The sequence below is a fragment of the Lemur catta genome, chromosome 5 (genome assembly GCF_020740605.2).
Source record: "Lemur catta isolate mLemCat1 chromosome 5, mLemCat1.pri, whole genome shotgun sequence".
NCBI classification, from domain to species: domain Eukaryota; kingdom Metazoa; phylum Chordata; class Mammalia; order Primates; family Lemuridae; genus Lemur; species Lemur catta.
Window position 1 is genome coordinate 40,504,516 of NC_059132.1, and position 142,742 is coordinate 40,647,257.

General features: G+C 44.7%; 4 protein-coding genes across 13 annotated transcripts; 2 read left to right on the plus strand and 2 right to left on the minus strand.

The window, feature by feature from the left end:
* The first annotated feature begins 18,021 nt into the window (after nucleotides 1-18,021).
* RIPK1 (receptor interacting serine/threonine kinase 1) lies at nucleotides 18,022-48,488 on the plus strand. Of its 8 annotated transcripts, none has more exons than XM_045551584.1 (12): nucleotides 18,022-18,183; nucleotides 19,230-20,160; nucleotides 24,982-25,193; nucleotides 26,039-26,195; nucleotides 28,450-28,587; nucleotides 30,548-30,776; nucleotides 32,669-32,815; nucleotides 34,256-34,332; nucleotides 40,109-40,199; nucleotides 41,054-41,620; nucleotides 45,640-45,792; nucleotides 47,827-48,488. In XM_045551584.1, the coding sequence occupies exons 3-12, from the start codon at nucleotides 25,042-25,044 to the stop codon at nucleotides 48,111-48,113; spliced, it is 1,998 nt and encodes a 665-aa protein (XP_045407540.1). In that variant the 5' UTR covers nucleotides 18,022-18,183; nucleotides 19,230-20,160; nucleotides 24,982-25,041; the 3' UTR covers nucleotides 48,114-48,488. The 8 variants fall into 8 exon arrangements, with proteins under 8 accessions (XP_045407540.1, XP_045407545.1, XP_045407546.1 ...); XM_045551585.1 differs by lacking the exon at nucleotides 18,022-18,183 and having other exon boundaries at nucleotides 18,532-19,309; nucleotides 19,996-20,160; XM_045551587.1 differs by lacking the exon at nucleotides 18,022-18,183 and adding an exon at nucleotides 18,532-18,685.
* Nucleotides 48,489-53,050: 4,562 nt separating this feature from the next.
* On the plus strand, nucleotides 53,051-85,880 carry BPHL (biphenyl hydrolase like). 3 transcript variants are annotated; one of them, XR_006735220.1, is made up of 7 exons: nucleotides 53,051-53,177; nucleotides 58,755-58,858; nucleotides 61,532-61,698; nucleotides 63,000-63,153; nucleotides 72,528-72,659; nucleotides 75,191-75,358; nucleotides 85,555-85,657. XR_006735220.1 is itself a non-coding variant. In XM_045551593.1 (7 exons), the coding sequence occupies exons 1-7, from the start codon at nucleotides 53,077-53,079 to the stop codon at nucleotides 85,640-85,642; spliced, it is 870 nt and encodes a 289-aa protein (XP_045407549.1). In that variant the 5' UTR covers nucleotides 53,051-53,076; the 3' UTR covers nucleotides 85,643-85,880. The 3 variants fall into 3 exon arrangements, 2 of the variants coding, with proteins under 2 accessions (XP_045407549.1, XP_045407551.1); XM_045551593.1 differs by having other exon boundaries at nucleotides 75,235-75,358; nucleotides 85,555-85,880; XM_045551595.1 differs by lacking the exon at nucleotides 58,755-58,858 and having other exon boundaries at nucleotides 61,536-61,698; nucleotides 75,235-75,358; nucleotides 85,555-85,880.
* Nucleotides 85,881-86,386: 506 nt separating this feature from the next.
* TUBB2A (tubulin beta 2A class IIa) lies at nucleotides 86,387-90,320 on the minus strand. The gene is made up of 4 exons (XM_045551591.1): nucleotides 90,154-90,320; nucleotides 88,837-88,945; nucleotides 88,378-88,488; nucleotides 86,387-87,645 (listed from the first exon to the last, which is right to left on the minus strand). The coding sequence occupies exons 1-4, from the start codon at nucleotides 90,208-90,210 to the stop codon at nucleotides 86,585-86,587; spliced, it is 1,338 nt and encodes a 445-aa protein (XP_045407547.1). The 5' UTR covers nucleotides 90,211-90,320; the 3' UTR covers nucleotides 86,387-86,584.
* A 9,866-nt stretch (nucleotides 90,321-100,186) lies between these two features.
* On the minus strand, nucleotides 100,187-102,496 carry LOC123638764 (tubulin beta-1 chain-like). The gene is made up of 3 exons (XM_045552594.1): nucleotides 102,165-102,496; nucleotides 101,706-101,816; nucleotides 100,187-100,818 (listed from the first exon to the last, which is right to left on the minus strand). The coding sequence occupies exons 1-3, from the start codon at nucleotides 102,289-102,291 to the stop codon at nucleotides 100,187-100,189; spliced, it is 870 nt and encodes a 289-aa protein (XP_045408550.1). The 5' UTR covers nucleotides 102,292-102,496.
* Between the last annotated feature and the right edge of the window lie 40,246 nt (nucleotides 102,497-142,742).

Below are 142,742 nucleotides of genomic sequence, written 5' to 3' on the forward strand. Positions count from 1 at the left end.
TCCCTCGGGGCAGATTCTGGAGTGCGTCTGTGGCTTCAGGGCAGGACTCAGGCCAGTTTGTTCAAGGGGCTCAGTGTTCCCCTCCCACTCTGGGATCAATGGGCGGAGGCTATTGTTTGCCTGCCAGACTGTCCCTAGACACCTAGCCCAGAAGGTTAGTGCATTTTTTTCTTGGAACACATAATAGCAAGGGCTAACATTTACAGAATGCTCACTCCGTGCTCTGTACTGTGCTGCACATTTTACAAGAAGTGTGTCATAGAATCCTCACAATCAGCGACGAGCTAGGTGTTAGCAGTAGCACCCCTACCAGAGGGATGAGCAAATGGAGGCATGCCGGAGGGTGAGAAAACCACCCAGTTAAAGTTATGGAGCTCGGGTTAAAGGCCGGTCTGCCTGCCTTCAGAACCCAGGCTCCTACCTCAAAGGCCGCCCTCCCTTCCCCCTGCAAACTCAGTCTGGAATCAGTTAAAATCCACACACACAGGTGCCCCCTCTGGAAACAGAACACAATGCATGGGCTGCTCCCAGTATTGAAGGCGTAGACTGGACAGTGTTCCTGCTTAGCTGGGGGCATTCACGCGAGCCCAGTACAACAACACAGCCTTGAGCATGAGCCAAATCCACAGCACTTTCCTTTTTGTGTTATTTTTTAGACAGGATCTTGCTTTGTTGCCCAGGCTGGAGTGCAGTGGCATGATTATAGCTCACTGTAGCCTTGAAACCCTGGGCTCAAGCGATCTTCCTGCCTCAGCCTCCTGAGTAGCTGAAACTACCAGTTCATGCCACCATGCCTGGCTAATTTTTTAAATTTTTTAGAGACAGAGTCTTACTAGGTTGCCCAGTCTTGTCTTGAACCCCTGGCCTCAAGCAATCCTCCACCTTGGCCTCCCAAAGTGCTGGGATTACAGGCATGAGCCACCGTGCCCAGCCCTACAACACTTTAGAACCTTACTGAGATCAAGCCCAGGATGGCCAGCAACATGTTATTCCAGGAGCAAAAATGGGAAAAGCTCTTTCACACTTTTTGTCATGAGTTCTCTCTTGCCTAGGTTCTTGACTTGGCCCATGTGTCAGGACAGAACAGCCCCACAGGACCAGTGCCCAGCACAGCTACCAACAGTGCTCCATGAGCATTGTTATAAAGAGGCTCTGACCAGGGGATCCCATAAATACAACCACATCAGGCATGGACCCCATAGGATGGGATGCAGGACCTAAGCCCCATGTATGTCACACAGTCTATCCTGCTGGGTGAAAGAGGGTGGCTGGGTGAATTCTTATTTATCATCAGTTCATCTTTGGATGGAATGAAGATGAGCTCTGTGCACAAGCTCTCCCATGCAACTGAAGCACTTGTTTCCTTTTGGCTAACTGGGCCTCCTGGTGTCGCCGCCCCAGTTTCCACTGTCCTGCTTCAGGGTGCCAGCTGTCCTGAAGGACTAGATGCACAGGTGCTGTGCCAGGGTCTGCTTTCAAGCCACCAAAATACTATGAATCTGCTGTTTTCAAAATTGTGCTCAGGAATAGACAGACTTGGGTTTATTAAGGAAGTTTCATACAACTTTAGACTTCCTAAAGACTTTTCCGTCTTATCCATTTAAACTTCTAATCTACTAGGATATGTTTAGTTATTTTTTTACTCAACAAATATTTACTAAGCAATTATGTGCAATTCTGGATACTCTGAAGGAAAAAAGATGAGGAAAACATGAACTATATTCTAAATGAATTATTACGCTAGAAGGGATGCAACCACATCCACCAGTAACCGTCGTACATGGCAGGGATGTCTGTGTATTTGCATTATGTCTGTTTTTGTCCCTGACTTGCGTTTATTGTGATAGTGTTTCCATTCACCAACTTGACTGCTCCCTCCTGGGTTACTGTAAAGTCTTCCTGTGGGAAGTCGCCTCTGCTCCTCACCCAATTGTTACAGTTCCCAGGATAAATTAGCCTTCCTTTCATCCAGTACCGGGAAGGAGGGGCGCAGGGCCTGGGGAGGCAGATACAGGGGAGATGTACACCCAAGCAGGGCCCAGTGGAGATTACTGATATTTCCTGTGGCCTCTGCACACTTTTAAGTCATGGATTTCTCTCTGACAGCTGTGTGTCCTGACATCTGACCTTCCTTCCAACCTCCTGCCCCACCTCTGAGCAAGCCAGTAGCCACCGGGGCCTTGCTGATCAATGACTAGAAATTAAGAGCTGATTCTGAACATAGAAATCCAACCAGAATTATAAAATGATAACATGCTTTGCCCTAACTGTTACTTTTGGATAGAGTGGAAGGCAAATCTCTTGCACTATGTTTTCTGCTGTATGGCAAATTATCACCTGGGTGTAGATAATAAATGCTAAGAAGAGCCTAGTATCTCAGGGTCTGAAACAGAGTGCAGCTATCCTGGAATTGCTTCGTGAAGGATGGCCTTAAAGGAACAGAAGGTGGAGGAGAGGCGTCATTTCTAGGAGGGGCCTGTGTCTACTTAGAAAGGAGATTGGCTGGCAGTTCTAAGAACTGATATCCTGAGGGAAGTGAAGAGTGAGCTTTCGGTTTCCCTCACCACGGGAAACTGCCTTCTCGCTTTACTAATCTTTTCTCCATAATGTTTCTCTGCCACTGTCAGAAATCAGAAAAGTTGTAGCTCTCTTAATTATAGGAAGAGTTTTATATTCTGCACATTTTGTCCTCACATAAGGAGGAGTTTGTTTTTAGTTAGCTGTTGTTTAATCCTCTCTTGTCCTCAGGAAATGCAAGCTGCGGTATCCAATGGTTTAGCAAATGTGTGCACATGTGTGTAGGATAAGAGAAAGATAATGCAAATGTGACAAAGTGTTCACAATCATGAGTCTAAGTGGAGGGTACTCATTGTACTATTCCTGCAAGTTTTCTTTAGGTTTGAAATTTTTCAAACCTGTAGATTCCATTGATATATATGACATGGATGAATTTCAGAAACATTATGCTAAGTCAAACACAAAGAACTACATCCTGTAAAGGATTATATTTATAGGGCATTATGGAAAAGATAAAATTATAGTGACAGAAAGCAGATCAGTGTTTGCTGGGGTTAGGGGTGAGGACAGAAAGCAGACCAGTGGTTGCCAGGGTTGGGGGTGGGGACAGAGATTCCCTGCTAAGGCGTGTGGGAACTTTTTGGGATGATGGCGGCAATCCATATCATGTTGCAGTGGTAGTTATGCTACCACATATATTTGTCAAAACTCATTGAATGAAACACAATTGTTGAATTTTATTATATATACAGTATTCCTTGTAGTGGGTTGACTTATATCCCCCACAAAAAGATATGTCCGAGTCCTAGATGTGACTGTATTTGGGAACAGGGTCTTTGCAGATATAAGTAAATTAAGGGTCTCAAAATGAGATCATCCTGGATTGAGGGTAAGTCCTAAAACAAATGACTGGTGGTGATATAAGAGAAAGTACAGAGAGATTTGAGACATATAGAAGACCTAGAGGAGAAGGCAATGTGAAGATGGAGGCAGAGATTGGAGAGATGCAGCCACAAGCCAAGGAACACCAAGGATTACCTGTAACCACCAGAAGCTATTAACAGGGGAGAGGCATGGACTAGCTTTGGCCTCAGAGCCTCCAAAAGGAACCCACCCTGCCAACAACTTGATCTCAGGCTTCTGACCAGATCTATGAGACAATAAAATTCTGTTATTTAAGCAAACAAACAGAACAAACAGAAAAATTCCAGTGATCAATTACAAATACTTTAGAAGCCAATGAAAAAGTAGAAAGTCTAAGTAAAGAAATGGAAGATATTAAAAAAAGAAACAAATTTTAGAACTGAAAAATACAATAACCAAATTGAATTTAAAATCTCAAACTCCAAACAACATAAACTGAAAGAAATATACATTTAAATATATCATAATGAAACAAACAAAAATAAGGACAAAGAAAAACTCTTGAAAGCAGTCAAAAATATATATAATGTATTACCTTTAGGGGAACAGCAAATGGCTATAGATTTCTTACCAGAAACCATTTTATTTCAGTAATAGCTAGAACTAGAGATAAAAAATCATTAAGGAGATGAAATAACTGAAAGATATCATCAACCAACTAGATCTATTAAACACCTATATAACATTCTATCCAACAATGTCAGAATACACATTCTTTTCAAGTACATGTGGAAAATTCACCAATATAGACCACATCCTTTGTCATAACAAATTTAGAAAAATTGAAATCATACAAAATATATTCTTTGACCATAAAAAATTAAACTAGAAATCAATAAAAGAAAGACAATAGAAAAATCACTACACACTTGGAAATTAAACACCCTTATAAATGATGTATGGATCAAAGAGAAATTAGAAAATATTTTTTACTGAGTGAAAATGAAAATACAACATATGAAAACATATAAGATGCAACTAAAGCAGTGCTAGAGGGAAATTTATGGCATTAACATGCTTACATTAGAAAACAAGAAAGGTCTTGAATCAATAATATGTTTCCATCTTAAGAGATAGGAAAAGAGGAGTAAAACACTCCCAACAAGAGCAGAGGGAAGGAAGTAATAGACAACAGAAATTCATGAAATTGAAAACGGAAAACAGTAGGGAAAATCAATGACATCCAAAGCTGATTTTTTGAAAAAAACCAGTGAAACTGATACGTGAAATCTCTATAAAAACTGATAAAGCAAAAAAGGCAAGGACACAAATTATCAATATTAGGAATTAAAGAAGGGATATACTTACAGACCTGGCATTCAAAAACTAATAAGCCAATAAAAGAATATCATGAATATCTTTATGCATATAAACTTTAGATGAAATAGACCAGCTCCTCAAAAATGACAAGCTACTAAAACATGCCCAAATTGAAAGAGACAATTTAAATTGCATTATAACTATTGAAGAAATTAAATGTATAGTTAAAAGGCTTCCAAAAAAGAAATCAACAGGCCCATGTGATTTTATTGGTGAGTTTTACGAACTATTTATATGAGAAAAAAAAGATTGATTCTATTCAATCTCTTCCAGAAAATAGAAAAGGAACACTTCCCAACTCATTTTATGAGGCTAGCATTACCATGATAGCAAAGACAAACATGCTACAAAAAAGAAAATTACAGACCACTATACCGCTATATGTTTTTGAACATAAATGCAGAAATCCTCAACAAAACATTTGCAAATCAGATCCAGCAATGTATGAAAAGACTAATGCAGCATGATATAAAGGAGTTTATGCCAGGACTGCAAGTATGGTTCAATATTTGAATATCAATGAATATAATCCATCATAGACTAAGGAAGAAAAACAACATGATCATTTAATTGATGCAGACAAAGCACTTGACAAAGTTTAACGTCCACTTATGGGAAAAAACAAAACCTCTCAGCAAATTTGGAATAGAAAGAAACTTCCTCAATCTGATAATGAGTACCTAAAAACAGCTAACATTATACTTTTCTCATAAAATCAGGAATAAGACAAGGATGTCCAGTCTCACTGAGTCAGGGCAATAAAAAGAAAAAGAAGTAAAAGGCAGACAGATTGGAAAGGAATAAACTGTCCCTATTTGCAGATTCTATGGCTGTCTACATAGAAAATTCCAAAAAGTATACCTAAAAAACCAGAGAACCTTCTAGAACTAATAAGAGAGTTTAGTAAGGTCACAAGATATAAAGTCAACGAGCAAAGGTAAATTGTATTTTTATATACTATCAATGTACAATTGGAAACTGAAATTAAAACAATACAATTTACAATAGATTCTCAAATGAAATAATCTCACAAAACATATACACATTTCTCCATGCTGAAAACTAGAAACAGCTGATAAAAGAAACTAAAGATTTAAATAAATGAAAAAGTAAACCATTCTCATGGATTAGAAGAATCGATATTTTAAAGATGTCAATTATTCCCAAATTTACACATACATTTAATACAATTCCAATCAAAATCCCAGAAAATTTTTGGTAGATATAGACGAGTTGATTCAAAAATTTATACAGAAAGGCAAAGAAGCTAGAATAATTACTTAAAATAATTTTGAAAAAGAAGAATAGAGTTGGAGTCACACTCAACAATTTTAAGATTTACTCTAAAGCTACAGCAAACACAGTGTGGTATTAGCAAAGGAATGGAAGAAAGATCAATGAACATCAGAGAGAGGAGAGAGTAAAAGAAATAGACCCACACAAATATGGCCAACGAACATTTTAGAGCCTTTTTAAAATTAATAGACTTTTTTTATAACAATTTAGATTTATAGAAAAATTAAGCGGGTAATATAGAGAGTTTCTATATACTGCCTGCATAGACTCTCCCCTATTATTATCTTACATTAGCATGGTATATTTCCTACAATTAATAAACTAATATTGATACATTATCATCAATTAAAGTCCATAATTTATTCAGATTACCTTGGTTTTTATCTAATGTCTTTTTTTCTGTAAAAGGATTCCATCCATGGTACCATTATTACATTTATTTGTCACATCTCCCTAAGGTTCTCTTATCTGTGACAATTTCTCAGAAATTCCTGGGTTTTGATGACTGTGTCAGTTTTGAAGAGTACTAGTCATGTACATTGTAGGTGCCTGATTGTTCTCATGATTGAGGATAAGGGTTTTGGGAGGAGGATCACAGAGGTAATTTTCAACCCATCATACCAAGGATGCATATTTTATGAATAGATGTATTACTATTGACATTGACCTTGATCAGTCAGCTGAAATTATTGTAAAGTTACTCTGTTTCCTCCCCTTTCCACACTGTATTCTTTGGAAGGAAGTCACTTTGCAGAGCCCACACTTAAAGAGTGGGAGTAATGCTCTCCCTCCTTTAGAGTAGCATGTCTACATAATTTATTTGGAAATTTTTTTTTTAGACAGGGTCTCACTCTGCTGCCTGGGCTAGAGTGCAGTGGCATCATCATAGCTCACTGCAACCTCAAACGTCTGGGCTCAAGCAATCCTCCTGCCTCAGCCTCCTAACTAGTTGTGACTACAGGCATATGCCACCACACTTGGGTAACTGTTCTATTTTTTTGCAGCTACAAGGTCTCACTATGTTGCTCAGACTGTTTTCAAACTCCTGGTCTCAAGGGATCCTCCTGCCTGGGCCTCCCAAAGTACTAGGATTACAGGCATGAGTCACCACTCCTGGCCAGAATAATTCTTCATGGGAGATTGGTCTCTTCTCTGCATTTATTTATTTATTCAATATTTATTCAGTCAGTCACTCAATCATTTATTTATATCAATTTGGACTCATTGATATTTATTTTATACTTTAGTTTACAATTCAATGCTACCTTATTCATTTTCTTGTTTAAAATGTCCTAGCTTTGGTCATTGGGAACCCTTTCAATTGGCCCATGTGTTCCTTTGACATACCACCATCAATGTGGGTTTTGTTTTGTTTTTTGAGCACTTTCTTACTTTCTGGAATTCCAAGATTCTCCAGACTTATCCTGTACTTTTGCTGCCCCAGTCCTAGAATCAACCATTTCTCTATGGAGTCCTGGTTCCTTTTATTGGAGAATGGTATTAGAAACCAAGATCTGGAGGTAGGTGTGCCTGTTGCTACTATATTGTGATTTTTTTTCAGGCTCTCTCAACTGGCAGAGCAAAGAAATATATATGTGTAAACCAACCCATGTATATGCTCTTATCTATAAATATTTCTATATGGAGTCATCTGTATCTATATTAAGTTCTTATTGATGTCTCCAACTCTAATACCTTCCACATGGATCATTCTAGCTCCCTCCCCTTGCTTATCTGTAAATTCCCACTCCAATGTTGAGAAACCTGGCTCCCACTATACACTATGACTTGTTTAATTACAGCATACATATATAGCGGTATCAGAATTGTTAACTTGTGCCCAACTTTAACAACTTGTTATCAAAGATAAAACAACTTTATCAACTAGAGTACAAGGTTTATATGCAGTTCCTTTTGCCTTTAGCCATACATCCTCCACTCATTTCTAAAATTACTTAGGTCAGTACCCTTTAACCTACCCCCTTTAGTGAGGTTGTTTCATACATTTGTGATACAGTTAGATTCTCTCGCCACAGTCTACATTTTTTTCTGGGACTTGAGATCACCTAAATCATGATTTTTAAGTTTTCCCACATTAAGGTTCATTTTGCATGTAGTAAAGTTCTCTAGGTTTTGACAAATGCATCTACCATTATGATATCATACAGAATAGTTTTCACTATACTAAAATTCCCCAGTCTTGTGCTTCCCAGTCTGTTCATCCCACCCCTTCTCAACCCAAATGCCTTAGCAACCACTGATCTTTTTACTACGTCTATAATTTTGCCTTCTCTAAAATGTCATATATTTGGAACCAAACAATATGAAGCCTTTTCAGACTGGCTTTTTTTCACTTAGCAATATGCACTTATGGCTCCTTCATGTCTTTTCGTGGCTTGATAGATCATTTCTTCTTATCACTGAATAATGTACCATTACAAGGATGTACCACAGTTTATCTGCTTACCTACTGAAGCACATCTTGGTTGCTTACAGTTTTGGGCAATTATGAATAAAGCTGCTATACTTGAGCTCAGGAGTTCGAGACCAGCCTGAGCAAGAATGAGACCCCGTCTCTACTAAAAATAGAAAGAAATTATATGGACAACTAAAATATTTATATACAAAAAACTACCTGGGCATGGCGGCATATGCCTGTAGTCCCAGCTACTCGGGAGGCTGAGGTAGGAGGATCACTTGAGCCCAGGAGTTTGAGGTTGCTGTGAGCTAGGCTGACGCCACGGCATTCACTCTAGCCTGGGCAATAGAGTGAGACTCTGTCTCAAAAAAAAAAAAAAAAGAAAGAAAGAAAAAAAAGCTGTTATAAACATTCATTTTGGGTTTTTGTGTGGACATAAGTTTTTGACTTGTTTGGGTAAATACCCAGGAATGTTATTGCTGGATCACAGGTAAGACAGTGTTTAGCTTTGTAAGAAACTGCCAAACTATTTTCCAAAGTAGCTGTATCATTTTACATTCCTACCAGTCATTAATGAGAGTCCTTTTTTCCCAAAATCATCACCAGAATTGGTATTGTCAGGGTTTTTTTTTTAACCATTCTAATGAGTGTGTAGTAATGAGTACAATGAGTAAACGATTGTTGTTTTAACTTGCAATTCACTACTGACAAGTTATGTTGAGCACCTTTTCTTATGCTTATTTGCCATCTGTATATCTTCTTTGGTGAATTATCTGTTCTGATGGCTTGTCCATTTTTTAATTGGGTCATTTGTTTACTTGTTGAGTTTCAAGAGTTTGTTTTTGTGTATTTGGAGTACAAATCCTTTATCAGATATGTACTTTGCAAATATTTTCTCACAGTCTGTGAAATATCTTTTCAATCTCCTAATAGTGTCTTTCCAGAGAAGAATTTTTTCATTTTAATAATCTAACTTATCAATTTTTTGATCAGGGATCATACTTTTGTTGTTGTATCTAAAAACTCATTGTCTCTGAGTGAAGGCTTCCCTAAATAAATAAAACAACAAAAAACTCATTGTCAAACCCAAGGCCACCTAGATTTTCTCCTATTTTTCTCTAGAAGTTTCATAGTTTCAAATTTTGAATTTAGGTCTATGATTAATTTTGAGTTAATTTTTGTGAAATATATATGGTCTGTGTCTAGATTCTTTTTTTTCTCTCCTTTTTGGCATATGGATGTCCAATTGCTCCTGTACCATTTGTTGAAGAAACCATCCTTTCTCTATTGAATTGCCTTTCCTCCTTTGTCAAAGATCAGTTCACTATATTTGTGTGGACATTTCTGGATACTCTATTCAGTTACATTTACCTACGTGTCTTTTCTTTCACCAAAACAACACTGTCTTAATATTTATAGTAAATTTTGAAGTCAGGTAATGTCAATCATTGAACTTTGTTCTCCTTTTCCAGTATTGTATTGCCTATTCTGAGTTTTTGGCCTTCCATGTAAACTTTAGAATCAGTTTGTCAACATCAACAAAATAGCTTGATGAGATTTTCATTGGAATTGCACTGAATCTATAGATGAAGTTGGGAAAAATTGATGTCTTAATAGTAGTCTTCCAATCCATGATTATAGAATCTCTCTCTATTTAGATCTACTTTAATTCGTTTCATCAGTATTTTGTAGTTTTCCACATATAGATCCTTTACATATTTTGTTAGATTTATACCTATTTTATTTTTTTGCTGTTAATGTAAATGATAATGTTATTGTGTTTTAAATTTCAAATTTCAGTTCTTCATTGCTGGTATAAAGGAACATAATTGACTTATATATATTAATTTTGTGTCCTGCAACCTTGCTGTAATCACTAATTACTTCCAGGAGTGTTTTTTTGTTTGTTTGTTTGTTTTGTTTTGTTCTTTTTAAACTAATTCTTTGGGATTTTCTACATAGTGAATCATGTCATCTGTGAACAAAGACAGTTTTATTTTACCTCTCCAATCTGTATACCTTTTATTTCCTTTTCTTGTCTTATTGCACTAGCTAGGACTTCCAGTATAGTGTTGAATAGGAGTTGTGAGAGGGGATGTGCCTTGTTCCTTCTCTTGGGGAAAAACATCTAGTTTCTCACCATTAATTATGATGTTAGCTGAAGGATTTTGTATATGTCCTTAATCAAGTTGAGGAGGTTTCCCTCTATTCCTAGTTGGCCAAGAGTTTATTATGAATGGGTGCTGGATTTTTCTCAAATATTTTTTCTGTGTCAATTGATTTGATCAAGTGATTTTTCTTCATTAGCCTATAGATATGGGACAGTACATTAGTTGATTTTCAAATGTGAACCAACCTTGTATACCTGGAATAAATTTCATTTGATCATGGTGTAATGCACACTTTCCAATTTCTCTATGTCTTCACCCACACATATTATTATTTTGTAGAAATAGGGCCTCACCATGTTGCCCAAGCTGGTCTCAAACTCCTGGTGATCCTCCCACCTCAGACTCCAAAGGTCCCGGGATTACAAGCCTGAGCCATCACACCCAGCCTGGTTTTCTTTATGTGTGTTTATGTGTGTGTGTGTGTGTGTGTGTGTTTAATGATAGTCATTTTAATGAGTGTGAAGTGGTATCACATGGTGATTTTGATTTGCATTTCCCTAATGACTAATGATGTTGATATCTTTTCATGTGCTTACTGGCCATTTCTGTTTCTTCTTTAGAGAAATGTCTATTCAAGTCCTTTGCTCATTTTAAAATTGGGTTTTTCTCTTTTTGTTGTTGAGTGGTAGGAGTGTTTTCTCTCTCTCTACATATATATATATATACACATATATATATACATATATTCTGGATATTGAACCCTTATAAGATATATAATTTGCAAATATCTTCTCCTAGTCTGTAGGTTGTTTTTACTTCTTTGATAATGTCTTTTGATGCACAAAAGTTTTTATTTTGATGAGGTCCAAATAATCTATTTTTTCTTTTGTTTCTTGTGCTTTTGGTATCATATCTAATAATCCAGTGTCAAAATCCAGGTCATGATGATTAACCCTCATATTTTCTTCTAAGAGTTTCATGATTTTAGCTCTTATATTTAGGTTGTTTATTTTTTTTTTGAGTTAATTTTTATATGGTGTGAGGTAGGTGCCCAATTTCTTTTGCATGGGAAAATCCAGTTTTCCCAGCAATATTTGTTGAAGAGACTATACTTTCCCTATTTAATAGACTTGACAACCTTGTCAAAAATCAACTGGCCATAGATATATGGATTTATATATGTCTATGGACTCTCTATTCAGTTTCATTAATCTATATGTCTATCCTTAATGGTAGTACCACACAGTTTTGATTACAGTAGCTTTGTAGCAAGTTTTTTAAATTGGAAAGTATGAGGCCTCTGTTCTTCTCTTTCAATATTGTTTTGGCTATTTGGGGATCCTTGCAATTCCATAGGAATTCAAGGACTAGATCTTCCATTTCTGCAAAGAAGTCCACTGGAATTTGGTAAGGATTGCATTGAACCTATGGATTACTTTGCGTAGTATTGACATCTTAACAATATTAAGTCTTCCTACCCATGAATATGGATGTCTTTTCATTTGTTTAGGGCTTCTTTAATTCCTTTCAGTAATGTTTTATAGTTTTAAGTGCACAAGTCTTTCACCTCCTTGGTTAAATTTAGTCTTAGGAATTTTATTCTTTTAGATGCTATTGTAAATGGAATTACTTTCATAATCTCTTTCTTAAATTGTTCATGTGTAGAAACACAGCTGATTTTTGTGCATTGATGTTGTACGCTACAATTTTGCTAAATTTATTAGCTTTAGTATCTTTCCTGTGGATTCTTCGGGATTTCCTGTATATAGGAAATCATTTCATCTGTGAATATGGATAGGTTTACTTCTTCCTTTAAAATTGGATGCTTTTTATTTCTTCTTCTTGTTTAATTGCTGTGGACAGAACTTCCAACACAATGTTGAATAGAAATGCGGAAAGTGGGAACCCTTGTCTTGTACCTAATCTTAAGGGGAAAGATTTCAGTCTTTCACCATTGATTAAAATTTTAGTGTGGGTTCTTCACAAATGCAATTTATCATGTTGAGGAAGTTCCCTTCTATTCCTAATTTTCTGGGTGTTATTATCATGAATGAGTACTAGATTCTGTCAAAATATGTATCTATTGAGATGATCATGTGTTTTTGGTTTTCCTTTGTTCTATTAATGTTGTGTCTTCCAGTGATTGATTTTCTTATATTGAACCACACTTGCATTCCTGGGCAAAATACCACTTGGTCATGGTGTATAATCCTTTTAATATACTGTTGAATTTGGTTTGATCTGTTGGAACAATAGCACTTTGTGCTCAATGCTAAATGTCCTAATGAAGATTTTACATTTTATATTTACCAGCATAAAGAGACAGAAATACAAGCTCTCCTGCGTGTACCTGACTGGTTCCTAGAGTTAGAGGTATCCTTTCTTGGTACACTGTGCTCATTTTTCAGTAATCTGGTTTTAATTTCATGGTTTCATTAGGATAAAATGGCAGTACATATTTTGTTTAAGCTGAACCCAAAACGGGGCATGTAGACAGGCGCACACCCACGTCCTGGAGCTGCCCCACGCCGGGGAGCTGAGCAGCGCCATTCTGCTCCCCGAGACAACACCCAGCTCACCGTGGCCAGCCCTGGGCCGCAAGTCCGAGTGGCTGTGGGTTCCAGCCCAAGCTCGTTTGTTGAAGTCCATCCACCAGAAAGCTTTTGAGGAGTTTCCAGTTCAGGATTATTACAAGTAGAGCTGGATGAACACCACTGCATGTCTTTGGTGGGTGTGTGTTGGCATTTCTGTTGGGTATCTGGGAGTGGACTTTGTTGGTGAGGCCACATTTTGATGAAGCTAACAAGAGAGAGCTGCAAACAAATTATTCTTTATTCTGAAGAAAAGGACTAGTTAAAAGCCCAATAATTATTGAATATGAGTCATGGAAGAGAGGGTAGGGGTTGACTGAGTCAGTGTTTCCCAAACATTAATGGGCATATGGATTGCTATGGGCTGAATTGTGTTCCCCCAAAATTCATTATGTTGAAGTTCTAACTCCTGGTACCTCAGAATGTGACTGTATTTGGAAATAGGGTCTTTATAGAGGTGCTTAAGTTAAGGTGAGGCCTTTAGGGTGGGCCCTAATCCAATCTGACAGGTGTCTTTATAAGGAGAAATTTGGACACAGAGGGAAGGCCATGTGAAGACACAGCAAGAAGGCAGCCATCTACATGCCAGAGAGGGAGGCCTGGAACAGACTCTTCTTCACAGCCTAAAGAAGGACCCAACCCTGCCCACAGCCTGAAGAAGGAGCTGGCACAATGAAGGGCTGCAGGTCATGAACGGCGGCACCAACTCCCTGCAACGGAATCTGCCTCTGAAACCCAGATAGAGGTCACCGTCTGGCTGGGTTCTGTCTCTGTCACACCAGCACCGCGGCCCGCACACCCGGGTTGCAGAAGGGCTCGGGCACTGGGACTCAGGACGCCTGGGCTCTGTATCCGGGCCAGGACTAGGACTAACTAGCCGAGCAAATACTTCGGTGCTAACGGAATCCCTGCTGGACGTAGGACAAGAGGCGTGGAACGCAGACCCCGGGACCTTCCTGCCTGTGTGTCACTCTACCTTCGCTTCCCGGGAGCGGAAAGGACCGGCGGCGCTCCAGGTTCTGTCCCCTCTGCCCCTTTCCAGGCAGCTAAGCCCTGGGGCCCGCAGGCTTCCGGCCTGCTCTCTGCGCTGTCAGAGTCGGGACGCTTTCCCTTTCAGCATTCGGTGTCAGAGTCGTCCTGGCCCGGGGGGAGCGCGCCTCTGCCGACCTCGCGTCCCGGGCGGTGGTCCCGTGTGCGCTCGTGGGTCTCAGCGGCGAGGCCGGGCGCGAGGGGACTGGGCGGCGGCGTCAGCGGGTTCGGGCCTGGCCTCGTCGCCCCGCCCCGGCGACCCCGAGCGCGCCGCGGACAGGAAGACTGAAAGTCCCGGGTTACAAAAGGCTTTAGAACCCCGCGGCGCGCAGTGAGGGGTCGGGTCCTGCGCCTCGGGGCGGCGTCCGGGCTCGGAGCGCGGCGACAGAGGCGAACGAAGGTGGCAGGTGGGGTGTCCCCGCGCAGGGCAGCGTTAGGACCCGCAGGCGGACGCTGAGGGACGGACCGAGGACGGGAGCCTTAGCTCGGCTCGGGCAGCTGTCTCGGAGCAGAAACGGCCTCTTTCCCGCGGCGGCTGGTGCCGGCGCAGCCGGGCTGTGCCTCGGGCCGGCCCCGGAGCGGTGCGGCGCGGTCCCCGCGAGCCCCGGGCGCTGTCCCTACCCGCTGCCCTCTCCCGGCCTCGGTCCTCGCCCTGCAGCCCCGTCCCCGCCTGCCGCCCCGTTTTCTCACCGCTCCTCTCTCCTCGGGGATCCGCAGAAGGACGTCCGTCCTACTTCTTCCCTGTCCTTTAAATCCCGTCTCGTGTCTCCTGTTCCAAATCCGAGCGCTCCTTACCCATCCTGTCGCTGGCTCTCAGGAGCGCGGCCAAACTGAGGGAGCCCTGCTTGTTCCCGGCCACCCTGCAAGGCCTAGAATGGACGGTGCCCCACACAGCCCTGGCTGCAGCGCCCAGTCTGGCGGGGGCCACACGCACTGGGACAACGGTCGCGCTGGGGAGGTGTCGCGTGGGAGGGGGCCGGGGCTGCGATTGCTAATGGAGCTGGGAAGGGGAGTGGGATTAACCCGGCGGCGGAGGTGGGCCTTCTAAGTGGGATACGCAGTGTTTGCAAGGGCTGCGAGAGGACTTTGACAGGGGTCAGGGTGGCCAGAGCTGGAGGCTGTGAGGGGGAGCAAGGCCTGGGCAGGGGCCGGCGCCTTGGCGAAGCTATTTCAATAAGGCGGCTTTGAGCCCATCCTTAGGGACAGGGGAGGTTCAGGGGAAGAGGTAAAAGGATCAAGACGCTGCTCTCCTCTCAGATGCCGTGTGTGTGTGTGTGTGTGTGTGTGTGTCTCACTGTCCGTGGCTGGGGTTGGGTGGGGGGAGCCGGTTCTGTTTATTGTCCCAAGGCTTCTCCAGTGGTTTGGTTTGCATTTTCGTGAGCACAGGCTGATTACAGTGGGGAGTGGCTGCAGGGAGACCAGAGGCTCTGGAGGGAGCCTGCAGGGTCCAGAGGAGGCACAGGACCGGAACTGCACAGGTTGGAGAGAGACTTGGGGGCAGGAGGCCTTGGTGATGGGTGTAGGGGGACAAGGGAGAGATGGGAAGGAGTCAGGGAGGTCTCCCAGGGTCTCAGGGGAGCAGCTGGGCGAGTGAGGGTCTCATTACCAAGGATACTGGGAACCGTGGTCTGGGGTGGCGGCAGGTGTGCACTGGGTTTCAGGTAGGTGGCCAACAGACCTGCCCAGTTGCATGCACACTTGGCCTCCACTGGCTTCACAGCTACTGCCTCCTTGTTCTTGCTGGTTTTACTGCCTCACCTTTGACTGTTCTTGCTTGCCTTTCTGTTCTGGCATCCTACAGGGATGAGTCCCTTCCCCTCATGTGCAGTCTACTCTCATGGCTTTTGGTGGGACTAATGAGTAAAGCTCTCAAACCCACGTTTCTGAGTTAGCAAAAACATTGAAGACAAAACAGAACGAGGCAAAAAAAACCCACACAGTTGTCTCAGCCCAACTTCCAATGTTTGAAGGTCACATGATATCCAGAGGATAGTGATGTGCAGGAACTCTTTCTGTCTTTCCCATTAGAATGTAAGCTCCTTGAATGCCGTGTAGAGAGTTTTGTCTTTGATTCACAACTGGGTCTTTAGTGCCTAGAACAGGCACTCAGTAAATGTTTATTGAAGGAATGAATTCCTTTTTGTATCACTTGTATCTACCACCAGATACTCTTAGCCAGTACCTGCTTGGCATACAGTAGACAGAAAGGTTTGTTGAATGAACAGGTATCCCTTTAATCTCTTTTCATATGTACCGATCTTTTCAACAATAATTAATAGACTTTATGTTTTAGCACTCTTAGTTTTACAGCAAAATTGAGGGGAAAGAACATATCCCCTCCCACACTCACTCTGTCCCCTCAAAGCCTCCCCTACCATCAACATCCTGCATCAGTGTGGTAAATTTTTTATAACTGATGAACTAGCATAGAGTTATCATTGTCAACCAAAGTCCAGAGTTTGTTAGGTTTCACTCGTTGTTATACATTCCGTATACCTTCGACAAATGTATCATGACATTTATCCACTATTGTCGTATCAGAGTATACACGCCCTTAAAGTCTCCTGTGGTCCACGTATTCATCCCTCCCTCCCTGTAACCCGATGGCAACTACTGATCTTGTTTTACTGTCTCCATAGTTTTGCCTTTGCCAGAATGTCATATAGTTGGAATCACACATTATGCCGTCTTCTCAGATTGGCTTCTTTCACTTAGAAATATACTGTTAAGAGTCCTCCATGTCTTTTTGTGGCTTGATAGCTCATTTTTTTAGTGCTGAATAAGATTCTGTTGTATGGATATACCATAGCTTTTTTTTATCTATTCACCTAGTAAAGGACATCTTGGTTACCTTCAAATTTTGGAAATTATGAATAAAGCTGCTATAAACATTTGTGTACATGTGTTTGTATGGACACAAGCTTTCAACTCATTTCAGTGTGCAATTGCTGAATCCTATGGTAAGACTATGTAGCTTTGCAAGAAACTGCCAAACTGTTTTCCAAAGTGGCTGTAACATTTAGCATTCCCACTGGGAAAGAGTGAGAGTTCCTGTTGCTCCACATCCTCATCAGCATTTGGTGTTGTTGGTGTTTTGGATTTTAGTCATTCTAGTAAGTGTGTAATACTATCTCAGTTTTTTAAATTTGCAATTTCCTAGTGACCTGTGATGTTGAGCATCTTTTCATATGCATATATGTATGGTGAGGTGTCTGTTCAGATCTTTTGCCCACTTTTAATCAGGTTGTGCATTTTCTTATTGTTACACTTTAAGATTTCTTTGCATATTTTGGGCAACAATCCGGTATCAGGTATGTCTTTTGCAAATATTTTCTCCCAGTCTGTGGCTTATGTTCTCATTCTCTTGACATATATATCTTGTTACAATTTGTGATCATGTGCACATTTTATAACTTGCTTTTTAGTATAACACAAGTATTTCCAATTTTGCTTTAAACTTCACATTTTAAAGGGCTGTGAAATAATCATCACATTTCTTCCTCTGTAACCCCACTCTACAGGTGAAGGGAGATGAATGGTAATTTGCGTATGCTAATCCGCAGAGCACCGGGACACTCCTAGGCAGTGTCCCCACTGTAACCCAACCAGTGCTTTCCGCTAGGTCAAGCCGGCAGAGGTTTCTGTTTCTTCTTTTCTTTAGGCCTACCGATTCGCTTGAAACAAAGTAAAAGCGCGCCCCGTTAGCTGGCGAGAGAGCTCGGGTATTTACGACGCGGGCACAAGGCCTGGCTGGCGGCGGGGCGGGCGCTCTGACAGTCCTCCTTCTCGGCGGGAGGAGGCAGAGCGCGCAGTCCACGCCCTCCCGCCGAACGCACTCAACGCGAACGCGCGGCCACCGACCGGCCTCCCGGAGCGCGGCTGTCCCGGCGGCCCACACGTCAGGACCCCCGAGCACCGCTGTCCGGGCGAGACCGAGCGAGCGCGGCTGGACGGCGGGGCCACGGAGCCGGGCGCGGTGAGCGGGCGGGCGCGGGGCGGCCACTCCCGAGCCCACCGAGCCCAGGCCCGGAGACCCCCTCGTCCGGGCTTGGGCACCCTGCCCCAGCCCGCCCGGCGAGACCGCCGCGGCGTCAGAGTAACCGCTAACCCTCCCAGCACCCCTGTTTCCCTCACCCGGGGCTCGGCAAATGCGCCGCAGAAACGAAAGTAACTCTCGAGCGCGTGTGCGCGGAGGCCGCGGCAGCCGCCAAGCTCGCCAGCAGCGCGTTTCCGGGTAGCAGCCCGGCTTCCCGACCCCGGGTGCGCGCGGGGCGGGGGCGGGGCCTGCGCGGGGCCGGGGCGGGGTCCCGGAAGTCCGGCGGCCCGCTGTCAGCTGTGGCGCAAGCTGCGACGCTCCTCTGTCGCCCGCGATCTGGGCGCAAGTCGGGAGGGCGAAGACCTGCCCTCGGGCCACGACTAGGGTGTGGCGGTGGCATAGTCGCTTTGGTGTGAACGGCGTTGTTGTCTTTGTAGGGACGGTGGGTTGTTATGTAGTATCATTAAGAAAAAGTAGTGCGTGCTCTTGCATAGTTCTGTCCCTGCATGGGACTTCTCATGAACCCTTGGAAAGGGCCTTTTGGTGTTGCACTTGGGACCGCAGCTGGCTGGGAAGTCCATTAAGAGCATTCCTGCGAAATCTTAGACGTCAGCTGGCAAATGGGAAAGGAGCGGCCAACAGCGGCTGAAGGGACAAATGCCATAACCCTAGGAGGCTGCTTTGGTCGTCAGTGGCTTTCATGAAGTCCTACAGACTCTCTTTTCAGAGTTCGGAAGAGGATAGGCTGCGCCGCCACAAAGCCTCGCAAGGATGGGTGGGGGGAGGAGGTCTGGGGTCATTTGGCTGTTCCGTGATCGTTTGTCTTGGGCAAAGCGTGAGGCTGTTCTAATGAAGGAATTTTGAAGTCCTCATGTCTTTAGGCCACTATTAGTTCTTCCCTTGTTTACACTTGAAGAAACCAAGGCAGGCAGTGAACTTTGACATGTACAGTGACGTAGTACTCATCCGTGTTTTGTGACTGCCAGGAAGGTGCACTGAGTAAGGAGGAAATTGTGATCAACTAGATTTGTGGAGTACTGCAGCTCTTCCATACAGCAAAGTGAAGGTGAGGCTTGTTTAAAATGAAATTTTTATTGATAAATTTTTATTTTTATTGATAAAACACCAAAAACAATTAATTTTAATTTTCATCTATGTGCATTATATTTTGCCCCAGAAATATGTTGTACTTTCAGGATTGTGAATCTGAATGAGTATTAAGAAAAATTCCTCAAATAGCAACTTCCAGACTGGGCAAGCTATTATGTAGTGGTTGTTGATCCATAACATTTTCCATAATATGATCCAAGAATTTGAAAAATGTATATAATTTCCCATGCTTTGGTTGGATATTATATTTTGGCAAAAATGGTTGACTGTATTAATCTGTACAATGTTGATTTTGAACCATATATTTCCTGTGTTTTTGAAATTCTGTACATTCCCTTGTTTCTGACTATAGTATACTTATTTAATATAGGTGAGTAAGGCTGTAAGATTGAGTCTTTGCATCTGGATTTTTCCAAAGTCAAAAATCTTTGCTATCTAGAGAAACAGTATGTGTTAATGAATTGAGAGTGAAAGTTTGAGCATCAGGACAAAGGTTTGATTCCAGAATCTACTACATTAAAGTGAATCATTTAGCTCCAAATCTTAGTTTCTTCATTTGTAAGTTGAAATCATGATAAAATTTACTTCACGGGTCATAATGTGCTCATGTAGGTGATAATACTTGTTTAAACTCTATTTCAGTCTGTCTCTTGATGATCATTAGGCCCTTCCTTGGTCAGAGCTCTTGTTTATCTGGGCAAAGCACCAGGCTGCTATAATCAAAGAACCTTGGAGAAGTCCTTTGGTCACTTGGATACCCGAGTAAAATCAGAGTTCTGTTAGCAGGGAAGAAGGGGGCAATGGCAGGTAGGCAACCAACATTTTCTATCATACTCTCGTTATGCATGGTTATCATGGAGAAATGGGGACAATTTAGTTAGAATATTGATATATAGATTGACCCTGCCTTAGAAGGTAATATGCGAAATTTCTTGGAATTTCCCATTAATTTCAATAGTAAAAGATCACTTCCCTGAGTCCCTGAATTAATATCCATTTATTCAAAAACATTAACAAATTCCATTAAAATGCACAGAATTACATTATTAGTTGAAATTAGTATGCCTTCATTAATTGCTCTGTAACGTGGCTATGTAATAACATGGCTATGTAACAACATGGCTATGTAACATGGCTATATAACCTGCCTAAATTCAGTGTTTTTGTGGCTCATGGGTATCCTTCACTAAACTGCTCACAAGGCCTTCCTGAGATACCCAATGCTTATAAGGTTGAATTGTCCATGAGGGAAAAAGGGGTTGGGGGAGGATAGTAAAAACAAAAGAAATCACTGGAAACCATGCAAATGATGTATATGATTGAGATCTGACTAAACTAGCATGGCAAGACTATAAGGAGAACTGACTTAGGTCAGTAACTGAGCTCACGAAGTCTGGCGGACCCCCCTGGAGGCCTCCTTCCCCTGAGCTCCAGCGCACATGCAGGTGGCACTGCAAGTCCTGTTTGGTCTTGACAAATTTGAGGAGACGTGGCCTGGACTGAGAGAGAGATACCAAGTAGAATTCCTCATAAAGTCCTCATGGCATTTGGGCAAAAGATTTCAGGGCATGTCGTAGTTCCTGTTTCCTTACTGTTTGTGAGCATTTTTTAATGTTATTAAGCATTCTTATACTCCTAGACATATTTCAGAGTATGGATGGGCCGTAACTTAACCTCTCCTTTGTACATGTTAATTATTTTATGTGCTTTTGCTGTTCTATTTAATGTTACCAGGAGCATCCTTGTACATAAACTTTATCAGCATCTCTGATTTCTTACATAATTTCTTAGAGTAAAGAACTACTGAGTAAAGGAATTACTCCTTTCAAAAAATAAAATTTTTATTATAGACTTAATTTGTGTTTATTGTAGAAAATTTGGAAAATGTAGTAAAAGTGTAAAAAAGAAAGTACAAATTACCATCCAGATGTAATTCTTGTTAACATTTTGGTGTCTTTCCCTATATCTTTTTTCCTGTACATTTATCTATATCTGCTTACATATATATACATACACAGAGATATATTCAAATATAAATATGTATTATTTTTACAGATTTATTCCTTGAAAACAGTTTTGAAAGGCTATATAATATTTTGTCTTATGAATATGCTATCATTCATTTAACTATATCCTTTAAAATATTTTAGATAGTTTAATTGAGTTCTTTTTAAAAAATACTTATCCATTTAATGATCAGCTGTCATGTCAGGTTCCGTGGCACTGGAGACAGTGCACAGGACAGTTTCCTGCCTTCTGTGAGCTTCATGGGAAAAAATTTTCAAATTACAGCTGTCATAACTGTTGCAGGAGAGAAGTACATGGTGCTGTATAAATGTCTAATGGGAAAACTTAGGATGGCTTCCCTCAGGAAATGCCAGTTTGCTGAGACCTGAAGAATGAGCAACATCTCGTCAGGCAAGAGGTTGGGAGAAGGTGCCCTAAAAGGGCAGCAGTGGAGGGCAGGACAAATTACCACATGTGATGGGGAGGTTGTGCCTGCTCCTGGGATCTACAGCAAACGGAAAAGGAGGCATAAAATCAATGTTCTGACTTTTATGCCCTCTGTCTGCCCCCACCCCGATCTCATCCTCACGAGGATTGGTCAGTAGAGACCTGCTGAGCAGAGTGATGCCAGCGCACGTTGGCATTCTGGAAGCCTGGGTGGGCGGCCAGGCCAGAGCCAGAGCCAGAGCCATAAAGCAGGCAACAAAGACATTTTCACATATATTCCTTTTTCTCATACAATCTTTAGCAGTTTTGTGAGGGGGTCATTATTCTTTCATTTTGCAGATGAGGAAGTTGAGGCTTAACTTCCCTGAGGTCACAGGGCTAATGAGTCACAGAGCTAGAGTTCACGTGCATGACAGGAAGGCTCATGGTGTCCTTTCCAGCTCCTGCTGCCTCACCTTCAGCCCCTACCTCACCCCGGCTCCTCAGTCTCCCGCCTTTATCCAGGCAGCCTCCCTCAGCCCAAGCCGTGCAGCCCTTTGCACTTCTTCCTCAAGGGCACTTCCTCCTGCTGGGCAATGTCTTCAGCATCGTGGGGAAGGTAGCCCGTAGAAGCTGCTGTGTGGGCCTCGTTTGCTCGGCAGGGCCAGCCCGAAGCCTTTGGACACTGTGTAGGAGGCTGGTCACCTGAGCCACCTGCAGCAGGCTACTGGACAAGACTGTTTTCAGACCCTCCCTCCTAAAGGTACTTTTTATTCTTTAACTCCCTGCCCTCCAACATTTTGTTATGACAAACATCAAAGTGCAAAGTTAAAAAGGTTATACAATGAACTCCCTGATACCCCTTATTGGTATCATCTTACGCTCTTGCTTCATCACATAGCTGCCCCTCTCCGTTTTCCCATGGCTGTCCATCAGTCTGTCTGATTTGTTGATGCATGTCCAAGTAAATTGCTGATCGCAGTACACATCTGCCTACATAATTCAGCATGCTTACCATTAACTAGGGTTCCATGTATTTACAGGTTTTCCTTTTGGTGTAAAATTTACCTGCAATTCTTAAAACTACACTTGCTGAGTATTGACAAATGCATATGGCTGTGCAACTCTAGCCCTCACTGATACTATAGAACATCACCAGCACCCCAGAAAGCTCCCTCATGCCCCATCTCGAGCCTCACCCTGCCCATGGGCAACCAGTGTTCTTTTTCCAACACAGATTAGTTTTGACTATTCTGGAACTTCATATAAATGGAATTATATAGTATATATGCTTTTGTATAAGGCTTCTTTCACTCAGTGTCATGTTATTTGCATTTCATTCATGCTGTTTTATGTATTAATAGTTCATTTTTATTGCCAGTAGTATCCTGTTGTGTTAATATACTACAGTTTTGTGGGGTTTTTTTGTTTTTTTACCCATTCTCTTATTGATGGACAACTGTTTCCAGTTTGGTACTATTATGAATAAAACTGCTATGAACATTGTACAGGTCTTTTTGGACACACAGTTTCATTTCTCTTGGCGTTGGAATTTCTGAGTCATACTTATAAAGTATGTTTAGTTTTATAAGCAAAATATATGCATTATGAAATGTGAAATATGTAGGTGCTATTTTGATGGCCTTCAAAATGTCAATGAATATTTCATGCCCTATCAAGTAGTATTTTTCACTGTCTGTATTGAGATGCAGGTATTTCTGGAATATAAAACATCCATAACCCCTCTTCTACCCCCCACTCAAAACAGAGACACGCACACACACCCTAGTGTGTATGTCCTGTTGGTATGCATGGAGTTTCTGTTTTGCCACAAAGCTCTTTGCCAGTCCTTTTTCTCAAATGGTTGTACCATTTTATACTCCTACCAATAATGTATGAGAATTCCGGTTGCTTCCCACCTTTGCCAGTATTTGGTGCTGTTAGTCTTAATTTTGGATATCCTGGCTGGTGTATGGTGGTATCTCATTGTGATTCCTCATGGATTTTTATTCTTCATTTCAGTTTGGGGAAAATGAATGAATATGAATAAATGGAAGAAAAGAAGGGAAGAAGGGTGAACCAAATAGTTCTGTTTTGAGATTTGACATCATATACTTCACAGCACTGTTGGACAAGTTCTCCAAATTTTCATCCCTTTTCACATCTTCCTATTCCTTTTCAAGAGTGCATTGTCCTTTTTATATTCCTCACATTCCTTTTATTGTTCATAATTACTTTAAAATTATTTATTTTCTAATGCTATTCAATAGTTCATTTACCTGAAGTTCTTTGGTGCCAAGTACTACTATTTGTTGCATTTTCAGGGTCTGGCTCATGGTGAATTTTTTCTTTTGTGTTTTATAATTTTGGAAAGAGGGCTCATGTTAAAGTAAGTTTTATTTGGGGGAATCCTGTCTGGCTTGGTGTTGTGTTTGCTTTAACTTTGTAACCTCAGCATGTCATCAGCCTGTGACCACTTCCTGCATAAAGTTCTTAGCTTGGGGAGTCCTTGCCTTATCTTATGAGCTTCAATTTAAAGCCCAAATCTGTTTGAAGACAGGCCCAAGGTTATGAATTCACACAGACTTGTTTAAATGCTTCATGTCCAATCCAAGACAAATACGTTCATTTGTTGATAAGCTGCTTTTTTTCTAGTTCATCTTTTCATAGAGGGGTAGCATGCTGAGCAGTGCCGTGTAAAGGGGGGAGTCTTCATTCCAACCCTCTTTTCTTGCATGCTGTGACCTCAGCTCCTGTCCCTGGCTGGGGTTTAAGCCCCGACTTCCGGATGGTGAGGTTGGTTAGTGCCCCACAGGGCTGCCATGTGGGCCACTGCTCACATCTGGTGCCCTGTTTTTTGTTTTTTTGGTTTTTTTTTTCTGTCTCTAGAGTTCTTTTCCTTTCCACTGAGCTCTGCTGTGCATTTGAATGGATGTTTGCATTATGTTATCCAACATATACAGGTCCTTTAGTGGCGGGACGGTTTTTAAGATTTTCTAGTGCTCCATATTGCCAGAAATGAAAAGTCTGAAGGAATAAAAATCAGGGTCTTCTGTGATTCTTAGAAATATGAAAAATAGCTCATTTTACAGACCATAAGTCTATTCTCAAAAAAACAAAGGGACACCAACCATGTGGTGGGACTTTATAAAAATGTATGTTTTTGCCCTGAGTTAGCCTCTATTTTCTTTACAGGCAGGTTTCTTTACAGAGGGAAAAAAAGTATAATTTTGAGCATTCAGAAAGCAACCAGACATGTCCTTGGATGACATTAAGATGAAATCCAGTGACTTCCTGGAGAGGGAAGATCTGGACAGTGGAGGCTTCGGGAAGGTGTCTTTGTGTTTCCACAGAACCCATGGACTCGTGATAATGAAAAAGGTCTACACAGGGCCCAAGCGCACTGAGTGAGTTGGGAGCAGAGGCGGGTGGGCCCAGCTCCAAGCTGGCATGGAAGGTGGCTGTTGTGGAGGTGCGGGTCCGTGTGGGGATGAGCCCGATGCTGGTGTGGTGTCAGGGGTGATGATGACACCTGTTGTTATCACCGATGGGGATTCCAAGGCTGGGTGTGGCTAGTAAATAATGGAAGAGAAATGAAGGGGAAGGAAATTGAGAAAAACAAAAAGATAAGGGTGGTGAGGGAGGCAGTGAGAAGAAAACAGGAGGTATCAGTGAAAATAGATTAATTCACTTCTCATTTTTGGTGAGGACCAGCCCTAAGTATGAAAAAAAAAGGCAGTTCATTCCTGAAAGGTTCCAAGAACCCCCTCTTTAAAGCCATCAGTGGAGTGGTGGTACCTCTCTCCTTGCCAGAGTGGTTAGGAGAGAGGCTATGTTTTTTGTTGTACTGTCCAGCACAATATTTTTTTTTCTTTTAGAGAGAGTTTCACTTTGTTGCACAGGCTGGAGTGCAGTGGTGTGATCATACCTCATTGTAACCTCCAACTCCTGCAGCACAATCTTTTTTTTAGGTTACGTAACTGCTGTTCACATCTTTTTCATTCATTCATTCATTCATTCATTCATTGGTTTTACATTTCTTGAGCATGCAATGCTAGTTATCGGGCAGGCGGGCTATAAAGATGAATGAGAAACTGCTGTGCCTTCCAAGGCTCGTGGTCAGTGCCTGGAAGAGATCAGAACATACCCAGGAGTGTGACCAACACACACGTGACGTGGTGCACAGGAGGTGTGGGCAGGGCTCTGGGGCATGGCTCTGCTCGTCTCAACGTGGCTCCTTTCCCACCCACAGGTACAACGAGTCCCTCCTTGAGGAGGGGAAGATGATGAACAGACTGAGGCACAGCCGGGTGGTGAAGCTCCTGGGCCTCATCATAGAAGAGGGGAACTACTCCCTGATCATGGAGTACATGGAGAAGGGCAACCTGATGAGTGTGCTGAAAGCCGAGGTACGGAGTCTCCACCCCACGCACACTCCTGTGCCCAGCACACCGGCCTGGCCATCTGTCAGGGCTGCCATGTGCTGTTCATTTGTGCCTCGCCGGTATAAAATAATCCCTTTGTGAATTGCTTAGTAATTTGGATTTTCTGAAGTCAGTCCTCGTTAAATTTTCTTTGCCTTTCACTGTCCTGGGGGTGGTCTCTGTCCTCTCAATCCTGCTGACAGTCCTCTGTGTCATGCACTCTGTGTCTTAGTACTGTGGTTGGCTGTCTACCATACCCGTCAGCCACTCTGCAATCCACGGTCCAGAGCTGGGCCCTGTCTTCATGAAGCACATGGTCTCATGTGGGGTATATGCACCATGGATGACAAATACGGGTTGACTGATGGAAGCATCTACACTATAAATGACTGTGACAAATATGGATTGATTGATTAAGTTGTGTACACTATACATGAATGTGAGAGAAGATAGAGTATTAGTGGTTGTAATTTGATACCATTCAAGAAATTTTTATTTTAGGTTGAATGTATAACATTAGTGGCAACAACACTGGATAAGATTTAAAACACAAAAATAAAAATTGTTTACCCAAACCAAAGAATTTTAAAACATCGTAAAAAGTTTATGAACCTAGTAAGATGAAGGCCTTGTGCCAGTTTCTCAGGAACTAGCAAGTAGCCAATAGGCTGGAGACGAGTAAAAGGCAGGTAGGTAAGTGAGCAGGATGGTGCTTTGATAGACGTACTCAGGGGCAAGGGAGCTGTGGAGTGGAGAGGAGAGGCGCCCACCCACTGGGATAGACACAGGCTTCCAGTCTGAAGGACAAGTAGGTGTTTTTGAAATAGAGAATTCCAGACAGAGAGAATGGCATGGAGAGTCTGCTAAGCTGGGGGAACCGTAAAGCACTGGATTCCACCAGAACGTAGATTGTATGTGAAGAGTGGTGGGATGTGGCTGCCTTTATGGCAGATACTACCCCTTTTCCACCTTCTCCCCACCCCATGATTGCCAAGTGAACAGACATTTGTTGAAAATACCTTTGGGAAGAATAAGATTGATTCATTGATCATAATAAACATGGATCATGGTTTGATCAGATTGCTTTCCTCCCCAAACCAGCTGAGATCAGCTGTTTGAAGCAGGCATTGTGATTGGGAGAGAAGCCACCCGGGACTGAGGCATCCTGCAGGCTCAGGCAGGAAGTCAGGAGGACCTGAAAGAAAGAAGCAGAAAGCGGGTGGGAGGGGGGCCCTTTGCTTGCTCAGAATTTTTTCCTAAGTCCAAAGCTATGCCAAGGAAGAAGGGAAAAAATATCTTTTTCTACTTTCTGTGTGATGGTGATCAAGCTATCAATACTGTAGTTCAGCTACATTATGTCCTAAATATGGTTTGAGGGGTACACTTGGGAATCTAACGTTCATCATTAAAATTATTTTCCTGTTAACCAATAACCAACATACCCATACATTTTTAGGAAACATCCTGTTAATTTAATAAGCTGGCTTTTCAGAGTTAAGCAAAACTAAAATTTAATCACTATACTAGAAACTGGAATTGTTTATATTATGTTAACATGGGTGTTCATATAACTAGAATATAATTATGAGTATGAGTAACCTAAGACTCTACAAAGACCTGAAGTATCTGACATAAGGCCACCAAATTGGTGTTAATTAACTTCAGCATGGTTTTAGCATCATGTTTATCTCATAGATTAATTTTTACATGGCTGTAATCAGTGTGAACCTATTCCTTTGTATTCTTTTTTCTCTTATTTCACATGTACATTACCATGACATTGTTCCCATATTTAAAATAAATATACTGTCACATCATATGAGTATACAATAGAAAATGTTTATTTGTATATTTATTCATCTGTTCATTCAACAAACATTCCAGGTACCACCCTAGGTACTAAGGATACAATCTTAAATAATAAAAATAATATATGTTTTTGTTCTCAAGGAGCTTAATTTTATAGCATTTTTATGTTTTACCAGATTGGCATGGAATTTTTGTTTTTACACTGACCAATACAGCATGAGTGCCCTTAGCCCTGGAATGAACTCTCTCCTGCCTCACAGTCACGGCAGTGCTGCAGAGCATCTGCTAGAAGGAAACCTGGTAACCTGTCCTCAGGTCCAGGTCCCGCCCCTCTGCCTAGTCTGGGACAGATTTTTATTCCTATGAAACAGTTGCTTTGGCTTATTTGATTACCTTTGCATTTCATAGACTTAATATCACTTATTTTTAGATCAGTATCCCACTTTCTGTAAAAGGAAGGATTATTGCGGAGACCATTGAAGGAATGTGCTACTTACATGGAGAAGGTGTGATACACAAGGACCTGAAGCCTGAAAACATCCTTGTTGATGGTGACTTCCACATTAAGGTAAACCATAATCTGTAGGCTTCTAGAAGGTTGGCTAATTTTTAGTTTTAATTTCCCACTATAAGTCCATTCTTGTAGATGGTAGATGGTAAAGGAAGACCTAGCTCAGCTTATAACTGGTGGTGGTGGTGCCAGAAGGCTCTACCAAGGCTTGAAAGGAAAGATTCAGGCTTAATGGAGTCAGGAGATAGCTGGCAGGATGTAACTCATATCTTACGAGAGGAGTGGAACTGAATGGGGTAGATGAGAAAACCTCTTTCCTGGAGTGTGTTTTCCTCCTCTGTTAGACAGACAATGGAAACATTCAAGACTTAACCTTGTTCACCTAGGAATGGGCCATTTTCCTCATCATTTTCTCCAGCAGATCTGTGTGAGCAAGACTCTCCTCCTCTGGAAATGCAGGGTAATGTGAAGGTGTGTGCAGAAAATCCTTAGATTTCAGATACGGCCTGAGAGACAGATCAGTAGTGAGTTGGCCATTTTAGCATCAAAAACCTCTGTTTTGAAATTTGGCTGATTTATAATTTTTATTTGTTTACTTCCATCTGCATTAAAAAAAATCAGTTTCTTTTTGATAACTCTTTCCATTATAGTAAAGAGAACAAGGGAAAGGGATGTGTCTTTTGTCCATGCAAGGGCAGGGTTTAACTAGGGGGGCATCTCGTCTAATTGGTTTTGGCCGCAGGAATCCAAGCACGAGAATCTGAAAGGGGAAGTGACATCACGGGGGGACCCAGGGCCTGCTGGCACAGGTGTCCTCTTCTACCAGAAGATTCTGCTTCTAGCACTTTGCCCTCAGCTGGGACAGATGTTTATTCCTATGTCTCTAAAGAAGGGTCTTTCTTTAAATCAATACCTCATCTCTTATATTCTAGGTTAGAATCTGCTAATTTTAGATAATCATGTGCCAAAATTCATCCCCAGATGCTTGCTTGGATTCCTAGAGGCAGACATGGAACTGCCAACTTTGGTTTCTTGTTCACTGTGTGGTTCTGGCGTTTTGTCCTGCCACCTCCGTCTCTGTTCTGTGTCTGACCTTGGTATTTTTCTCTCTGCTTTCTTGTCTGTTTTTTCCCTTCTTCCCATCCCATCTTCTCTTAGGTTCAGGCTACCAACTCAAAACTGGCAGCACCACAGTCCTTATCCTCTGTGTTTCTTTGGGATCCTTGGACACTCGCATCCCTGGGCCTCTGGACACCATTTGGGGAAGTAGAAAGTGTTGTACCTGGTCACTATCTGCTATGTAAATCTGCAGAGAAGAAAATATTGTTTTCCCCTCTAGTCCCAGAAATAGTTGAAAAACATGCGCAGATTTGAATAAACATGCTTTTTTTTTTTTTTTTTTTTGAGACAGAGTCTCGCTGTGTTGCCTGGGCTAGAGTGAGTGCTGTGGCGTCAGCCTAGCTCACAGCAACCTCAAACTCCTGGGCTTAAGCGATCCTCCTGCCTCAGCCTCCCCAGTAGCTGGGGCTACAGGCATGCGCCACCATACCTGGCTAATTTTTTCTATATATATATTTTAGTTGGCCAGATAATTTCTTTCTATTTTTAGTAGAGACAGGGTCTCGCTCTTGCTGAGGCTGGTCTCGAACTCCTGACCTCAAGCAATCCACCTGCCTCAGCCTCCCAGAGTGCTAGGATTACAGGCATGAGCCACCGCGCCTGGCCTGAATAAACATGCTTTATTGTTGCTCATGTCAGAAATATCTTCTGCTTTTCCCCTTCCCTTTTATTGCATAGGGATTGAGATACCAGAATTTCACGTGAATGTTTCTTGGGGGAGATTTTCCAGATGGCTATGAGCCTGTTCAGAAGTGGCTGTTATAAACCTGCCCAGTGCCACCATTTCTGGAAAATTTACTGTACCTCACATACATTGGATAAGTCCAAAAGTTAAAGCCAAATCTACTTTGCTTGTAGCCTTCACAGAACAATCCCATTGCCTTGGTCCCTTTTGCAGATAGCGGATCTTGGTGTTGCTTCCTTTAAGACGTGGAGCAAACTTACTAAAGAGGAGCACAATGAGCAGAGGAAAGTGAACAACACCTCCAAGAAAAATGGCGGCACCCTCTACTACATGGCCCCGGAGCACCTGAATGACATCAACGCAAAGCCCACGGAGAAGTCAGACGTGTACAGCTTTGCCATAGTACTTTGGGCAATATTTGCAAATAAGGAGCCATACGAAAGTAAGACATTTGTAGAGAAGTGGGATTTTAATATTAATCAACATTATTATATGAAACAGTGGGCTTCAATGAAATTAGTTAAGATTTATAATTATTTGTTCATTTAATGTCAGTCTTACCTGCTAGACTCTGAGTTCCATGAGGGCTAGGACCACATCTGAGTCATTCACTGCTGTCTCTTCAGCTCTACACACATAGTACCTAGAACATAATAGGTGCTCAGCAAATTTTTGTTGAATGAATGAGCAATTCCAGTTTAGGAATCAGAGATTACAAAATGAGTAGAAGCCTCTGTAGTGTACCTAAGCTTGGGAGATGTTGTAAAATTCCAGGATTGTTCCTGGACAGGTAGGTTTGACTGTTTCTGCTTATGAGGACTTAGCCTTTCACACTACAAGACATACACTTTATACTTTCACTCGTTCACTTTACTCCTTCATTCAAAAACTATTTTTTCTCAGTCCTGACTGTGGGCAATTTTGTCAACATTGGAGTCATAAAGATGAGTAAGTTGTGGCTCGTGCAGGAGAACAGAGACATTCTTCAGCTCGTTTAGTGCATAAGCTGATAGACATTTTCCTACACATTCTTCTTGGGTGATTCTCAACTACTGTGGCTTAATGATCATCTCTTTGCAGATGCCTCTTACATCTCTGTCTTTGGCCCTGGCCTGGATATCCACCTGCCTCATGGTCAGATCCATCCCTCGCACCAGAAGGTTCTCCAAAGCAGCATCCCCCAAACGAGTGCATGTGCTCAGCACTCCCCCTGCAGCCCGGCCCACTTTACTCCTCTTCATGTGCTCAGAAAGTTGCATCTCCATCCTGCTACTGAGTTGCCCAGCCAGAAACCTTAGCGTCTTTCCAGGTTCAACCTCGCCCTTCCTCTTCCACATTCAATCAGACTTCACAACCTATGAATTCGAGATACCTATATAACTCACGATGTGTCTTCAACCTGTCCAATCTTCTCTCTGCCCCCACCGGCCTCTGATTAGTCCAGACCCTCCTTGTTTCTGCTGTGGGCTTCTCCCGAGGTCTGCTGTCCTTGTGGCAGCCAAAGTGGTTGTCCTAAACGGCAAATGTGACCCTCTCAGTCACCTATTGAAAATCCTCCTCTGTGGCCTTCAGGATACAGTTCAGATTCCCCAGCGTGGAAGACAAGGCTCTTCAGGACCTTCCTAGCCTTAGCCCTTGCCCCTCCTCACTGGTCAGCATGCCGCTGCACTGAGTGAGTAATTTCTGGGAGGCATCATGATTTCCGTAACTGTTAGTCTAATTCACGTCTCTTGCCTGGAATCCTCCTCAAGAGTTCTCCTTCCCCATTCTGGATCTGACCATGAGGCAAGTGGATGTACAGGCCGGGGCCAGGGCAGAGATGTAAGAGCATCTGCAAAGACATGTTCTGTACCTGCTGATTTTTCTGGACTCAACAAAGCCTCCATAGACCTTCCATTCTAGTCATGGCTGTGTTACCAGAACCCCTTGTCCTTCCTTCTTGAAAGCAATTATCACTCTATATTTTAAGTCACTCTCATTAAACTGAGCTCTATAGAGGCAAGGGCTGTACTGTATTTGCCTTTGTATTAAAATCTAGGGCATGCCATTGGCTTTACCCACATAATCCGTTTGTTCTGTTTACCAGCAGGCAGCTTTGTTATGAATTTTGTCTTTCATCTGCAGACATTTAAATTCTGTTTGATCGTCTCTGTAATGGAAGATGTCAGCTCCTTGTCGCAAAGCCATTCTGTCCCAGAATGAGGCGGCTATAGCACAAGCACAGCCTAGGCAGAGATAAATCAGCAGTATCGTCCAAGTTCTGTCACCTTCCTGTCTGAGAGAGGGGCTGGACCTAAAAGAAAGTCTCAACATAGACTCTTCTTTGCTTTCTAGATGCTATCTGTGAGCAGCAGCTGATCATATGCATCAAGTCGGGGAACAGGCCCGACGAGGATGACATCAAGAACTGCCCAGAGGAGGTCATCGACCTCATGCAGCTCTGCTGGCAGGCTGACCCGGAAGCTCGGCCAACGTTTCCTGGTAAGAGCGTCTTTCGTGACTCTGTAGGATGCTTCCCGTGTGGTGATTTTCCTAGTAAGATGTCAGGAACGTGGTTTGTGCCTTCAGAAAGCTGAGTTCCACTTTACTTGTGGTTTCCAACTGATTTTCTAACTGATTTTCTAGATTTCAAACATTTTGTTCAATGAAAAGATGCCGTCTCTCTCAAAAGCATGAAGGCATATAAGGCCTCTTTTTTTTTGTAATTTACTTTTTTTTTTTCTGAGACAGAGTCTCACTTTGTTGTCCGAGCTAGAGTGCCATGGTATCAGCCTAGCTCACAGCAACCTCAGACTCCTGGGCTCAAGCAATCTTCCTGCCTCAGCCTCTCGAGTAGCTGAGACTACAGGCGTGAGCCACCATGCCCAGCTAATTTTTTCTATATATTTTTAGTTGTCCATCTAATTGCTTTCTATTTTTTTAGTAGAGACAGGGTCTCGCTCTTGCTCAGGCTGGTCTTGAACTCCTGACCTCAAACAATCCGCCTGCCTCGGCCTTCCAGAGTGCTAGGATTACAGGTGTGAGCCACCGTGCCTGGCCTGTAATTTACTTTTAAAATTGTGTCAAAATATACGTAACATTAAATCTAACATCATAACCATTTTTAAGTGTGCTGGTCAGTGGCATCGAGTCCATTCATACTGTTGTGCAGCCATCACCACCACCCGTCTCCAGGGCTTTTCCATCTGCCCAAACTGAAACTCTGTCCCATTAGCCAATAGCTCCCCATCCTCCCTCCTCCAGCCCCCAGCACCCCCTGTTCTACTCTTTCTGTCTCTATGAATTTGACTACTCTGGGTACCTCATATGAGTGGAATCACTAAGTATTCGTCCTTCGGTGTCTGGCTTGTTTCACTTAACAGAATGTCTTCACGGATCATCCATGTTGTATCATGTGTCAGAATTCTTTCCCTTTTTAAGGGTGAATAGTATTCCATTATGCGGCCGGACCACGTTCTGTTTATCTATTCATGTGTCTGAGGGCACTGGGGTTGCTTCCACTGCCTTCTCATTCCTCCACTGCTTTTCCTTCTTTCCCCTCCCCTTGTTTATTTTTTATTTTTATTTTTTTCACCCTCTCCACCCAGCTTTTCCTGACTCCGGGAAGAACCAGGCAGAGAAGTCCCCTCCCTCGTTTAGCTGGTGTCTTTAGAAGTGTGTTTACTGTTTGGTTTGGCCCAGAGAAACTGCGTGCCTTCAGGCAGGAGGCCCTGGTGTCTAGTACGATCCTATCTCTTGCTCTGTCTACCTGGGCATTAGTCTCATTAGTGTCTTTATCACAGTTGCTGATTTGGAATTTAAATTTTTATTTTACTGCTTTGCCCACAGATTGAGGTAAGTAATTCAAAGACAATAGATTGTAAATATTTTATGTTAGAAAATGCTTAAGAAATTTAAAGTACTATTTTTTTTTTCATACAGGCATTGAAAAAATATTTAGGCCTTTTTATGTAAGTCAATTAGAAGAAAATGTAGAAGAGGATGTGAAGAGTTTAAAGGTAGGCAATATAGCAGATGCTCAAAATATTAACATGTCGAAACATGTATTATCAATCAATGCATAAGAATAAGAAAAAGAAAAGAAATATAGGATTGGAAAGGAAGAAGCAAAAGTGTCATTATTCACAGAAGATAGGAAATGTACAAAGGAAACTCAAAAGAATCTTCTTGCATCAATAATAGTTTATCTAAAAACTGTAAAATAAATACTCAAAGTTATAAAATAAATACACAAGATCAATTATATCTTATTGGCCACAAATAGTTAGAAAATAAAGATTTTTTTAAAGATACCATTTATATAGCATAAAAAATTAGCAGCAATAAATTTTACAAAAGTAGTAACTCTTTTTTTTTTTTTTTTTTTTGAGACAGAGTCTCACTTTGTTACCCGGGCTAGAGTGAGTGCCGTGGCATCAGCCTAGCTCACAGCAACCTCAAACTCCTGGGCTTAAGCGATCCTACTGCCTCAGCCTCCCGAGTAGCTGGGACTACAGGCATGAGCCACCATGCCCGGCTAATTTTTTTGTATATATATTTTTAGTTGGCCAGATAATTTCTTTCTATTTTTAGTAGAGACGGGGTCTCACTCTTGCTCAGGCTGGTCTCGAACTCCTGACCTCGAGCGATCCACCCGCCTCGGCCTCCCAGAGCTAGGATTACAGGCGTGAGCCACCGGCGCCCGGCCAAAAGTAGTAACTCTTAAAGTATAAACCTTTATCAAGAGGCATAAAACAAGACTTAAGTAAATGAAATGATTTGGAAGTTGCAATATTATGAAGATATTCTTCCCAATCTGATATATAGAATCAATGCAATTCCCACAAAAATCTCAACTTTTTAGTTTTTGCATGCATGTGGCAAGTGGATGTGGGGAGTGGAACTCGGCAAACTCATTCTGAAATCCATGTGGAAAAGCAAAGAGAAAGAATAACCAAGATGCTCTTGAAGAGGAACACGACTTGTGTTGGAGAAGGGCTTGTCTTATCAGGGTCTTACCAAGAATGACTATGAAGCTATATAGTTAAGACAGAGCAGTGTTAGTGTAGCGTAGGCAGAGTCTGTTGGAATAGAGTTTGAACCCCCAAACAGATCCCCACACAGAAACTTGATTTTGACAGAGATGGCACTATAGAGCAATGAAGAAATGAGGGTCTTTTCAATAAATGATATTTAGACAATTGGGTGTCCACATGAGACAAAAATGAAATTGGACTCCAACCCTATACCATACCAAAAAAATCAATTCCAGGTTGAATACTGACAGAGATGCGAAAGACACAATTATAAAGCTATTGGAAAAATAGGAGAGTTTCTTCCTGTCCTCAGGTAGGGAATATGCCACAAGATACAGAAGTATTAACTATAATGGCAAAAATTGATAAATTTGATTTTAAAACTTGTATTCATCAAAAGAGATTAAGAGATTGGAAAGACCAGCCACAGACTGGGAGAAGCGAGCTGTAACACACATGTAACTGACAAGGCACTTGGATGCATACAATCTAGAGAAATCTCATGAATCAGAAAGAAAAAGAAGGGTAACACAATGAAAACGTGGATGAAATATTTGAATGGGTGCTTCACTAAAGAGAATATTTAAATAGCCAATAAATACACCAAAAATGTATAACCTAACTGGTAATCAGGGAAATGCAAATTAAAGCCACATGAGGTAATGTCATGTTTGTTCAGATTGGCAAACATGGCGAAACTTTTCTAAAGAACACGAAATGTGTGCATGGATGGAAAGACTTGGTATACTAAAGCTATCAGTTGTCCCCAACATCATTTATAAATAGAGTGCAGTCCTAATTAAAAGCGCAACCAAATTCTGTATGGAATTCAACAAGCTGATTCTTAAGTTTGTATGAAAGAAAAAATGTACAAAGATAGCCAAGAAAATTGTGAAGAAGGAGATTAATACAGTATGGTGTTACAGCAAGGGTGATCAAATAGGTTATAGGAATGAAGAGTCTTTCCAGGTTGGGTTCTCCAGAAGGGGTCGTTGAGTTGGAGATCCGGGTACAAGGAAGGAGTAGGAAGCAGGAATGGACAGAAGTCAAAGGGCATTGAAGCCTGTCAGAGAACTTTGGCCACCTGGCAGGCAGGAGCCCTGAGCAAGTGTTGGCTCTCAGGCTTGTCCTACAGACTGACAGGGCCAGGGCGTGTACCCTTTCCTTTTGGTAACTGGGCATGGGCTGCCCCAGGAGGGAAGTACCTTGGTTGGGCAAGGCGGCTCACAGCTGCCGTTTAGGCAGTTTTCTGACTCATCTCCTTGTAACGAGGCAGCAAGTCCTTCCTGGAAGGGGAGTCTGGGAGACGACATGCCTCTGTGTCTGCTACAAAGTCCAACATGAATTCATGTCTATTTCTTAAGCTGCACGCAAATTCACAAGATAGAAAGACAAAGATTATTGTGTTTGACCTCATGAACATGAAAAGATGGTTGAAAAGGAGGAATTGTGTTTAGCAAAGTATTACTATCTGGAATATTTGATGGGGTACCTACAAATAAAAAACAAAAATAAAGGAAAAAAATAGGCAAAGAACATAGACAATTCCAACGAGAACTATATTGACTAAGAAAATTCAAAAAAGATATTTGGTCTTGCTAACCAAAAAGCAAAATGAATCAGCTATAACTTTCATCCATTAGATTGACATTTTTAAAAGATTAGTAGTATCAAGTGTTGGTGAAAATGAAGAATAACAAGCAGTCTTGTGCAGTATTAGTGAAAGTGTAAACTGGTGAAGTTTACTACAATGAGAAGCATCTAACAAACTTTAAAAACATGTCACTTTTGCTACAGTTCTACTCTGAGTAATCTATCCTACTCGCTAGGGTGCCCAAAGATGTAGATTCAGCACCTTAGTTTGTAAGAGCAAAAAATCAGAGACAACCCAAATGTCCATAAGTAGATGCCCTAAATTATGCTTTATTTAAACCACAGAATACTATGTAGCCATTTTAAAGAAAGAGGTGGAAACTAAGATGCAAATAGAAAGATCTTCAAGACTTCTTAGTGAAAAATTAGGTCACAAAAGAGTACTTGAAGTATGATCTTTTTAATGCTAAATGTATATATGTATATATATATTTGTATATTTCTAGAATGTATATGCAAATGCCTAGAGAGAGAATAAAAAGGATGCACCTCTAGGGAATACCTCTAGGGATAAGGATTACCCGTAGGGAATGGGAAGAGCAAGGGTTGGAAGGACGTTCAGGTGTTGCTCCGTGTGATCCTGTGTTATTTGAATCTTTCAAAAAGACTTTGTACTTACGTACGTTGTGTAATAAAAAAATAACTATAAAAAGAAAACAATCACTTTTATAAAGTTAAAATAACATAAAATACTTATGTTAAGTAAAAAGCAATATATAAAATGCTACAAAGTATGAACATAATTAATATCCTCTGTCATTCTCCCCCAAATCATGCATATATTCATTCAGCTAATATTTTTTGACCACCTACCTATGTAGTGGGCACTGCGTTAAGAGTAAAATACAAATATGACTAGGAAAAAAAACTTTAAGGAAAAATATCAAAATGTAAACTTCGGGTAAATGTAAAAAGTATGGTAGGTTTTTAAAAATATATAATTTTATGCATTTTCCATATTTTCTATAATGAATATTATTACTTCAATCAGGAAAAAAATTTATTTTTTATTGTAGTAAAATACACATAACCTAAAATTTACTATTTTAACTATTTTTAAGTGCACAATTCAGTGGCATTAAGTGCGCTCACAGTGTGGGGCACACATCACCACCGTCCATCTCCGGAACTTTTTACCATCCTAAACTGAGACTTTGTACCCATTAAACACTAAGCCCCCATTCCTCCCTCCCACAGCCCCTGCTAATCTCTGTTCTATATTCTATCTCTGAATTTGCCTATTCTAGGTAGCTCATAGAAATAGGATCACCTAATATTTTTCTTTTTGAGTCTGGCATATTTCACTTAGTGTAATGTTTTCATAGTTTATTCATTTTATAGCATGGATCAGAAATTTATTTCCTTTTATGGCTCAGTAATATTCTACTGTATGGATATACAGGATGGGCATCTCTAATCTGAAAATCTGAAATTGAAATGCTACAAAATATGAAATATTTGAGAGCCAACATGACACCACAAGTGGAAAATTCCACACCTGACACATTTGCTTTCTGATAGTTCAATGTACATAAACTGTTTCATGCACAAAATTATTAAAAATATTGTATAAAATTATCTTCAGGCCACATGTATAAGGTATATGCAAAATATACATGAGGTGGGATGTGGTGGCTCACACCTGTAATCCCAGTACTTTGGGAGACCAAGGCAGGAGGATCACTTGAGGCCAGGAGTTTGAGACCATCCTGGGCAACATAGTGAGACCCCATCTCTATTTAAATTAAAAAAAAAAGAACCATAAATGGCTTTCATGTTTGGACTTGGGTCTCATCCCCAAGATATCTCATTATGTATATGCAAATATTTCGAAATCCAAAACACTTCTGGACCCAAGCATTTCAGATGAAGGATACTCAACTTGTACCACATTTTGTTTATTCATGCATCTATTGATGGATGCGTGGGCTGTTTCCTTCTTTTGGCTATTATGAATAATGCTGCTATGAACATTGGTGTAAAAGTATCATTCCCTGCTTTCACGTCTTTGATGTGTATACCTAGGAGTGGGGAAGTGCAAGATCATATGGTAATTCTATGTTTAACTTTTGAAGAACCATCAAACTGTTTTCCATAGAAGGTGCACCATTTTACATTCCCTACCATCAGTACACAAAGATTCTAATTTCTCTACATCCTCACCAACACTTGTTATTTTCTGTTTTTTTTTTAATTATAGCTATTCCAATGAGTATGCAGCAGTATTTCAAGGTGGTTTTGATTTGGATTTCCCTGATAATGATGTTGAGCCTCTTTTCATGTGGTTATTGGCTATTTGTATATCTTCTTTGGAGAAATGGGTATTCAAGTCCTTTGCCCATTTTTGAATTGGATTGTTTGTTTTTTTGTTGTTGAATTGTAGGAGTTCTTTATGTATTCTGAATATTCATCCCTCATCAGACCTATATGATTTGTGATTTTTTTTACCAGTCTATAGGTTGTCTTTTCACTCTATTGATAGTGTCCTTTGATGCACAAAAGGTTTTAATTTTGATGTAGTCCAATTTATCTATTTTTACTTTTGTTGCCTATATTTTTGGTGTCATATCCAAGAAATCATTGGCAAGACCAGTGTAATGAAGATTTTCCCCTATGTTTTCTTCTAAGAGTTTTATAGTTTTAGCTCCTAAATTAAGTCTTTGATCCATTTTGAGTTAATATTTGTATATGGTACAAGGTAAGGGTCCAACTTCATCTTTTTGTATGTGTTTGTTCAGTTTTCCTCATTGAAAGGTCTTGGCAGCCTTGTCAAAAATCTATTGACTATATATGGGAGAATTTATTCGTGGGCTTTTTATTCTGTTCCATTGACCTGTGTCTTTATGCCAGCACCACATTGTTTTGATTTCTGTAGCTTTTCAGTAAGTTTTGAAATCAGGAACTATGAGTCCTCCAACTTTGTTCTTCTTTTTTAAGATCATTTTGGCTATTTGGGAAAATTTTTTTTTTTTCAAATATTTACTACTTGTAAGAGCTGTATGGAATTTCTGCCTTCTGAAAAGAATTCATTCTTCTCATTATAATTTTCTGGAACTGAATATTTTCTGCTATATACTAAAGTGTGTATTTATGCTCCTAATTATAGAAAGAGTATCCGGACCCAAATGCAATGGTGAAGAGAATGCAATCTCTCCAACTTGATTGTGTGGCAGTACCTCCGAGCAGGTCAAATTCAGGTAACTTACAGTATCGTCAAAATCTATTTATTCATTTATATGTTTGCTCATTCACTCTGCTCTCTAAAATACTATTCGGGACCATATGGGAAACAGAAGAAACTATAAAAGCGAATACCCTCTTTAAAGGAATTTATTATAATATTCATGAGTCAAGTTACATATATTTGAACTATTAAGTAACAGTGTGCTCACCAAAATCATAGAGCATCCTAAACATAAGAGGCATAATGGATCTGATAGGGAGAAAGTGACAATTCAGGAGAAAGAAGAGGACATATGTGGAAGCAAAGTCCCTGAGGAGGTTGGGGGTGACTGGATCTGGATTCCAGCAGGGATATTTGTGTCGTTACAACAAAAGGGAAGGTGGAGTATATGCTATTGAAGCCACTTAGCAGCTGTCTGATCTGGGGCATATTACTTAACCTCTTCTAAACCTCACCCCTCAAGTCGTGATAATTGCTCCCACCCTCAGAAGGCTTTTACAGAGTGAAAGAATCCATGGAAAGTGCTTAGGACAGAGCTGCTTGATTCCTATTTTCCACCCTGAGTCACTCCAAGGAGGCAACCTCCTCCTCAACCCAAGTCCCTTTCTTCCTTGGTCATCCCTGTGACACCTGCTTTTTCTTTTTGCTTGTTATAATTTCCCTAGTGCTCTCTTGCTGCCAGCCAGGGGCTCCTACTTGTTATCTGCAGAGCTTGCAGAGGAAGACCACCTCCGAAATGCTTTCTGCTTGTCTCTTACTTGTTTTCAGTATGTTACTCTGAGGTACGGATGCATGATGGTGCTCAGGTTTTATTTTACTTTTTGCTGTTTCGTGAAACCCATTCCAGTGTCGATCATTTCTTCTCAGCCACAGAGCAACCCAGTTCGCTGCACAGTTCCCAGGGACTCGGGATGGGTCCTGTGGAAGAGTCCTGGTTTGCTCCCTCCCTGGAGCACCAGCAAGAAGAGAATATACCCAGCCTGCAGAGTAAACTCCAGGAGGAAGCCAACTACCATCTTTTTGGCAGCCGCATGGACAAGCAGATGAAACAGCAGCCCAGACAGAATGTGGCTTATAACAGAGAGGAGGAAAGGAGACGAAGGGTCTCCCATGACCCTTTTGCGCAGCAGAGACCTTATGAGAATGTCCACAATGCAGGGGCAAAGGGCTGTGCTTACCCCAGTGCACCCAGTCATGGTAATGCAGCGCACCAGCCAGCAGGGCTGACCAGCCAGCCCCAAGTGCCGTACTGGAACAATGGATTATATGGTCCACATGGTTTTGCAACAAGATCATTGGATCCAGGAACAGCAGGTCCAATTTGGTATGGGCTAAATTCAAGCCATATACCTAGTCTATATAAAACTCCAGTGCCGGAGACCACCATGCTAGGAAACACACCGACCATTCCATTCACCTCCCTGCCACCAACAGGTAAACAGATCTTTAATAGTCACAATCTTGTCCTTTTTTTATTTTTCTGAAAATAAAACATTTATCAGCTCTGTTGTAGCCTATAAGTTATGATGGGGACAAAGGACAAGTTCAGAGTCTTTAGATCCCAGATGCAACTTGCCACTGTGGAATGAGCTCTGTCAGACCCTTGGTCTGGGAGTATTGCAGTTTTGGTCTAGGATTCATGCCAGCTGCCCATAAGTGTTGGGTTATGGGTTGTTACGACTGGTGGGCGTCTTCAACAATAACCTGAATCACATAGTAGTCCTGTTGTGCCCACGCTCTGATAAATGGGAAGATATCTGGTTCTATGTTTTTATCCTGCTTGCTGATTGAAGGTAAGAAATAAGTCTTGGATATTTTTATTTCTTTTTATATAGGACAAAGACTGTCATTTGTGATGAAAATTTTTCTTTCATTTCCATATTTTGTCAGGTGAAGTAAAAGCTAGGTGATAGTCGTTACTGACATTCTAGAGTGAAAGTAATTTCATTTAATTTCTAGCAACATTATCAAATAATACTCACTAATACCACCTTAACTACCTGAATGACATCTATGAAAGATACTCACCCATGTCCTGGAAATCTTAAAATCAGCTTCGGTAGAGGAAGCTTTGAGAACCATAGAGCTTAGTCACATTTTCTTTCAAAAAGGCCAAATTCTCTAAAATCTTCCTATGGCAACACTCTGGATTTTTTCTGGTTTTTTGTTTTAGAGACAGGGTCTTACTCTACTGACTCTGTCACCCAGTCAATCTTCCTTCCTGTTTCAGCCTCCTGAGTGGCTGAGACTACAGGCATGCACCACCACACCCAGCTAATTTTTGAATTTTTTTTAGAGACAGGGTCTTGCCACATTGCGCAGGCTGGTCTCAAACTCCTGGCCTCAAGCGATCCTCTTGCCTCGGCCTCCCAAAGCACTAGGATTACAGGTGTGAGCTACCATGGCTTGCCCCATAGGTTTTATTGTAAGATCTATGGAGTACTAAATATTGGATTTAGGTATTAAGCGGAATCTAAATGAGCTATGATCATATGAGTGAAATGTCCTTTTGTTTCCTTTGTGTCTGGGAATAAAATTTTTCATTAGTGTTACTATATCATTTTATTCATTCATGAGTAATTTAATAAAAATTTCTAAAACACTTCCCACTTTGTGCCAGGCAGTTTTCTAGTCAGTGGAGATACAACAGTGAACAAACAGCCTGAATCCCTTCCCTCATGGAGCTTAAATCCTAGTGGATGGGAGGCAGACCGTAAACCAATATTTAATGTGGCATTTTTGATCCCGTGTCTGCAGAGTGACCCAAGCACACCAGTCTGATGCCAGAAATTCCCTTCTGTTCTCACTCTCCCTCTGGTACCTAGTTCTGCCAAAGTCAGATACACAGGGATCCAAGCCCTTACTAATCCTGAGATGCTGTCAGTGGGGGACAGTGGACTTAGATCCACAATAAGTAATAGAATTGTCTGTGTTTCTGACCCAAAAGATCATCCTGCTAAATACTGACTTAGCAAATGAACAAGTTGAGTTTCACATTGCAAATTTAACTGATTCTTCTGCTTGCTTTCATTCTTGTCCAGTAGTCCTAACTCTGCACCAAATGTGAGTGTTCTAATTTGTTGTGCCACATATGGAGGGTGTGTCTATCCAGTAATTACAAAAGGAAAATAAATATTTCTTCACTTCAATCAAGTAGCTCCCAGGAACATTATTTTTTATTCAGTGCGCTGCTTCAAGTGAGGTGGGAAAAGGAAAGCTCACGGGACTGAGAGTTAGGAGACCGAAGTTCTAGTCCTGTTTGTGCCTCTCACTAGCTGGGTAACTTTGTACGTATCATTTTGCCTCTCTAGGATTCATCTCCTCAGTTATAAATGAAAATGTTACAACTGAAAGTGTGTACATTACAAGCTCTTGTGTGTTTCTAATGCATTAGTTTCTCTGTTTCACAACTTTTATGGTTTTCCCAGTGGCCAGATCTGGGCAGGAAGGCAGCAGAAAGCACTGATTCAAAAACACAAGCGTCAGGGCGTAGAGGTAAGGGGTAAAATCCTGGCTGGAGTTGCGTGCTCTCTGACCTAACCTCTGTGTCAGCCTGTGGTGAACACAGATTGAGTTGATACAATCAGTGTAAGCTGGAGGTGGCGGTCTAGGAAGCGCCTGACAACACACCGAATAAGCGTGCAATGCAGGGTAGCTGCCTGTTACTGTCACTGTTAACAAAGAACACTAACAAAAGACAAATCCTCGAGAGCTGGAGTGCACGCACCAGAGAGCCTGTTGCCAGGGATTCTTCAGGAGGATTCCAAGGACCTCAGTTTCAGCAGCTTCACAAACCAGCTAGAATGACATGCAGATACTGAGCGTGTGCACTGTACATTTCTTACACCTTTCAGTGGACAGGGTCCCTAGTTTCCTTGGCTTCATCAGAGAAAATGCAACAAAGTGAGCGTGGTGTCTGGTCCCGTGGGCTGCCAAGTGTGCTGACCAAGGTACCTAGAGGTGAATTTCATTGACCTCCCTCAGAACTGTCTTATCTTCCACCTTCTCTCTGCTACAAAGACACACCGAATGTTCATTAGTGACAGTACTATTTCACAAGTTCAGCTCAGCGTGAATGTCACTGAGCATGTGCCTTATGCTAAGTCCTGAGCTGGCACGTATAAGGAATACAAGAATGAGTGAACATGGGGTTTCTGCCCAAACAGACCTAGCTCTGATACAAAGCAGCCTCGGGCTGCTAGGATTAGGGTGCAGGCTCATGGAAGGAGGTAGAATTTGTGTGGGGCTGTGTCAGAAACTCACAAGTAGGGAGAACTGGTGGAGAGGTGGCAGTGCAGGCAGAGGGAACAGCTTGAGCAAGGGCAGGGTCATCATATGAAAGGATCAGTGGGAAGCCTGGCTGGACTGGAGTCTCCAGAGTGGAGAGAGGGAGAAGAGAATGCAAGGAAGATCAGAGAGAGGTTGGGGAAAGCTGTGGCTAGCTTTGAATACTGAACTGTGAGGGGTTTGGGTGTATTGTATAAAGGAGGAGTACCTTAACAGATGTTTAGGTAGTAGGATCCTGCTTGTAAATGTGGCCGAGACATGTTGTGCTGTTCATCCACATCTATTTTCTGATTTAGTGGCAGTCACATATTTTAAAAATTGTGGTAAAATACACATAACATAAAATTTACCATTTTTAAGTACAGTTCAATGCCATTACTTACATTCACATTTTTGTACAACCATCACCACCATCCATCTCCAGGACTTGCTCTTCTTCGCACACTGAAACTCTGTCCCCATTAAATACCACCTCTCCGTTCCTCCTCCCTAGCCCCTGACAACCACCATCTTTCTTTATGGATCTGACTACTCGGGGTACCAGCTGTGAGTGGAATCATACGGTATTTGTCTTGTGACTGCCTTACTTCACTCAGCAGATGCCCTCAAGGTTCATGCATGTTGTAGCGTGTGACAGGATTACCTTCTCTGTAGGCCGGATCACATTCCACCATGTGTATGGACCACATCTTGCACGTCTCCTGATGGACACTTGGGTTGTGTCCACCCTTTGGGCTGTCGTCAATAATGCTACTATGAACATGAGTTCACAGATATTTCCTCAAGACCCTGCTTTCAATTCTTTTCGGTAAAGATGCAGAACTGGGAATGCTGGATCATATGGCAATTCTATTCTTAATTTTTTAGGAACCTCCGTACTGTTTTCTACAGCAGCGGCACCTTTTATATTCCCACCAGCAGTGCAAAGGGTTCCCTTTCCTCCACTTCCTTGCCAATACTTACTATTTTCTATTTTTTGATAGTAGCCATCCTATTATAGGTATGAGGTAGTTTAGCCACATTTTAAAGAAGAAAATTTTAAAGGGTGGCATGGGATAATTAATTTAACTTCACATTTGGGGTAAAGCCTTGCTTTTTTACCATGCTGTATTTTTCCACTTGCTTTTGATCTAGAAGTGCTTACCAGTGTGTTTCTCTCTATTCAGACGAGCCTACAAAATGCACCATATTCAATAGTAGTGGCATTCAGATTGGAGCCTACAATTACATGGAGATTGGTGGAATGGGTTCGTCACTACCAGAGAGCACAAACATGAACTTGAAAGAAGAGCCAGCTTCTAAGTACCAAGATATCTTTGGTAAGAAGCTGTTGAAGGACGCAATGTCTAGCAACCTTGAACTTTCTTACTTGTCAAGAGGGATATAATAGAATCTTAAAATTTCCCTGATGATTGTTTCTGAAAGTTTTCTCATGTTTTCTCTGTAAAATATCTTTGTGATTTCCATATAATTACATTGTAATTTACTTACTTTATAATACACGGATAATCTCAGTATCTAATTCATGGCTTTGTTGTGAAAATTAAATGAGTTGATATGTATAAAAAGGTTAAGAATGCTGCCTACATATGGTAAGGTCAATAAAAGTGTTAAGCTTTCTTTATCACCATCGTCATGGGGGAAATAGCTCCCTGAGGTCCTAATCACAGGGGACTCTATAAAAGATAGAAGGCTATGCCTTCAACAGCACTCTGTCATAAAAACAAGAGCGCTATCTCTTATAGGGTTCTACGATGCAGACCCATAACATTAATCCCAGAGTACATTCTGGGAAAAGCAGTCATGAGGCCAAAAAACAATGTGATTAAGAACCCAGATTTCTGGTTAACCCTGCGGTTGGCAATTTTTTCTCTAAAGGGCTAGCTAATAAGTATGTTAGGATTTGCTGGCTTTGAGCTCTCTCTTGGAAACTACTCAACTCTGTCATTGTAGTGCAAAAGCAACCATAGACAGCTGTACGTAAATGACTATAGCTGTGTTCCACTAAGATTTTATTTACGAAAGCAGGCAGAGGGCCAGATTTGGCCCACAGGCCATAGTTTGCCAATCCCTGATCAAACCCATTTGAAGGGTAGCCTTTAGAATACCTAGAACATCCCTTTTACCCCCAGCGATGTTAAAAGAAAAAAGAATATCTAGAACAGAGATTCTTAACTTTTGGGTAGCCACAGATACTTTTGAGAATGTGATAAAACCCAGGAACCCTCTCCTAAAGAAATATTGGCAAAATATGTCAAGTGTCTTCGGAGATTCTTGGACTGCTGACATCCAGTGGTGGCGACAGAGGTTGCATTACAGGGACTGAGGAAAGAATGGGAGTTGGGGGGAAAATGAGATTATTTTTTTCTTTTTTTTTTCTCTTGAGACAGGGTCTCACTCTGTCACCCAGGCTGGAGTGCAGTGGCACAATCATAGCTCATTGTAACTGCCAACTCCTGGGCTTAAGTGATCCTCCCACCTCAGCCTCCTGAGTAGCTGGGACTGCAGGTGCACACCACCATGCCTGGCTAATTTTTAATATTACTGTTTATTTGTAGTGGCAGGGTCTTGCTGTGTTGCCCAGGCTGGTCTCAAACTCCTGGGGTCAAGCAATCCTCCCACCTCAGCCTCCCAAAGTGCTGGGATTACAGGCATGAGACACTGCACATGACCAAGATGTCTTTTTCCTTGTATTTAGTTTACTGAGGTAGGAGGAGGATCAAGGAATATGGTTTGTTTGTTGTGGTTGTTTTATATTTGTATTTTTTTCCTTTTATTAATTATTTTTATGAAGGGCTAAGATGAAGGGATTAGTAGAAAGAGAGGTTCTGGCTATAGAAGAAGAGGGGACAGCAGCTGGGGAGAGGGGTAAGGGGAGGCATTGTAAGTGAATGAGCTCCCACTTGATGGTCTCAGTTTCCTTGATTAAGAAAGACGGACGTGAACGGGTGGGTGAGGGGAATCAGGAGCTGGGTGGCCTTGACTCTGGCCAGATGTAAGTGGAAAATGTCCAAAAGGAACAAAAATGGTGTTTTTCCCTTTATATCTGGAAAGGTCTAATATAAACAGGGCCACTGGCTAAGGCCCATCCTAGTAGCCACATAGGGGTTTTGTTCACAAAGCCAGGATTCGCTTGCCAGGGGCAAGAAGTGCCCTATTCTAATTCACACACAGACTCCATGTGGGCGAGCAGGCTTGTGAAGTGTCTTCCAGTGAGTCAGCAGCTATATAAGTAAGAAGCTATCTTTCTCACTGCCTCCTGAGACTCTTCACTTAGGGGTTTCAGCAATTCAGAAGCTAGAATGTTCAAAGGGGTCATAGCTTGATACCCTTTTCTCTTTTCCATTTGGCAGATAATACCACTAGTCTGACCGATAAACACCTGGACCCAGTCAGGGAAAATCTGGGAAAGCACTGGAAAAACTGTGCCCGTAAGCTGGGCTTCACTCAGTCTCAGATTGATGAAATTGACCATGACTACGAGCGAGATGGACTCAAAGAGAAGGTTTACCAGATGCTCCAAAAGTGGCTGATGAGGGAAGGCGGTAAGGGGGCCACGGTGGGAAAGCTGGCCCACGCACTCTACCAGTGTTCCAGACTAGACCTTCTGAACTACTTGATCTACGTCAGCCAGAACTAGCTCCGAGGGCAGCGGCCACGGAAGCAGCCTCCTCACTTGGTGAATAGCCTGCTGGAAAGTGCACTGCCTCGGCACGTTCACAATTCTGTCCTCCCAGAAATGGGTTCTGTGTGTGCATCGGTATGTCCTGCACTTCGTAGCTGCAGAAGGGAAAAGAAATCTGCAGCAAAGAACCGCTCTCAGGAAACTAAACCTTTTAATGTCCCGGCACCAATCAAAAGAGCTTAATTGGGTTTTGAAAGGGAGAGAACGAGGAAGGTCCCTTTCTTTCAGCTCATGCCATAACCCACGATTATGCTAGTCATTCAGTTTCCTGGAGTTTGAGAAAAAAAATATTCAGAGAACATAAAATAAATCAACTTATGTTGTGCTGTCTCCCACATAGACTCCTATTATAACCAAAGCACTGTAAAATTCTAAGTCCTGTGCACAGTTTTTTTGTATTATAACCACAGTTCGTCCCCAGATTATAGAGTTTGTTAATGTCAGTATCAAATGCTGTATCAAGGCCGGGCGCGGTGGCTCACACCTGTAATCCTAGCACTCTGGGAGGCCGAGGCGGGAGGATTGCTTGAGGTCAGGAGTTCGAGACCAGCCTAAGAATCAGCGAGACCCTCGTCTCTACTAAAAAAATAGAAATAAATTATCTGGCCAACTAAAAATATATATAGAAAAAATTAGCCGGGCATGGTGGTGCATGCCTGTAGTCCCAGCTACTCGGGAGGCTGAGGAAGTAGGATCGCTTAAGCCCATGAGTGAGCTAGGCTGATGCCACGGCACTCACTCTAGCCTGGGCAACAGAGTGAGACTCTGTCTCAAAAAAAAAAACAGACAAACAAAAAAACAACCAAATGCTGTATCAGTCACTACAGGCTTTAAGAATTACATGCACTCTCTATTATATTAAGTTATAAATTAATTTTTAACTGAATTTACATTTAGTTAATTTGTAAATTAACTGAAGAAATTTTAAGGGGTGGTCCTAAGGAGGGGAAAAAATAGAGGGGGGAACCATCAGAATTTCCCAGGCTGTTGTTGCAAGGAATTGCTACTAAATGTGACCACTACAAAAATTGATTAATTTTTTAAGTACTTTCCTAGCATTCTGGTACTTTCACCTCGCCTGGGTGTCCTGAAGAGGGAACAGGTATGCAGGGAATATTAATATCTTCATGTCTGGTTGTGACTTGAGGCTCAGGGCTGATCACCATTGAGCTGCTTCCTCAGTTTACCCCGGTGTACTATAGAAATGTTTTTATTTTTTTCTGTGTGCCACAAAGTAAAAAAGGACAGTTTCTGAGTCTAGCAATTGTATCTCTAGTACTTGACCTTCCAAAGCCAACTTGAAACCTGAAGGAACTATTAATAGAAGAGTAGGAGACTGAACCCCAGTGGGCCATCTGGAGTGTCCGCTGGCAGTTTGCTAAACAGAAAGGGAATGCCCTTTGCTTAGCTCTCCCAAGACGGAGAGCAACACAGTACAGTGATGGTCAGAATGGATTCTAGTGTCTTGGTATTGTTGGTTCTGATTCTGAATCCTCTCAACTCCAGCAGACACACAAGCACCCTTGAAGTGGGGCTGCAAAGGAGCGTTTCTCAACCTTGGCACCACCGGCATCTTGGGCTGGGTAGTTCTTTGGTGTAGGGGCTGTCGTGTGCCTCTTAGGATATATGGAAGCATCCCTGGCTTCTACCTCCTAGATGTCAGTAGTTCTCCTCTTCCTCCCTCTCCTAGTTGTGACAGAAACACCTCTAGACACCGCCAAATGTTCCTGGGAGAGGCAGAATTGCCCTGGTTGAGAAGACCACGACTGTACAGTAATGCACCTGCGTTCTGCCCACACATCTGGGCTCACTGCTGAGATGGCACACAGCAATTAGATCACACAGGCCGAGAGGGGGATTGGAGGTTGGACAGGGTCCAGCTTTCATCAGAGGGGCCTGGGTGATTTCTAAATGTATCCCTTGTTCCGCCATCCTAACAGTGTTCTAAAGTTTTTGAAATTGCAAAGAGATTGAATGATCAATGCTGAGACAAAAATGCAGTTTTTTAAATGAACTTTTTAAAATAAAATTTTATACCTTAACTACAGGACATTGAGGTGATGTGTGTGTTTGTATGACTGGAACAGTTTGGGCTTCTCCACTGTGCCTCTGCCACTGAGGTCGGCATCTCCCGTGTGCACTCCCCCGTCACCCTCCCGCTGCCGGCCCGAGAGAGGAAACTGAGGGTAAAAGAATAGAAGCTCCCAGATCATTTCAGCCCCCATGATGAGAGGCCTGCAGCACGCTGTCCTTCCCACATGGCTCTGAGGCCTTGCCTTCACCTCCCTGTCTCTAACCACCACGCAGGAAAGAGCCAAGTGTGCCTCTGCGGAGTTTAGGACCCTGCTATTCGTGGGCAGAAACCAAGTAAGCAGGACACCGAATAGAAAATGAGAAAGAAGACAATCCAAACTTGGTTCCAAGAAACATATTCACACCCTGGGGTTATTAGTGGTAAATAAGACCCACTTGCAGCCCCCACCGTCTTGATGGGCAGATTTGCCACTTGTCACTATAGTCATAATCTTCGCTTTGGGTTTATCATGTGAAGTTAGAGCTTCAGGAATAAGAAAAGGAGCTCTTCTTCACAAAATGTTTTAGATACTATTTTGATGTACATTTCAACGGGTGTTATAAGGAAAAGGTTTTTCTAATAATAGTGTAAATAGGAGTGTAAATATTCAAGATTTTAGAAGAAGCTGATAACAAAGAAATCATTGAAGAGCTAATGCTATTACAGTGAGTTACATAGAACATAGTAATCCAAGTGTTGCATTTTGAAATTAAACAGGTTGAAATTCTCCCTTGCCATTCTTCAGCTGTGTAATGTAGGGCCTGCTTCCTAACCTGTCTTAGCCTCAGTTTCCTCATCTGTAAATGAGGAGGCAATAGCACAAAAAGTTGATGAGAGGATTAAAATAAGATGATGCATCTTAAGGTGTCTGGCACAAAAATGGCAGTTATTTTTTAAACTGTATAATTGTGTTATGCATAAAGAACTAGTTTTCATATGTATGCTTAAACCATGACACAAATAACCTAAAAACTCGGTGCTACTATTTTTGCCTAGCACTAGGGTAACGTTTGAAATTGTACAGACAACTATATTTAACCCTCATCACCCCTCACAAGAAATCTCAACATTTCAGAAAAAAGGAAATATCGACCTCACTAAAGATTTCTGAAAGTCAAATGATATTAAAGACAATTCAAACATTATATATTTAACTTTCCTTCTATGTGGGAATTAATGTAATAATAGATTTATGTTGAAAGTAGAATATAAACTTTTTGCGTATTCTGTATTTAGGCCCAAACTGCCTTTACTACTCAAGAAACTCCAGTGGGCCAATGAGGACCCTGCAGGTAATAGAACTTTCCACAACTGTAGCACATAAAAGCACAAGACTATGATACAAGAAGGGTCTCTTGGAGGAAAAATAATGCAATATGCAAAGAAGCTGTGTTTCCAATAATCCAAGCCAAGGCTGGAACAGTAACCATGAATCTGCTAGTTACTTCCACTTAAGGTAGCCCAGAATGGTAGCCAGTCTTAAAGAGATAGTTGTTTTTCCACCACTGACCTATCAATTGTATATAATGTCTACAATCTTTATAAAGCCTGAATTAGATAGTCAAAAAAACATTGTGATAAAATATACAAAAACTTACTACAAACCATTTTAAGTGTACAGTTCAGTGGCATGAAATACATTCAGTGTTGTGCAGCCATCACCACCATCCATCTCCAGAACTTGTTCATGTCCCCATACTGAAAGTCTGTCCCCCAAAACACCACCTCCCCATTCTCTTTTCCCCCCTTCCCCCAGCAACCGCCATTCTACTGTCTGTCTCTGTGATTTGGCCACTCTAGGTACCTCAGATGAGTGGAATGACACAGTATTTGTCTGTTTATGCCTGGCATATTTCATTTAGCACAATGTCCTCCAAGTTCATCCATGTTGTAGCATGTGTCAGAATTTCCTTCCTTTTTAAGGCTTAATAATATTCCATTGTACAGATAGACCACATTTTGGTTATCCATTCATTTGTTGTTGGATACTTGGGCCACTTCCACCCTTTTGGCTATTGTGAAATATGCTGCTATGAACATGGGTGTAGAAATATTTCTTCAAGACCCTGCTTTCAATTCTTTTGCGTGTATACCCAGAAGTGGAATTGCTGGATCATACCGTAATTCTGTTTAATTTTTTGAGGAACCTTAGTACTGTTTACCACAGTGTTGCACCATTTTACATTCCCACCAGCACTGCACAAGGGTCCCAATTTCTCCACATCTTCACCAACACTAATTTCTGAGATTTTTGCTAGTGGCCATCCTAATGGGTATGAAGTGGTATAAAGAAAAAGATACATAGATTCCCATCACCCCTAAAAGCAAGTGCACTTCACCCCACCCTTAGCAGCCAGCCATAGCGCCCAGTCTCCACCCGCCCCTCCAGAGCCCCCGCAGGACGCCCACCAGAGAGGGAAAGATGGCGGGCGGCCTCGCCCCCAGGAAGGGCCACGGCGGCCGCAGCGATGGGCGGGGCGGGCAGCGCCCGCTGGGACCCCCACCAGGCCGCCAGGGCTGACGCAGAGAGGGCAGCAGGCAGAGGGGTAGGACGCCGACCCGTTCCAGGACTGACGAAACCCCGAGCCGGGTTTCTGTACGCCCTCGGCGAGAAGCGGGCGGGGCGGGGCTTTGAAGGGGGCGGGCCGAAAGCGGGGGCTTCAGGGCAGACGGGCCAGGGCGTGGCGGGGCGTGGCTTGGCGTCGAGGCGGGGCCGGCTGAGGGCGGGGCGTGCAGGCACGGCCGCCTGTGGGCGGGGCGTCGAGATGGGGCCGCCTGAAGGCGGGGCGTGGAGGCGGGGCCGGCCGTGGGGCGGGCGCCGTCTGCGGCGGCGGGAGGACGGACATGGCGGCGTTGCTGGGCTGCAGGGGCGTGCTGCGGCGGTCCCTCTCGGCGCCGAAGTCCGGGATCCGCGTCCCCCGCGCCGGGGCCGCGGGGTCGTTCGGGTAACGGCACCTGCCCCATCGGGAGGCTCCTGCCTCGGCGCGCTCGGGGGGCGGCGGGAGGGGCGCGCGCCGGCCGCAGGTGTTCTGTCGGAGCGGGGAGGGCCAGGGCGAAGCTGGCCGCCGGGTCGCCCTGTAGCTCTCCTGGCACTGTTGAGGCTTCAGTCACGAGCCCCGAGTCCCCTGACTCTTTGTTTGCTGATCTCGAACTTTAATGTGCAAAAGAGCCATCTTGGGAATCTATGAAAATCAGAATGCCGGGCCTCATTCTCAAATCCCGGAGGATCTGAGGTCCCAGGGGTGTGGGGATACTGAAGCTGCTTTTTACTCTTTTGTCCTCCCTCCCTTCCCTCCATTTCAGATAAAACAATAACGACAAAAAGCTAGATTAATCTCTGACCTGCTGCCTTGCTAGTGGGTACTGTTGGTTTCTAGAGATTCTGGGTATAAATGTGGATAAAGCAGCATGAAGCTTGCGTTACTTTATTTTCTACACCCATGCACACACATATACACACACAAATGTACGCAATGCATGCATGCAATTAACTGTTGATGGGTCAATTCCATTAGTGACTAGGAAAAATGTCAAATGTTAGGTAGGTACCTGGCATTTAGAAGTTTACTTGATCGACTGTGGAAACTTCTAGATTGAGAACTTAATCTTGAAGGAGAAAGGAAGGCAAATCCGAACAGCATTTAAATTTTTATATGATTGTCTAGCTCTTGAGTTTCATATTTCATTTAGGTTCTTTTATTATTTTGGAATTAGAAGATTTTCAGGACTATTTTGATAGATGGAAAAAACATGTCAATGGCCACGGCTATATACATCAATAGTGAAAAATGGGCATTTTATCCAGTTTCTTGTCTGCGGGAAGGGATTGAAATCAGGTTACAGGGATTGTACCGATATCATAGTTCTGATAGTTTATTTAATGATTGCAGGAAAGCCCCATCTACCTAGCTGCACTACAGATCATTCGTCCTAAAGTAGGTCTGAAAAACAGGTTTCTCTGGATTTTGTACTGTCATTTTATAAATGCAGCTACAAATTGATATGACATGTGATCTGGGAAAACAAGCATGGGTATTGGTTAAGCATGAATCAAGGCTGCAGCCCAACATAAGTAAGTAAATAGATACTTGGCTTCAAAATAGCCAGTTCCCAAGTTACAATTGAGTTGTGTTCCACAAATGTGTTTGTTTAAGTCTGTTGTTTGAAACTTTGACCCTTTTCTTACATGATCTGGCAGGTGGTTTATTTCTGGGTCAGGTCAAAAAAGCCTTTTCTACCTGAAATTGTATGTTATATACAGTTATAATATCAGTAACTTACAGAACCTAACAGTCTACCTGAAGAAAAATACTTTCCAAGTTCAACCTTGATATGCCCTGCCAGAGGATCAGAGACCATCCTTCCATTGATGCCTGCCACCACCCTCTATCTGGCAGTGCCTGAGCCCTACTGAGGACTCTGTTCTGCCATGAGGTTAGAGAAGAGTCAAGGTCTTTGGAGTTCTAATGGCCATGTTGCCCCTTCTTAGCTGGGCAAATGTGTGCATGTTACTCAACCTCTTTGAGCCTCCTGCCTTGAAGAGTTTTTGTGAGGATTTGAAGCACCAAATGTAAAAGGCCTGGGACATAATAAATACTAACTTATTAGTAGGTACAATTGGAATATCTAAATAATAATACAATATATAAAAGATGCTAAAATCATAAAAATTCCTATAAATTTCAAGCCCTGGGGTTAGTTAATATTTTATTGTGGCTAATGACTACTTTGGAGAAAGAAACAAAAGAAATAGCTGAATATATACTACTGTATGAGGACTTCTGAAATGAGGGTGTCTTATTAAGTAGTCCCATTTTTTATCTGTAAGCAAAGTGCTGAAGAGCTCAGGCTCTGGGGTCAGGCACTCAGATGCCCATCTTGGCTTTGCAGGTTACTGGCAGTGAGACTGGGGCAATTACCTGATCCTCAGGCTCTTCAGTGATAAAATTAGGTTAAGTATAATGTGCACCTCAGAGCAAAATGAGTGGGCTAGGTAAAGTTCTTAGAGTGTGTGACACATAGTCGCAAAAGTTAGCTTTAGTTTAATTATTTGCCACACTGTTATATCCTTGCCTCTCCTAACAGTATACTCTGCCTCTTTGAGGGCAGCAGTGCAACCCCCTCACCGCTGTTGTAAGGTAATTCTTTCCTTTCACAAAATTGCCTGCTCAGCCTTTCAGAAAGAGGGAATCTAGGATAAACACAAGGTAGGAAGGCATGGTTTAAAAGGGAGACAGGATTTTTTTTCCTCCGAGAAATTAACTCAGTCATTCTCAACCTTGGTTGCCTGTTAGAATCTGGGTAATTTAAAAAATGTAGATGCCTGGCTCCCACCCCAGAAATTTTTGTTTTGAGACAGTATCTCGCTCTGTCACCCTGGCTTCGAGTACAGTGGCGTCATCCTAGCTCACTGCAACCTCACACTCCTAAGCTCAAGCCATCCTCCTGCCTCAGCCTCCCAAATAACTGGGACTACAGGCGCGTGCCACAATCCCCCGCTGATTTTTAAAAAATTTTTTTAGAGATGGGGTCTTGCTGTGTTACCCAGGCTGGTCTCAGACTAACAGTCTCAAGCAGTCCTCCCACCTCGACCTCCCAAAGTACTGGGATTACAGGCATGAGCCACCTCTGTTGGCCCCTTTTTCTTATGTTTGAAATTGATTTGCTTTTGTTCATAAACAATCCTCTGTCCTTTTCCCCCAAATTGGAGATTCATGAAAGGTTTTTGGAAGCCTCTAATAACCCCAGGACATGGGCTGATGTGATAATGGCAGGTACTCTGGTGATGGATGATGGATATGCAGGATATTGATGACAGAGCACCCAGGACATTCTCTTTCCCCTCACCCTAGCTGCAAAGCCCTTCACAATTTGGTCCCAGCCTTGGCTCATGCTCTGCCTTCACACTCCTGCTAGGGTGGACACTGGCTTGTCCCCACATACGGCTCTTGCTCCTGGGCTTCTGACCATGCTATTTCTTCTTCAAGAAATGCCCTCCCCACCATATTCTTTTTTCAGAGTTTTACCCATCTTTGCAAGTTCACCTCAAATGCTACTTTTTCTCTCTTCTTAGATATCTCTACCCAGCCCTGATATGACCTCTCTGTCTGTCCTCTAAACCCACCTTCCAAGTCTTCTGCCTTTCTAAATACTTCCCCAACATTGAGTTCCCATTATGCTCAACTCTAAACTACCTGGTTTTGTTTCGGTATTATTTTTAGGCAACAAAAAGAATATGGGATGGCAGTAATTAGGAAAAAAATGCAATTTGGAATGGGAAATCGAAACATAGATACAGCGAAGTGCAGAGGGAAGTCAGAGGATTTTTGCAGAAGAGACTTGGGAACGATCATGGGAGCTGAAGGAAAGAAGCCTATGTGAGCTGGTGCCCTGGTGCTGGCTTAGAGAGTTTGAGGCCGCAACACGCAGTCCCAGAAACGGACCAGCTTTGGATGGTGAGAAGGAGGGAGAGGGGCTTCTTGTTACACCTGATAGCCTCATGGTGCAGAAGACTTTTACAAGCACATCCTCAGCACTTTGGGGAAGGGCGCCCCTAACAAATCTCTAACACACAAGGAGTAATACAGAAAAAGGATGGTATCATGCACATTATTATTAACATGAGCGGGGTAAATGCTGATCATCTCCGTTGAGGGAATTGCCTCATTTTATTTAGTAAACATGGGAAATACTGTTAAGAACTTTCATTCCTTCCAGGTACCTCAAGCTCTTCCTTTCTTCAGTCATAACTGCCTCCCTGAGGGTTAGCAGAGCAAATCCTCTGTCTTTATCTTCTCTCCTACTGGACTGTGAACAAAGCAGACGCACCAACACGCAAACGTTTGCTGAAACGAGTGTTTCTCAGTAAAGTGCGTTTATTTGCCTCTGTCTTGATCCTCAGCTATCTAAAGCCATCTTAACCACAGAGATGAATTCCTCAGAGCAATAGGATGTTAATAATAAGCAAATTGGTGGTGTCAGTATTGCCATTGCTCTGTGGCTTTATTTGTTGCTCCTCTAATTAGTGTTTCTGTAGATAATAAGCTTACAGTTATGTCAGGCCTTATATTTTTCCAAAAATTGTGTGTTAAGATTAGATGTACCTGTATTCAACTCATTTGTTTCTGCATTTGTTTCTTTCTTACTTGAAGTTGGCTAATGAGATGAAACCAAAAGAGAAAACAGGACCTTGCTTTTTCAAAAGTGCTGCATTTCAGGAATCATTCTAAGGAGAGAGGTAGGGTAGGGAGTATGTAAAAGAAAAAGGAGGCAGTGGTTGATTTAAGTCTATCAACAATTCACTAGGAGAAGAGGAGCATCTCCTCCTAACACCTGCCTTGCATGCCGCCATGTCCCTTCTGTGCGTCCCTCAGTCATCTGGTAAATTAGCAGAGAGGCTGCTGGGGCCTGGTGCAGTGGCCTTGCATGTGCTCTATTGTGCACAGCCCTGGACGCCTCTTCTAGAGCTGCCGAAGAGCAGCTGAGGAAGGGTTAATCAGAACATACATGTCATTCTGGCAGGACACATGCTGGCATTAGCTCTGCCCCAAGGCCAGTGGTAGGAGGGAGGGCTTTTGAGATGGGGACTTATGCTCGAGGCTATTTAACAGTCAACACAGAAATATTTCAACATCGTAGAAAATGGGTATGGCCATCTCAGTGCAGATGGGCATTCCTGACTACAGCCCTCTTGCAGCTGGCCAGACCACATAAGGAGCTTTACCCCTCAAGCACTGCCTGAGATCCAGGCCTTCCTTCTGGACCCCTGGGATCAGTCCCATCCTTGAGAATGCTGTCAGGGCTGCTGCAAGTCTGTACCTCCTCTATGCCTGCTGAGGTGCCGGCAGGTGGCTCCAGGCTCCTGCTTCTGATGCCCACCCTTGCACCTCACTGTGAGGAGCCCCCATGCCAGCTGCGCTTGGGCTCCTTCAGCTTCCAGCTCACTGGCACATGCCACAGGCCTGTATGCCATTGCTTTCAGCAGGTCTCTCGGTGCTTTGTAGGGTGAGCCCCAGGCTGGGTGCTGTGGCATATTCAAGCATGAAGGCACAGTTCAGATCTGTAGTCTAGTAAGGAAGATAGATTTATGTCACTGTTCAGAATTGGGAAACTGAGGCAATCCAAGAATCCGGAGAGGGATACTGGAGCTGACTCATGCATGTAAAAGAGTAGTTTTGCTACATTAATTTTGTACTCCTAAACAATTTTTCTTTTGGGGATGGGTTCTTTAGAAAACATTTTTATTTTTTAATTGACATAATTGTGCATATTCATAGGGTACATAGTGGTGTTTTGATACATGTAACACATAGTGATCAGATCAGTGTAATTAACATATCCATCATCGCAAACGTTTATCATTTCTTTGTGTTGGGAATATTAAATATCCTTCTAGCTATTTGAAACTTTATAAGATTGTTAACTATAGTCATCCTGCAGTGAACACTAGAACTTACTGCTTCTGTCAGGCTGTAATTTTGTCTCTTCCTCCCCTCTATGGGGATGGGTATTTTTTCTTCTAGCACCTCAGTAACCTCTGCCAAAGTGGCCGTGAATGGCGTTCACCTGCATTACCAGCAGACGGGAGAGGGAGAGCATGCAGTCCTGCTACTTCCTGGGATGTTGGGTCTGGATATTTTTTATAGCTTTTACATGCTGTATCATCTATGATGCATTCAAAATATTGGTGCCAAATATTAATTTTAGTGCTTTGCTGAAATGTTTGAAGCAATATTTGCCACAATCAAACATAAGTGATTTAGAAAAGTAGATAACTTTCTGCTACATGTATTTTTTATTCCTTAAGTGCCCAGTTTTTCCCATGCAAGTACACTGTGAAACCACAGCTGCCCCCAATTTGGAGGGTGCCAGAGGTAGGGAAAGGGGTGTGGGAAGAAGGCTAGACAAAGGAAGAAGGCGAGTGGGTAACCAGCCATCCCGGTTTGCCTAGCATTGATGCATTTTCCAGGTGCTAAAACCAGTTTGGATTGATCACCCTGTTGTGGTTGATAATATGTTCAATTAACATAAGAGTTAAGAAAAAAACATGAAGTCTTTTCAAAAATCAAAATTAGATTAGCAGATTACCCTCTATTAATGTATGGGGCATAATAAAGCCCACTGGGTCTCAATCTCATTTTCAGAACAGTTGTTCAGATGTAGAAAGCTCAGGGGGAGTATTTCCAGTGATCTCAGGACATCCCAAGTTTGGTTTTAAGAGAGTTAGTATTGTTGCTTTATTTTTGATTTAGTTAAATCATTCCCATATATCAGTCATCCCTTGGTATTGTGGGGGATTGGTTCTAGGACCCTGCACAAATCCAAAAGTCCGCAGATGCTTAAGTTCCTGCTATAAAATGGCAAAGTATATGCATAACCTATGCACATCCTCCTGTATACTTTAAATCATCTCTAGTTTATGAATACTACCTAATAAATGCTGTGTCAATAGTTGTTATACTGTATTGTTTAGGTAATAATAACAAGGAAAAAACTACATGTTCAGTGCAGACCCAACCATCCATATTTTTAAAAATATTTTTTTGATCTGCAATTGTTTGAATCCACAGATGTGGAAACCATGGATGTGGAGGGCTGACTGTACTTATTTCCTTGTGATTTGCTTCTTTCTCCTAAAAGTAAAGTGCTAATGTCATTTCAAGTAGTGATGGTTCCTCTTGACTGAGCCTCAGCTGATTGTGACCCTACTGTAGCCCCCCAGGCCTCTGAGTCTAGATAGCGTTGGTCTCTTCCTTTTCCTAAAGCTGCTGTAATGAAAGAGGACACTGACTCCAATGGCCAATGGAAGGCTAAAGTTAGCTATAAAGCCAATGAATAATTTCCCAGCTTAGCTTTCCATTATTTCAGTATTGCAGTCATTATCCAGATATAAAAACTTTTACTAATTTAATTGTTGGTTATGTAAAACATTAGCATGATTCCAGAATTAAAAGCTGGAACAGTGAGATTCTGTCTCCTGTCCCATCCTCAGCATGCAGATCCCCTTCCTCAGGCTTCTCAGCTATCACAAAAGCAGTGCCTATGCTCACCTCTTCCTTAAACAGTTTTTAAGGTTTTAGTATTCTTCAGCTGTATCCATGTACGCCGGAAAGCAAACGTCTTACTGTTTATGAAATTGATCTTTTAGAAGGTTCCCTTTTTCTGTTTTCTCACCTTCTGCTCTGCCTTCAGACCAGTTTCGCAGCAGAAGTCGCCTCAGGGATCGCAAGAGAAGCCCCTGGGTCAGAACAGTAGATGTAGGCTAGAGATCCGTGGATTTGTTTTTGACTTGGGTTTTCTGAATGATTTACCTCATCTTGAAAAAGATATATCTTGCCAGGAAGAATAATGGGCCTTGATAATGTTAAATGATCCTGCACCATCTTGAAAGACATTTTCTAGTACAGCTAGTTTATCAGGCAAAGTGTTCAGTATTCATTGGTGGCCTGAGCTATGAGTCCTCAGAAATCAGTGGGCTTTAAAGACAAAATGCTGACTTCCCCCTGGACTGGGCTGTCTCAGAGTGGTCCTGCACGCTGTGTGCAGTGGCTGTGGGCACACCACACCTAGAGTGACCATGTGGCGGGGCTGGGGCCTGCTGGGCAGGTCCACCACAGGCTCAGGAATGTAGTTCTACTTGTTAACATAGGCAGTTTTGAACTGTTTTGATGAAGCACACTTTTATAATTTGATTTCTTCCCTCCATGTCCTCCCCCCATTTCAGTGTTTTAGTTTAGTTTTCTGTTTTTTAATTATAACTACAAAATAAAATATTTAGAGCTATTCACATTAGCTTAATAAAAAAAAAATCTGGAATTTTAGAATTCTGCTTTGAATAACTTGGACCAAATCTCATAAATTTTTTCATAGATAATATAGAGATGTCTTTCATTTGTAAGTCATTAAAAAAAAGAAAAAGTAACCCAGAAGCATATAATATGTATAATTTTATTTCTGTATAGTTTCATTAATTCTTTTTCTAAAAAAAGGAAGATTAAGTAAAGAGGTATTGAAAGTACTGAAATAAAAGAGGACCAAAGAATCAAGCCCTCGGTCCTTCTCAAAAGAGCCACCAGGGGGAGGTCGCAGGCAGATCCGAACTCCTGCGGGAAAGGCAATCGGCCTGAGCGCCGGCTTCAGTCCCTGGAAGACTCCTTTCCTGACCGCATTCCTGCTGGCGGCTGACTTTGAGTGGAAACTGGCTGCTTTGCTTTAAGATTGTTGTTGCTTCTGTTTTCACCGTAATGTGTTTGATACAAGGAAAGCATTTGCCTGGGGGTAACGGGGTGGCTGTTTTCAGGAAGTGGAGAGACTGATTTCGGACCCCAGCTCCAGAGCCTGAGTAAGAAGCTCTTCACAGTGGTCGCCTGGGATCCCCGAGGATATGGACACTCCAGACCCCCAGATCGAGATTTCCCAGTGGACTTTTTTGAAAGGGATGCAAAAGATGCTGTTGATTTGATGAAGGTGGGTCTCTTAGGGAGGCGCCCAGGCCAGGGAGGGTGGCTGGGCCTGTCTGCATTTATTTTGTTTTATTGTTTTTTCTTTCTACAAAGGCAATACCATGGGATTCCTGTAGAGAATTCAAAGAGTTCAAATAGATGTAAGGAAGAAAGTAGAAGTAGCCCATAATCCAGCTATCCAGAGACGCCATTACCCAGACTGTAAGGGTCTGCCTTTCTGGCCAGGGTAGTGATCATGCGACACCTGACGCTTTTCCAACTTACCATTTTCACTGAACAACTTGTCGAGGAGGTAGTTCCACGTCACCAAATACGCATCTCCATCAGTCTTACTCTATCAGGTGGATGCACTGTGTCTTACTTCACCCATCCTCTGATGGTAGATAACTAATTTAATTTTAAGTTGCCTTTTTTGTGATTATAAATAGCAGTGCAGTAAACATTCTATTGTTCATGGCCATTTTAGTTTTCATTTTTTTGCCATTTTAAATATTGTTGTGGACATCCTGGACCAAGCTCCTAGCACACTTGTGGGAGAGTGTCATACGAATTTAGGAAGCGACTTGTTGGGTGAAGAAGATGCAAATGTTTATTTTATAAGATAGTGCCAAATTATTATCCATGGTGGTTATACCAATTTATAGTCTTGGCAGCAAATACCACTAATATTTGTTAACTCTTTACCTCAAATTTTCCCAGCCATTCTATTCTTATTTCTAGGCAGCTTCTCGCAGATGTAATCTTTGTCCAGTTCCTTGGCAAACACATTTTCAGACCCTGTTTGATTCACCTGAGGACTAACATAACCTCCCACCACACCTTTCTCTGACAGCCCAGTTCTGGCAATTCTACCCACAGGTGCAGTCGGTGGCTTTACCAGATCCCACACTTCACTTCCTCCAGCAGATCTCGGGGTCCCCTCTCTGCTCTACAGAACTGCTCTCAAAGTCCTTGCTCAGGCATGTGCACGCTCGTGCACACACACACACACACACACAGTATTTATCATATCTGAGTATAACTGGTCTTTGTTGGTTCTCTAGTTCCTTGAGATTTATCTAACCAGAAGATGGAGTTCCCTCATAATTCAGACCCATACTATATACTTAGGTTTTTGTAACACTTATTTACACCAAAACTAATTGAGAAAAAACATTATGTCATCAAATGGTGGATGCTTGGATTTTTCTTTTACTACTAATTGATAGTCTGACCCTACACCTGTATTGATTCTGAACATTAGTGGCTCTTGGGTTCTTTGAGCAGAGGAGCAGTAACCTGTGCATCTTGTTGTATTTGTCACAGACGCTGAAGTTTAAGAAGGTCTCCCTGCTGGGATGGAGTGATGGCGGCATAACCGCACTCATCGCTGCCGCAAAATATCCTGCTTACATCCACAAGATGCTGATCTGGGGCGCCAACGCCTACGTCACTGCCGAGGACAGCGTGATTTATGAGGGTAGGTTCTGCCAACCGGAGATGCCGTGACAATGGATGATTCTCTTCTCTCTCCCCTTCTCATCTCTTATTCTGAGATATATTGACAAGTCATGTCTGCTTGCAGTTCTCAACTGCAAGGTAGGAAGAATAATGAGTTCTTAGAAAAGTAATGCAGTTTAACCAGTCTGAGTTTTAAAGCTATTTCCAGGAATGAAACTTTCATGACTCAAGAAAAGACTAGGTAAAAGCAGCATTTCCATTTACTACTGCCGCTGGTGAACTTTAAGGAAGGGAGGGGTGATGTGCGGTGTTATTAATAATTTCATTTAAAAGGGAGCATTGAATTCAAATATAAAACCTTATATTTTGTTTAAAGAATTTCTGTGCTATTCAGATTTTTTAAGGTTGTCCTTCGGGCTTTTCTCCAAGGTTTTTAGATGCACTGAAAACTAAATCCAGCCTGCCACCTGCCTTGGTAAAGCCTGGGCACTAATCAAGGAGGCTAGTGCTGTGCGTCACGGAGACCAAGCCTGGGTGTCCCCTCCGCTCCCAGCATCGCTGCCCAGGGCCTGTGCTGGTGGCCACTCCACGTGAGTGACTGTTGGCAGTCACCAGGCACCCAGTCATGGAACTTCAGTCAGCGACTCAGGAATTGCTCAGCCTCTACCAAGCTGCCCAGATTGAGACGACCAGGCTCTCTGGAGGGGGGAAGAGTGCACCAGGATCTGGGAGCTGCTGGGGCAAACAGTGAAAATTGACCTGGGCTACCCCAGTGCCACCACCTGCCAGCCTGGCCCACTGGGACCCTCCTTTTCCGTCCAGTAGCTTTTTGTCCCAAATGTGATTCTAATGGACCACAGATGGCCCTTCCCAGGCAATTAGTGTGACACAAGTCAGGTGTTTCCCCCTCTATATAAGTATCTGCACAATGTCTTTGATTTTGTCTCTTGACCTACATAGCCTAAGATATTTACTCTCTGGCCCTTTAGAGAAAAAGTGTGCAGACCCCTGCACTAGAATGTCACAAGTCTAGTCTCTTCCAGCTATTCTGCAGTTCACATGACTTTTCACTAAGCTACTAACGGCAGTGTTCTGTTGTAGAATCTTGGTTCTTAACAGTCTGTTTTGTAAAGAAATAGGAAACGCTTAGATGGTGAGTCTGATGTAGTTACCAGTGCTAATCTGTGTTCCTGCTTGTGCTTCCTGTGTTCCCACCTGGTGGCTGTCTCGTGCAGCGTGAGCCATTCCACTCTGTTGCCGCTGCCTCTAGGAGAACAAGCCTGGTGTCCCCTCCGCTCCCAGCATTGCTGCCCATGGGCTGTGCTGGTGGCCACTGCATGTGAGTGGCTGTTGGCAGTCACCAGGCACCAGGGAGGGACTTGTGCTCTCTCTTTGGTTCCCCCCCGCCCCGCCTGCCCCTGTCCTGTGTCACTGATCCCTCCCTACCAGATCCTCACTCTCAGCCCACAAAGGTGGGTACGGTTCCTCCTCCAAAAAGTTGCCCCTCTTACCTGTAGTGAATGCCTTCCCATTCTCTGTCCTTCCCCCACAAACTTACTGAAAGCTGTCTTCATTTTCTGCTTCTACGTGCTCTCCTCTCCTTCCTTCCTCAGTCCCTTCTGGTCCACCGCCCACTCTGTCCCCTTACAGCACACTCTGCTGAAACTGCTCTCACGGAAATAAGTAGCAGTATAATCTCCTTGTTGCCAAAGCCAATGGATATTTTTAAAGTTGCTTGTGTTTTCTTATTACCCTCTTAAAAGTCTGTTGGGTCTACAGTGATGTCCCCTCTTTTTTTCCCCCGCAATATTGGTAATTTGTGTCAACTCTCTTTCGTTCCTGGTCGGTCTGGCTAGAAGATTATCAATTTCACTCACTTTTTCAAAGAACTGGATTTGGTTTTGTTGAATTATTTCTACTGTTTTCTGTTTTTAATTTCATTATTTCTGTTCTTTTTAAAGATTTTTTCATTTTTAATTAGTATGGGTACATAATAGTTGTATATCTTCATAGGGTACATGGGATGTTTTGATACAGGCATACAATGTGAATTAATTAAATCAGGCTAATTGAGGTATCATCACCTCAGGCATTTAACATTTCTTTGTTAGGAACATTCCAATTCCACTCATTTAGTTATTTTAAAGTATACCCTAACTTATTGTTGACTATAGTTACTTTGTGGTGCTATCAAATATTATTCATTCTACCTAACTATATAGTTGTACCCATTAACCATCCCCACGTTATACCTCCCTCTATACTATCCTTCCCAGGCTCTGGTAACCATCATTCTACTCTCTGTCTCCTTGAGCTCAATTGTTTTAATTTTTAGCTCCCATATATGATTGGAAACGTGTAAGATTTGTCTTTTTTTGCTTGGCTTATTTCATTCAACATAATGTCCTTCAGTTCCATCCATGTTGTTGCAAGTGGCAGGATTTTTCTTTTCCATAGCTATATAATATTCCCTTGTGTATATGTACCATAGTTTCTTTATCCATTCATCTTTTGATGGACACTTAGGTTGATTTTGTATCTTGGCTATTGTGGTTAATACTGCAATGAAAATGAGAGTGCAGATACCTCTTCAATATACTGATTTAATTCCTTTGGATATATACCCAGCACTGGGATTACTGGGTCATATGGTAGTTCTATTTTTAGTTTTTTGAAGAACTTCTGTACTGTTTTCCATGATGGTTGTACTAATTTACATTCCCACTAACCGTGTACAGAGTCCCCGCCCTCCCATCCTCACCAGCATTCATTATTGCCTGTCTTTTTGATAAAAGCCATTTTAACTGGAGTGAGATGATATCTTATTGTAGTTTTGATTTTGCATTTTTCTGATGACTAAGGATGTTGAGCATTTTTCATACACCTGTTGACCATTTGTATGTCTTCTTTTGAGAAATGTCTATTCAGATCGTTTGCCCATTTTTTAATCAGATTATTTGATTTTTTTCCTATTGAGTTGTTGGAGCTCTTTATATGCTTATATTCTAGTTATTAATCCTTTGTCAGATGGGTAATTTGCAGATATTTTCTCCCATTCTGTGGATTGTCTCTTCACTTTCCTTTGCTGTGCAGAAGCTTTTTAGTTTGATGTGATCCCATTTGTCCAATTTTGCTTTGGCTGCCTGTGCTTTGGGGGTATTACTCAAGAAGTGCTTGCCCAGACCAATGTCCTGAAGCATTTCCCCAGTGATTTCTTTTAGTAGTTTCATAGTTTCAGGTCTTAGATTTAAGTCATTAATCCATTTTTATTTGATTTTTGTATGTGGGGAGAGATAAGGGTCCAGTTTTCCTAGCACCACTTACTGAAGAGACTGTCCTTTCCCTACTGTATGTTCTTGGCACCTTTGTTGAAGTTCACTATAGATGTGTGGATTTATTTCTGGGTTCTCGATTCTGTTCCATTAGTCTATGTGTCTGTTTTTATGCCAGTACCATGCTGTTTGGGTTATTATTTCTTGTCTTTATTATTGTCTTCCTTGCTTTGAGTTTTAATTTACTTCCTTTCTCCTACCCCCAGTCTCAAAGTAGAAGCTTAGCTTATTGATTTGAGACCTCTTCTCCTTCCTAATATAAGCATTTAATGCTATAGATTTCCCTCTAAGCACTGCTACATCTAAGCATTCTACAAATTTTTGTATGTTGTATTTTTATTCAGTTAAAAATATTTTCTAATATGTCTTCAGATTTCCTCTTTCACCCATGGTTATTTAGAAGTGTATTACTTAATTTCAAATTATTTGAGGTTTCCAAGAAACCTTTCTGTTATTGGCATCTAGTTTAATCCCATTGGTTCAGAAAACACACATTGTATGATTTTAATTCTTTTGAATTTAAGGTTTGTTTTATGCCCCAGAATGTGGTACTTCCTTGTTCTAAAACTGAACTCATTATTTCATGGCCCTTCCCACACCCACCCGTCACTGTCTCAGTTCCGGCCCACAGTCTGCCGGGCATCCAAGCCGGAGTCATCATCCCTCAGGGCGCAGTCCTCTCTCCCTCTGCATTTAACTCTGGCCGCATGCTGTTGGCGCCACGTTCTTCCTGCCTCTCAGGTGACCCCCGCCTCTGTCCTTCCCATCCGTCATTTTCCTGGTTCAGGCCCTTGGCCTCTCAGGGTAGGTTTATCCTCCAGTGGAGAGTTTCCTTCCCAAGGCAAAAATCTGATCCCTTAATTCTACTGCAGTGCTTAAAACCCTTCAGTGACCTAAGTCCAAGCAGCACGTCCGGCCTCGTCTCCCTTTTCCTTCATCCTTCTGGGGTGTCTCCCACATGGGGTGAGTCGCCGTTCCTGAAACCAGCTTGCCCCTTCACCCCTCTTTGCCTTTGTTTCTGCTGACCTGCCGCGAGCACTGGCCTGCGGCGGCCACCCCAGCAAGGCGTCTTCACCCTGACCCAGCTCCGGGGCACCTTGTCTGGGACAGCATCCCAAAGTGCCGAGACCCGATGGCGCTCACCCTTCTGGGCCCTGGGACTCTGTGCACATGCCTGCATCATGGCCCTTGGCCCTGGCACTGTCATCTTCCTACTCTCGCGCCTCAGTCACTGCAGAGGGAATGCACTGTGTGCAACGGCGCTGACTTTGCTTTGACTGTGAAAACAGAACAAAACTCCCTCTCCGTCTCACGCCCCTCTTTACTGTCTGACATATCCCTGCTTCCCTTCTGGGCCATCGTTTCCATTTCCCTGTTCCCCAGTCTCTCCTAACTTGCGTCAAGGTGGCTGTGACCTACCAGGCAGTGGAGACAGAGCCTTCATGTCACCAAACCCCCAGACACGCTCCTGCCCTTTGTTCCCTGACATTCTGCAGTGTTAGAGGGTATGCTCAGGATATGTAGTCATAGCGTATTTTTTTTTTTTTTTTTTGAGACAGAGTCTCACTGTGTTGCCCAGGCTAGAGTGCCGTGGCATCAGCCTAGCTCAAAGCAACCTCAAACTCCTGGGCTTAAGGGATCCTCCTGCCTTAGCCTCCCGAGTAGCTGGGACTACAGGCATGCGCCACCATGCCTGGCTAATTTTTTCTATATATATTTTTAGTTGGCCAGATAATTTCTTTCTATTTTTAGTAGAGATGGGGTCTCGCTCTTGCTCAGGCTGGTCTTGAACTACTGACCTTGAGCGATCCACCCGCCTCGGCCTCCCAGAGGGCTAGGATTACAGGCGTGAGCCACCGTGCCTGGCCTAGTCGTAGCGTATTGATTACACTCTCTTTTTGAAGCTTTCTCTGTCTTGAAGTTCTCGCCACCATGTCCTCCCGACTTACCCCTTCTCTCTCCTGCTGTTCTCTGGCTGTGGCACGTGCCCACTTCCCTGTGTGGGCCGTGATGTTGGGGTCTGCCGGGCGCTGTCCTCCATGCGCTGCTCTCAAAACCCGAGTAGCTGCACCCAGCCCCTGGCTTCACCTAACTCCCAAATCCCACATAGTCAACTTTTTTTTTTTTTAATAAAGACCACCTCTCACTATATTGCCTTATTCAACTTTTTATTCAATTTTCTTACCCAGTTACCCTACTTTAAATTCAGTCTGTCTAAAATTGAACCCATAATCTTCCCTCTAGACCTGTTCCTCCTGCTAAATTCTTTATCTTGGTAAATGATACCCACTGGAATATGCTATTTCTCCCACAAAAGGATATTTTTAATTACTATTTATTGTCTGCCATGAGCTCAAGTCTAACCATACACCATCCTTGTAGGGTAGCTATTGCTCAGCCTGCTTCACAGATAAGGAAACTGGGACTCCGGGGAGTGAGGACACCTGCCGCAGGGGCGCGGCCGGGAGGGTGGGCTCAGGCCTGGCCCTGCAGCCCGTGCTGAGTGGTGACCTCCACACAGCCTCCTCCTGCCCGCTCCGCTCTTCCTCTTGGCTTTTTGTGGACCCAACTTGCCCTCCCTCCTCTCCACACTGCTCTGATGGCAGTTTCATGGCATCTTACTTAAAAACCTTCAAGGAGGCCCCACAGCTTTCCAGGTAAAGTTCAAGCGGCTCAGCTTTGTTCACCAAGCGGTTGGCCCAGGACTGTGCCTGTCCAGGCCACCTCCCTGCACTTTGGCCTGCAGTCCAGCCACGTGAAACAGCGTGCTTTCCGCTTCCGGCAGCATGTGAGCGGCAAGCCGTGAAGGTGCACTTGCCCTCCTGCTCCCTTCCTTGCTGGCTTCTGCTGCCCTAGACTTAGCTCAAGCTCCGCATCTCGGAGGGAGCCGCCGCTGCCACTGCTCCCTCCCTACTGCCCCTTTGAGCCTGAAGAGCCATTCTGTGTAGGCAGTTTATTTCCACTGTTGCTATGGACATTCTTGTACCTGCCTCCTGGGGCACGGGAGGAAGGGTGTCTCCAGGGTCCAAGCCCACAAGTGAAATTGCTGAGTGTTGTGGGCAGATATACCTCATTACAAGTGACAAATTGTTTTCCAACAATAAATTTACACTTCTACCAGCAAGATACAAGATTCCTTATGTCTTCAATAAAAACTTGAAATTGTCAGACTGGCCAATTAGATGGGAGTAAAATGTTATCTTATTGTGGTCTTAATTTTCATTTTCGTATTACTAATAAGATTGAAAATCTTTTTATGTGTTTATTCACTATTTGGGCTTCTTCCATATTATATCTATTCATACCTTTATTGATTTTTAAATTTTTATTAGTTAATATTTCATACATATAATACCATATGGCCAACAGGTATACAATATGAAGTGTAACAACAAAACAGGCCAGGTGCGGTGGCTCCCACCTATAATCCCAGCACTTTGGGAGGCCGAGGAGGGAGGATCGCTTGAGCCCAGGAATTTGAGGTTGCAGTGAGCTAGGATGACACCACTGCACTCGAGCCCAGGCAACAGAGTAAGACCCTGTCTCAAAACAAACAATCAAAAAAACAACAAAACAAACACTGCAAGGACTCTCCACCCAACCCAAGACTAGCACATTTCCAATATTATCATGGTGTTACTAACGTGTAGTTTTTAAAAAACTAATCTAATTAATAACCCCTTGAAAGGTAGTTGTGTTGCAAATATCTTTGCACAGCCTGTGGCCTGTCTTTTCACTTTCTTTATGGACAGAACTGTTTAATGTTAATATAAGGAAATGCCATAATGTTTCATTTTCTCGTTAGCTTGGCGGTTGTGTTTGTAGGTTTGCCATCATGTTTGCAAGTGTCTTGACGCACCTGTCTTTTCACTCAGGTGTTCCTTCTAAAAGCGTCCTCTCCTTCCTAAGGTTATTTTTACAGGTTCTTTAAGGACAGCCCGTTAATAGTCACCTTAGTTTTTACCTCAGAGTATCTTTATTTCACTCTCCTTCTTGAGAGGCTGTTTGGCTGGCTGTGAACACACAGGGGGACGGTCACTTTTCTGTGACTCTGTGGCTCAGCTTCCTGTCTCACGCCCTGCCCCGGGGCTGAGCCTCGCCTCTCCACCTGTGTTTTCAGGTTTGCCCTCAACTTTTGCTGCAGTCTGTTTCACTCTACTGCGCCTCAGTGTGGGTTTCATTTTGTTCATCCTGTCTGGAATACGTTTGATTCTTGGTCGTGCATTCTTTTATCACTTCTAAAAACACGCACCGTGAATTCTTCCACTGTTGCGCCTCCTTCACTGCCCTTGTCTCCCCTCTGGTCCCAGCAGGCTTCGGGGGCCTCGGCTGGGTGTCTTCCGTATCTCCTGTTCTTCTGTCTCTCTGTGTCCTGTTCTACATAATTAATTAAGATTTCTTGCCCAGTTTTCTAGTTTTTTCATCAACTTAAAAAAAATTATGTTTGTTTTGTGATCTTTGTTTAGGAACTAATATTTGTTTACTCTTAAATCTGGAAACAAACAAACAAAACAGCATAGATTGAGAATGCTTTCCTTCAGAGGAGATTTGCATTTGCTACTCTTGGGAAGCAGAGGAGCATGCCAAGCTGGGGCCGTTTTAGCTCTGCTGAAACCAGGAATGTCAGGTTCAGCCCTCGCCAGCCACCGGGCTGAGGGCTGCGTCTCCACCCAGAGCAGCCTGCCTCTGGGTTCTTCCTTTGCTCTCTTTTCAGGCCTTTTTTCTCCTATACAAACACACTCAGACCCTCTCATACCCTAGTTTCCATTGATTGCTGCAACTTCAACAATGCGACAAAATTATGTTTTGAGAAAGATCTAGTTGTTCCCCTGCTAGAAGGCCTTTCAGAGGGTGCGGTCTGCCATACGGCCAAAAGGAGAAGCGTCTACAGGGAATTTTTTTACTGTCTTCACACTGTCGTGCTGGATTTTCTGTCCTCCTCTCCCACCCAGATTTTTCTTTTTCTTCTTCCCAAATCTCCTCCCCACCTCTTAATTTTTTAATTGCTTCTCCACACCCCTCATACCTTCACTATTGTGCAGAGCAGTTCGGCCGTCCTCAGCCTCTGTGTTCACTCACTCCGGCTGACCTCGGACAGTGTGAGGCAGTCAGAGGCAGGCACTGTCTCGTGGTGCCATCCACCCTGCAAAGGCAGGTGTAGTTGTAAACAGCAGTTTTGCCTCCGTTCGGTTATTCCAATTCACTGAGTGCACGCTGAGTACCTGCGGGCTCCTGGCACTGCTGGAGCCCTGTATAGTTTATTGTTCGATGGGAATTCATATCATTAGTGTCATATTGTCTTCCAGGTGTCCTGTTTAGCAGAAGCACTGCTTATTGAGAAGCTCTCAATAAGCAATATTTAGTATGCTCAAAAGCATTCGAATTTTAAAATTATCAGTGTGTTTAAGAAATATGGAAAATATTGGGCTAAGTAATTTTATTTGTTGATTCATTTTAAAGGTTGTTTTCAGGTATTATTCCTTTCCTACTAGTGAATCAGCTATAATATAGTTTGAAGTTAGTAGTTAAGCCTTTTACACCCATATTGCTTCAGTGGCAGAAATGAGAATGAATAATTGTATGCATTTTTCAATGTACATAAAAATGCAACTCAGCAAAAAAGTCCTCTTTTGCAAATAATATCACTCTTACTCAAGGGACCCTAATTAGAGAAATATTTTCTTTTATCGTATACCCTTAACAGGAAGCATTAAATGAAGGTCTCATTTCGTTCACTTGGTAAGTATTTATTGCAGGCTTGTTTTATGGGAGGCCCTGGTCTAGGCCCTGGGGTATAGTCAGAGGGCAAAGCCCGGTCCCTTAAAATGGGCATGTGACGTAGGCGGGGCAGGCGCTCAGCCGTGGGTACAGGAGACACTGCAAAGCAGTGGGAAGTGCCAAGCAGAGCAGAGGGAGGGGAGGGCCTGGGCAGTGGGGAAGGTGTTCCAGGCAGCCAGAACAGTGAGCATAAGGGCTCAGAGGTGGCCCGTGCTCGGAAGATGTCAACATAATACCTCAGTATGAGACTAAACCTATCCTTGTCTACACTTCTGTTTTTCAGGCATCCGAGATGTTTCTAAATGGAGTGAGAGAACAAGAAAGCCTCTAGAAGCCCTATATGGATATGACTACTTTGCCAGAACCTGTGAGAAGTGGGTGGATGGCATAGGACAGTTTAAACATCAACCAGATGGTAGGTTACATGGACTATTGAAGGGTTGCTCTGTGGATTTGAGAGGGAGCTTCGGTTCCTCCCTTTATGTTGCAGAGTTCCTCAGTGATTCCTGAGTCCACCCACTGTCCTTCCACACTCACGTGTGCATGGAGAATACTAGTTATCATGTACAGTGCAAGCTGTCGCACAGGCAATCTGCCTTAACCTAGTGATAGGACTGCGTGTCTAAAGGGTGATATTCTTGTGTCTTTAATAGCAGACTGTTCTTTTTTCCTTCTAACCCTTTGTGTGTGTGATGATAAAGTAATTCTCCAGAAGCCTTGATCAGTTCCTATTTTCTAATTCCAGAATGGGTAATTAGAAAACAAATAAGCCATAATATGTACATAATATGTACATATTTTTCCTATTTACACATTCAGATGTGTCGCCCCACTAGGATGCTCTCTTACCAGGACCAAAAAAGGAGGAAATTTCTGTCCTAATCTTCGGCCCCAGCAGAATTAGTATGAGGAGGAAAATACTCAGTTCTTTTTCCATCCTCAGAACTAAGTTGTATGATCTCAGCTATGAACAAATGTCTCCTGTTCTTTATCTGAAAAATTAACAAGATTTCCATCAACAGTAAGAGTTGACATCTTTAGGAGAAATTCTGAATTAAAGTTTATTTTTATACAGCCATTAATGTTTGTAATCTCTCATTTTTCTTTTCCTTTTTTTAATTGCTGAAAACAATAGAGTAGCTAAGATCTAATCTTGGAGTACATTGTTACAAATTGTGATTGAAGGATCAGTTTCATTAATCATTTCCTACATGAGTCATGTGTCAAAATTTTCACAATGAAAAGGACTTTTAGAAATGTTACTTTTCTGGTTTAAGTTGAAAACAGCACATATATGCCTTATAATGATCCTATTCAAATGCAGTATCCACCCATAAAAACGGGTCTTTGAAATGTGTTTCTCTTTGCTCCTAAAACCAAAAATGCCATAAAGCAGTGTTTGAAACAGTTCTCCATTAAAGAGGGTGACTTTTTAAAATGTAAAATTTTATGCCTTATTGAAGAGAGCAGTGAAAAGACAGGAAGATTTAAAGGCAGAAATAGAGTTAAATCAGTAATTCAAAAATATGTTTTGATATAGAGGATCTAGCAGTGTATAAACCATCTCACAGCAAGACTGCTGATAACTTATCCCCATTCTGTACTAATTAATTTGATAGGAGCCCTTCCTCCAAAATTATACAGTTAAGTTTATGGGTGCTCAGTTTAGGGGTTAATTGCACAGCTTTGGTGTTAGGTGGGCCTAGGTTTGAATTCTGGCTTTGGCCCTGGCTTGCTGTTGGAATGGATTTGAGCAGATGACTTAGCATCTCAAAGCTACAGTTTCCTGTCTGTGCCTGGGAGAAACTACCTACCTCATAAAGCTGTGGTGGGGATTCAGTGAGATACTATCTGTTCAGCTTCAGTGTAGGACCAAGGACAGTAAGTGCCTAATGAAAGGTTGGTCTTACTGTATGAAAGTACTTAATGCACAAATAACTGTATGTGCTAAATGAGTTGGAACATGCGGCCACCGTAAGCGCATAACAGATACGAAGTTGTGTAAGCAGTTCCTGACACAAAGTGAGCACTCAGTGGCTTTCATTGTCATCATTTGCTTATACATTTGGCAGGTGTGTATCATCGAAGGACAGGAGAGAGAAGCTTGAGAGGCCTCTAGTATTTCCATGGTCAACCGGTCCCCTTCTTGTGTAGCAAGCAGTGACCCCAGCTGAAGAGGAGGGGAGAGGCCCGGGCGGGGCAGGGCAGGGCAGCATGCAGACTGGGCCCGGCCCTCTCAGACAGCAGCACTTTCTAGACACAGGCAGAAGGAGGGCAGTGGGGGGAGTAGCTGCATTAGGATGCCAGCACTCCTAGATATGGCTCTCTTTATAGCCTCATGGCAGCCCCGAGGGAATTGCGAGTGTCCCTGTTGGGGGCTTAAGCTCAAAGTGGCTAAGGAGCCACCAAGGTCTCACAGACACAGGAAATGGCAGTTCAGGGACTGGAGCCCAGTTTGTACCAAAATTGCCTCAGAAATGTCCTTACAGCCCCCCAAAGGATGTTGGAGTGTCACAGAGGCATGAGCGATGACCTTCTTTACCACGTGTAAATTGCAGGTTCCTTGTGAGGTACGTGTGCTTGGAGGGCTGGTTGGTGCCCCTGCGACCCTTCGAGACAAGATTTCCAGGGAAAAGCTTTGCAGGTGTCAAGCACCCACCGCTGTTTTTCACATTGGGAACTGCCCTGTGTAATGTAAAGAGTTGCGGGGTTTTTGTTTGATCGATTTTCCCACTATTTCATATGAATTATGAATTTAAATCAGGCAAAGCCACTTGTTTACTAGTAGAGCTCAAAAACAAACAAAAAATAGTAGAAAAACAGAAAAGGAAACCCAAAGAAAGAACCCCAGGCACAATCGAATCCAACTACTGTTTTTACAGACAGAGAAACTGAGGACCCAAGAGGGGCATGGCTTGCCCAGTTGTGTTTCTTTTCACCTCCTAGGACCATTACACCAAAGCAGATTCCTCGTGGTGTTTGTCCTTCAGGTAGTATCTGCCGGCACCTGCTGCCCCTGGTCCAATGCCCCACCTTGATTGTGCACGGTGAAAAGGATCCTCTGGTCCCGCGATTTCATGCCGACTTCATACATGAGCACGTGAAAGGGTCACGGTAAGTCCAGTCACCACCTTAGCACTCCCTGCCCCAGAAGCCCAGAGTAAGCAGGAGAAGCTTCAGAAGGATAAGAAGCAGGAGAAGTTGGGGTTTTAGGGTGCATGCCCTCTTCCCCCCTTTTGCCAATGTCAGTCAATACTACTGCTTTATTTAGGGTACCACGGAGGACAGGAGCCCTGAACTGTGGGTAACGGATAATCAGAAGGAAAGGAGTTCTCAGATGAATGTCTCTCGTCTTTGCTGTGGATGGCAAATGTGCTAATAGGTGTTAGGGTCTATAACATTGCTGACAGCTTAGATTTATATCAATCATTGTTAACTGAAATAATTTCATATAAATTGGGAATTTTCAGCACAGTTTTATACTATTATAGAAGCACTAGCTACCCAGTAAAAGAAATTTGTAAAACCAAAAGAAGAAAACAGATTGCCCATGCTTGCCAGCCATTAAATACTATCATTACTGGCATTTTTGTACATAGATATAATCATATTCTATATTCAACTCTGAATCTTGCGTTTTTCCCCCCCACTTAAAATTATATTGTAAACTTTTTTTTTTTTTTTTAATTTTTTTTTTGTTTGTTTGAGACAGACTGTCACTCTGTTGCCCTGGCTAGAGTGCCGTGGCATCAGCCTAGCTCACAGCAACCTCAAACTCCTGGGCTTAAGTGATCCTACTGCCTCAGCCTCCCGAGTAGCTGGGACTACAGGCATGTGCCACCACGCCCGGCTAATTTTTTTTTTTTATATATATATTTTTTTTACTTGGCCAGATAATTTGTTTCTATTTTTAGTAGAGACGGGGTCTCGCTCAGGCTGGTCTCGAACTCCTGACCTCAAGCGATCCACCCGCCTCGGCCTCCCAGAGTGCTAGGATTACAGGCGTGAGCCACCGCGCCCGGCCAATATTTTAAATACTTTGGCTGATACAGGAGCCAGCTTTTGTTGGCACTTTTCTCAGGATGGAAATTCCAAGTTGAATAAGTTGATTGTCTCCTTTATGTGCGGTGGATTTGTACCCTGGGGGTAAAAGTGAGGGGTAACTGGGAGATCAGGAGCCCGATTTGTTTTTTTAGAAAATAAACATCCAACTGAGCCTTGGTCCCTTCCGAGCCTATATATTAATTTTACACATCTCCAAATCACTCAGGACGACTTCAAAATTCTACAGAATTCTTTTGAAGTTGGATTTATTAGTAACCTCCCTCCTCCCTTTCTTCTTCCTTTCTCTCTCCCCTCCTTCCTTTCCCTCCATGAGCCAGTTTCTGATGCCTGCCGAGGGCAGCACTGCTCTGATGGGTAGTGGTGGTCCTCCCCCTCCCCAAAGCCCCCGCAGACCCTCAGGGAAAGCAGGCACAGAAACAGCTGCACTGCTTCCTGAGACTCTATTCTGTGATCTCTTCAATAACAGGTTCTATGAGAATTCTTACGTGGAGGAAAAATGCTTCTTAGTCTGTGATAAAATATAATTACCATAAACCTTTATAATTTCTCTATCCATATAGCATTTTTTTAAATTAAAAGGCATCTTTTTATTCCACATACTAATATTTCCTCATTTAACAGTTCAGTCATGCATCAGAAAAATACATTTGAGCATGTGTAACGAATAATCCATTTGCTTGGAATATAGAGTAAGTGAAGAATAAAGGTAGAAGTTAGGTTAGGATTATATTGTAGGTGAACATAAAGGTTTAGTGGAGAAGTTTATAAATTTATTTAGTAGGCAATAAAAGATATTTTCAAACTAGACTTTTATAAAATTATAATACTAAGTCATGTTCATGGCATAGAATTCAAGTAGTATACTTATTAATCCTTCTGAAAGTTTTCTATATAATCTCAGCTTTTGTGTTTTATTATATATGTTTGCAGTGTACAAGGTGATGTTTCCATATAACATTTTATATTTTAAAAAGTATTTTACATACAATAGCTAGTTATACTTAACAACAAACTTATGAAAAAAATATTACCCATTTTACAGATGAGAAATCACGGTTGAGAGATGTTAAGCATTCTTTCAAGGTTGCATAGCTAGTAAATGACAAATCCTAGATTTTTTCCCCTCCTAATATAGTGCTTTTCCACCATTGCACAGTTGCCACTTAAAAGCATACTCTTAATATGATGATAAGATGCCTAGAATCATATACAAGGTGACCTGGTTAATTGTCTTCTAGCTTCAGAAATGACAGGTTTTTGCACACTGACACACTTAGTAAGTGCAGTGTGTGCCCTTAAAGAGCCGGTTCAATAAAAGTCAGCCTGTGAGAAAGTTTAATTTAGGAATTCTGTTCCAGACCCATCTCCTAGCAACAGAGTACATCAGTATGGGAGAAAAATACACCCTTACATGCAGATGTTAATTGTTTCAGTAGACTATTTTATGGAAGATTGTTTTCTAAGAGCAATAATCTTTGGAACAAATGGATTGAGGGTAAAGTGGCATTAGCAATAACTGTCTAAAACAGGCTTGTATTTTCTACTTACTACCTTCCTCTGCTGTGAGAGCCTTTTATGTTAGGCATGACCCACCATGGCTTATTTTGGACCCCACAAAAGGAAGGTGGATTCCTTGAATACCAAAATCTTACTGTGTTCTGTGCACCAGGCCGTCTAACAACAGAGGAGCAACTTGGTGTAGCAAGCTTGCAGTGAACTTGACATTTCCTTACCTTGCTAGGTACATTGTTTTAGTTAAACTTAACGGCACGGTCTATCCCTTCACAAGAAATACATATTATTTCTATTTCCTTTACCGAGAAATACATGTTATATTTGAAGCAAACATCCTCAGAAGGAGGCCAAACAAAGGGTGGAGCTGCTCCGCAGACCTGCTACTGGCTTGTGATAGTTTGCCTTTCCCTCATAGGATCTCTCGGAAGCAAAGAAGCCTTAGAGATCATTCAAGTTCAGTGATTTTTTTTTTTTGGTTTTGTTTTTTGGATTTTTTTAGAGACAAGGTCTCATTCTGTTGCCCAGGCTGGAGTGCGGTGGTATGATCATATCTCACTGCAGCCTCAAACTCCTGGACTCAACTGATCCTCCTCCCTCGGCCTCCTGAGTAGCTGGGACTACAGGTGTGCACCACCATGCCTGGCTAATTTTTTAAACTTTTTGTAGAGATGGGGTCTCACTATGTTGCGTAGGCTGGTCTTGAACTCCTGGCCCCAAGGCATCCTCCCATCTCGGCCTTCCGAGTAGTGGGATTACAGGCATGAGCCACCACACCCAGCAAGTTCAGTGGTTTTAAAATTCGTTTTTAGGTAGTTGAACAAACTCTTATGTGGAAGTCTAAGACCCAGAACACAAAGTGAGAGCTGCTCGGATCACGGCAGCGCTGGGGAGCAGCCCTCATGCCAGTTGCTGTGTGTGCTGTGTATCTGGCCCTCCCTCCTGGGCTGGAAGGCTCTGGCATCGCTCCCCACGGCCTGGTTAGCCAGCCTCGCTGTGGGCATGTCCTGCCGCCAGGCGTGGCATCGCCCTCGAGGCCAGCCAGGCTGGCTTTCCGGGAGTTCTCGCTGAGCAGAGGTTGGCCCCCTCAGACTCTCTGGGGTTGGTGTGGACAGGCCCTGGGAGACAGTGGGCTGAGCCAGTGCAGAAGAGGAGGTGACTGCGTAGAAGGTCCGGCCACATGTGTGCTCAGGTTGTGGCCCAGTGGGCTAGGGCTGCCGTGACAAAGTACGCAGACTGGGCCTCCAACAACAGAGATTCATCTTCTCACAGTTCTGCAGTCTGAGATCAAGGTGTGGGCAGGGTTGGTTGCTCCTGAGGCCTTTCTCCGCAGCTTGTAGACGGCCACCTTCTCCCTGTATCCTCACGTTGTCTTTCCTCTGAACCTGTGTGGAAATTTCTTCTTATAACGCCACCAGTCATAATGGATTAGGACCCACTCGTAAGGCCTCATGTCAAGTTAATTTTCTCTTTAAAGACTCTATATCCAAATAAGGTCACATTCTGAGGTACTGGGGGTTAGGATTTCAACATATTAATTTCAGGGGCACACCAGTCAGCCCACAGCAGTGCTTCTGAGGGCTGCTCAGATCTCAGGAAGTAGAGGCCCAGCACAGACCCAGTTCTGGGTTTCAGAGCCAGCTGCAAATGCCCAGCCCCTTTCCTGGAGGCTCTCTCCGTCCCTCAGGGCTCCCTTTGCCCACCCGAGTCACTCCGCCTTCAGCTCAGACTCACGTGTCTCCTCCTCAGCGAGGCTCCCTGGGCTCTGCCTCCACCTCATGCATCTTTCTGAGCTCATGGGCCTCCTTATTCTTACCTTTTCAATGGCTGCTGGTGTGGGGATGTCACTTTCCTCCTGTTGAACACCCCAACACCTACCCCCAGAGGTGGCCTAGAACATCTTAGGGTGCTCAGTGCATGTGGAGAGAGAGGGGCACATGGGAGCCAAGTCCCCATTGGTGGGCTGGCATCACCAGGCCGGGTCCAGAGAGCCAGGCCAGGCGGGAAAGAAGGGCCATGTGCACAAAGAGTTAGCATCTGGGGTTTGCGTCAGCTAGAGGGCAGATGTGGGAAGTGGAGTCTTGCTGGAGACCACAGTCAGTATTTGGGGTCCTGAGCAAGGTTCCTAGCAGTGGGCTTGGCTGGAGCATGCGCAGGGACTCAGGCCAGGGTTGAGCATGGATTCGTCACCAGCTGGGCAGCACATCATGTTTCTGCACCTCTGCTTCCACATGTGTAAAATGGAGAGCAGCATCTCAAAATATTTTTTTGAGGAATAATTGAGGAGTTCTTTGTACATTTAAGACTCAGAGCTCAACACACAGTAGCTGCCACTTTTGTGGATGGAATGCTGGTGTGGGTGCAGGTGGGCAAGGCCCCCAGGAGACGGGAGGGTATAGCTTGCAGTTAGGTCAGGGACAAGTTGCCCTCTGTCCCAGCTCACAGCACCATCATCAATGCAGGCATGTGGGTGTATTAGGGCTCTCCAGAGACACAGAACCAACAGGATGTGTGTGTGTGTGTGTGTGTGTGCGCGCGCGTGCGCACGTACTTATATAGAGAGAAAGAGGGGGTGTGTATGTATACTTAAGAGAGAGAAAGAGATTTATTATAAGGAATTGACTCACACAGTTATGGAGACTGACACATCCCAAGGTTGGCAGGGTGAGTCAGCAAGCTGGAGACCCAGGAGAGCTGAAAGTGTGGGTCTAGTCCAAGTCCAAAGACCTGAGAACCAGGAGAGGCGAAGGTGTAGTTCTAGTGTAAAAGCCGGTAGGCTTGAGACCCAGGAAGAACAGTGTTTCAGCTTGAGTCCAAAGGGAGGAGAAAGCCAGTGTCCCAGATTGAACACCGCCAGGCAGGAGGAATTCCTTCTTACTCAGCCTTTCTGTTCTACTAGGCTTTCAACAGAATGGACAAGGCCCACCGACACTGGGAAGGGCCATCTGCTTTACTCAGTGTACCAATTCAACATCACTCCTATCGAGAAACACCCTCACAGATACACCCAGAATAACCAAATGTCTGGGCACCCCATAGCCCAGTCACTGTGATACATGAAATGAAACACCACGATGGGGAAGGGCTGATGGGTGCATGCTCCTCTCCATGGAGGCCTTGGCCTTGTGCTGGGTTCCGTGGAGGGGGTACCGCAGGGACTGGGCTAGCTAGGGTGGCTAGCTGCTGTCCTCTGTCTGGACCACAGAAGGGAGGAAAGGGCCTCTTTCTGTAGCTTCCTTGACTGTGCAAGTCAGGCCACCAGTGGTAAGATGGCCCCAGTCCTCCAAGGCAGGCCAGTGGGAACCATACCACCAGCTGGGCTGCAGTGAATTGGCCTAGGTGAAAAAGATCCACACCAGTGACAAGGGTTTGTTTCCAGATCTGTAGAAAAGTGAGGTCAGCTTCTGGGGGGAGGTGGGCCCTGCAGGCAGGGCAGCGGCTGCAGCTTCAGCTCTGGACCACATGCTGCCTGGGGCATTGGGCTGCCTTCCCCTCTCCCACTGCCAGGTAGCTGTTCCCTGCCATCACAGCCCCCACCCCCAACTGCTTGCTGCTCGGGTGGAAGGGAAAGTGTCAGCTCCAGACTCTGCTTGTGGTCACATTGCAAGACTAACTCCAAAAAGAATTAGCCAGTGTTTGCAAAGTTGAGTCTTTTGTATTTCAGAAAGAGTGGGGTTGACCCTTTTTAGATAAATCTTACCCACAAGATTTTGTTAAGCCTCTCTTAAGGGAAGAATCTTCCAATTGGAGGTATTGTTAGTCAACAAATGTAAGTAAACTATGCTCCCTTGAGTCAGAGCATTTCTTTAATATGCTGTATATAATTAGAACCTTTGTAAGGGTTTTTGTACATTGTACAGTGCAATACAAAGAATAATAACAGACATTTGTTAAATGCTCACAATGCGCCCACAGACCCTGTGCGGTGTGCCTCATATGCACGATCTCATTTCATCCTTGGAATAATCCTGTGGGGTAGGTACTATTACTGTCCCCATTTTCCAGCTGTGGAATTGTGACTCAGGGAGATGCTCTGACCTGCAGTACAGACCCTGAGTTGGCCCAGACACATCCTAACTCTGTAAAGCCCATGCCTTTCACCCTGTGATGGCACCTCCAGTTTACACTCAGCAGCCACAGGAAGAAAGCTTCTGCTGCAGTCCGAGGGCCCCAACTAGGTCTGCACAGTCCCCGCAATTTTGCAAAGGCTTTGTCCTCCTCACACTATTTAAAAGTATCAATCCAGGCCAGGTGTGGTGGTTCACACCTGTAATCCCATCACTTTGGGAGGCCGAGGCAGGAGGATCGCTTGAGCCCAGGAGTTTGAGACCAGCCTGAGCAACATAGTGGACCTCATCTCTACAAAAAAAAAAAAAAAAAAATTTTTTTTTTTTTTAATTAGCCAGGCATGGTGGTGCACACCTGCAGTCACAGCTACTCAGGAGGCTGAAGTGGGAGGATCACTTGAGCCTGAGAGTTCGAGGTTGCACTGAGCTGTGATTGTGCCACTGTACTCCAGCCTGGGTGACTGAGCAAGACCCTGTGTCTAAAAGATAAAAAATAAAAACATGAATCCAGCAGCCCCTGACTGCCCAGAAATAATCCACTCCACACTGATGCATTGCTGAGAAAGCAGTGTCTGATGCGGTTTTGTTTCTTTCTAATGCTTGAGACATGCCAGCATTTGAAAAAAAGAGCTTCTCAGAAAGATGTCCACCCCCATCCCCAACTGCCTGGTTGTCCCTCGGGCTGAGGGGGGAGAGCCTGCTGTCAAGGGCCCTGGCTGGGGAGCTGTCCCCGCCCACCAGCTTTACCAGCTGCAAGGAGCATGTGGCTTGCCCACCATTACCTTTTCCTTAGATGGGGTTTTCCAGAAGGAGCAGAATGAAAAAGGAAAAGATTTAGTTTCTGAATAAAAAGGGGCAGTTGTTGGCAACCAGGTTTCGGTGGCCTCGGAAGGAATGACTGAAAAAGTGACAAGCCACATTGCCATCCAGCTTGGTAATGGAAGAGATCTCGGTACAGAGAACCAGCAGCCTACTTTTAGCTCTAATTAAAACGAAAGTGCTCGCAGAGTTGCTGGCAACTTTATGGGTTCAGAAATAATTTAGAGTTTCATCACACTAATCCGAAGTGAAGACGTGCTACAGCACATTCCTTATGGCCTTGTTACTATCTGTAGCTCTGGGAGTTACAGCTGAAAGTTCAGTTCAGTTGAAGCTGGAAAAAAGGTTCGAGTGAGGAAGGAAAAGTAACCTCCTGAGACTAGCATCTCACCTATGCCACCTCCACCTGGAAGGACCATGTCAGCAGAGGAAAAGTGACCACTGCATTTGCACAGTGGGATTAGACAGCTTGTAGTTCCTCAAAAGATCTGCAGTCAGGTCTCTTTTTCTAAAGGTGTCAAATGCAACAGGGAACCTGCCCCAGCACATGGGGGCTTACTTGTTTTAACCTCTCAGAGGCCTGTTCATTTCCAGCTGAGTCGTGTGTTTAGCAGTGAGGGGACTTCTTAGTGATGTTCCTGGAGAATGTGACTGTTCAAAAACCACTCTCCATGGAGCATGTGATTGAGTCCTTTTGTTATTTGGGTGAAAATCTAGGTCAACAGCAGAGTCCTGCCTTGCCTCGTCAGCTGGTATTTATGCATGTCTGCTGTGGTCCTGCTCCCGAAGAGGAACACACAGGGTTTTAAGTGTGGTGAATCCTGGGTCAGACATAAAGAAGGAAGGCCTTCTAAGGACCTTGAAATGACCCTCAAAAGGTGTCAGGGAGAATGACAATTTTCTTCGTACTCTATCTGTCCGTCTGTCTGTCCATCCATGCATCCAGCATCCAGAGCAGGTCTCCTATATTTTAATGAAGGGAACCTGGTTGTTATTCCCTCAAATCTAGAAATTACTTTTGGATGAGTGTAGAGAGCACTGAATGGCTAAAAAGAAAGGATTCACAGCTGTGTGCTGGCCTGCCTGCCTTATCAGAAACTAGCATATCATAGCCAGATTGGATATGTACAGAGGAAGACATCAAGTTTAGCAGGCTGGGAGTCCCTGCCTCACAACCCAGCTTAGTGCAGATTAGAGGATGCATCCTTCTGTGACCTCTCAGCATCCTGGACACTTGGTTCTTTTCTGTTTCTTAAACACGCCTTGAGTGTACCTGCAAACGCTGTTCCTTGTGTAGCGCAACTGGAATCCTACCTTGTGGTTGGTGCAGCTCATCCTTTTCTGAATAGCATTAACACATTGACTGCCACACTAGGAAAAAAATTCTCCCTGGGACCACAGTGTTTTATTATGAAAATAGAATAAAAACTTCAAAAACAAAATGATCCTTTCTAATTAAATGAAAAAATTGTTGCATCATCAATAAAATATAATATAAAAACTTGAAAATTAGTAATGTAAAAAGTAATGTGAAAACTTGAAAAATAGTTCATAAGGGTAAAGTGTTTTTCTTGACTTGTCAGGCTTAAGTGTAATTTAAAGGTAAACAAATAGAACAAAATTTATTGACTTCTATCATTTAATTCACATTTTTAGAATTGTCAATAGGTAAAGAGATATGTGAGTTATATATGCTTCATGAGGCCCCTGGGCTCAAAACTGGTGTCAGTTAAATACAACTTCATGACAGTTAATGTGTTAACATTGAATTTACAATGTTCTAGTTATTACTAATAGCATTAACTTTTCAAGGGCCTCAGAAAGATGTCAACAATATATCTTCAAGTTGATTCTCTTGGTACCCCCATCCCCGATGTGGCTGAGATGCAAGAGGCCCAGCATCTTCCAAGAACAGCTCCCTTCCCCCCAAGTCCTCCCCAGTGTTGAAAGTCAGAGAATGAGGCAATATGGTAACTGGAATTTTGCCTCAATATAGACCTTTTAATGTCCAGTTGTCATTGTAGACAAAATGGCTTGACCTTGAGCTTACATCCTAGAAGCATTAACACTTTTACCATTTCTCTACTTTTATAGCTAATAAATAAAATGTACAACTCAGAGAAGGCTGCCTTTGTTAAATAAATTGCAAACCAGTCCCATTTGATCAAAATTCTATTGAAAAGCAGAAGCCTTACGGGGACAGTGAGTGAGGTTTGTTCCAGTGAGGAGCCAGGACAGCTGCAGCCGTGGCTCCTGCACACAGGGCTGCTGACGCAGATCCCCACCCAAGGTCCGAAGGGGTTTGCCATTTGGTGGCTCGTATTCAGACTTATTCAGTAATCCAAAAAGGAAGGATGATTTGGACCTTGAACAGCAGGCTGTGACTTCTGATTTGCACTTTCCCACTACACAGATGCTACCCCAAGAAACTACCTGGTCCAACTCAGTGGATTCTATACATTTCTTATCATCTTTTTAAACTTCTCTCTTAAAATCAACTTCATTAAAATGGATTTTACAAAATGGGTTTTACCAGATCACCTTCCCCACTCTCGGGTTTTCAGTCAAACCATCTATTACCTGATTCGATTCTGAATACAGTATGTGTATCTATAACCATTAAGCGATTGCCTTATGGTCAACCTCCTGGTGGTCATAAACTCCAAGGGCTTTTAACCTCATGTCTACAGTCATGGAAAGTTGATACTGTTACATTTTCTCCCCAAGAGTGGTCATGGGAAATAAGTGGCCTTTTGTCACTTTAGATTTTCATGAAACGTTGGGGAAGGTAAGTGGTATTTAAGTGGCTTGCCATTGATCAAAAGTTTTTTCCCCCTCTTTTTTTAGGTTGCATCTGATGCCAGAAGGCAAACACAACCTGCATTTGCGTTTTGCAGATGAATTCAACAAGTTAGCAGAAGACTTCCTACAATAAATATGTCTCTGAGAACATTTGATTCTTGGTGGCTCTTTAGCATGGGGCTTGATCATGTAGCTGCCATTTATTCCAAAGCCTTTGAAACCTCTGCTGAGGCTCACAGCAGGTCCCCGCCTTCTCTGGCTTCCTACCTCTCTCTACTGTCTGACCTAATCAAAAACAGGAACAATGACAAATCGAAAATAGCCTTTAGCTTCAATAGCTACAAAAATTAAATCTGATTTTTTAACATTAAGTTGTGGATGTCTGCCATTGTTTTAAAAAGTAAATTCCTGTCACAATTTACATTCAGATGAATTTTAGGTGGAATATTTGTACATGTCTGCAATTTTAGGACATCTAGAATTTATACTGTACCTTTTATCTGAGAGGTCCAAGCTTCACTTGTTTATTTGTATTTATCCCACTCTTCAAAGAAAAGTAGAAAAACCAAATTCTTGCCTAAGGTTGATTCTACAGATTCATAGGGTACCTGAACAACCACAGTAGGTTTGCTGTATCCTCAAACCACTTTTTATGCCTTGATCACTTTTGAGAGATTACTTTAATACTTTGTGCCAGAGAAGATGAAAAAAATATGTATTTTCATCTTTCTGTACTAAAAGTGCAGGAATACTTGTAATTAAAAGTACTGAAGCATAAATCCTATATTGCTATTAATATTAAACATTGAAACTGTATACTTAAGCAGTATTTAGTGAAAGAATAAAAATTACTTGGGTGAGAATAGAGACCACAAGGTTTTATACACATGCTTTTTTATTAGTATAGATATCTTAACAGACAATACTGTAATTTTTAGAGGAGTTCCACATTATTACATCAACAGTGTGAATTTCCGACAGAGGCAAAACTGAGCACCATAGTATACAAATAGAAAGACCATGCTTGGGGGACAACAGAAGTTCACTAAGGATGCACGACTGATTTGACAAGTTCTTAAGCCTCGTCCTCACCCTCCTCCTCCTCGAACTCCCCCTGTTCGTCGGCCGTGGCGTCCTGGTACTGCTGGTACTCGGACACCAGGTCGTTCATGTTGCTCTCGGCCTCGGTGAACTCCATCTCGTCCATGCCCTCGCCCGTGTACCAGTGCAGGAAGGCCTTGCGCCGGAACATGGCCGTGAACTGCTCCGAGATGCGCTTGAACAGCTCCTGGATGGCCGTGCTGTTGCCGATGAAGGTGGCCGACATCTTCAGGCCGCGGGGCGGGATGTCGCACACGGCCGTCTTCACGTTGTTGGGGATCCACTCCACGAAGTAGCTGCTGTTCTTGTTCTGCACGTTGAGCATCTGCTCGTCCACCTCCTTCATGGACATGCGGCCGCGGAAGATGGCAGCCACCGTCAGGTAGCGGCCGTGGCGCGGGTCGCAGGCGGCCATCATGTTCTTGGAGTCGAACATCTGCTGCGTGAGCTCGGGCACCGTGAGCGCGCGGTACTGCTGGCTGCCGCGGCTGGTCAGCGGCGCGAAGCCCGGCATGAAGAAGTGCAGGCGCGGGAAGGGCACCATGTTCACGGCCAGCTTGCGCAGGTCTGCGTTCAGCTGGCCCGGGAAGCGCAGGCAGGTGGTGACCCCGCTCATGGTGGCCGACACCAGGTGGTTGAGGTCGCCGTACGTGGGGGTGGTCAGCTTCAGGGTGCGGAAGCAGATGTCATACAGGGCCTCGTTGTCAATGGAGTAGGTTTCATCCGTGTTTTCCACCAGCTGGTGCACGGACAGGGTGGCGTTGTAGGGCTCGACCACCGTGTCCGACACCTTGGGCGAGGGCATGACGCTGAAGGTGTTCATGATGCGGTCTGGGTACTCCTCGCGGATCTTGCTGATGAGCAGGGTGCCCATCCCGGACCCCGTGCCGCCCCCCAGCGAGTGGGTCAGCTGGAAGCCCTGGAGACAGTCACAGCTCTCCGACTCCTTCCTCACCACGTCCAGGACCGAGTCTACCAGCTCGGCTCCCTCTGTGTAGTGGCCCTTTGCCCAGTTATTGCCGGCTCCACTCTGGCCTGCCAGAGGGAAAGAGACTGTTAGACACAGAAACACAAGGAGTTTCAAATTCTCTCATTTTGACTGTGGAGGAAACGGTAGGACTAGTCCTAGAGTGGCAGATTCTTCTCTTGTATGCATCCTTGTTATTTATCTAAAAATTTTTCTATATATCAGTGACCCTCAAAAACACAAGACATCGTAATAAAATAAAAATAATTTAGTTCCTATGAGGCCATTAAGTGAGGAAGAAGATGGGGCTAAAAACCTAATGGGCATTAAAATACATGTATTTTAAACACTGACATCCTATAAACACTCAATTTGGGTACAGATAGCCAGGATGGGATCAGCAGAAAAAACGGCCCGAAGCACCTGTCCACACCTCTGGTCCCACCCTGGGCTTTGGCCTTGGGCTCCTTGAAGCGACTCCTTGTTGCTGCCCTGGTCCTTTTAAATCGCCCACAGCCTATTAAGGCTGCTTGAAGCTTCTCTTGCTCTTTCTTCTTTCCCTTCAGAGCTGCTCTGTACGGGGAGGGCTGCAGCAGCCCTGTCCAGGCTGACATTGATCGCTGAGCTGTCCAGAGGGCGGCCAGAGCCAGGACCATCGTGGACTGGGTGGGTCAGGCCAGGACTCGGGGCTGCCTGTGGGCAGCCTCACCTGGGCACTGAACACTAGGAACTGTGGCTTGCACAGCTGTTGGGAAGGAGGTGAGTCATCGGGCCAGTTCCCGCTGATGGTGACTACATACCGAACACGAAGTTGTCCGGCCTGAAGATCTGGCCGAATGGTCCGGACCTGACCGAGTCCATCGTGCCCGGCTCCAGGTCCACCAGGATGGCCCGGGGAACGTATTTGTTACCTGCAGGGAAGAAGAGCCCACTTAGACCTGCGGTTGGCAGAGGACCCTTGGGCAGGGCTGTGCCCTCTGTGGCTCTCACAGCAGAATTCTTTAGAGAAAATGCCAGCATCTGAGACAAAAGGAGAACAGGGGAGGTTTTCTGCCTGTAAGAAAAGGGAGATTCTGAGCATGCTCAGCCACGGGCAGCAGGCAGGAGTCCGAAGGAGCCATAGAGTGTATTTTCTAGCAGTTGACATTTTAAATGAATATGCAAGAAGCATGTCTTTGTCATTTGCATGTTCCTAGGACATTTTGCCTGCCACGGTATGGAAAGCAAGGTCGACTGGCCGAGCACATCCCAACACTCACCAGCAGCCTCATTGTAGTACACGTTGATTCTCTCCAGCTGCAAGTCACTGTCTCCATGGTAACTGCCTGTGGGGTCGATCCCATGCTCATCGCTGATGACCTCCCAAAACTGAAATGAAACAATCACATCATGCTGTCTGTGGCATCCTAAATGTCACCAAGGATGGCCTTGTCTTCCTCCCATGTCCTTGGAACAGCAGCCATTGCCGTCAGACAGTTTCTGCACAGCCTCTATTTCCTGCAGCAGCAGCTACTGCTGGGGGCTTGGAGATCTGCAGAGCGTCAGCCACGTTATGGCGACAGACTGGAAAGCTGGGAGGACACAGGAGGGGGAGGGGGCACAGCAGATGCCCTTCTAGGGGCAGGGGCTGCAGTGGGGAGGGTCTGCCACCTAGGCAGGGCTGAGTGTGGCTACATCCCTGCTGATGGATGGGTCCCGGCAGGACTGAGGACAGGTGGACCCCACCCAGCGGCTGCCTCCAGGGATCAGTGTTTCCTGCAGAGACCCCACGAAGCCCTCCAGCAGCACAGATCTATGCCACTGACCACAGCAGGGAAGGGCCGGGGAAGGGCAGACTGGAGCCTGGTGCCTGGGTGGCAGTGGAAGGAGCTGGCCCTCATGAGGGCGCTGACTCCATTGTGAGTTTGCAGCAGGAGAGGGGGCAGGGAGGTTGGGGTGGGCAATATGGCGGTTGTGAAAGAGACCCTGTCCTTGCACAGGTGCCCGCCCACATGCACGCACCAGGCCTGCTGCTGCCTGGCCACTGTGGTCGGTAATTACAGCCCCCACCCAGTGCAGTCACCTGCCGCCTGGCAGGCGGGAGACGAGAGCATCACGTTATATGTCATCACGTCTAGACGGTGCCGGTGCAAGGGAACTGATCTAACATCCTTGTGTGTGAGACCCAAAGGGAAGCCTCTATAACATCTGTCATTCCAGTGACACTGCATTTTTTTCATCCAAACGACATACAAAAATAGTCAAATTTCACATGAGGCTGCTGGATAAATATGACCGTAGCCCCGATCCAAGTTTCGGAGACTAATACACCCAGGGGAATGCTAACCGCAGCCCGCAAAAGGGTTGAGTCCGAAGGAAATTTAAAAGGCCTTGATTAAAGGCACAGACAGCTGCGTCGCCGCGGGCATCCTAGCAGGTTGAGCAGTTTCCTGGGCCCCGCCCGGCGGCCTCGCCGCAGAATGTGCCACACGGGCAGCCTGGGGCCACCGCAGCCTACCCCCCCCCCAGCCCCGGCCCCAGCAGCACCCTCGGCGCCCCCCGCACCCGGGCCTGCGGACCGCCCCGCGCGCGCCCACCTTGGCGCCGATCTGGTTGCCGCACTGGCCCGCCTGGATGTGCACGATCTCGCGCATGGTGCCGGCTGCGGAGCGGGTGGAGGCGCTGGCCCTCGGAGCAGTGCGCGCGGAAGCGACCGGCGAGTTCGGTGGCGGAGCGACGGGCAGCTCCCCGCACCCGCCCGCTCTGCCTTTAATGCCCGGGACCCGCCCGGCCCACGGTGACGTCATGGGGCGGGCTGAGGCGCGGGGGCGGCCGGCGGGGACTGCGGCACCGCGAGGGGGAGCTGGGGCGTGGTGCGGGGCTGGGGGCGTCCAGGCCCGTGGCCGCAGCGGCCAGGTCCCGGTGGGCGCCTGGCCCCGTCATTCGGCGGCCAAAAGCGGCGTCCAGCCCTCGGGCCCAGCCGGCCGGCCCTCCCCGGTCCGTGGGCGCGGCCGCACCAGCCCGGGGCCTTCCAGTCGCGCCGCAGTCCCTACCCGCCCCTGCCCGCCCTGGGCCTCGAAAGCGGCTACAGAGCCGGCCCGGACGCAGGGAGTGGGGCCGCCCCCAGCAGTGTCTTCGCCTGCGGGCCGGGGAGAGGAGGCATCGGGGACCCTTTGGAGCAGGGAGCCCGGAACTGAGGGCGCATTTTCCGTGGGGTGTCCAGGGTTTCCTGCATGCCGGGCAGGGTCCTGCATCCGGGCCCCACTCTGTCTGTTTCGAGTGGGAAATCTTGGCGAGCGTAAACGCCGGCGCGAGCGCAGCGCGGGGGCCGGGGGCCGGGGTAGCTGATGGGCAGCTGCCTTCAAAGAAACCGAGGACAGCGGGGTGGGCGGCTTTTCACCTCTCTATGGAAGGAAGATGGTCGGCTTGGGAGACCCTAGGAAAAGTGCTCGGTGCTGGATTGGTCGCGTGCATGCTTTGGGCTCTGGAGTGCTAGTAAAGGTCTCTTAAATGCGGAAAATTCTGCGTGTGTGTGTGTCAGAGACCGGGTGGAGGGAGGGAGAGGGAGAAGCAGAGGGAAGGCGAGGATGTGTCGCTGTATCAGCGCCTTGCCTACCTTAGGTCACCGAGTCCTCACAGAGCCTTACAGAGCTGCGCTGCCTGGTTCCACAGCCACTAGCCACATGTGGCTATTGAGCCCTTAAGTTGACATGTGCTGTAAATGTAAAATACACACCGGATTTCACGGGCTCAGTATGTTAAAATAACGTAAAATATTCCATTACTAATTTTTAAATATTGATGACCTGTCAAAATAATGTTTTAGATACATTGTGTTAAATAGCATATTTTTTAAAATTAATTTCACTTGTTTTTTTTTTTTACTTTTAAAAATGTAACTACTAGAAATGTAAAATTACATACATGGTTCACCTTTGCTGCTCACAGTATGCCTGTTTGTATTGAGGAGCCCTGGACTCCAGTAAGCGTCATTACTACCCCAGTTTCACAGCTACAAAGCAAGGATGAAAGCCCTGACCAGCCACGAAGCTGCAAGTGAAGGAAGCTAGATTCTTTGTACAGGGGAAAGCCAAGTGAGTTTTAAAGGCTTGGGGAGGATGCGGTAAGGACCAGCCTTAATCACTGGCAAAGATGACCCTACGTGGTGGGCTAGGTAACAGGGGCCTGGGCACGTCCTTTGTTTCCCAGCACATTCCAACTGTAAAATGATGATAATTATAGGTGCCCCAGAGCTGACTTTGTGAGTAGGAAATGAAAAGCTACATATGAAAGGGGGTTGAGTTTATGGAGCAAAAATGCCTCCGTAAAACCCAAGGTGATGCTGTCATTAGAAATATGAATCCCACTCACCGTGTTAATAGTTGTTCTGTATCAGAGGTGGAAACTAGAAGCCATCGGTGAGTAGCTTCTGGGGCCCAGTCGTGTCTGCATCAGCCCAGCTTTAGGAAGCCAGTTCTTCCCTGTCCTCCTGGCATCCGGGCCAGCAGGTGCCTGGTGCCTCCTCTCAGTGTGGGGATGGATTTCCTAGAATTTCTCCTCCTCTTTCCCCTCTACATGATGCTCCCTCCACACACAGCCCATCCCACTGGTGCTATTCCCGGGTACCCAGGGCTTGGCCTCCACCTTCCCCCACCCCCACCTCAACTCCCACATCTTGGCTCTTCACAGCCAGCTGGAGCCTTCCAGAAACTCCGCAGAGAATGGCCCTTCTCCAGGTAACATCACTGATTACACAGTTCCACAAAGATTTTCTGGAGATAACTGCTTCTTGGCCTTTGTGTTCTAATTCAAGGTGGAAATTTTAGGCCTTGTAGGAGCAAAGGATGAGACCTAGAAGGGACTATACTGGGGACATGGGGATGGCCCCGTGGAGTGTGCCCACACTGCTCTGTCCTGGCTCAGCCCTTCAGCAAGTCCTCTAACGTCCCTGAGCCTCTGCTACCACATCTGAAAAATGGAAGCTGCTTTTTGTTATGTTGTGAAGATGAGAGGTGCTGTCTGTGAACTGGCATTTAGTGAACATGCAGTAAATAAAGAAATGACAGCGTTTATTAGTGCAGGCCCAGGCACCTGAGGACTGTCTGCTCCGTGGCTTTCTGGAAGCGAAAGCTCTTCCTGAGGTGGCCGCCTCCTGCCTCCTGCCTCCCCGCTCCCGGCACAGGCCCCCAGCCTGCCTGCTCTGGCCCGCTCCTCCCCCAGCGCCGCCCGGCGGCTGTTAGTACCTGATGGGAGGAACAGAAAGGAGCCTGCACATTTCTAAATAACGCCTGCCCTGCCCAAGGTGACTCATCTGAGGGCTGTGAGTTCCTGCTCTCCTCCCCCAGTGTAGACATCCCAAACCCGCCACGCTGTCACAAAGCGACGCTATTTTGTACAGCACTGATGCAGACAATAACAGGAGGAAATGGAACCAACTAATCCTCTCCTCCCCAAAGCTTCTGAAGAGCTTTGGGGAAAAAGTTCACTTCCCCTCTACTCCCTCCCTTTATCTATTTTTGTGTCTAAAAAGGAGCAGCTCCTCTCACTGTTGGCCCTGTTGGACAGAGCGATGGGGAAAGGGACCGACAGCCTCCAGCCATGGGTTGCTTCCTGCTCTAGACGTGGTGTCACCACCGTGTTTGAGCTCTGCCACCCCTACCCTGAAGGCATGGTTGGGTGATGACGACAAAATTCAGACTAGAGAGTGTGTTCCCGTTGGAAGGCTTAGCCCTGCCTGTCTTTTCCAAAAGGACTCAGGAGCTTACCCTTCTGTCTGTCTGTCCTGCCCCGCTCCTGCCTTCAGCGGGCCCAAAAGGAAGGGTTCTGGTGAGAATGTTCTAGTGAAAAGTGCCCTGTGAATATGTGGCGTTGTGATACTATTACTGTTAATTGATGCCATCTCTAAAGGTGACAGATATGATCGAGTTGAAATAAATTTAGTCAGTCCCAGTAACAAGGTCCTGGAATTTTTATACCAGTTTCCTCTGCAGAATAATGAAAATCATCCCAGCAATAAAATTGTCTCAATTTTTATGGGACAATCTCGAATCTTATTTGTTTGTGCCTTCAGAACAGGCTCAGGGAACTAGGCACCCCCAACATCTCTTTCCCGTGAAACTCATTTAGTACTACTTTTTAATGGAAGAATCTCTTTAGGAGAAGAGAGGATTTTGTCTGAAGCATTTAAGGTGCTTCTTTTTTTTTAGAGTGCTTACCTACAGTATAACAGTCTGAACTCCAATTTACTTCTAAAATATCAGTCCCACCAAAGTTTACAAGTTTTCCCAACAGATGAGAATAATAATTTAAAGTAAATATATGGTAATGGTTTTCAGCCACTTTCTGGAATGTGTCATACCCCAGAATGTACCATTTTTACTACAGCTGTCAATCTGGGCCTTTCAAAACTGAAGATACCATTCCTGGTCAGATGTCAAATTCTCATTAAGCTCTTTCCCCCAAATATATAGAAATGTATATATGCATACAATATACACATGAATAACATGCATATTTTATATATATTTTGTGCATATGCATATTATATTCATTTATTTTTTATTTTTTTGGAGACAGAGTCTCACTCTGTTGCCCCAGCTACAGTGCCGTGGTGTCAGCCTAGCTCACAGCAACCTCCAACTCCTGGGCTTAAGCGATCCTACTGCCTCAGCCTCCCAAGTAGCTGGGACTACAGGCATGCGCCACCATGCCCGGCTAATTTTTTCTATATATGTTTTTAGTTGTCCATATAATTTCTTTCTATTTTTAGTAGAGACGGTGTCGCTCTTGCTCAGACTGGTCTCAAACTCCTGAGCTCAAACAATCCGCCCACCTCGGCCTCCCAGAGTGCTAGGATTACAGGCGTGAGCCACAGCGCCCGGCCCATATGCATATTATAAATATAGAAAATTTAGAAAGTACTAAAGAGCACAGTGTATCCTTCCACTATTCTCTAGATTTTTTTCCCACTGTCCATGTTTAATGTATTATCTTCCTTTATGTTTTTCCTATTCATGGGTTGTTTAGGTGTTTTTGTTTGTTCCTTTGTGACATAATTATTTTTGCCTCCAACATTAAGGATGAAGAAATACTCTATCTTCTTATGCCATGACTTAAATCACAGTCTCACAGATTCTCGGATGTATGTAACCTACTCCCAACTGCTACCACTCTCCCCATCTGGGCCATACCAAATTCTCTGCACAAACTGTCTCCACTGCACATGGCCAAGGCTGTTTACAGACTGGAATGAATCCTCTCCCTAGCTTGACACCCTTTCCACATTCCCTGATGGATGGAGAGCACAGGCCCTAGAGGTTGATGGAGTGGCTGCAACTCCTGACTCTGCCACTTAGCTGTGTGACTGAGACAAATTACTTAACCTCTCTGTGCCTGCCTTGCTTCATCTATAAAGTTGGAGTAATGATAGCACCTACCTCCTGGGGTTTTGAGAGGGCCTGAATGAATTAGTGTATGAAAGCACTTACAATACCACCTGCCCCACAGTAAATGCTATATAACTCTTAGCTATTATAATTGGTTTGCTATGTCCTTCCTTCCTTCCCTCCCTCCAGGGAGCTCTTCTCCTTAAATCAGGACTCAACTCCAGTGTCACTTTCTCGGTGACGCTCTCATTAGGCAAAAATGCTCTCTCCTCTTGCCCTACGCTGTTTTGCACTCACCTCCCCTCACCCTCAGCCCTAATCCCTGAGGTGTCCACGGCAGGGGAACTGCCCCGCAGCAAGGAAAGAGCAGCAGGACTGCTAAGCGCGGAGTTGGGGCACCGCCTGCATGCTCTGTCCCCAACCAAGCCCCCCAGGTCTGCAGGTTGGGGCCGGCACCCGGAGGCGGGAGGAACCCAGGAGAGGCTGTCCCCGTCACTTTCCAATTTCCGTCGCCACCCTGTCTGGACACAGGCTTTCCTCACACGTCACCCAGATCCGGGTTGCACGGAATCCGGGCGGGGCGGGCCATGGGGCCTCCCCGGCCACGCGGCGCACAGAGGGCCGCTCCTTTCTCCGGCGGCCCCGGGGCTCTCGGCCGGTTCTCCGTCGCTCTCGAGGCAGCGCGGTTACGGGAGGGATGGCGTCAGCACTTCCCGCCGGCGGAGACCGCGCCAGTCCGGGCGTGCCGAGCCCGGTGGCGCCGCCTTGCGCGGGAGCGCGCTCCGAGGGGCCTGCGGCTCCTGTCCCCGCCGCCCGGGCCGCGTCCCCGCCCCCCGCGCAGACGCCGCCGCTGGGCGGACCCGCCTGTCCCAAGACCAGGCTCTGAGCGGGAGCAGCGACCGCCCGCCGTCGAGCTCACTTTCCTGCTCGAAATAGGAAATGCCTTTTTTTAAAACTATAAAAGAATATTGAGGTACATTTTTAAAAGGTGCTTCCTGGGCCTGGAGCATTTAAGTTATGGGAAAATCCAGGCTCCTGGGGCCTCCTGGGTCGTGCGGCGCCGGAGCGTCAGAGAAACCCCGGCGGTGCGGTTCTGTGGTTGCCTCCTTTGTTTTCCAGCTAAATCCTGGAAATACTTGATTTGGCTGTGTAGAAATACTGCTGCTTGTTTATAATCAGTGATTATTTATGCCTAATTGGCATGTAGTACAAAAATAGTAATAGGCGTCATTTTAACTCATTTTGTTAAATTTATAATTTGATGCCACCCCATTTTGTCGCTGCGAATGCGACACTACTGATAGTTTGCTGCCAACGTAACATCCTGCCTATATGTACTATATTTTTTCTTAATTGAGAGGAACATTTGTTACGTAAGAAAATATTTAAGATGGGGGGAGTAAAGACTTCAAAATATGAAAACTGCAATAGTAAAATGATTAAATGTTTAATTAAATGACTGCAGAACATATGCCCATTAGTCAAATGCAACTCAACTTTTATATCATAACATAAATTATAATTAATGTAAAAAGTTAATCAATAGAAATTTAAAGATATCTGATAGGATGTGGGGGTGGTTTCTCCCAAAGTAACAGTACCAAGGACCTACAGAGCTCTGGAAAGGGCTCTATTCATCACTCCCGTTAGTGTCATTTTCTGGTTACAAAGAAATGAGTAGAATTTTTTTTAATAACTGGAAGAAAGGAGGAGATTAAAGAAGATGGAGACAGATCTGTGGGAGAGACATCCTCTGAGAGTGATTTAACAGAGCTGTGCGTGCTGGAAGAGGGAAGGGAGGTGCCCTTTGTGTGCCCAGTTAGCTTGGAGGGAAGCAGAGGTCTTGGGCAGGCATTCCCCTCCGTGGCCAGCAGGGGGCTCCGCAGGCCACGAGCAGCTTGGTTGCTGCACCTGTGTTGGGGAAGAGGGGAGAATGAGGCCTTCTGGTGAGTGAGAGGATAGAGAAGTAATGTGCAACCAGATATGTCTATGTACTAGGTGTTTCAAAATTAAAAATTTGTTAATGCATGAATACATGTGTACTGACATGATCTACAGATAACTTTTAAGGTGGGATAGTTTTGTAATTAATGAGGCATTATTGATCCCATTGTGATGCCAATAGTGGCTGTGAGTGGAAAAACACAAACTGTTTTTCCTCTGCTCTAACACTACAGTGATCAACACTGGAGACTTGTATGACCAGACGTGTAGGTTATTTCCCCACACACCAGGGAAGCAAGCAAGCAATTCTGCAGGGGACACCAGCTGGGTATCCTCTAATTCCATTCAATTGTGACACTGTCTCCCTGGAGATAGCAGCCAATCCCGCAGGTTAAGGACTCAGTCCCCAAGACTGCCCCTCCACTTTCAGATACCAATCACAAGCCCCAGGTTGTTTTACCTGTGCTTCTGACCAGATGGCTGTAAATCAGGGATCCCACCACCCCCTCCTTGGGTTTAATTAATTTGCTGGAGCAACTCACAGAGTTCAGAAAAACACTTATGTTTACTGGTTTACTATAAAGAATATTACAAGGGATAGAGAGGAAGAGATGCTCAGGGTGAGGTATGGGGAAGGGTGTGGAGCTCCCCGGCACACTACCCTCCAGGAACCTCCCCATGTTCGGCCACCTGGGAGCTATCCAAACCCAGTCCTTTGGGGATTTTGAGGATGCTTCATTAAGTAGGCAAGACTGATTAAACCACTGGCCATTTGTGATCAATTTAACCTTTAGCCTCTCTCCCTGCCCCAGAGGTAGGGGGTGGGCTGAAAGTTCCAACCCGCTACTCCTGCCTTGTTCTTTCTGGTGACCATTCCCCATCCTGGAGCGACCTAGGGGTTGCCAGCCACTGGTCAATGATTAGCACATAAAATGACATCAATTTGGAGATTCTGAGGATTTCAGGAATGGTATATTAGGAAATGAAGTTGAAGACCAAACAAATGTTTCACAATATCACCCTGACATAGGAGGAATGAAGCCGAGGGCGTCCACAGCAGGAAAGCGTGACCAAGGACAGGGAGAGGGAGCAGCGGCCCCAGCCAGATCCTGAGTCAGCCAATGAGCTGCCGAGTTGACCAGTGAGTCGATGGGAATCAGAATCTATGGAACAGTCTTAGATCTGGCTGAAAGGCCTTGATGGGGAAGCGAGACAAGACAGCCGGGACACACATGTCAGAGGGGAGTGGGAATGGGACCTCTGCCCTGTGGGGCGGACTCAGAAAAACTTAGGTTGCTACTCTGAATTTAGCCTAAGCTAAATCTGCCCTGTAGCCGCCTGCAGTTGCACACGTAACTTACTGAGTCGGGACTAGTCCTCAGTGCAATTGTAAGGTGGTTACACGTCCCTTTTGATTCTTTTTCCTGCCTCTTGCTACCCTTCCCCATTTTGGGCACACAGGCTCCACCCCCTAAAATCTGTACCACAAAAGTAATTTAATGCCAATTGATTAAGGCCTTATGCTGATGAATAAGTGTATTAACTCTTCCAAGAATGTTTACATAGAGCCATAGATTTTTCCTGGTTAAAGGAATCTTAAAATCATATGTTCAAAAATTAAAAGATTTTCCAAGGTTAGTCTATCTTGGTTTCCCTTTGAAAAATCCCTGACAAGTTATGTCAGCCTCGAATGCCTTGGATACCTCCCTTGACAAGGTACTCACTGCAAAGCCAATTATTGCACACTTGTGTGACAAGTACTTTATATATGTTTCATTTAATCCTCAAAATAACCCTCCGAAGTGGGTAAAATAAAACCATTTTCTGCATAAAGAAGCTAAGGTTCAGAGACTGAAATACTTGCCTAAGGCCATACAGCTAGTAAGTAGAAAAATCACTCGCTCCCTGGACCCAGGTTCATCTTGTTCCAAAGACCATGCTGTTTCCACTCCCCAGACAGCCCATGTGTGACAGGTGGGATTCTAAGGTGGCTCAAGAGTCACCTGGCCCCAGGTGTACACACACATTTTCCCAGTTCAAGCACAAATCTAGGTGCTGCTGAGATGGAATTCTGCAGATGTAATTAAGATTCCAAATCAGGTGACTTTAAGATAGGGCTATCTGGGTGGGCTCCACTTGATCACACAAGCCCTTTTTAAAGAAGGGGATTTTCTCTAGCTGTGGGTAGGAGAGACTTTCTTCTGATGGCTTGAAGGAGAGGCTGCGCTGTCGTGGGAATGCCTTGTGGCAGGGAACTGGGTCCTGCCCAGCACCAGTGTGGAAGAGAGACCCCTGTGCACCCCGTGGGAGCGCAGCCCGGGCTGCTCAGATGGGCGAGGACCTGCCAGGCCCCGCTGGACTCCTGGTCCACGGGAACTATAAGGAGATAGTGGGAACTATAAGGAGATGGTGATGTTCTAAGCTGCTGAGTTTGGGGTAACCTGTTACACAGCAATGGAAAACTAATGTGTGATTCTTCTTTGATGAATGATTCAGGTCAGGGCCCCCCACCCTGAAAGGAGGATGTGAGGGGAAGTTGGGGAAAGCTGTGTCCATTCTGGAAAGCACTGGAAAGGTCAGGGGAACAGAGCTGGGAGAGGGAAGGAGGGAACACGCCGCATCAGGGAGCAGGTTGCTGGGTGAGCGGTGAGGGCCCCACCCAGGGGATCTGTAAGAGACTCGTTGGAACTTCACTCAGAGTTGGCCCCCCTGAGAGGCAGGCAAGCTGGGCTATTTAGCTTCTAAGTTGTTAATGACTGGGGCCCCTTCCCAAGGGGCTTACCTAGCTGGACAAATGAGCCCTGGGGCAGGTCAGTTGTTGGCAGCAGGAGGTCGTCCAGTTTGGCGGAGCAAGCCCCAGAGGCAACTGGGTGAGGCCAACAGTGTCTGCTACAACGGCCTTTGCTAGGCAGTTCCTCTGCACCCTCTGACGTGTGGCCTTTGGCCGTGGGTTCCCGTGTGGCCCCTTAGCTGACACCCGTCCTGTGCAGGCTGCCTTTCAGACACCTGCAGTTTTCATGCTGCCTCACAGCTCTCTGTAATAGCGGAACATTCCAGTGCCTCCCTGGACCCCCAGTGAAATGAGATTTTGAATTCCTTATAATCTAGGGAGGCACTGGATTTAGAAGGGAATGAAAAGTCCGAAAATTTTCTCACTAGTTTGGTGGTCTTTGTTTGGAAGCCGTCATGACGTAGATCTGACCACATCAGCTGCCCGACAGCATCCTCGGGCTGGCGACTCACATGCAGCCGTCTCTGCGCAGCTGCTAAGAAACATTTCGTGCTCCCTGCCGTTCTGCTCTTAGTATTTGGATGCTAGGCAGGGACATGTCGTCTGCTGCGTGAGCTCAGGCACCGTGAGCGCGCAGTACTGCTGGCTGCCGCGGCTGGTCAGCGGCGCGAAGCCCGGCATGAAGAAGTGCAGGCGCGGGAAGGGCACCATGTTCACGGCCAGCTTGCGCAGGTCTGCGTTCAGCTGGCCCGGGAAGCGCAGGCAGGTGGTGACCCCGCTCATGGTGGCCGACACCAGGTGGTTGAGGTCGCCGTACGTGGGGGTGGTCAGCTTCAGGGTGCGGAAGCAGATGTCATACAGGGCCTCGTTGTCAATGCAGTAGGTTTCATCCGTGTTTTCCACCAGCTGGTGCACGGACAGGGTGGCGTTGTAGGGCTCGACCACCGTGTCCGACACCTTGGGCGAGGGCATGACGCTGAAGGTGTTCATGATGCGGTCTGGGTACTCCTCGCGGATCTTGCTGATGAGCAGGGTGCCCATCCCGGACCCCGTGCCGCCCCCCAGCGAGTGGGTCAGCTGGAAGCCCTGGAGACAGTCACAGCTCTCCGACTCCTTCCTCACCACGTCCAGGACCGAGTCTACCAGCTCGGCTCCCTCTGTGTAGTGGCCCTTTGCCCAGTTATTGCCGGCTCCACTCTGGCCTGCCAGAGGGAAAGAGACTGTTAGACACAGAAACACAAGGAGTTTCAAATTCTCTCATTTTGACTGTGGAGGAAACGGTAGGACTAGTCCTAGAGTGGCAGATTCTTCTCTTGTATGCATCCTTTTTATTTATCTAAAATTTTTTTCTAGCTATCAGTGATCCCCAAAAACACAGGGGATCGTAATAAATAAAAAGTGAATTTAGTTCATATGAGGTAATTGAGGAAGAAGATGGGGTTAAAAAACTTAATGGCTCAGTTTTTTTATAACAGGTTTGAAACAAGTTAACTTGCATTCCTGTGTTAGATGGGTGGAGTTGGGGGTTGCCCCAGTGTTTGGGACGTCTACATCACTATGCAAGCTAATAAACAAGAGCTAGAGAAAAGAACAAAAGAAAAAAAAACCTTTAATGGGCTTTAAAATACATTTTAAACACTGACATCCTATAAACACTCAATTTGGGTACAGTTAGCCAGGATGGGATCAGCAGAAAAAACGGCCCGAAGCACCTGTCCACACCTCTGGTCCCACCCTGGGCTTTGGCCTTGGGCTCCTTGAAGCGACTCCTTGTTGCTGCCCTGGTCCTTTTAAATCGCCCACAGCCTATTAAGGCTGCTTGAAGCTTCTCTTGCTCTTTCTTCTTTCCCTTCAGAGCTGCTCTGTACGGGGAGGGCTGCAGCAGCCCTGTCCAGGCTGACATTGATCGCTGAGCTGTCCAGAGGGCGGCCAGAGCCAGGACCATCGTGGACTGGGTGGGTCAGGCCAGGACTCGGGGCTGCCTGTGGACAGCCTCACCTGGGCACTGAACACTAGGAACTGTGGCTTGCACAGCTGTTGGGAAGGAGGTGAGTCATCGGGCCAGTTCCCGCTGATGGTGACTACATACCGAACACGAAGTTGTCCGGCCTGAAGATCTGGCCGAATGGTCCGGACCTGACCGAGTCCATCGTGCCCGGCTCCAGGTCCACCAGGATGGCCCGGGGAACGTATTTGTTACCTGCAGGGAAGAAGAGCCCACTTAGACCTGCGGTTGGCAGAGGACCCTTGGGCAGGGCTGTGCCCTCTGTGGCTCTCACAGCAGAATTCTTTAGAGAAAATGCCAGCATCTGAGACAAAAGGAGAACAGGGGAGGTTTTCTGCCTGTAAGAAAAGGGAGATTCTGAGCATGCTCAGCCACAGGCAGCAGGCAGGAGTCCGAAGGAGCCATAGAGTGTATTTTCTAGCAGTTGACATTTTAAATGAATATGCAAGAAGCATGTCTTTGTCATTTGCATGTTCCTAGGACATTTTGCCTGCCACAGTATGGAAAGCAAGGTCGACTGGCCGAGCACATCCCAACACTCACCAGCAGCCTCATTGTAGTACACGTTGATTCTCTCCAGCTGCAAGTCACTGTCTCCATGGTAACTGCCTGTGGGGTCGATCCCATGCTCATCGCTGATGACCTCCCAAAACTGAAATGAAACAATCATATCATGCTGTCTGTGGCATCCTAAATGTCACCAAGGATGGCCTTGTCTTCCTCCCATGTCCTTGGAACAGCAGCCATTGCCGTCAGACAGTTTCTGCACAGCCTCTATTTCCTGCAGCAGCAGCTACTGCTGGGGGCTTGGAGATCTGCAGAGCGTCAGCCACGTTATGGCGACAGACTGGAAAGCTGGGAGGACACAGGAGGGGGAGGGGGCACAGCAGATGCCCTTCTAGGGGCAGGGGCGGCAGTGGGGAGGGTCTGCCACCTAGGCAGGGCTGAGTGTGGCTACATCCCTGCTGATGGATGGGTCCCGGCAGGACTGAGGACAGGTGGACCCCGCCCAGCGGCTGCCTCCAGGGATCAGTGTTTCCTGCAGAGACCCCACGAAGCCCTCCAGCAGCACAGATCTATGCCACTGACCACAGCAGGGAAGGGCCGGGGAAGGGCAGACTGGAGCCTGGGAGGGTGCCTGGGTGGCAGTGGAAGGAGCTGGCCCTCATGAGGGCGCTGACTCCATTGTGAGTTTGCAGCAGGAGAGGGGGCAGGGAGGTTGGGGTGGGCAATATGGCGGTTGTGAAAGAGACCCTGTCTTTGCACAGGTGCCGGCCCGCTGCTGCCTCGCCACTGCGGTCGGTAATTACAGCCCCCACCCAGTGCCGTCACCTGTCGCCTGGCAGGCGGGAGACAAGAGCATCACGTTATATGTCATCACGTCTAGACGGTGCTGGTGCAAGGGAACTGATCTAACACCTTTGTGTGTGTGACCCTATGGTCACGTAAAAACAAATCCACGTAGGCAAGGAGGAAGTAATCAAAATACATTGCAATAGGGAGAGTGCTCTGGTCTCAGTAACCTGCAAGCATCCAAAATCATAGAAAAGGGTATTCTTTAATTAGGACAGGTAAGCACGTGTCACAGGAACTTTATTGGAGAGGGAACAGGTGGTGATAGGCAGGTAGCAAAATCAGGGCACTTCAACAGGAAACATTTTTATCTGTAGTCAGCGGATTCTGCGACTGAGCAGTTGAGGGGGATGGTGTGCATGTGAGTGCCTGGGGGCAAGCCAAAATTAGTGGGCCTGACCAATGTTTGGTGAAACCAAGTTAGTGGGTAAGAAATCAGCAACTGTGAACACATGCTCATTCCTCTGTTTCAGACAGAGTCTGTCATTCAGTGCTTTTAGAGATGCAATAACCATGATGGGCTCAGGTTGGTTCCATTAGGTGTCAGAGCTGGGCTGGCATTCATGTTCTCATGGGACCTGACAAGATAGCTGTGCAACAGAAGAAAGGGCATGAAAAAGGGCAAACTATAATACAAGTTGTCCCTTTAAACCCAGCCCCCACTCTTTTGGGAATTAAAACCTGCATTCCTGCCCCAGGTCAGTGATCAGAGGGGCAAGGGAGTGCTCTTTGTATCACAAGAGATGGCTCAACGGAATTGTTCAGGCAGCGGTCATGAGATTGTCTTCACTGGAGATGCTGTAGTTAAACAGTGATAGCCCAAAGCTGAAAACTCCCTTTATAGCTCTGTATCTCTGCATATAGATAGGCCCATGGTACCTTCAAAGACTCAAGTCTGCCATCCTCCTCATTTGCTGGTAAATTACTAACATTCTCTTTCCTTCTCAGACCACTCATCCTCATTCTTTGTTTGGCCACAGGGACAAGTACTGAACTTTCAGTAACAGAATTTGGCGTCCCAGGGGGTGGGCCCATGAGGGCCCCGGTGGGACAGCACCCGAGACTGCTGCCATGGCTGGAAGAGGCGGGGAGCAGCCAGGTCAAGCTTTGGTCTTCCCCAGTAGCAGCACCATCTTTTTGGGTTGGGAGAGTAAGGGACCACTCCAGCACCTGCTGGAGGAGACTGTTTAGCTCTGGGGAACTTCCGTCTCTTTCTTCCCAAATTAGAGGCAGCTCTGAGCAACCTGAAGTTTTTTGAGGAAAAGGAAATGGATTTGGGAAGTGTTGCAACACCTCAGCCACTTTCAGTGAGTTCCCTGGTGTGCACACCGAGACCCTTGATTCCACCCATCTGGGGGAGGCTTTCGGACCTTCCAGCCCTGTGGCAGGGCATTTGTTTTTAGCGGCTTGTTTGTAGGTAGAAGTCACGGTTGAGTGGAACTAGGAAATCTGGGGAATTCATTCCCTTTTGCATCAGGAAATGTTGGTTCTCATTTTAGAACTTGATTCATCTGTGCAGTTCTCATTTGTTTTGTAAGGCCTTGGCATTTGAGATTGTTTTTGTTGGGAATTCCCTGTATTGTCTACATGCCATGTTGTGTTCATTGTTGTTATCAACATGGGAGGCCCCATTTCTATTCCATCCAAACTCTTCTTGGGGAAAATTTTGGCTGAATGGCCAACTTATCGTTATAAGTCTATGTCTAAAAGAGAATGGTGTGATTGTAATCCAGTGTACATGCTGGAGTGTGCAAAGTGGCCACTGAATGGAACCTTAAATTATTATGCTATCTTACAAATGTAATTATTTTGTCAAAGTTCAGGTAAATGGGATGAGATCCTATATGTACAATCTTTCATACAATTGCATAATAATGAGGCTGAAAGGCCATGTGATAAAATTGGAGGGATTAACCAGGCTGGATCTCATGAACTCACTGCCCACTGCCAGCTCCCCACTTGCCAGAGATGACACCATGGGCTTGGCCATGCTCAAGCTCTGCTGTGGCCTCCTGATGTGGTGGTCATGGAGTGCATAACGGGAGCAGTGTTGCTCCCTACCCAAAGCTTGTGGCCAGCCCAGGTAGCAGCCCTTCATGGAGCCAGGTCTGGGGCAACTACTGCTACCACTATCTTGGCACCATGAGAGGGGCTGGAGAGGGCACAACTGGGACCGATTCTTCAGTCCCATACCCGCTAGGTTATGACTCAGGAGTGGGAATGATCTCTCCTAAGACCTGGCAGGGAACTCAGTTAGGCCAGAGGGCACACATAGCTGGGGCAGGGCAATTTCCATTATGGCAGTATCAGATAGGGGGCTTGCATGTGCTTGGAGAGTTGGAAGGGTATTATTGGAGTTACACAAACTGGGATCCTAACACAGATGCAGATGGTGTGAGAATAAATCTTTACCAAAAGTGTATTCTGGCAGGCCTCTGGAAGGGAGTGCCTCAACAGAAGAGTTTAAGCAAGGTCCATAAATTATAACAAAAAGCTAGTGAAGTTCCCTCTGAATTTTGGAATGCATCCATCAGGTATATTGGAAATACACAGATGCAGATCCAGAGGCCCCTGAAAATGTGTGCAGGATTAATATGAGCAGAGTGCTCCGGATATATGGAGGAAGCCCAGCGTGTGGAAGGGCCGATTGGTACGAATCCCTCACAGCTTGCTGATGGTGCCTTTAAAGCATATAATGCTAGGCAAGAACAGAAATTGAAACCTATGTGTGCTCTGTTAGCTGTGTCAACCAAGGGTCCTTTGAGACGGTCAAAGGGAAAGGGCAGAAAAATTTCGCCCCTGGTTGAAATATAATCAGTGTACTTTTTTGTAAAAAGGAAGGACATTGGAAAGAAAACTGCCCAAAATTTCAAAGGGCTCCAGGTAATAAGAAACTCCCAGGAGAGCAAATTTTTCTTTGAGTCCATGACTTAGATGGTGAAGGAGGGGGCTGGGGCTGCCATGCCGCACTAGTGGATCCAATCCAGATATCCCCACAGGAGCCCCAGCTGCAGTTGAGGGTGGGGACTCATTTAGTAGCCTTTTAATTGGTAAAGGAGTGCTACCACCACCAAGCCGGGTAGACAGAAGTGGCCCGGGGCCTCCCCACTGGCTGCTGCCTGGGCACCAGGTGCACATGGCGCTTTACGGGCCAGGCAGAGCAGCGAGGCAGCAGTCCGCAAGCAGCAGCTGGGAATTTGTCGCCTTGGGCTCAGCACATGGACCCCAGAAAGCCGCTGCCTCTGCCACCGAATCCAGCACACTTGGGCGACCAGCAGAAGCATCAGGAGCTGTTCCAGAAGCAGCAGAAACTCACCTCTGAGGCCACCATCAAGCTCCTGCTGGATGACTCCCAGGGCCTGGTGAAGCACACAGGAGGCTGCCGCTGTGGATCAGTTCACTTTGAAATTTGGGCCTCAGCAGACTTGCACATCATTGCAGCATTTGCAAGAAGAAGCTACCAAAAAGTGAGTAAGGCCTTATGGTTCTACAGGACCCGGGGACATGCAGAAAGAATTTAAATTCTCCATATCAACGAGTATAGATTCATGCAGGATCTGTCATTAATGATATTATACAAGTGACTATGAATGCTACTCAGTCACATTTGAATGGCAGGATCCTGGGACTAGGGTGGCTTTGTAGCACTGCTGGATGGTGTTGCCTCGGGGCTTTAAAAAGGCTCTCTTGTCTTGTTTGGTGAGGGTTTAGTGAGGGACTTGCAGAACCTGCAATTGGATCGATTTGCAAACAGCAGATTACTTATCTGGGATTCCAAATTAGCAAGAGAATGCTAGACAATTCTTCCATTTCCTAGGAATGGCAGGGTTCTGGCATCTGGATCCCAAACTTTGCGCTAATAGCAAAGCCCTTGTACGAGGCCCTCAAAGGAACAGCTGTGGAGCCACTGATCTGGACCACAGTCTATCAAAATGGCTTTAAAAAAACTAAAGCAGAGCCTTATGACCGCACCCTCATCGGGGTTGCCTGACTTGCAGAAAGAATTTGAGTTATAAATTCATGAAAAACAAGGAGTGAGCCTTGGGGTCTTAGTACAGATGCCGGGAGAAGTCCCTCAGCCAGTGGCATGCTTGTCAAAGCCACCGGACAATATTGTGAGTGGGTGGCCTCCTTGTCTCCGGGCAGTAGCAGCTACTCATGGTTTATTAAAGACTGTGTCTACTCTCAATCCTGCCGCCGTTACCAGCTGAAGGGAATGAGCCTTTGCAACGTGACTGTTTAGAGGTTCTGGAGGCTGGCTGTCCTAGCAGGATGGACCTGTCAGATCAGCCGACGCCAGAGCCAGACTGGGATCTTTTCACTGACGGGAGCAGCTTTACGGACAATGGACAACTAAACTTTTTGACTGGCTATGTGGTGGTCACACAGTGACGGGTGCTGGAAGCAATGGCACTGCCGCCTGGGACTTCAGCCCAGGACGCTGAGCTGATTGCTTTAACGAGAGCTCTTCAGTTATCCAGAACAAAAAAAGGTAAACACTTATATAGACTCTAAATGTGCTTTTATGATTATGCACGCTCATTATGATGCCATTTGGAAGGAAAGGGGGCTCCTGACTGCAGGAAATAAGGATATTAAGTACGCCACTGAAATAATGGCCCTGATACCAGCTGTGGCTGAGCCCATCCAGGTGGCCATCATGCACTGTCCTGGTCACCAAAAATGGGAGAACTTATGTTGCAAAAAGAAATCATGCTGGTGGCAGAGCTGCTAAGGAGACTGCTAAAGGTGATCTGTTCCTCGGGGCCTTGATACCCCAGCTAGATGTAAACCCCCTTTAAAACTAAAGACTGGGGCTCTGACATTTGGGATGGCACAGCTAAGTGGAGACAGAAGTCTCATGGACTCATTCTTCTACCCAAAGCCTTGGTTTGGCCTCTTATGAGGCACCTACATGAATGCGCACATTATTGGTGTGATGCCTTAATGGGTCTGGTGTGACCTCATTTAAGAGGATCCCATTTGCAACAGACTATTAATGTGCTCAAAATGATCCAAAGGCAGAAAAGTGACCTGCTGCACAGGGAACATACTCTTTCGATGCTTGGCAAATTGACTTCACTCAGATGACTCAATGTGTATTAGTAGATACCTTTTCAGGCTGGGTAGAGGCTTATCCTACCCAAATGGAGAGAGCATCTGAAGTTACCAGAATCCTTCTGAAGGAACTCATTCCAAGGTATGGGCTCTCTCCTCCATGCAGAGAGATAACGGACCCGCCTTTATATCGGGGGTAACTCAGTAAGCAAAGCTCTACATCTAGAATGGAAATCGCAGGAAACCCATCTATAGTGTTATAGGGTGCTGCCACTTGCCCTTCTCTGGCTAAGGGTGGCCCCTAGAAGCAGGCTTAAGTTAAGCCCCTGTGAAATAGTTTATGAGAGATCCTTGCTAGCACCCCGAGGTAAGTATGGTAATGTAACCATAAGTAAAAGAAAGCACAGTAAAGCAATATGTCAAATGAATGGGTCAGATGCTAACCACTGCGCATGAATTTGCCTCTTTTAGGTCTTGTGCCCATTGGAGACACCCCTCCACCCCTTTAAACCAGGAGACTGGGTATTACTTAAAGCCTGGAAAGAACAAGGACCCAAACAACACTGGCAGAGAAGTGGAAGGGCCCCTATCAACTCACACCTCGCTGAAATTGCCAGGACTAAAACCCTGGGTTCATCACACCAGAGTAAAGAGGTGTCCCATGGAAGAAGAAGACTCAAGCCACCAGTAGATGGCCCAGCCTTTGGGTGATCTAAAATATCTATTTAAAAAGGAAGGAAAAATGAAAATGCTGATGTTCTTTTTGGTATTCTTTCTTTGGTTATTTGTTCTGTCTACAGGACGGAGAGACAACTCCTTAGTGGGGGTTTCCTCTTCTGCTGAACTGTCTCACTGCTGGGCTTGTCATACTCCTGTGTATAATGTGCCTTCCTACACTCCGAATTTGCAGAAGCCGGTCTCTCAGATCACTTACAGGGTGTAACTAATAGCTCTGTGCTCAGAGGTCCCCTGCTTCTTTCTTGCCCAGCCCTGTCTCAGACATCATGTACAAGGTGACAGGAAGGGCCCACAATCCTAGCGGTGTCTTAGATACCAAGCGGGAAATATCTCCCCTATCAGGTATCCTCCATGTCACCTTGTCAATCCTCACAGCTGTAGTTGTTGCTTATGCCCTTTTCTGCCTGGTAATCTGTGGCATTGTTTATTTTTGTAAATCTACTGCCACAGCTTTGCAATGGCATAAATAAATATAAAACTTCCATCTGAAACATCGCCCCAATTCAGCAGGAAATAGCTCAGTCACTTCACTGCCCCTCCTCCCATAGATATGGAAGGGTAATATTGACAGTGGGAAATATGTAACAGAAGTAACGGCTGGAAACAGGGAAAAATGTAAGATAAGTTGTCTCTTTAACATCCCCCCACGCACTCTTTTTGGGAATTAAAACCTGCATTCCTGCCTCAGGCCAGTGATCAGAGGGGTAGGGGAATACCCTTTGTTCTTTGTACCACAGGAGGTGGCTCAATGGAATTGTCTGGGCACAAGTCACAAGATTGTCTTCACTGTCCTCATTGTTAAATAGCAATAACCTGAAGCTGAAGACTCCCTTTAAAAGCTCTGTATTTCTGCTCATAGACAGGCCAATGGCACTTTAAGACGAGAGTCTGCCATCCTCCTCTGCTGGCAAATTAATAACCTTCTCTTTCCTTCTCCTCAAGCCACTTGTCATCATTCTTCGTTCAGCTGTGAGAACAAGTACCAAACTTTCAGTAACAGCTGTATCATCTGAGTATGTTGGTAGACTGACAGGTATTAGAGGGTCTCAGATCAGGCATTTAATGGAGGTAGACCTAGAATGTAATAAAATGAATAATATTTAAGGTTAAATTAGAAAATAAAAACCAAGATCTGAGGTCTGAAGGGAGCCAGCTGAGAAGGCCCCAAGTTGTTGGGCCTAGAGTGTCCTTAAATGTAGGAATGAGGAGGACAGTGGAAATTTGGATTTCCCAGTTTGCAGTCTGAATATTTTGGCGATGGCATAGACATCAGAGAGGTCTATGGGCACATGTGCACAGCAGTCACTTTTGACAGCACAGTTCCAAGAGGCCGGTGGGAATCCAGGATCACACCTGTGCCAGGTAGCTGTGGAGGACCATTTGCTGGAGTTCGTTAGTTCTCTGGTGATGTTGGTGTCTTTGGTAAGATTGTCCGTGGTTCTGGCCATTTCTCAAGGAGCACAGAAAATGTGGGAGTTCTGACAAATTTACTGGGTGGCCAGGCACAAAGCTTGTCCACCCATGCTCTGCTGCAGCGTCAGTTTCCTCCCAACCTTCTAGCCTCTTGTTCTGTGGCTTCCTGAGAACCTGGTGGGGGAGGCAGGTTACCGCCTCTTTCTGGGGCTGGGATACTGTACTTTGGCTTGTTGACATAACAGGTTTTTATAGATCTTTTGGGTTATCTAGTGCCTGAAAAACTTAATGATTATACAGTAGTTAAGGTGAGAAAGGAAGGCAGTCTGGTTAAAGATTTGAGACGGGCTAAGAAGATTGGCTAAATAACAGGACCTATTTCAAATATCATGCATGATTTCCCTTTTTCTGTCCAGTCCCCTTCCCATGGGAGACAATTTGTAGATCTAAGAGGTCATATTCACTCAAAATTATACCCCTCTTCTAGACCATACTCCAAATCCTAAGGTGCCTGAACTGTCTTCTCAAACTGCCCTGAACTTACTTCTATGGCCTGTTTGTGCCTCTCCCTGGGTCTGTCCTCTGGAGGGTAGGCCATGCCCGCAGTGTACACCCCAGGACAAAGAGGTACCCCCAGGGTGACTGCCTATGGAGCGGGGAGGATGGGGTGGTTTGGATGTGTGGTCTAGGACATCCACAACGGTGCATCCAAGGCACAATAAAAGCTCTGAACAACAGTGTTTATCTGAGCTTCCCTGGGTAGTAATACTCTGTGCATATGGTAAAATGTTGATATGGAGAAAGCTACATGTCCTACTCCACAAGACACTCCACAATTTTTACTCTCCTGGACTCTGCCTTATGTACCCTTCCCTTGGCTGACTTGATCTGTGTCCCTTCCCTGTAAAAAATCAAAGCTGTGAGTATAAGACATTTCAGTAAGCTCTGTGAATCTATCTAGGGAATTATTAAACCTAAGGGTGATCTTCTAGACTCTTGAACTTGCAATTAGTGTCAGAAGTAAAGATAGTCTTTAGGACTGGTCCCTGTAACTTCACAGTTGGCTCAAACACTTCACGGTTGGTGTCAGAGTGGGATTCACGAGCCCTACCCTCAATCACTGGAACATTCGGTTTGAGAAGAAGAAACAGATGTTGGGGGATGATGAAGCCTTGAATACAGGGTGGTCGCAGGGTTGCCAATGGTACGGAAATAAAGCTGTGCTGCAACTGGTTACTAGAAGCAAAGTTACCAAAGGAACCATAACAGAAGTAAGGGCCTGAAAAGGGCAGAATACATTATAATTTGTCTCTTTAACAACCCCCCCCTTTTGTGAATTAAAACCTGCATTCCTGCCCCAGGCCAGTGGCCAGAGGGGCAGAGTAGTGGCCTTTGCTCTTTGTACCACAGGAGATGGCTCAGCGGAATTGTCTGGGCAGAGGTCACGAGATTATCTGCACTGGAGATGCTATAGTTAAACAGCAATAGCCCAAAGCTGAAAACTCCCTTTAAAAGCTTTGTATTTCTGCATAGAGATAGGACGATGGTACTTTCAGAGATGTGAGTCTGCCATCCTCCTCATTTGCTGGAAAACTAATAACCGTCTCTTTCCTTTCCCCCAAACTGCTTGTCCTCACTCTTTGCTTAGCCGTGGGGACAAGTACCAAACTTTCAGTGACAATTTAGAAATAATGGACCCAAATTCTGGGGAGATGGCACTGGATACATAAGGAAATGAAAAATAACAAACAAGCTAGTGCCACTCCCTTGGCTATTCTCTGTAGTAACTCAAAGGAAAGCAAGAGAGTACTGGGGTGGACCTGAGGCTGAGCCAAGCCTGGATGCAGGCTGGTCCCCGCTGGAGCCAGTAACCTCAGTGCTCGACCAAAGGGAGTGTTAAGCTGAAGCAACAGATAACCAAGATTGCAGGAGAGTGGCAGGGACAGAGGGGGAGTCGGGGATTCAGTGATCACTAATGGGATGAATCCAGCAGACATCGGTGGAGTCAACGCAGAGGTCCTAATGCAGCCTCCTCAGAAATGGGGGCGCTGATGGAGGCCCCTGCTTGTCCCCCAGTATTGAAGGGCTCTAAACAGATATGCTTTATTCACTTTAAACAAACTCTGCTTCATCATTTGGAGGAAGTTTAAAAGCCAGAAAGCAAAGATGCCAGTGAAGAACCTTACCGGGAGTCATGTGCAACAAGGTCTCGCAGTCTAATCAGGCTAAGGATTGACAAAAGACCCAAGGGCACATACACATGTGTGGGTAAAATGAATCTTTTTTTGTTTGTTTGTTTGAGACAGGGTCTCACTCTGTCCCCAGGCTAGAGTGCAGTGGCGTCATAGCTCACTGCAACCTCAAACTCCTGGGCTCAGGTGATCCTCCTGTGTGGGACTGCAGGCATGCACCCCCACACTAAGCTAATTTTTTTATTTTTTTGTACAGACTGGGTCTCTAGCTCAGGCTGGTTTTGAACTCCTGGCCTCAAGCAACCCTTCCACCTTGGCCTCCCAAGGTGCTAGGATCATAGGCCTGCGCCACCGCGTCCAGCTGCAGGAGAGACATTTCTAGAACTCCTTGACACAGGAGCCCCATGTGCCATGATTCCAAGACCTGTTGGAGTCCTAAGGGGCTATAGTTAGATAGGAGGATGTGGGAATGAAATGGTTGGAGCGATTAAGTGAAAGTTTGGGTGAAAATCGGAACATCTGGACAGACTTTATATCAATTGGCTGTGTCTCCTTTACCTGAATTTATTAAGGGGGTGGCTACTGGGTCTGGGGAATGCTTCCCTTACCTAGTATTGTAAAACAGACGTCTACGTGTTAAATGGGCATCAGTAAGACTGCCTGAGCCCACACAAGCTGTTGATTTTATGGGAGTCGTGGCACAGACTGAGCGTGTGTAATATCCCTGTGTGCTGTGCAGACTGGGACTTAGGGCAGAAGCCTGTGAGCGCCACCAACCCATGACCACCGGGATTTGGGGCCAGAAAACTTCCATTTGAAACACAGTTACTAGCCTTCTACTGGATGTTAATTGAAGCTGCCCTATGACTGAAGAACATAATCTTGAAACATGAAAAACCCATAATGTCTTGGTGTTGTCAGAGAAACACTCTAGGGGGGAGGAGAGTACTCAGAAAAGCCCCATAACAGGGTAGAATTGGTTTGTAGAGGATCATGGGACTGGGGTGATGCAAGGCGGAGACACTCGGGAGGAGGAGCCTCTCTTCCCTGCCACTGACTGTGGAGCCACCTGAGGCGCTGCTGGGCCCTATGAGCAGCCAGCTAGTAACCAAAGAGCTACTGGGCTTATGGGAGGTAGCTCCACGGTGAGCAGAAAGCATCCCTTTTGGAAGGCTGCCACCCTGATGGAAGAAGGCACAAACTGATCAGCTCACTGGGCTGAAATGCGTGCTATTTGCCACTGTGTTTGGGTTTTTGCTGACCTGTGGGCAGTAGCCAATGGCCAGTCCATAGGATCAGGCAGGTGGGCAATGGAAAACTGGCCTACATGGGGCCCAGCCCCATGGAAATCGCTGTGAGAATTTGAGGGATATGTTAAGGTAGGACATGAATCAGAAAGGGGTTAGAATTGCAGAGTGGATATCCTGGCCACTCGCTTGAGGCGGCCACCTGGGCCCGTGCAATGAGTCGGCAAGGGCCACCACAGCCATGCAGAGAAGGTTGAAGCCAGACATGGTCCTCTGGCACACATGCCAGCTGTTCCGTCTGCCAACACGAGACAGAGACTGCAGAGGCGGTGGGGCAGGTTCTGCAGGGCAGGGCCTGCACAGAGCTGCCAGGTGGGCAGTGCTGGTAGGGCCTGGAGGCTACAAATGGGTCCTCCAGGGAACCGGCACTTGCTCTGGTCTGGGTGCTGTCCCATGATTGATGCCGATGTCCAAAATACTACAAAAGGACTAGAACAGAAGATGTCACACCAATTTGGACCACTGCATCACATTCCTTTGGGCCAAGGAACACACCTTTCATCCTCTGGAAAAAAGTTTGGTAGAGACTTAGAACAGGCAACTGAAACATCTGTTGTCTGAAAGGGGTGACAAAGGCACAAAGAGCCGCCTGCGTGCCTGCATGCTCGCACGCCACGTGGAGGGGCCGAGGGAGTGTCCACGCCGGACAGTCCTGCCTTTCTGAGATCTGGGGAGGAGGGAGTGGGGCGCATGCCGAGGCGACTGTACAGTTCTCCACATCTCAACTCCCTGCCTGCCTGACGCCATGGTCCCGGGACCCTGGCAGCAACCACAGGTGCCAGAAGTGGGGATGGTCCCTAAGCGTGAAACTGTAGCTGTACCTTTAAGCCTTGAGGTCAGAATTCCTAAGGGGCTGATGGTGAGGGTTGTGCCTTTACCTCTTCTGGCAAAATCGGGGCTAACATTGACTGCAGCTGTATTTCCTGGCAGTGCAGAGCCCTGCCCTGCAAGTGGGAGCGGGCAGAGGGAGAGGCACCCGACACCAGTACAGTGGCCAAACCTAATGTCCTTCCCAAAGTGGAAACATTTGGTAAAATAAAATGGTGAGTGGAGAGAAGGGAAGGAAGCTGAGAGTGAAGGGATGAACACACAGTTTCTGCAGGAGGGGATCAGTGCTCACACTGTGCTTTAAGAAGGCTGAGAGCAGCAGATGATTTGTCTCCTAGCACAGTTATCCCAGGTGCCTGCAAAGGGGGGGACATGTTGCTGAGACACGTGATTTTGGAACCTGACTATGTCAAACAAAAGCCTGTGAACCTGAGGGTCCTCACTTGGGGAGACGTTCTGGTCATCTGTTCTGATGATGGACTAGAATAATCGCTGATGACTCGGTGGGACTCTGGTAACATGGTGCTATTTTCTGGCTCTGTTTTTCAGGTTACCAGACTGTGATATGGTGTAACACTGGCCTTATTACCAATAAGATTCACCTACCTTGTGCAAACAGGCCTTATGATAATGCTGATATTGCTTATCAAGTATAATGAGAGACCGAGTCAAAGCCTCTCCAGAATGTAACGAAATGGCTGCCTGAGGAGGAATTGGGCTTAGCTAACCATTACCTAACTTCCATGCCAACTAGCTCTGCACGGGTTTATCAGAGGTCCAAATAGTGGTAGATCAGGGGAGAAGAGTAATCAAATGAGTACAAAAACATGAAAATGTGCACACTGGCTTTATAGGATGGCTTTATTTTATTATTACTCTAATAAATGCTATACTAAATATAGATGCCCAGGCCGGGCGCGGTGGCTCATGCCTGTAATCCTAGCACTCTGGGAGGCCGGGGCAGGTGGATCGCTCTAGGACAGGAGTTTGAGGCCAGCCTGAGCAAGAGCGAGACCCTGTCTCTACTAAAAATAGAAAGAAATAATTTGGACAACTAAATATATATAGAAAAAAATTAGCTGGGCATGGTGGTGCATGCCTGTAGTCCCAGCTACTCAGGAGGCTGAGGCAGTAGGATCGCTTAAGCCCAGGAGTTTGAGGTTGCTGTGAGCTAGGCTGACACCATGGCACTCTAGTCTGGGCAACAGAGCAAGACTCTGTCTCAAAAATATATATATAGATGCCCAAAGATGATTATTTTGCTGTAAGAAAGCCTTGGCCAAATGCCAGAGGGCGGCCTGTGTAGCGAATAATTGATCTTATCCAAAGAGAGGCCTGGCCTGTGCCCTTGGCTCCTGGGAGGTGATCTCTAGGCCCCTGGAATGTCCTGACTAATAGGGATGTCTTTGCTTGGGGACCGTGGCCACTGGACAGCCTAACAATGTGATTTATGGTGGGGGCTTTGGGCCACACCGTATTGATTCCAATCTCTCAGGAACTGGAAGATGTTAGCCCAACTTCCAGGAGGGGCTGGGCACTGAAGGGCGGCCATGTGGGCAGTATGTGGTTAGGCCCCAGTAAAAACTCTGGACACCAAAGGCTCAGGTGTGCTGCCCTGGCTGGATAGGCTCTGTGCATGTTGTCACAGAGTGATGCTGGTGGGAGCGGAGTTGACACCGCGCAGGACTCCTGCAGGGGAAACCTCTATGCTTGGGCTCCACCTCATGTGTCCTTTCCCTTGGCTGATATTAACCTGCGTACTTTCCCTGTAATAAACCACAACTGTGGGTATAACAGCTTTCAGTCCTTCTAGAAAATTATTGAACCTGAGGGTGGTTTTAGGAACCTCCCAAATTTTCACTTAGTGTCAGAAGTGGGAGCAGAGAAGACTATGTGGATGCTGGGTGCCCCTAAAACTTCATGGGTGGTCCTAGCTTGTTCAGGGGTTGAAGTGAATGTTTACACACCAAATGCTGAAGCCCAGCCCCAGCCCTCAGCGTGCTGGCAGCCAGGCATAAAGAGCAGGACACTGGCATGTTTCCTCTGGGGAATATGGTCAGCTTACAAAGAAAGACCGAATGATAATGACTATATCAGCTTTTGCTGTGTGGAAAACCACTCCAATATTCGGTGGATGAAGACAAAGCACTTATTAATCACAGCTTTCCAGGTTGCCTGAGTGGCTTCTCTGTTCTGGGCCAGTGCATTTGGGGCCTGCTGTCCTAGGAGAGAGAGCCTTGCTGTCATCTCTGGTGGTTTGGCTTGACGTCAGCTGGAAAAACAGCCACGTTGCTTTCATCATCCATCAGGCTAATCTAGGCTTTCATGGTGGCAAAGGGTCTCCAGCTGCAGGAGGGGGCAGGCCCCAGGTCACATATGCTTTTCCTACCCTCGGTTACATCCCATCTGCTAAAGCAAATCATGTGGCCAAACCTAGGTTCAAGAGATGGAGAAACAGGCTCCAGCTCTTGACTGATAGCGTGGCAGAGTCACATTGCAAAGGAGTGTGTAATCAGTGAGGTTCTCCAGAGACAGAACCAACAGAGCTTGAAATCTGTAGGGCAGCCCAGCAGGCTGGAACCCCAGGCAAGATTTCTATGTTACAGTCTTCAAAGAACTCTTCTCCAGGAAATCTGTTACTGCTTCTAAGGTCTTCTTCAACTGACTGAATGAGTTTTATCCACATTATGGAGAGTAATCTGTTATATTTAAAGCAAATTGATCGTAAATGTCAATCATGTCTACGAAATACCTTCACAGTAACACGTAGACTATTGTTCAACCGAACAGCTGGGTACCATAGCCTCGCCAAACTGACACATAAAATGTCACCGTGACAGAGTGGGTTCAGGGATGGCAGGAATTGGTGGCTATCGTTCCGTCTGTGCACTGGCACCCGGAAACCACCAAACGGATCACCCATCCTTCATCCAGCGAGCCTCGCAGTCGAACAGCCCTGTGGGCACAGAGGTTCCGATTAGCCCTTTGGTGGTGCCTCCCCCTTTCAGATGAGCAGGCAGCCGAAGACCACCCGACACCTGCAGAAAGCCTCCAGCATCAGAGACCCAAACACACAAAGGGAAAAAGGGAACATGGAAGAAATTATGTAGGGAGAAGAAAACATCTTTTAAAACCTCATGCATCTCCTCAGGTAAGAGGAAATAGTGAATTCACAAAATAAGAATGGGATGATATAAAAAATAAAATTTGGAAAATGAAAAGTTCTTGGGAACTACAGAATATAAGAGTGCAGGTGAAAGCTTCATGGAGACCTTGGCAGATACATCAAACAAATCTTCCAGATGGTGCAGTGAGAAGAGAAGGGGACGGGAAATAGAGAAAGGACGAGACTAGCCCAGAATGTCTAACATCAGGTGCACAGGAACGTCACAGAGAAGAATTGGAAGAGAGACATGATCATATAAATATATCCAGAAAAATGACTGAAGAATGAGTTTCCAGATGTAATTCCATAGGGTGGAGTCCATCACCTTCTTACAGTCTGAATGCATGGTGCAGCTACTTTGAGATTAATCGTCTCAGGTTGGTTCCTCAGGAAACAGACGTGGAGAGATTTGTGCATGAAGGATTAAAGGATGAGGGATCAGATGGAGATACCAGGAGTCAGACTGTGCGGTCCCAGGAGTGGCCTCAGCCAATCCCAAGGGTGCTCTGGATCTCAGAGGACCCTTCAAAGGGTCCCAAATTGAGGCAGAGACTAAACCTGCACCTCCCGCTGAGCAGCCCTGGCAGGCGAGCTGTTCCAAGGGCCCGCAGTGCTGGGTGGGGCTGTGCTCTCCTGCTGAAGGCAGCTCTGAGACAGGGGCACTCTGAGGGCTAGCAGTGGCCCCCAACTGCCAGCAGCTGGGGAGATGAGCACTTCACTGCCCTGAAGGGGGAGTCTGGCATGTCCACATAGCACCTGCTTTGTTCATTAAACTGGAAACTTCTAGCTTTAACTTCTTTGAAGTCTTTAATGCACAGCTGGTCAACAACCCCTAACCATGCTGCAGACTTTGATAGTAGTCTGCTTGCAGACAGGGTGTGTGGGCTGGGTGGGGGGCCCCAGCCCTGATCAGGGTGCTGAAGCCGGGGTGTCGCAGGGCCCGGTGCTGCCTGTGCTGGGGGCAGTGTGGAGTATCGCTAATTCTGAGGGGCGGCTTTGAAAGGCCTATTGTTGCTGCACACGTTGGTGACATGGATTTTATCAGTAATAATGCTGCCATTTTGCTGTTGCTATGTCTGATCCACATCCATCTCTCATTTGGTCCAAACTCAAGCAGAGAAGAAGAGAATGTTCTTTATGAGGTCCTGCAACCCCTACTATGTGGCTACGCTTATTCAAAGGGCATCTATAAAACATTACATTTTAACAATTTCAAATTTACAGAAATAATGAATTAGAAGTGTCTGCATCTTAAATGATTTTTCCACTTACAAAAGACTGATCCTCTAACACCACATAATGAACTTTCTCAGTAAGTTTTAAACACCATTGCAGTTAAAAAAATTGAGTTAACTTCTCATTCATTACCAAAGTTGTTTCTATATCATATCTATATCCTATTCATTCAGTGGCACCTGGTAAGTGCAGCAAGACGGTGAGTGAGGTGGGTGGGAGAGAAGGGAGGAAGTCCACACTGAGCCCCTCCTGAGTTCTGCAGCCAGCTATAGTCCACACACACACACACAAACACACACACACACACACACACACACACACAGTCGATACTGTCTCCTCCTTACATGTGAGGAAACTGGTTCTGAGGGGTTAATAAAATGGCCTGGCCCCACACAATACCAGCCCCCAAATCAGCAATTGCAGCCCCTGCTTCCTGACAGCACATTTTCTGAAGTTTCACACGAGCTGTTTCCTAGGTAACCACCACCCAGCCCCCAGGACTGTCTGCATAAACAGGGAGGGAGCCGGAGCCAGCCAGCACCTCCCGGCTCCTGCAGCACCAGTAGTGCAGCCCTTTGTCCGGGTGTTAATGTGGCGAAAACACAGTGCCCGGAAGCTTGTCCGTGGGATTCTATTTCAAATGAGATATTTCCACTCCCTGAAAAACCCAATTCATTGAGAATCTCGCCTGTCAGCACATTGGGCTGGTTTCTATTTTTATTCACTCCCCTGCTTTTTCCTTTTCTCTCAGGCTTTTTGTTCTTGCAGCAGTAGCCCAACAGCCGTAGCACTCCTTATTCACACGAGCCTGTGCCCTTTGAGAAACCCCGGCATCTCTGCAACTCCCCACTCCCACTGTGGGCAAAGGGCTCTGCAGAGTAGCCGGGACAGGACCAGGGCTGGCATCCTGGTGTGGCATCTTTGCTTGCTGTGTTCTGTCTTGTGATGGCCACTGGGACCTAAAGAATTTGCTCTCCTGGCCCTATTGCAAGAGACAGGTTTACGCTGAGAGACTAAGCAGCAGTCCCCTCCCTTACCACCTCTCACAACTTGATTTGCATCCATCCAGAGCATTTCCTTTACCCTTTACTGAGAAGCTGAAATGCACTTTGCTTTTATGAGCAGCTTCTTCTGAAATAAATATTAATGAAATGCAAGCTCACGGGTGTTGCTGAAAACCATTTTTCTCGGTAATATTATGCGCAAAGGAACAAGTTGGAAATGTCCGCGCTAGCCCCATTACATATGGTTAACACCCTCATTTGCCATTTCAAATATCAGTGATCAGCTACAGGATGGCCCTAGGTCAAGGTGAGGAGGCACTAGCCTAGGTGTGACTCATGGGACAGGGAATGGTGGGCTCAGTTACAGGGGTGCGGGAGGCATTAGCATCCAGGGGTCTGAGCTGGTGGGCGAAGGTGCCTGGCCCAGTCTTTGGACATGGAGTGCACCGCCGAGTGAGACTTTCCATTCTGGACAGGGCAGGGACAGGACAGGGACAGGGCTCAGTGTCCGGGTGGCAGGGCGGAGCTGACACAGTTCCAGGATACCACAGCTGGCTACTAGGTGAGTCTATTGAACACCAATGATACATTTCTCGGATGTGGTGGTGGCATTGTAGTTACATAAGAGAACGTCTTTGTCCTTAGGAGGTGTGTGCTGGAACATTTCGGGGGAAATGCCATGATGTCTGCAATCTACTTTCAAATAATTCAGAAAAAAAAGTAAACATATGCAAATGTGGCAAAATGGGCAAAATGTTAAAAACTGTTGAAGTTAGAGGAAGGGTATGCAAGGGTTGACTGTGCTATGCTATGCTTTCAACCTGTTGATTTTAAGGTTTCCTTTTAATTTTTTTGAAGTTTTTTAGAGAGGGTTAATGATTGGTTGTAGGCCTGAAACATGAAACAGTTTTCCTCATAGCTGGCCTAGTTCAAAACTAGAATGAGTGGTACAGTTATTTCCTCATCACAAAGGTAGTATAGTTCAGACAGGACGGAATATGGTAAAAATGCTACCTTTAAATCCAACCAATTAAAAATACAGTTCATAAAGCAGATTGGCAGGTTCTATTTTTATCTTGTGTTTTCTTTTTCTCATGTTTTCAATGCTTAGTTGTTTTTCGCATTCAAAGGAACATTTTATCTGACAACCTGTCCTGTCGCTGGAAGTGGAGGCGTGTGCAGTCTGGAGATTACACCGCAAAAATGACAGCAAGTCTTCTAGAGCCTTGCGTGGCTCTGTGCAGCCTTGAGGAAATAACTCGGTCAACTAAACACACATCTGGCCACTTGTATATAATTTACATGAAAATGCAGGTATTCTATATTTTGGTGCTTGTGTAAATATATCATGAATACATGACTCAAATAAGTAAAGGCATAAAAACTACATGATGATGTCAACTCCCCCACTAGACTACAAGATCCTTAAGGGCAGAAGCAGTGTTTTATTTATATATAAGTGCCTAGTACCATAAATATTTGTTGAATAAATGAATAAATAAATGATAAAAGTGGAAAATAGAAATGTGATGATATTTGAATTCACAGCAGCCAAGGATCACACAAATCCATAACAACATTGTTTTTATAACGTATGATGTTTGAAGACTAAATACAGCAGATTGATGTCCAATGCTCAGGGGGTAAATGCTTAGTTAATGATATAGCATTATTAGTATGTAAAATATCTACGTAGTTGAGCGAGGATTTGATGTTGATATACAAAAATGAAACTAACGGTTGTGTTGAGCAGTGGGATTTGGAGTGGCTTTTTAAATCCTGTGTACCATTTTACTTTTTAATGAAAGTAATTTGTAAATGGGTATTACCTATGCAGGCAAGCAAACTGAGGCTGTTTTAATATATTAAAAAAATAGCACACCATGGAGAATTACTTGCCCCTGTTCTCTGGTCTGGATTCCAAGAGTGTGCCTTGACTTTACTAGACTGCTGGGAGGGAGAGGAGGGATGTTGGAAGCAACAAGACCCAGAATCGCACTGTGTGTGATGCCTCTGCCTTGTTTTCAGCAACCGGTCAACAGTGTGACCAGGAGGCTTGGGCAGGCTGGTACGCGTATGAAAATGGAGCGTAACTTCCATGATAAACAGCATAAACATACAGGAATGGTAGAAAGTCAACTTGAATTAGAGGACTATGTCTCTTAAGTGGTCCATGTAGTGCCTGACAAACTGTAAATCTACAGCACCCATTTCTGTGCAAATGGGTTCATCTGCAGATTCTAGTGTACTGCATCCTAGATTGTGTTATTAATAATTGCACTGGATTCAAAGAATTGCAGTGGTCTTAAAATTAATGCTGCCCAATAACATTTGAACGATGTTTATCCTCACTAATAATTAAGAAATATAAATAAAATGATGATGAGATATCATTTTTCATCATACTGGCAAAGTTTTTAAATTTGATATCCATTGTTGGAGAATATGAATTTTTATTACACAAACACAGGTGTATGAAAATTTGTAAAGCTTTCCTAAAATTGACCTTAATTTCTAGCTCAAGAGCCCCCATTCTCTCTGGCAGAAACAACTTCAACTTAGACAAGTTGGTCAACTTGTCAAGTTGACCCTTGGTCAACTTCTCTGTCAATCTGAGGTTGATTCTAAGTTAGAGAGGGCATATGTGATGCCAGGACAGCTGTAGATCGGGGTGCACTCCCCCTTCACTGTCATCAATCCGGGCTAGCACCTTGTGTGAGGCCCAGATTCCCCTAAAGCCTCCATTATAAAGCTCATGCTGACACATCCTGCCTTGTCCCATAAAGGGCCTCTGCTTCCCCTGGTCTTCTCTCAGTTATCTCTGTGCCCTTCCAAGTGAAAACATGGAAAACTCTCCAAATCTCTTCCACAATGTGCTGGGGCCCAGTGAGTCTCCATGGGGCTGCCTCTGGACCTCTCAGCCTGGACATGCATCTTGCTGTTTCTACTCTACTGCTGACACGTGGATGTGGTTGGGGTTGCCATTTAAGAAATAGGAAAAAGATAAAAACCAGTATGTGGAATTCTGGCGTGTAAAAATACCAAGGAGTTTATTAGCTAGGATGCTTTGAGCTGCAAGTAACAGAAGACCCAACTAAAAGTGGGTTTATAAAAAGGGACTTACTATCTCGTATAACAAAAACATTAGAGCAGTTGTCAAAGTGTGGTCTAGCAACCCCTGATGGTGGTGGGGTGTTCCCTGAAACTCTTTCAAGGCATCTGGGTGCTCAGTCATCCAATCTACATGCAAGATAGACCAAAGGACTTTAATGTAATAGAGCAGAGATCAGCATTTACCTTACAAAAAAAGGTTTTATCAATAAAATTTTATAGGAACATAGCCACACCCATTTGTTCATGCATTGTCTACAGCTGCTTTTGTGCTACACCAGCAGAGTCAAGTAGCTGTAACAGAGACTATATGGCCCACAAAGGGGAAATAATTTGCTATTTGGCCCTCACAGCAAAAATGTGCTGATCCTGCCATAGAGCATAAAACATTTTTGGAGATAGTTTCAGACTCCACATTGCAAATGACCTTTAAGGAATGACCATTTGTTACATTCTTAGCGTAGTCTCAAAGAAGAACATCCACAACTGTCTGAAAAGGAATCAAAATACTGCTCCATTTCCTACTATATATCTGAGTGAGGCTAGGCTTTTTCTAATATACTTCAACCAAACAATATACTACAGCAGATCGAACACAAGAGCAGATATATAATCTGCTATGTGTATTAAGCCAGACATTAGGGAGATTTGCCAAAATGTAAAACAATACCTCTTGTCACTAAATTATTTTTTGTTTTAGAAGATAAATTTTTTTCATACAAATACATCTATATTAACGGGTAATAAGTTTATTTTTAGTGAATTAATGAATATATATGTAAAATTTCTCTGAGTTTCAATTAATAATGTGGTAAATATTGATAGATACAACCTATATTTTAAAAAAAGCTTGTTGGGGTCCTCAAGGATTGTAAGGGCATAACAGGCCCCTGAGCCCGAGCAGTGTGAGCACAGCCAGTGCAGACCCCGGGCAGGTCCAGGGCTGGCCGCTGCGCTGTCTCCCCGTCCAGCCCCGCCTGTTTCCCGTGTACTCTGTCACTCTCAGCATCTCGGCCTGTTCTCTTCTAGTGGCTCCTCTCAGGGTACCAAATGGACACCCAGAAATGACAGAAAAAACTGCTGCGACAGTTCCTGACATCACATCTTCACGGGTAGAAAAGGCGCTATTTCTTTTTGCCCAACTATTTTTCAAAAGCAAGGAAAACCCTTTGCAGAACTAGCGTACTATTTACTTGTTACCCCAAAATGCATCATTCAGAGGGTGTAGAAGACGTGGTTGATACCAGACCAACTTCTCTGCTGTAAACGACTAGAGGACTGGACTAAATATCCGAAATGACTGCTCTCAGCCCCTGGAAAACAGACCCCAGTGACTGCAGTCTCTGAGGGAGGAGAAGCAGTGAGCGGAGCCCTACGTTCACGCCCGTTTTTTGCCTGAGAGGCTTTGTACGGTGCAGGGAAAAGGAATCCGAGCAGAGCCCAGCGGCTGAGAGGACAGACACAGGTGTCTGAAGGCTGAGGGGGGTTGAATTTTCAGCACTACACCAGCAGATAACTCCATAATATGCATGTACCCTTGAAGATTTTGGCTGAATGCTAGGCTGTGGTGTGCAGGTGAGACTCTACAAAGGCCATGCAAAGACCAGCTGCCAGGGACAAGAGCCACTGCTGCGTAATTATAGCTCACATGATACTGGAGACGTCTGGGTGCTGAGCAGCTACCTGGAGCTATCTCAGCGAACACCCCGGGCATTCGGTAGAAACTCCAGGAAGTCATACCTTAGGAACAGAAGTAAAACAGCACCAGTATAAGGACGACTGTAGGTCCACCCTAACAGAGATTTAAAACAAGCCACAGGAGGATCATACTGATAAAACCACACATGCAGTAAATTAACCGCCTGCAGGAACAAAGTCCAATACTCATTAAAGGAAGAGCACGAAATTCAGATGTTCAACAATGAAATATTCAAAGCCCAACATTCAATCAAATAACTATTACAGTGATGCAAAGAAGTAGGAAAATCTGACCGATAAGCAAGAGAACAATCAAGTCAATAGAAAGACAACCAGAAATGACAGAGGCAAAAAATGTAGTTATCAGACAAGAATTTTAAAATAGATAATATAAACAAACTGAAGAATTTAAAGTAAAATATTAACACAATGAGGAGATAAATGCTAAATATAAAAATAATGGATATTATGGTATGTAAATTATATTGCAATTAAAAATAGGTTGGGCATAGTGGCTCCAGTCTGTAATCCCAGCACTCTGGGAAGCCGAGACAGGAGGATCACTTGAGGCCAGGAGTTCAAGACCAACCTGGGCAATATAGTAAGACTCTGTCTCTACAAAAACAAAAATTATCGGGGCATGGTTGTGTGCACCTGTAGTCCCAGCTACTCGGGAGGCTGAGGTGGGAGGATCACTTGAGCCCAGAAGTTCAGGGTTACAGTGAGCTATGCTGATGCTAGTGGACTCCAGCCTGGGTGACAGAGCAAGACCCTGTCTCTAAAAATACATTTTAAAAAAGTGGAAATTCTGGAGCTGAAAACACAATATCTGAAGTGAAAAATTTTACTGGATGGTCTTAACAGAATATTGAACAGCAGTGAATTTGAAGACATAGCAACAGAAACTATCAAATCGAAGTACAGAAAGAAGCAGCTTTGGCCGGGCGCGGTGGCTCATGCCTGTAATCCTAGCACTCTGGGAGGCCGACGTGGGAGGATTGTTTGAGCTCAGGAGTTTGAGACCAGCCTGAGCAAGAGCAAGACCCCGTCTCTACTAAAAATAGAAAGAAATTATATGGACAGCTAAAATATATACAGAGAAAAATTAGCCAAGCATGGTGGCACATGCCTGTAGTCCCAGCTACTTGGGAGGCTGAGACAGAAGGATTGCTTGAGCCCAGGAGTTTGAGGTTGCTGTGAGCTTGACGCCACGGCACTCTCACCCAGGCAACTGAGCAACACTCTGTCTCAAAAAAAAAAAAAAAGAAACAAAAAAAAAGAAGCAGCTTTAAACAATGAAAATCCCTATCCTCAGCTCCCTATGAAACAGTATCAGGCATACATATAATTAGACTCCCAGGAGGAGAGGCGAGAAAGAGGGGCAGAAAATTTTTGAGAAAATAATGGCTGAAAATTTTTTTTTTTTAGTTTTGATGAAAAATATCAATTCATAGATCCCAAAATCTAAACAAAGCCCAGCAGAATAAACAGAAAGAAAACTACAGAAGGACACAACACAATCATAATGGTGAAAAACAGTGATGAAAGAAAGTCTTCAAAGAAGCCAGAGGAAAGGACATGTTGCATACAGGGGAAAAATGAATGTCTGCTGACTTCTTATCACAGTGCAAACAAGGGCACAATGAATGAGATCAGAAAGGCTGAAATAAAGCCAACCTAGAGTTCTAAATCTAGTCAAAATAGTCTTCAAAAATAAAGGTGAAGTGTCAAGTGCTGTGGTGCGTGCCTGTAGTCCCAGTTACTTGGGAGGCTGAGACAGGAGGATTGCATGAGCCCAAGAGATTGAGGCCAGCCTGCGCAATATAGTGAGACCTCTATCTCAAAAAAAAAAAAAAAAGAAAGAAAAAGAAAAAGAAAGAAAGAAGGAAGAAAAGAAAGAAAGAGGAAGAAAGAGAAAAAGAAAGGTGAAATAAAGACATCTTGATATAAGCAAAACCGCATTCATCACCAGCAGATCTGCACTACAAGAAATGTTAAAGCAAGATCTTCAGGCTAAAGGAAAACAAAATCAAAGTGAAACCAGGGCCGAGCATGGTGGCTCACGCCTGTAATCTTAGTGCTTTGGGAGGCCGACGCAGGTGGATCACTTGAGGTCAGGAGTTGGAGACCAGCCTGAGCCAGAGCGAGACCCACTCTCTACAAAGAATAGAAAAATGAACTGGTCGTGATGGTGCACACCTGTAGTCCCGGGTACTTGGGAGCCTGAGGCAGGAGCATGGCTTGAACCCAGGAGTTTGAGGTTGCAGTGAGCTATGATGATGCCACTGCACTCTAGCCCGGGATACAGAGAAAGACTATTTCAAAAAAACAAACAACAACAAAAACAACAAAACACTGAAAATCAGATCCACACAAAAGAATGGAGAACACTGGGAATGTTAAATATGTAAGCAAAGTTAAAAGTGAGCATGAGGAGAGAAGAGAAGTAAAGCACACATCTTTGTGCCTACGTACACACGCCTCAGATAGGGTCTAGAGCAAATTTTAAGAGCCCAGCAGACACCTTAGCATCTCCAGAGTTGCTGAAGTGGCTGGTGGTGCTAACATAACTTCTGAGGCTGGGCTTGAGGCTGGCAAGCCCTCCAGGGACCTCAGCCACTAGAAAAGACTCAGTCATGGGACTGGAGTTCATGGGACCTGGAGACTCCAGCTAACTACATGTGGCACTATCCTTTCCACAGCCTGCCTAGTAATGGCTTGACCTTGACTCTGGCTCTTGTTCCAATCTGATTTGGGGTCTACAAACCCATTGCAGCTATGTCCCTTAGTTTAGACACTAGCCCAGAGGTTTTGCTTGATGACATATGGAGGAAGGAGAGAAGGACCAGCCAGTCTTCTTATGCTGCCAGTGGTTAGGGACTATGACATTGTGTCCAATTCCTTCTTTAGGCCATTTCCCCTGTGTTGCATAATGTTTGCTATGTCTGCTGTGAGCTTCAGACAATTGGTATTGACCTTTTCCCTTAACCTGGCCACCCTGGGAGTCTTAGGAAAATGTGTTATGTGAATGAAACACAACCTGGAATGTGCCAGCCAAGTGCAGCCACCAAGATGATTCACACATGCCCCAGAAAGCTGATGGAACTAGTTAGTTCAATTCTAGTTTCTTGTCTGGAAACTAGACAAGTCCTGTCCCTCCTGTCTGTCCTTCCATTGTCACCAGATCATCCTTTGCAAGCCATCACTCTATGTTATGGACTATTTATATTGTGCCCTCCCCCCAAATTTATATGTTGAAATCCTAATCCCCAAAGCGATGTCTTAGGACGTGTAGCCTTTGGAAGGTGAGTAGGTTGTGAGAGTAGAGCCTCATGAATGGGATTCTGGCCCTCATAAAAGAGGCCTTGGGGAGCTCTCTTTCTGCCATGTGGGGACATAAGGAGAAGGTGGCTGTCTGCCACCCAGAAGAGGGCCCTCACTACAACCTGGCCATGCCGGCACCTTGATCTCAGACTTCCAGCCTCCAAACCCGTGAGAAATAAATTTCTGTTGTTTATAAGCCACCGCAGTACTTTGTTATAGCAGCCCTAATGGACTAAGGCACTCTGATACCATGGTACCACCCTGTTCAAAATCAGAGCTGTCTTCTAATTTGCCATTGCCTTTATTCACACAGAGTGGCTGCCAAAGTGTTTGTAATGAGGCCCAGGGTTGGGGGATCAGGGGAAGAGCTAAGCGTCACAATAGATGATGTGCCAGTGGATGAGAAAAATGCCACGTGCACTTGGAGATGCCGAAGGGCTGGTGTCTTTCCACTGTTGCCAAAGGAATTAAAAGATCATTCTTCATTTCAGGCATTTGCATTACAGAAGCAATGCAATACCACAATATAAAAAGTAGGTTTGACCTACCAACTCTGACACCACAACACCCTTCTTAGTCATGACCCTGCAGAGATGGGGTCATGGAAACTTACAAGTTCACACAACAAAGCTGATTACTTCAAACCTTCATTATGTTACATTTTTGCTGATTTTATTTTACAACATGTCTTTGTTTTAGGGTGTTTTTGTTGTGTGTGTCTGGTTTATGAATGAGGGTTGTGATTTCAAAAGAACAAGAAAATAAAATATTTTCTCAAACCCTTCTCTGGTAAAAAGAAAGAATTGGCTTTTAGCCATTCGATGACACAAAAGTGAAATGATTACAACAGCTGCCAAATTAGGAAAGATTTAGCCATTCCAACCATTAGGTGAAGCAAGACAGAACTCGTTTTAGAAACTGCAGAGTTTGGATTCCATTTTCATCTCATATATCCAAAGTTGGGAGAATTTCAGGGTGGGCGCGGATCTGAAATTCCCGGCTCACTCCATTTCTAGGGTAACATGGTCCCCTAGTCCTTCACTTGCTTCCTTTGTGTTCTGCTCGTCCCGTCCTGATAGGGTTGTTATTGATTCTGTCCTGACAGCTGAGCTGTGAAATGTTACATGCTGGGGCTGACGCACATTTGCCCTGGAAGGTTTTCCATTCCTCAGCAGTCTGTGACCAGCCCTTTGCCAGCTGCTGGGAGTCGAAGCAACGCCTTGGACGCAGGTCAGGTCCACGGGCATCTCAGACGGGAAAACCTGAGGCAGGAGTTCCTACCAGGGGCGTAGTACTTAGACCAAAATGCAGTTCAGCAAAAATTTGTTGATGGGGAAATGCCTGAGACATTTCTCTACACTTGGGAGACTTACAGTTCAGTGGAGAAAGAAAGTGACAGAATTTCCATGTAAAATTGTCAGAACCAAAGGGAGCTCAGGAAATCCACCTGGGTTCCAAGAAGACTCCGTGAAAGCAGTGGTGGGGAGCTTCAGCTTGAAGATGATGGGTGATCAGTGAAGTGACAAGGGCGAGCTCAGAAGAGAGCAGGAGCCCAAGCTTGGCCACCGGGGACTGGGGAGCAGAGAAAGGTTTGCAGTACATGGCAGGGGGAGCTGTAATGAGGGCACAGGTCTGCTTGCCAAGGGTATTAAATGCCGTACCGGGGCACCTGCCCTTCATGCTGCAGGGAAACAGGAGAATTTAAGAAGAGAAATAACAGGGTCAGATTTTCATTTCTGCCATCACTCTAGCTGCAGTACAACAGACGGGAACTTTTCCTCTTAGCACAGTGCCTGTCACATGGTAGGTGCTCAGTAAACATCTGTTGAATGAATGGTCAGTGAAGAAAGGAAAGTAAAATCTCTTTTAATGGGCTTAATGGGCTTGTAGCAAGAAGTCCAGTTCGTGAAACTCTACAGATTGGTGGGGTGGGGGAATTGGACACACCTATTACAGCCCTCCTGCAGCTTGGTTTCATTTTGGTCTTCTGTGTGGCAAGGGAAAGGATTAGTCCTGGGATCTTTGAGCTAGAAGGAGTCAAAGCTCTGCTGACAAGACTCTAGAGCCCTACTCCTCACAGGATTGCCGGGTAGCAGTGCATCCACGGGGAGCCTGTTCGAAATGTAGAATTTCTGGCCCCAGTGGAGCCCGACTGAGTCAGAACCTGCATTTTAACAAGCTCCCAGTCGTGAGTAGAGGAGCCAGGTCTAGACTCGGAAGCTCTGCCCTGTGGACGGACGGTCCAGAGACCCGGGGGTAAGGAAGAAGAGGTAGGGGACTGAGAAATCCCTACTTTCCCGGTCTGCTCTGCTCAGGACGACAGCTGGGCTCACACTAAGGGAAAACTACGGTCTTCTCCAAAAGCCCCAGCAATTTCCTATGACTCCACCTAATACTTAGAGGTGCCCAGAGTGTGACTCATAAGCCACAGTCACTCAGCAACCACATGGCATCCCCATTTCCTGCTCTCCGACCTGGGCACCAGCCCCAGCTCCTGAGGGGAGGTGGACAGGACGCTTGTCTTTAGAGAGCACCCTGTGCAAGAGGAGAGGTTCTTCTGCACTGCCTTCAATGTCATCAACAATGATGATGACGCAACCAGTAACAGTGCTGAGCATTGCTATGTGCCAGCCACTGTTCTCAGCACTCATTTGGGTTTAACTGAAGTAGGGGTAGGGATAATGATCATTCCTATTTCACAGATGAAGGAACTAGAGCCCAGAGAGGTCAAGTAACTTGTTCAAGTCACACAGCTTGTCAGTGGAATGTCGCCTGCCTATCAGCTGAGCCTGGGGCAGAGTTGCTTGATGCTCTGAGAATCAGACAAAAGCTTTAGCAAAAGAGCTCTTTTTGCTTACTGTGGGGCATATGAGCTTAAAGCTAAAGAAACCACTGAGAGGAACTGGACACTTAGTGAGTTGTTTTAAAATGAGTGAAGAAAACCAGGATGCTAAAGGGATGTGGCCACGGCCATGCCACTGTGGGGTGGATGTTCCCCGGCTGACGCCCGACAGCCTCCAGCAGAATCAGGCCCAGCCCCGAGCTCCTGTGGCTGGGCGGGCACGGTGTCTGCACTGGAGGCTGGCGCTCTCACAGGCCAGCAGCTTTGCCTGAGGGAGCCCGGGCAGGATCGGAGAGGAGGGGCTGAGGCGGGTGAGGGACACAGGCCGGGGCGTAGAGCCCTCCAGGATACAGGCAGTTGAAGGACCTATTCGAGATGACTTAACACCCCAAAGACAGATGCTGAATGTTCAAGTGGGCAAGTGTCTTCTTCTCTGTGGCCCAGGGACAACCTGAGGGTGCAAACAGAACCCCTGAGGCAGTCCAAGAACAGAAGTCCAACCTCGGGCCATGCCCAGGGGCGAGAGAAGGAGGAAGCCCATGCCCAGAGTGGGCGAGGCTCCATCCCAGGTGCCCTGTGGTCTGACGGCGGGTCGGCCTGGCACCCCGTGCAGTGCTGAGGTAAGGAGGAGGCCGCATGAAGGGAGCCCTGTGGGCTGGGCCGGCTGCACCGATCTGTAGGACAGTCGAGTTGGGATAAGACTCTCATGGCTTGGAAGTCCTTTGCTTCCAGGATTTAGAATATCTAATTTCTTCAAGGACATTTCTAACCTCATTTTATGGGACTATCTTACAAAGGGGCTTTCCTCACCCGGATGAAGAATTTGGGGGGGTGTCAGTGAACCCCTAGAGGCCAGAAGGAGTGGTGGCCCTGCAGTGAGCTGCCTAAGGAGGCTGCTGTGGGGACAGGGGATGCCCAGGGGGCAGGGCCGAGGGCCAATGGGAACCTGCGAGGCCCTTCTCTCCTGAACTCTGAGTCATCCTCCTCCTCCTCTTTTAAACCTTCAGGCCATGTTTACCCTTAGCAGAGCCCTGCTCTGGGTGGCACGAGTGGGGCTGGTCCAGGGGGCCTCCTGTCACTCCCACCCCAATCCCAGGTTATCTCTGAGCCCCTGCTTCTGTAGGAGGCCTCAGAAGTAGGGACCGAGGAAACTGGCAGTTCCAAAGATAACCACATCTTCTGTCTTCTTAAAATTTCCAATTGAACCCTTGAATAATTGAATACAGGATTCCACACTCAAAAAAACAAAACACCAACATTCTGCTGAAGAGCAGCAAGGCACACACGTCGGTGCCCTATAACGAAGGAAGGTCTGCTGGCAGAGCCTGCTGTGGGCGAAGCTGGGCGGCCGCTCCCGGCCCTCGTCCCCGGCCAGCACGCACATCAGCGCCTGGCTTTTTGTGAGAGTAGCCACACAAAGGGGCACGATTGTGTGAGGCGCCAGCCTGCCAGTCCACCCGGGGGAGGGGATGGCAGACTCACACTTCAGGAATGCAGGAAGGCTCCCTGCACCCCCTCGTTCAGCAGGAGAAGGGAAAGCTGTAGTCCGCTGTGTCTCCCAGGGCAGGAAGAGATGGAATCTGCACCAGGCAACAGCCATACCGTCTTCCGCCCAGAGACCTGTCAGAGTTGCTAGGGGAGGAGGGAAACAAATAAAGGAAAAGGAGGCCAGGCTACCGATGCTGATGAGAAGCATGAGCTCTGTGGAGGAGACAACCCTCATTACCTAGCTGCAGTTAGTTTCTTTAATAACATCTCTCAGCTCTTTCAAGAGCCATTGTTGGAGTTAGTCCATCTTCCTCCAAGAACCCGATTCTTGTTAACATGTGAATTCCATTAGACCTTCCAATTTGGGGGGATGTAAATGTTGCTTCTGCTATGAAAATTACCCTGATTTCCAGCCAATGAGAGTGAGTTGATGTCTTCTCTGTGTTTCCATAGCATCTTCACAGCATGCGCTGCAGCCCGAGTACAGCTACTTGTGCTTATATTTATTCCTCCCTCCACCGCAGCTTGGAAACTCCCTGGAGGCTGGTGTGTGTTTGTTCCTGTTCATATGCTTAGCACAGTGTCATGCACATAGCAGTACCCAGCAAATATTTGTTGAAGTAAATGGATAATAAAATAGAAACGTGACCATTGGAACCATGAGACAAGAGATTTGAGAAATGACCTGATTTTCAGATAGGTGGAAGATCTTGGTGGTGGGACCATGGTTTTGAATCTCCCTTAACTCTTCTCCCCTCACCTTCCTCCTCCCTGCAAACAGAGAAACAAACCCTATGAAGTCTCAAACTGAAAAATCAAAATTCCCTTTTAGAACAAGCCTTAGAGTGAGGAAAAACTGCTGGAAGCAGATTCCAGACAAAGTAAGATAGGATTAATAGCAGCAAAGGAAAGAGAGGATCCAGTTAAAAATAAGGGAGGGGCATTGAAGCAGAACTCCCAGAAAGTCATTAAAAAAATAATTTCCTGAAAATAACAGAAGGGGGAGCTATAGAGCCATGCAGCTATTAAACTTTGGAGGCCTTTATCTTCCTCCTCACATTACAGAAAAATTAATTTCACTTAAAAATGTGGGCCCTGCATGGTGGCTTGTGCCTGTAATTCCAGCACTTTGGGAGACCGAGGCAGGAGGATTGCTTGAGGCCAGGAGTTTGAGACCAACCTGGGTAATATAGTGAGACCCCATCTCTATAAAAATAAGCAAAATTAGCCAGGCATGGTGGTACATGCCTATAGTCCTAGCTACAAGGGTGGCTGAAGTGGGAGGATTGCTTGAGACCAGAAGAGGCTGCAGTGAGCTATGATGACACCACTGCACTCTGGCCTTGGCAATAGAGAAAGACCTTGTTTCAAAAAAAAAAAAAAAAAAGCAACAGAAAAGGATCATTGTCAAATCCCATACAAAATTGTTAATAAAAGCAAGAAGAATTACGAGCAAAATAATGTCTCTCCAGATGATGAAAATATATCAGAAAAACAACATATCCAAACTGCTGAAAATGGTAACCTAAAATTTCAAAATGGCTAAAAAGTAAAAATAAAAAAATCAAAGAAAAGCTAACATATGAAAGAATAAATAAATTAAAATTATAAAAACTCTGAAATTAGACTCTTGGAGAAAAGAAAAATCTGTAAAAACAAAGGAGAAAAAAACTCAGAAAAGTGATAGAAATAAGGAAAATCATAAATAAAGTCTAAACTAAAAGATGCACAAGAGCAAATAAACAGATGAGATACTTCCATAAGAGAATTAGTAGATGGAAAGAAAGAAAAAACATTTTAATAAAAAGGAAATGAAGAGGAGACTTCTGCTTTCAGCCAAGATGGAGCAATAGGAATTGGATTTACCCTCCCAACTGAAACAACTAAAAAACTGGGCAAAATATATGCAACAGTGGTTCTCAGGACATTGGACATAGCCAATGAATGACAGTGACCCCTAAGAAAAGGGACACAAATGAGGTCTCCATATGGTTTCCCCAGCTTACTATCTGGAGGCATTTTCTGTGTTGAAGGGCAGGAAGGGGAACCCAGACAGAGGTTGGTGGTCTCATTGAGTTAAAGACAGAAATCAGAATTCAGAGAGTTCAAGTGAGACTTCAGAGAACCCAAGTCAGCTAGAATCACAGAGTAGAATCCTCAAGTGGAATAAGTGGAAGGAATTTCACAGAGAGAGCGCTGGAGGTCAGCAGAGAGGTCCTCTTCAGCCTCCAGCTGAGAATTGATATGCACAGGCAAGATAAGAAACCATGTGAGAATAAGGAAACAGCAGGGAAAGCAGTAGACCAAATAATTCCTAGAGCTCACACATGGATCTGACTAGTCTGTGTTCCTATCAGCTAGAACGGAAACACCTCGTGCATGGGGCATTGCCTTAATAATGGGATTAAATTATCCCTAGAAGAAAATATGCTTTGGACCTGTCCTAGCAAAGCTTAAAAGCAAGTTTCAAAAGGACCCAACTGATTCCATGTTATGTAATTGTGTGCCAGAACAATGTCCAACAATGTTTAGAGGACTACAACACAACTCAGCGCTCAACAACACAAAGTCCACAACATCTGACATCCAATTGAAATAGGGAAAGCAGCAAGAAAATATGGTCCATACCTAGGGGAAAAATCAGTTAATAGAAACAGAACTAGAGATGACAGAAATGATGCAATTAGGGGCAGCTAGTATAAATATGCTCCATATGTTCAAGAATGTAGAGGAAAACATGAAGAGGTGAGAAATCGACAATTTTTTAAAGACCCCATTAGAACTTCTAAATATTAAAAATATAATATCTGAGTGCAAAATACTCATATAAAGTCAACAGCAGATTAGACGCTGTGGAAAAGATTAGTGAGCTTGAAGTGGAAACTGTGAAGCAGAGTTTCTACTGCTTCAGAGAGAAAAAAGACTGAGCAAAAAATGAACAGATCATTAGTAAACTGTCAGACCAAATAAAAAATATATGAAATACATATAATAGGAATCCCAGAATAATATGGAGCACAGAAAAATTTGTTTTTAATTTTATAAATTTGATGAAGTCTCATAGATTCAAGAAAATAAATGAACCCAAGTAGATCAAAATGTAGAGGAAACCACACCAAGGTACATCATATTGTAACTACTGGAAAATAGTGATAACAAAATAATATTCAAAGCAGCCAGACAGCAAATAAAACAATACATACAGGGAAACAAAATTGATAATTATTAGTGACTGCTCATCTTATACAGCACAAGTCAGGCAACAATAGAATGACATCTTTAAAGTGTTGACAGAAAACTAGTTGTCAGCCTAAAATTCTATATCCAGTAAAAATATCTTTCAAAAATAAGGCAAAATAAAGACTTTTAAAGCCAAACAAAAGTGAAAGATTCATGGCCAATAGACTTATACGACAAGAAATGTTAAAGGAAGTTCTGCAAGGGGAAGGGAATGTGGATCCACCCAAAGAAGTGAAGAGATCTGAAATGGTAAATATGTGGATGGACATATTTTTCTTAATTTTTAATCTCTTAAAATGATAGCTGTTTAGAGCAAAAGCAATAACAATGTATATCAGGGTTTTTGAAATACTGAACCCCCTTGCAGTTGAAAATCCACTTATAACTTCAAACTCTCCCAAAACTTAACTTCTAATGGCCTACTATTGACTGGAATCCTAACTGAACATAAACAGCCGATTAACACATATTTTGTTTGTTCCATGTATTATATACTATATTCTTATAATTCTGTATTATAGACTATATTCTTAATGTAAGCTAGAGAAAAGAAAATGTTTCAAGAAAATCGTAAGGAAGAGAACTATATTGACTATTCATTAAATGGAAGTGGATCATCATAAAGATCTTCATGCTCATTATCTTCACATTGAGTAGGCTTGATGAGAAGGAAAACTTCGTCTTGCTATCTCAGGGGTGGCAGAGGTAGAAGAAAACCCACGTATAAGTGGACCTGTGCAGTACAAACCTGGGTTGTTCAAGGGTCAACTGTATGTGGAAATGAAATGTGGCTACAAGAGTATGGAAGCCGGTAGGGGTAAATGGAAGTGCACCATTGTCAGGGGCTCACACTCTGCGTGAGGTGGTGTGGTATTATTGGATGGTAGATTGTGATAAATTGAAGATGTATATTATAAACCCTACAGCACCTGCTAAAAACATAAACATTAAATAAACCAGGAGTGGAGATAAAAATGGAATTTGAAAATGCTCATAGTAGGGAACCAATAAACAATAGCCAAACTTGAAGCAAAAATGTCAGGACCAGAACTGAAATTGTCTGACTCCTAGGACTGTGCTCTTATTATAACAAAAATGCAAAGAATGTGCACAATAAAGCATCAGAGTTTACTGCTTTCTCCGAAAAGGCGGAACCTTAGCAAGACTTGAAGAACTGAGAAGCATCTGTGAAGGAGGAGTGAAGGATATTCCAGGGCGGGACGATGGCACATGCAAGGTGAAGGTGGGAGACGGGAAGTACTGTGTTTGCAGTGGCACAACAGGGTTCACACAGAAGGTAATGAGAGCATGTTCAGAGGTGAGGGGCTGTGCCAGGTGGTCAAGTGCCTTGAATTTGGACTTGAGCCTGTGGGCAAGATGGAACCCTGAGGATTTATCTCTGCATAGCCCCTTTTAACTGGCTGTAATCACTTCTTTTGGTGTTAAATTGCAAAAGTCATTCACTTGGAGTTAGAAAACCTGGGTTTCTTTGCAGGTTTTCCACTTAGAGCCAAATGATTCTGGGACAAGTTACTTAATCTAAGCCTGAGTTCTTTCAGGAAGTTGATTCCCTGAATTATGAGATGACTAATCACTTGGCCCTTTCTTGTCCACCTCACAGGAGGACATGTGATCCAGGCTAGTCAATCGCTGCCCCCCCGCCCCCCGCCCCCTGGCCTTTATTTTTTTTTTTTTTAAGAAACAGGGTTTTGCTCTATCACTCATGCTGGTATGATCACGGCTTACTGTCCCCTTGAACTCCTGGGCTCAAGCGATCCTCCAGCCTCTGCCGCCTGATCACCTGGGCCTGCAAGTGTGTGCCACCGCACCTGGCTGTGGGTCCTTCTTTTCTCAGGTTCTCCAGCACTAGGGTGGTATGAGCCTCAGGTTGCCACCATGTGGGGAGATCTTGCCAAAATATAAAGACAAAACAGGAGAATGCAAAGTCAAGAGGGTAATAAAGAATAAGTTCTGATGACATGATTAGAGGCTCCAGAGGTAACTATGATGGAACCTGAACCACCTGCCCCTGGACTTTTCAATTGTATGAGCCAATGATTTCCCACCCTTACCCCTTCTGTAAGCAAGTTTTGGATTGATTTCAGACACAGCCAAAGGCACCCGAACTACACAGCATTCCTGTGAGGATTAAATGAGGTAAACATGTAAGAAACAGCACATGTTCAATAAATACCGGCTATTAATAAATACTTTCTTATTACTATGTAGCCTAATCCTACTTAATCCTCTATATAAGCAGATATTAAGAACTCTGTTTTATTGAGGGATTTAGAGAGGTGAAGTAACTTGTTCAAGGGTACCAAAGTTCACAGAGGTCACTGCTGAGATCTCTCGCCACCCAACACTGTAGACTATAGTAACGTGTGTAGCTATAGATACACAGTAGATACCCAGTAAATGTGGATTCCCTTCCTTTTCCTGCAAACCAAGATCCTAAGACCATGTCTGTACCTAGAGATTTAAGCAAAAGCAGAGTTGTAAGGTTGCTTCTCTAGATCCTGCTCACTTAGATATAGTTTGCTTTTCAGAGCTGTGTCTTTTAATGATCTGACCTGCTGAAGGTTCCTCCTTGCAGCTGACCTCCCAGATTCTCAGCCACCTCTGGATTTGAATGTCTAACATACTCCCTGGCACTGCCCTGCCCCCCAGCCCTTTGACTTGTATAAGTCCCTGTCACCTACCAATTTCTTCCTGGCCACATCCTCTGAGTGACCACGCCAATCCCACGGGGGTTCATGCCCCGTGTGCACCCTGGTACCCTCTCTTCTCACTCATTCACCATAGTAGTCTTGGTGTTTTCTCTTCAATGACCAGGCATGCAACTCACAGAGAACGTTCGTGAAAAAAAATCCCACTGCCTTAGCCAACAAATGTTCATGATCAGTATAATCTGGTGTGAATGTTTCATTGTATATCATTGAAAGGAATTTCCCTAGAAGTCATGGATATGTGCTGTCATCAATCAATGAAAAGTTAGAAAGGCCTGAAGGTAAGGAGAGTAAACGTTTTGACCTAGAAATTTTGACCAAGAAAACTTCTTTCACTTAGTCTTCAGCTCTGTTTTAGAAAATGAGGGCTCCTTCTTAGCATCAAACACTTTGCAAATTTATGTTTACAGATAGCACTGGAAGAGGAGCTAAGGGACCAAGTTAATGTCACTTCTTAGCCACTCTCTAATTATGGAAGAAACTGCTGGTTACTTACCCAGTGCCCCTTCTCTAACAGAACTTATAAATTGTTGAGGGGATAATGTGCCCAGCTCAAAGACTACTTTGCCCAGCTCTCCTATGGAAGAGGGTGGCCAAGGAAGTGCAAGCCCAAGTCAGTGGGAGGATCCTGGCACAGATCACTGGAGGTGGCTGACTCAGCTGGAAGGTGCCTTTTTACTCTCCCCGTTCCCCATCCTTCTTGCCTGCAACCAGGTACCATGGCCAGAGCTGCTGCAGTGGCCACCGTGTGGCCTGAGAACTTGAGGTGGCAGCCACTGGCAGGGATCAGAAGAGCAGAATGAAGAGTGTAGGGCAATGAGGATATTGTGGAGCTACACTGCCTGGGCTGTGTGTCTCTAGACTTTTTTTTGTTAAGTGAAAGGAAAAAAATAACCCATCATCATTGTTACTAGTAGCTAAACTTCAGCCCTAACTGATGCAGTGAGCTAGGAACATTGCTCACTTGGGGCCTTTGTTTCCTTATTTATAAACTGATGAGGTCATATTAGAAAATCTCTAAAGTTCCCTCCATTTCTAAAACTCTGTGATGATAAGTCTTTTTATGAATGCACAGTACAAAATGCCTAAGGCTTACCTGATCTCTATTCCATCTTGGCCTTACAGGCAAAACTGAAAGTATGTGTGTGCATCCTTAGGTGGAAGCCAAAATGATTATGAACACAGGGTTGCTGTATGAACCAGCAATTCCACTCCTAGGTCTATACCATGGGAGAAATTAAAACACAAACACACACACACACACACACACACACACACACGCATACACACTCACAAACACATGAATGTTCATGGAAAAATTATTCTTAATAGCCTCAAAGTGGAAACAACCCAAATGTCCACCAACAGAAGAATGGATAAACAAAATGTGGTCTATCCATACAATGGCATTTACGACCATTAAGAGAATGAGATACTGACATATGCTATAACATGGATGACCCTTGAAAACATTATATTAAGTTAAAAAAAAAAGCCAGACACAAAAGACTACAAATGGTATGATTCCATTTATAGGAAATGTCCAGAATTAGTGATTTCCAGGGTTTCCAGGGGTTGGGGTGGCAGGGAAGATGTGGGAGAGGGAAATTGGGAGTGACTGCCAATGGCTATGGAGTTTTATTTTGGGGTGATGAAAATGTTCTGGAATTACATAGTGGAGATGGTTGCACAACTGTGTATATACTAAAACCCACTGACCTATATATAGTCTTTCAAGTGGCGAATTTTATGGTATGTGAATTATAGCTCAATTAAAAGAAAAAACGACTATGAAGCATTTGGACTGGAATAGACTGCACCAAAATAAGCTTCTCTGGGTACATATCAGCAAGCACACCTTCAGAGAAGCACGAGGAGTGGGGAGGCAGGGAGGCTGGGAGGTGGAGAAACGAAGGTATGAGTGAGTCTTTTCAAGTGAATGGCTCGACTTTGGGGCACATATAGAAAAGCATAACCTCACGATAGGACATCTCTTCCACACCAAAAAGAAATCAGCCTTACAGGAGTTGTCAAACAGCTTTGTCTAGTGTATAAGTCACATTTTAACTAAAATGGGTGTGTGCAAGGTGGCACTCCAGAGTTTCCTCTAACTTCCTACTCTTTTTCACAGTAACTACCCCCTCATAGAATGTTCCTCTTGCACCACATTTGCATTCGAGCATTGTGTGTGTAGTGTTTTAGAACCGGGAAGTTCAGCAGCACCTGTCCAACAGGGACCCCATTATAGACAAAAGGTTTGGCACTGTATCTGTGCCCAACCCATCCGGGAAAGTTGAGTGGGACCAAGGCACACTGCTGGGTTTTTCCTTGATGCCAGGAAACTCGTCTTTCCCTTCTTCATAATCCTCATGTGGCTTTGTAGATAATAGAACCTAAGTGATGCAGCTGTAGAGAAAAAAGCACTAGGCCTGAGACCTGACCTGTCCAGAAAGCATTCTGGGATCTTAGATAAAATCTCTGTGGAGTGGGTGAAGAGAAACAATTTTTTAAAAAGTTTCCAATCCTGTTTCTTTACTTATACAATAAGGATGGAAAATGGTAAGATCTTTTAACATCACTTTTAGTTCAAATTGCTACTAACACACTTTTAGTGATAAAATGGGGAATCTAACAGTCTTACATCATCCCTGGGACTGATGAGAGGCACAGGCCAATTTAGAGCACCCTGGGGTTTTAGTTCCTCTCAGACCTCAAGGAGACTCCAACTCCCCCTCCCTAACCCTAACGGCTAAATCCTGCATCCTGCCCAGTGGGTCTTATAATTTGGGTACTGTGCCTGTTCAGAAGTGAATATCCTTCTTAGGGCACATCAGGGAGGGATAGAACATTTCTTCTGGGAAGCTTTGAAAACAGACACACGTCCCACCACCACCACCACCACCACCACCACCACCATCACCACCATCACCACTACCACCATCACCACCACCAAATCCCATCACTTAATGGTAACATAAAAAATGAAACTAATGGTTCCAAAATAGTTTCTTAATCTAGACCTTAGTCTGAGTATTTTCCTCATTTTGAACTGTTTCTTCTAAGTATACATTTAAAGGCCATATTATGCCCCAAGAGCATGTGCTTGGCTGGTCAGTTTGACACCGCTGTTCTAGTCATGCCAAAATACGCTTCAGCAGTGCAGACATGAGTGCGCTGACAGGCTAGCAGGCTGGCCTGCTGGTGCCTGCCTGTCCCCTTCTCACCAGGTGGAAGAGAAGCAGGACACTTCCAGTATGGCAAGAGGCGCTTGGATACAATCCCACCATTCTCCGAAGGTACTTACTGATCCCATGAATGACAGGTTGTAGGGAAAGCACAGCCAAGGAGACATCCAGGGGCCCTTGGCAGCTGCCCCAAGTGTTCAGGGCATTTAAAGCCAATGTCACCCTTCAATTAGGCTGTTGGAAGCTTTACACCAGCTCAGCAGGAATCACACCTGCCAGTTTGCTGTTAAATATAGAAAACTGGAGCCAAAGCCACTGGCTGCTGACCCATTTGACCCTACCCATCAAGGTTTTGTGATATACAATACCTATAAAGTAAACTGCTGCTCTTTTCCATTTATGAAAGCCATGTGGTAGAATTAACTTATTTTCACAGTATTTAGAATGATACTGCTCACAGTTTTCTTTGAAACTATTTTCAAATATTATTTCAGCCCTTCTAATAATGGAAATCCTTTACCTACACTCTTTTTCTTTTTTTAACATTTAAGTAAGAGTAGAGCTAAGCAGAATGAAAGGGTCATTTTCTTTTTTAATCTTAAATTTGTCTAAAAATTAGAAAAATCTTAAACAGTTTTCCTGATGATTTTTTCTTCCTATAGGGATATTTAAATAAGTTTTATACATTTATGATTTATACTCTACTTCTCTTCCCAAAATGAGAAACTGATTGGCCCAGATTAAAGCAGAGTATCAGCACCATTTTGATAAAGTACAATTTATCCCATAGAAGTATCTATGAAAATCAATCATATTGAAGTTCCATAGCTTCTTTAGTGGTTAAGTCTAGAGTCAGACATGGGCTCAAATCCCAAATCCCAGCTGTGAATGACAAGAATGCAACAAACTGTGTAAACACATTTGCTAGGAGAAAATATCGCTTGAAAATGAGCCTATTAGCTATTTGTAAATCTGTGGCAATTCCTAAATACTAGTGATTTCATGAACTTAAAAAGGCATACACCTCTTGACAGAAAATTCCATCTATAGAAATTTACAGAATAGCTATCCCCTAGTACACAATGATGTATGCACAAAATTATTCATTGTGGCACTACGCTGTAAGAAAAAAAAGTATAAACAACCCAAATGTCCATTGGTAGGGAATCAGCCGAATAAAATATGGCGCAACTACATAATGGATGTCAT

Coding starts and splice junctions, on each gene's coding strand:
- RIPK1 (XM_045551584.1), top strand. CDS start 25,042: ATGTCCTTGGATGACATTAAGATGAAATCCAGTGACTTCCTGGAGAGG. Junction 25,194..26,038: donor ACAGGGCCCAAGCGCACTGA/GTGAGTTGGGAG, acceptor TCCCACCCACAG/GTACAACGAGTCCCTCCTTG. Junction 26,196..28,449: donor TGAGTGTGCTGAAAGCCGAG/GTACGGAGTCTC, acceptor ACTTATTTTTAG/ATCAGTATCCCACTTTCTGT.
- BPHL (XM_045551593.1), top strand. CDS start 53,077: ATGGCGGCGTTGCTGGGCTGCAGGGGCGTGCTGCGGCGGTCCCTCTCG. Junction 72,660..75,234: donor GTTTAAACATCAACCAGATG/GTAGGTTACATG, acceptor TTTGTCCTTCAG/GTAGTATCTGCCGGCACCTG. Junction 75,359..85,554: donor GAGCACGTGAAAGGGTCACG/GTAAGTCCAGTC, acceptor CTCTTTTTTTAG/GTTGCATCTGATGCCAGAAG.
- TUBB2A (XM_045551591.1), bottom strand. CDS start 90,210: ATGCGCGAGATCGTGCACATCCAGGCGGGCCAGTGCGGCAACCAGATC. Junction 88,489..88,836: donor GTACTACAATGAGGCTGCTG/GTGAGTGTTGGG, acceptor TCTTCCCTGCAG/GTAACAAATACGTTCCCCGG. Junction 87,646..88,377: donor GCCGGACAACTTCGTGTTCG/GTATGTAGTCAC, acceptor TCCCTCTGGCAG/GCCAGAGTGGAGCCGGCAAT.
- LOC123638764 (XM_045552594.1), bottom strand. CDS start 102,291: ATGATTGTTTCATTTCAGTTTTGGGAGGTCATCAGCGATGAGCATGGG. Junction 101,817..102,164: donor GTACTACAATGAGGCTGCTG/GTGAGTGTTGGG, acceptor TCTTCCCTGCAG/GTAACAAATACGTTCCCCGG. Junction 100,819..101,705: donor GCCGGACAACTTCGTGTTCG/GTATGTAGTCAC, acceptor TCCCTCTGGCAG/GCCAGAGTGGAGCCGGCAAT.